The sequence below is a fragment of the Ornithorhynchus anatinus genome, chromosome 21, assembly GCF_004115215.2.
Source record: "Ornithorhynchus anatinus isolate Pmale09 chromosome 21, mOrnAna1.pri.v4, whole genome shotgun sequence".
Classification (NCBI taxonomy): domain Eukaryota; kingdom Metazoa; phylum Chordata; class Mammalia; order Monotremata; family Ornithorhynchidae; genus Ornithorhynchus; species Ornithorhynchus anatinus.
This window is the reverse complement of record NC_041748.1, coordinates 6,171,262-6,293,157: the sequence shown is the minus strand read 5'-3', so window position 1 is coordinate 6,293,157 and position 121,896 is coordinate 6,171,262. Positions and strand designations below refer to the sequence as shown.

The window sequence follows — 121,896 nt, the reverse complement described above, 5'->3', positions numbered from 1 at the left end:
AAAACTGTGAGCTCACGGTGGGACAAAGACTGTGCCCAACCCGATTATCTTGAATCTACCACTCTCCCAAGCGCTTAGTAAGTGCTCTGCACACAGTAGGCACTCAATAAATACGAGGGATTGATCTACCCCGACAGTTCAGTGTCTAGCACCCAGTAAGAATGAAAAAATACCATTCAAAAAATAATCAACCTATCAAAGGTAGTTATGGAGCGCTCACTGGGTGCAGAGTGCAACGCAATAGAGTAGGGTGACACAACTCCTGCCCTCAAGGAGGGATCGTGCTGCTTCTCGGCCTAGGGGATAGAGCCCAGGCCCGGGAGGCAGGAGGACCTGGGTTCTGGTCCCGGCTCTGCCACTTGCCTGCTGCGTGACCTTGGACAAGTCACTTGACTTCTCTGGGCCTCAGTTGCCTCATCTGTAAAATGGGGATTAGGACCCTGAGCTCCATGTGGGACAAGGATGGTGTTCGACCTGATGAGCTTGTATCTACCACAGCACTTAATAAGTGCCTGGCACAGAGTGAGCGCTTAACAAATACCACAAAGGAAAAAAAAGAGTCTACAGTCTAGAGGGGGCGACCAGACCTTCCCTGCTGATGCTCACGGGGCCACAGCTTTGACACATTGGCCACCCTGGTGTTATGCCCTGGTCGTTCTCCCTCCTCCCAGCCCCCGCCTGCCCCCAGTCACCCCCGGCTTCTCGGAACGTCCAGCTCGAGCTGGAAAGGGGCGGCGAGGCAGAACGGGGGAGGCTGCGGTTTAGTTCAGGGGCTCCGCTTGCTCATTTCCTCTTCCGTAACCGGGGGTGCAGAAGCCGTCGTGGGTTTCCTGCCTCCCCTGCCCCGGCCGAGAAGGGACGGAGCCTGGGGCCCCCCACTCCTCGGCCTATTGCTCGGGCGATACCGTGCCGCTCCGTCCTCTGAGCCGCGGGGGGAAGGTCAAAGGGCAATGTCCAAGGGGCCCCTTCCTGTTTGGAGAAGAGACAGGGGGAGCAGGAAGAGGACGGAGGGGGGCTCTGGAAGAAGCCTCAGAGACCGGGCTGTTTCCCTGATCCCCTAGGCCAGGTTTGGGACGCTGCGTCGTCAAAGATGCAGAGGTCTCCGTCGGTCCTCTCGGCGACAGCTCTGCTCCTCTTCCCGCTCCTTTCCGTCGCCCCGGTCCCTCCTGGAGAGACCCAAGCTGCCCTGCGCCTCTCCAAAGCACACACCTGCCTGGGTACGTATCCATCACGCGTCTTGTCGGGTTTATTCATTCATTCTTTCAATTTAAATGCATTTATTGTGTGCTTGCTGTCTGCAGAGCACTGTACTAACTGCTTGGGAAAGTACAGCACAGTAAACCGACATTCCCAGCTCACGAGGAACTTACAGTCTAGGTGGGGGAGAGAGACATCGAGACAAATAAATAAATGACAGATATGGACATGAGGGCTGTGGGTCTGGGAGGGGGGAAGAACAAAGGGAGCAAGTCAGGGCGATGCAGAAGGGAGTGGGAGAAGAGACAAGGGGGGGGTCTCGTCTGGGACGGCTTCTTGGAGAAGATGTGCTTCAATAGGGCTTTGAAGTGGGGTAGAGTCGTTGTCTGGTGGATTTGAGGAGGGAGGGCATTCCAGGACAGAGGCAGGACACGAGCTAGGGGTCGGTGGCCAGACAGGCCAGATGGAGGCACAGTGAGAAGGTTAACACTGAAGGAATGAAGTGCTTGGGGCTGGGTTGTAGAAGGAGAAAAGCAAACTGAGGTAGGAAGTGGCAAGGTAGTGGATTGCTCTAAAGCAGACGGTGAGGGGTTTTTGTTTGATCCAGAGGTGGATGGGCAACCACTGGAGGTTCTTGAGGAGCGGGGTGACATGTCCTGAATGTTTTTGTAGAAAAATGACCTGGGCAGCAAAGTACAGACTGGAGTGGGAAGAGACAGGAGGCTGGGAGGTCAGCAACGAGGCTGATGCAGTAATAAAGGCGGGGAAGGATGAGTAACTGAATTAACATGGTAACAGTTTGGATGGAGAGGAAGGGGTGAATTTCAGCGATGCTGTGAAGATGGGACCGACAGGATTTCGTGCTGGAAGGAATATGTGGGTTGAATGAGAGAGAGGAGTCAAGGATAATGCCAAAGTAACGGGTTTGTGAGACTGGAAGGATAGTGGTGCAGTCTACAGATATAGGAATGTCAGGGGGAGGACAGGGTTTGGGAGGGAAGAAAAGGAGTTCTGTTTTGGACACGTTAAGCTTGAGGTGACAGGAGGACATCCACGTAGAGATGTCCCGAAGGCGAGAGGAAATGTGAGACGGCAGAGAGGGAGGGAGATCAGGGCTGGAGATGTAGAATTGGGAATCATCCGCCTAGAGGTGGAAGTTCAAATCATGGGAGCAAATGAGTTCTCCAAGGGAATGGGTTTAGATGGAGAATAGAAGGGAACCCAGACCTGAACTTTGAGGGACCCCCACAGCCAGAGGTTGGGAAGCAAAGGAGGAACCCGCAAAGGAGACTGAGAATGAATGTCCAGAGAAATAAGATGAGGACCAGGAGAGGACAGAGTCAGTGAAGCCACAGTTGGATAATGTTTCCAGGAGAAGGGGACGGTCCACAGTGTCGAAGGCAGCTGAGAGTAATAATAATAATAATAATGTTGGTATTTGTTAAGCGCTTACTATGTGCCGAGCACTGTTCTAAGCGCTGGGGTAAACACAGGGGAATCAGGTTGTCCCACGTGGGGCTCACAGTCTTAATCCCCATTTTACAGATGAGGGAACTGAGGCACAGAGAAGTTAAGTGACTTGCCCAGAGTCACACAGCTGACAAGTGGCAGAGCTGGGAGAGGCTGCTGGATTCACCGAGAAGGAGATCATTGGTGACCTTAGAAAGGGCAGATTCTGTGGTGGGAAGGGGATGGAAGTCAGATTGGAGGGGGGGTCAAGGAGAGAACTGGGGGAGAGGAACTGGAGAGGAATTTGGAAAGGAATGGAAGGAGGGAAATGAGGAGATAACTGGAGGGAACCCTGGGATCAGAGAAAGCGTGTGTTTTTTAATAGAGGGGAGACATGGGCATGTTTGAAAGCATGTTTGAAAGTTTCTATTGTACTCTCCCAAGCACTTAGCCTACAGTAGGCTGAGACCATGCAGGAAACATTGATGATTAAAAAAATCACAGCAGGGGCCTGCTGGGTGACTTAGGACAAGTCACTTCACTTTTCTTTGCTTATTAGATAGAGCACAACTTGGGCACCAACAGGCACTTGGGGCATTTAGTGTGGTCTAGTGGAAAGCACATGGGCCTGGGAGTTGGAGGAGCTGGGTTCTAATCCTGACTCTGCCTGCTGTGTGACCTTGGGCAAGTTACTTCACTTCTTCTCTGGGCCTCAGTTTCCTCATCTGTAAAATGGGGATTCACTGCTTAGTCTCCCTCTTACTTAGTCTGTGAGCCCCATGTGGGACAGGGACTTTGGCCTGGTAATTTCAATCGTATTTATTGAGGACTTACAGTGTGCAGAGTACTCCCTTCCCCCCCTTCTTAAACACCTCCAGTGGTTGCCTATCAACCTCCGCTCCAAACAAAAACTCCTCACTCTAGGCTTCGAGGCTCTCCGTCACCTTGCCCCTTCCTACCTCTCCTCCCTTCTCTCTTTCCACCGCCCACCCCGCACGCCGCTCCTCCGCCGCCCACCTCCTCGCCGTCCCTCGGTCTCGCTTATCCCGCCGTCAACCCCCGGGCCGCGTCCTCCCGCGGTCCCGGAACGCCCTCCCTCCTCACCTCCGCCAAACTGATTCTCTTCCCCTCTTCGAAACCCTACTTAAAGCTCACCTCCTCCAAGAGGCCTTCCCAGACTGAGCTCCCCTTCTCCCTCTACTCCCTCTACCGCCCCCCCTTCACCTCTCCGCAGCTTAACCCTCTTTTCCCCCCATCTCCCTCTGCTCCTCCCCCTCTCCCTTCCCATCCCCTCAGCACCGTACTCGTCTGCTCGACTGTATATATTTTCATCACCCTATTCATTTTGTTAATGAGATGTACATCGCCTCGATTCTATTGAGTTGCCATTGTTTTTGAGATGTTCTTCCCCTTGACTCTATTTATTGCCATCGTTCTCGTCTGTCCGTCTCCCCCGATTAGACCGTGCGCCCGTCAAACGGCAGGGACCGTCTCTATCTGTTCCCGACTTGTTCATTCCAAGCGCTTAGTACAGTGCTCTGCACATAGTAAGCGCTCAATAAATACTATTGAATGAATGAATGAATGAATGTACTAAGTCCTTGGGAGAGTACAATTCAACAATACCCAGACACATTCCCTGTGTACAACGAGCTTACAGTCTGGGGGGTAGGAGGAGACAGACAAGTAAAAAAAAATGTGGGGCTGGGAGGGGGGAAGAATAAAGGGAGCAAGTCAGGGTGATGCAGAAGGGACTGGGAGAAGAGGAAAGGGGGGCTTAATCAGGGAAGGAGGAGCTGGGCCTTCAATAATGCTCTGAATGGGGGGAGTCACAGACTGTGGGATTTGAGGAGGGAGGGCGTTCCAGGCCAGAGGCAGGACATGGGGGAGAGATCGGTGGTGAGATAGACGACACAGTGAGAAGGTAGAGGAGCTGTAGTGGGAGAGTTGGGAGGTCAGGTAGGAGGAGCCAAGTTGATGGACTGCTTTAAAGCCAATGGTGAGGAGCTTTTGTCTGATGCGGAGGTGGATGGGCAACCACTGGAGTTTTTCGAGGAGTGGGGTGACATGTCCTGAATGCTTTTGTAGAAAAATGATCTGGGCAGCAGAGTGAAGTATGGACAGGAGTGGGGAGAGGCAAGAGGTGATCTTGTAATCTTGTAAAACCTTGTTATCTTGTGTCTCCCCTAGTGCTTAGAAAAGTGCTTTTTTAGATAGCATTTGTTAAGGGCCTGCTATATGCCAGGCACCGAACTAAGCACTTGGGTAGATACAAGACAGTCACACTGGACACAGTCCATGTCCCACATGATGTTCAAAGTCTTAATCCACATTACAGACTGTAAACTCGTGTAGGCAGGGAACGTTTCTATCAACTCTGCTATGTTATATTGTCCCAAACACTTAGTACAGTACTCAGTAAATATGACTGATTTTTACAGATGAGGTAACTGAGGCACAGAGAAGTTAAGTAACTTGCCCAAGATCACACAACAGACAAGCGGCAGACCAGGGATTAGAACCCAGGTCTTCTGACTCCCAGGCCAGTGTTCTGTCCACTTGGCCATGCTGCTTAACACATAATAAGCACTTAAATATGATGACAGTAACAATAACAATAATACAGATTGCTTCCAAGCCCCAAGCCGGGCAGAGCACTGATGTAGTGAGTCTAGAGATGGTGTTTCACTACTAGGTGAGCGAATCTCACTAGGGGAGAGATGAAGTCGAAGAAGAGAAATTTTCTGGCAGAAGGACTTTCTTGAAAGTGGGATTCGGGATCAATCAGTTGTATTTATTAAGTACTTACTGTGAGCAGAGCACAGTATTAAGCACTTGGGAGAGGACAGTATAACAGAGCTGATAACATGTTCCCTGCCCCCAAAGAGCTTGTGGTCTAGAGTGGGAGACAGACATCAGTATAAATAAATAAATGCACTAGATCCAGCCAGAGAACCCAGTCCTGGTCCACATAATAATAGCAATAAACAATAATTTTAGCAATTGTTAAGCACTTACTATGTGCCAGGCACTGTTCTAAGTTCTGGGATAGATATAAGATAATGGGGTTGGACACAGTCCCTGTCCCATTCATTCATTCAATAGCATTCACTGAGCGCTTACTATGTGCAGAGCACTGTACTAAGCGCTTGGAATGTACAATTTGGCAACAGTTAGAGACAATCCCTGCCCAATGACGGGCTCACAGTCTTAATCCCCATTTTACAGATGAGGGAACTGAGGCATAGAGAAGTCAAATGACTTTCCCTAGGACACACTGCAGATTAATGCAAAAGCCAGGATTAGGATTCTGATTCCTAGGCCTGTGCTCTGTCCACTGAGGCCCCCGAACAGGGGTTTCCAGATGAAACCCCCTACAGAGGCCTTGCTGGGACAATTTGGGGTGCAGGGCCCCTCCCGAGGGGTCCCCTGGAATGAAGAGGAGGTCTTCCTCCTCTGGCCTCCCTCCTCTACCGCCCGGTTGGGCCCAGCGCGGATCTGGCCCTGCAGACCTCATGCTCTGGCCTCCGGGAGCAAGGAGTCACGGCGGAGCTGCCGAGCAAAGTCCCCGGATAAGAGAGCAGAGAGGATCTTGGGGATGAAAAGGCGCAGGCCGACTGCAGGGCCAGGAATCTCGGGAATGTCGTGTGCTCACTGCAGACTTATTGAGGGGATCGTTTCTCCCACTTGGAACGATTTTAGGGGGACTTGGAGGGGCAGGGGAGGGGGACAAGACGACAAGACAACTGATTCATCCATTCAAACGTATCTATTGAGCACTTACTGTGTGCAGAGCACTGTACTAAGCGCTTGGGAGAGTACGCCATAACAATAAACAGACACATTCCCCACCTTACAGTCTTACAGGAGCTTACAGTCTAGAGGGGGAGACAGAGGTTCCAGTCAAGCGCCTGAATACCCATTCCAACCCAGGAGGACCTGAGCACATGACTTTGGGCAAGTCACTTAACTTCTCTGTGCCTCAGTTCCCTCATCTGTAAAACGGGGATTACGACTGTGAGTTCCACGTGGGACAACCTGATTACCATGTATCTCCCCCAATGGTTTTCTTTTTTTTTTAGAGAAGCAGCGTGGATTATTGGAAAGAGCATGGCCTTGGGAGTCAGAGGACCTGGGTTCCAATTCAGACTCTGCCAAATGTCTGCTGTGTGATCTTAAATGTTGGTATTTGTTAAGCGCTTACTATGTGCAGAGCACTGTTCTAAGCGCTGGGGTAGACACAGGGGAATCAGGTTGTCCCACATGGGGCTCACAGTCTTAGTCCCCATTTTACAGATGAGGGAACTGAGGCACAGAGAAGTTAAGTGACTTGCCCACAGTCACACAGTTGACAAGTGGCAGAGCTGGGATTCGAACTCATGACCTCTGACTCCAAAGCCCGTGCTCTTTCCACTGAGCCACACTGCTTCAGTTCTCTGATCTTGTTCTCTGTTCCTCAGTTACCTCATCTCTAAAATGGGAATGGAGATTGTGAGTGCCACATGAGACAACCTGATTACCTTGTAGCTATCCCAGCTCTGCCACTTGTCAGCTGTGGGGCTGTGGGCAAGTCACTTAACTTCTCTGTGCCTCAGTTCCCTCATCTGTAAAATGAGGATTAAGACTGTGAGCCGCACGTGGGACAACCTGATTACCCTGTATCTACCCCAGCGCTTAGAACACTGCTCTGCACATAGAAAGCGCTTAACAAATACTGACATTTATTATTATTATTCCCCCAGCACTTAGAACAGTACTTGGCACTTAGTAAGTGCTTAACAAATACCATTATCATTAGTATTATTATATGTTGCCTACAAAATCGGCCTTTTATAACTTTACCCAGTCCCTGACAATGACTGCCAACAACTGCCATCAAGAGGAATCATCACCGGAGGCAGGTGCTCCGATTTTGTGACCAGATTAATCAATCAGTCGGATTTACTGAATCAGTCAAATACATTTTTTGAGCGCTTACTGTGTGTAGAGCACTGTCCTCGGTGCTTGGGAGAGTACAATATAACGATATAACAGAAACATTCCCTGAACATAACAAGCTTATAGTCTAAAGGGAAGAAAGACATCGATACAAATAAACAGACATCAATACAAATAAATAAAATTCAGTTATATACGTAAGTGCTGTGGGACTGGCGGCGGGGGGAAGAGCAAAGGGAGCAAGTCGGGGTGACGCAGAATGGGGCGGGAGATGAGGAAAAGTGGAGTTTTGTCTGGGAAGGCCTCTTGGAGGAGATGGGCCTTCAATAAGACTTTGAAGGTCTGCGGGGAGTAATTGTCTGGAGGATTTGAGGAGGGAGGGTGTTTCAGGACAGAGGCAGGATGGGGGCCAGGGGTCGGATCTCGTATCCACCCTAGCACTGAGTACAGTACTTGGCACATAGTAAGCGCTTAACAAATAGGATAATTATTAATATCATTATTGTTAGTTGCTGGGTCTTCAATAGTTTCCTCGGGCAATCGGTGGCCGTTTCCATGAGCCCCTCCTGGTGGGGCACGTTGGGTTCCCCACTACCACGGGGTCGGGGTCCGAGGTTGGGCGCTGGGCGGAGGAGAGGGATTGGGGTCGATTGTCCCCCAGACTCCAGAGAGCAAGGTCAGGGGAACCACACGGGGCTGAGCACTGAGGAATGAGGCAGAAAGTCCTCTAGACTGCAAGCCTGTTGTGGGCAGGGAATGTGTCTGTTGTTATATTGTACTCTCTCAAGCGCTTAGTACAGTGCTTTGCACACACTAAGCACTCATAAATACAATTGAATGAATGAGGAGGCCCCCAGGGAAAGAAGGGGGCAAAGGCGGGCTGGAACCAGGGCTCTGATTTCCAAGGAGAAGGTAATAATAATAATGATGGCATTTGTTAAACGTTTACTATGTCCCAAGCACTGTTCTAAGCGCTGGGGTACATACAAGATAATCAGGTTGTCCCACGTGGGGCTCACAGTCTCAACCCCATTTTACAGATGAGGTTACTGAGGCACAGAGAAGTTAAGTGACCTGATCGAGGTCACACAGCAGACAAGTGGAGGATTGGGGATTAGGACCCAGGACCTCCGACTCCCAAACCCGTGCTCTTGCTACTAGGTCATGCTGCTCCCCTTAGGAGGCCACACGGGGTTTCTGCAGTCAGTCAGTTGTATTTACTGAGCGCTTCTCATGTGCAGAGCACTGTATGCTCCTCTTAGGAGGCCACGCGGGGTTTCTGCAGTCAGTCAGTTGTATTTATTGAGCGCTTCTCATGTGCAGAGCACTGTACTAAGCACTTGGGAGACTACAGTAATAACAATAATCAGACACATTCCCTGCGCACAACTTCCCTCCCACGTCCTACACCCAGGGTAGCCCTCCACGACCCCATCACGGGATCCCGGCTCTCCACTCCCACCGTGTTCCAGCCCAATCCAAGCCCTGAAGCCCCTCATCCTCAACCCTGGGACGCCCAAACCCCTATCCCACCCGCCCAGCCAGTGCAGGCCCGCTCCCGGCCCCGATTCCGGGCTCTGCCCTGCAGCGCGACCGGCCCAGCCTAGGTCGCCAATGTGGAAACCAACTCTTAGCCGGCCTTACTCCATTTTGTTTTCCGTCTCCCTTTGGCATTAATGATGATGATGTTGGTATTTGTTAAGCGCTTACTATGTGCAGAGCACTGTTCTAAGTGCTGGGGTAGATACAGGGTAATCAGGTTGTCCCACGTGAGGCTCACAATTAATCCCCATTTTACAGATGAGGTAACTGAGGCACAGAGAAGTTAAGTGACTTGCCCACAGTCTCCACTTTGTTTTCCTAAATCTTGCTTCAGCCATACCGTCCCCTGCAGCCAATTTCAGCCCCACCCTGCCATCAATTAGGAGAATTGAAGCCACACTTAATTGGATTCGGTTGTTGTTGTGAAGGGAAGCCACACCCACCACGGACTATAAATAACTACCCCTCCAACCCTCTGGTTTTGAGCTGGAGGCTGCTTTTAGGGCAACAGCTTTGGTCTGTCCTCCTCCGTACAGCTCTCTATTAAAAATTGAATTTTAAAAAAAGCCCTTTTTGCTGTCTTGATGCAACTTGAATTTTTTTTTTTTTTAACAACACCAGGCACCATACTTGAGGCCATGGTAAATGAAGAAACAGCATGGCTGAGTGGATAGAGCAAAGATTTAGGAGTCAGAAGGTCATGGATTCTAATCACAGCTCCTTGACTCATCTGCCGTGTGGCCTTGGGTAAGTTATTTCACTTCTCTGGGCCTCGGTTACCTCATCTGAACAATGGGGATTGAGTCTGTAAACCCACATGGGAGAGGGGCAGTGTCCAGCTTTATTTCCTTGTATCCAACCCAGTGCTTAGTACAGTGCCTGGCACATAATAAATGCTTAACAAATACCACCACTGTTCTTATGCAAGCTAATCAGGTTGGACACAGTCACTGTCTCACTTGGGGCTCACAGTCTTCATCCCCATTTTACAGATGAGGGAACTGAGGCACAGAGAAGTGAATTGCCTTGGCCTCATTCGCATAGCAGGCAAGTGGGGGAGCAGCATTAATACACAGGTGTGAGCCGATTAATTGCTTTTAAGCCGTTGGTGAGGAGTTTCTGTTTGATGTGGAGGTGGATGGGCAGTCACTGGAGGTTTCTGAGGAGTGGAGAGGCATAAACTGAACTTCTTTTTTTTTTTTAACTGATCCCTGAGCACTTAACCTGGTCTCCTGCATCCACAAAGTCCTCAGTCAACACCATCAAAATCAGTTGTATTTATTAAGCACATCCTGTCTGCAGAGCAGTGTACTAAGTGCTTGGGAGAGTACAATTCAACAATAAACCGACACATTCCCTGCGCACGACGAGCTTAGTCTAGAGAGGGGAGAAATAGAAATTACAGGTATGTATTAAAGTGCTCTAAGGCTGGGAGGGGAGAAGAACAGAGGGATTTATTGACAGCCTACTATGCACATCTGCCCACTCTGATCCTCGGAGACTTCAACATCTACACGGATGTACCCGACGACTCCTCTGCCGCCCGCCTGCTATCCCTCCTAGACTCTGCCGACCTCCTGCTCCACCATACCGCGCCCACTCACCGACTCGATCACACCCTCGATCTCGTCATCTCCTACCGCTGCACTACCTCCTCCCTCACCGACTCTGAAATCTCTCTCTCCGACCATAACCTTCTCACCTACCTCATCTCTCACACTCCCTCCCCCTGCAAATCTTTGCTACTCCCCCACAGAGACCTCCGCTCTCTTGATCCCATCCATCTTTCCAAAGGCATCTCTCCCCACCTTGCCCCCCGTCCTCACTTCCCACTCTCGACGATCAGGTCTCCGCTCTCCACTCCACCCTCTCTACTCATCTCGACTCTCTCTCCCCCCCTTTCCCTCTGCCGCTCTCGCTCCACTAACCCACAGCCCCGGATCACCTCCTCCGTCCGCCTCCTACGATCCTATGCTCGAGCTGCCGAGCGCTGCTGGCCAAAGTCCAAGCACCGAGCCGACCTCATACATTTCAAATTTATCTTTTCCTGCCTTAACTCTGCCCTCTCCTCCGCCAGGCAAAACTTCTCCTCCCTCATCGACACCCATGCCCGTCACCCCCGCCGATTGTTCCGGACCTTTAACTCTCTCCTTAGGCCCCCTGTTCCTCCCCCATCTCTCACCCCCAATGATCTGGCCACCTACTTCATCACAAAAATCAACACGATCAGGTCTGAGCTCCCCAAAGTCACCTCTCCCCCTCTCCCCCCCCAACCCTCTCCCCTACTTTCCCATCCTTCCCTGCAGTATCCTCAGAGGAGATCTCCTCCCTCCTCACAAGTGCCACCCCCTCCACTGCGCCTCGGACCCCATTCCCGCTCACCTTATAAAAACCATCGCCCCTGCCCTCCTCCCTTCCTTAACTTCTATCTTTAACCACTCAATCTCCAATGGCTCCATCCCCTCTGCCTTCAAACATGCCCATGTCGCCCCACTTCCCCTTCCAGTTTTCGCCCTATCTCCCTACTACCCTTCCTTTCCAAAATCCTAGAACGAGTCATCTACACGCGCTGTTTAGAATTCCTTAACTCCCATTCTCTCCTGGACCCCCTCCGATCTGGCTTCCGTCCCCTCCGCTCTACGGAGACTGCTCTCTCTAAGGTCACCCGTGACCTCCTTCTTGCCAAATCCAATGGCTCCTACTCCATTCTGATCCTCCTTGACCTCTCAGCTGCCTTTGACACTGTCGACCATCCCCTTCTCCTCCACATCTTATCTCACCTTGGCTTCACGGACTCCGTCCTGTCCCGGTTCTCTTCTTATCTCTCTGGCCGGTCATTCTCGGTCTCCTTCGCAGGCGCCTCCTTCCCCTCCCATCCTTTAACTGTTGGAGTTCCTCAAGGGTCAGTTCTTGGTCCTCTTCTGTTCTCCATTTACACTCACTCCCTCGGTGAACTCATCTGCTCTCACGGCTTCGACTACCATCTCTACGCAGATGACACGCAGATCTACATCTCCGCCCCTGTCCTTTCCCCCTCCGTTCAGACTCGCATCTCCTTCTGCCTCCAGGACATCTCCACCTGGATGTCTGCCCGCCACCTAAAACTCCACATGACCAAAACTGAGCTCCTCATCTTCCCTTCCAAGCCCGGTCCTCTCCCAGAATTCCCTATCACCGTGGACGGTACGACCGTCCTTCCCGTCTCTCAGCCCCGCAACCTCGGTGTCATCTTTGACTCGTCTCTCTCGTTCACCCCACACATCCTATCCGTTACCGAGACCTGCCGGTCTCACCTTTATAATATCGCCAAGATCCGCCCTTTCCTCTCCACCCAAACGGCTACCTTACTGCTACGGGCTCTCGTAATATCCCGGCTAGACTACCGTGTCAGCCTTCTCTCTGATCTCCCTTCCTCCTGTCTCTCCCCGCTCCAGTCTATTCTTCACTCCGCTGCCCAGCTCATCTTCCTGCAGAAACGCTCTGGGCCTGTCACTCCCCTACTTAAACACCTCCAGTGGTTGCCTATCGACCTCCGCTCCAAACAAAAACTCCTCACTCTAGGCTTCGAGGCTCTCCATCACCTTGCCCCTTCCTACCTCTCCTCCCTTCTCTCTTTCCACTGCCAACCCCGCACGCTCCGCTCCTCCGCCGCCCACCTCCTCACAGTCCCTCGGTCTCGCCTATCCCGCCGTCGACCCCCGGGCCACGTCCTCCCGCGGTCCCGGAACGCCCTCCCTCCTCACCTCCGACAATCTAACTCTCTTCCCCTCTTCAAATCCCTACTTAAAGCTCACCTCCTCCAAGAGGTCTTCCCAGACTGAGCTCCCCTTTTCCCTCTGCTCCCTCTACCTCCTCTTCACCTCTCCGCAGCTAAACCCTCTTCCCCCTTTCCCTCTCCTCCTCCCCCTCTCCCGTCCCACCGCCTCAGCACTTTACTCGTCCGCTCAACTGTATATATCTTCATCACCCTATTTATTTTGTTTAACGAGATGTACATCACCCTGATTCTATTTATTTGCCATTGTTTTTATGAGATGTTTTTCCCCTTGACTCTATTGCCATTGTTCTTGTCTGCCTGTCTCCCCCGATGAGACTATAAGCCCGTCAAAGGGCAGGGACTGTCTCTAATCTGTTGCCGATTTGTACATTCCAAGCGCTTAATACAGTGCTCTGCACATAGTAAGCGCTCAATAAATACTATTGAATGAATAAACTGTACTAAATGCTTGGGAGAGGCCATTACCACAGAGTTGGTAGATTGGTTGATAGTGTGCAAAGACTGGTAAAACTCAGAAGCCCAGAGGCACAGAGACCCTGGAAACCTTCCTCCAGTGGTTGCCTGTCAACCTTCACGTGAAATAAAAGCCCTTCACTCTTGGCTTCAAAGCTCTCCATCACCTAGCCCCCTTCTACCTTACCTCCCTTCTCTCCTACAGCCCACCCCGTACGCTCCATTCTTCCTCCACTCACTCCTCACGGTCCCTCGTTTGCGCCTGTCCCGCCATCGACCACTGGCCCACGTCCTCCCGCTGTCCTGGAATGTCCTCCCTTCTCACCTCCTCCAAACTAACTCTCTTCCCCTATTCAAAGCCCTACTGAGAGCTCATCTCCTCCAGGAGGCCTTCCCAGACCGAGCCCTCCCTTTCCCGCTGCTCCTCGTCCCCTCCCCATTCTCCCTACTCCCTCCCTCTGCTCTTGCCCTTCCCCTCCCCCTAGCGCTTGTACATATTTGTGTAGATTATTTATGACTCTATTTTGTTAATAATGTGCATATATCTGATTCTATTTATCTTGATGATATTTATGCCAAACTACTAGTTTTGTTTTGTTGTCTATTTCCCCCATTTAGACTGTGAGCCCATTGTTGGGCGGGGATTGTCTCTGTGGTCGAATTGTCCATTCCAAGCGCTTAGTACAGTGCTCTGCACATAGTAAGTGCTCAATAAATACAATTGAATGAATGGTTCAGACCGGCTGTAGGCAGAGGAGGGTTGATTTCTACTTCCTGGGCTCTGGGACAAAGGTTAGGCGGAGGTTCTGGGTGACCACTGTGGTGTGAACCCTTCTGCGTGACACCAGTAGACCAGTTAGTTTCAAGTTGTTCATTTCTGTTTTACTCTCAGCTTCAGAACTTGGCCTCTGTCCTCTCTCTTTAGGGCAAGGCTCCTTCTCTAGTAGGGAAAGGAGAAGCACATGGCCTTAGAGGCAAGAGGATGTGGGTTCTAATTCATTCATTCATTCAATAGTATTTATTGAGCGCTTACTATGTGCAGAGCACTGTACTAAGCGCTTGGGATGAACAAGTCGGCAACAGATAGAGACGGTCCCTGCCGTTTGACGGGCTTACAGTCTAATCGGGGGAGACGGACAGACGAGAACAATGGCAATAAACAGCGTCAAGGGGAAGAACATCTCGTAAAAACCGATGGCAACTAAATAGAATCGAGGCGATGTACAATTCATTAACAAAATAAATAGGGTAACGAAAATATATACAGTTGAGCGGACGAGTACGGTGCCGTGGGGATGGGAAGGGAGAGGTGGAGGAGCAGAGGGAAAAGGGGAAAATGAGGCTTTAGCTGCGGAGAGGTAAAGGGGGGATGGCAGAGGGAGTAGACGGGGAAGAGGAGCTCAGTCTGGGAAGGCCTCTTGGAGGAGGTGATTTTTAAGTAGGGTTTTGAAGAGGGAAAGAGAATCGGTTTGGCGGAGGTGAGGAGGGAGGGCGTTCCAGGACCGCGGGAGGACGTGACCCAGGGGTCGACGGCGGGATGGGCGAGACCGAGGGACGGTGAGGAGGTGGGAGGCGGAGGAGCGGAGCGTGCGGGGTGGGCGGTAGAAAGAGAGAATCCCACTACTAGTCTGCTGTGTGACCTTGGGCAAGTCCCTTCACTTCTCTGGGCTTCAGTTACCTCCTCTGGAAAGTGGGGATGAAGGCTGGGAGCCCCATAGGGGACAGGGATGGTGTCCAAGCTGATTAACTTGTATCTACCCCAGTAAGAGCTTAACAAATACCATCATTATTATTGGTCTTTATTGAGCGCTGACTGCGTGCGGGGCACTGGGGTAGAGTACCCAGTACCCAGAATAAGACATGGACCTTGCCGCTCGAGCCCCTCTGCCGTCAGCCTGCCTCCCATGCAGCGCCCTTTAATGCCAACTTGCTGGAAAGCCATCCTAGATTTCTCTTCCCTCAGCTAGACTGTAAGCTCACTGTGGGCAGGGAATGTGCCTGTTTGTTTTTGTAGTCTCCCAAGCACTTAGTACAGTGCCCTGCACACAGTAAGCGCTCAATAAATACAATCCACTGACTGCTGGAAGTCTCCCGTGTGAAAGCACGGCTTACTTTTGTCTGTTGGGATTTTCCGAATCCCAGCCCTGCCGCTTGCCTGCCGTATGACCTTAGGGAAGTCATTTAACTTCCCTGGGCGTCAGTTAACCTCATGTTGTGAAATGAGGATTCAATACCTGGCCTTCCTCTTACTTGGGCCCAGAGCCTTTGGTCTTCCCTCTTCGGACTTTTAGAAGGGAAATTTGGAAAACCAGTGAGGTTTACTCTGCAGGAACAGAGAGGCAGGAAGAAAGAGAGAGACAGAAGGATAAAAGCAGAGAAGAGAGAGAAAGAGCGAGTAAGTGAGACCCAGAGGGATAGAGTTAAAATGGATATGGAGACAGAGGCAGGAGAAAGAGAGAGGGAGAATAGGACTGGGATTCAGGAGCCCTTTTGTCTTTATTCAATTGTATTTATGGAGTGCTTACTGTGTGCAGAGCACTGTACTGAGTCCTTGGAAGAGTACAATATAACAACGAGAAGACACATTCCCTGCCCACAACAAGCTTACAGTCTTGAGCTCTGACCCCAGCCCTGCTACTTGCCTGCTGTCATTTAACCTCCCTGTGCTTCAGTTTCCTCATCTATAAAATGGGAATTCAATACCTGACCTCCCTCACTGAGACTGTGAGCCCCATGTCAGCTATGTGACTGTGGGCAAGTCACTTAATTTCTCTGTGCCTCAGTTACCTCATCTGTAAAATGGGGATTAAGACTGAGTCTCACGTGGGACAACCTGATCCCCCTGTGTCTACCCCAGCGCTTAGAACAGTGGTCTGCACATAGTAAGCGCCTAACAAATACCAACATTATTAACATTATTATATGGAACAGAGACTGTTTCTGATCTTCTTATCTTACATCTACCCCAGGACTGAGCACAGTATTTGCCTCATAGGAAATGCTTGTCTTGTCTTATGCCATCGGGTCGTCTCCGACCCATAGCGACTCCGTGGCCACATCTCTCCCAGAACGCCCCACTCTCCATCTGAAATCATTCCGGCAGTGGATCCGGAGAGTTTTCTTGGTGAAAATATGGAAGTGGTTTAGAGAAGCAATGGCTCAGTGGAAAGAGCACGGCCTTGGGAGTCGGAGGTCATGGGTTCAAATCCCGGCTCTGCCACTGGTCAGCTGTGTAACTGTGGTCAAGTCATATCACTTCTCTGTGCCTCAGTTCCCTCATCTGTAAAATGGGGATTAAGACTGTGAGCCTCATGTGGGACAATCTGATTAACCTGTATCTGCTCCAGCGCTTAGAACAGTGCTCTGCACATAGTAAACGCTTAACAAATACCAACATTATTATTACCATCGCCTCCTTCCGTGCAGTAAATTTGAGTCTCCGCCCTCGACTCTCTCCCATGCGCTGCTGTCCGGCACGGGTGAGTTTTGACTTGTAGCAGATGGCCTTCCGCTGGCTAGCCACTGGCCAAGCTAGGAATGGAATGAGTAGGCCTCTGCTTGACTCTCCCTCCCATAGTCGAGACTGGATAAGTACTGGAAACTCTCCAGGTGCGACCCTGGGAGGGGAGTAAATGCTGAGCAAATTCTAAAGTTATCATTACAAGGAGAGTAAGAGAGAGATGAGTGAGTGTGTATGTGTGGAGGGGGGAGGAGAGTGGGAATTAAATACCTGTTCTCCTTCCATATTGTAAGTCTGTGGGGAACAGGTCTGACCTGATTATCTGCCATCTACCCTAGTGCTTACGTCATTATTGTACTATTATTAAAGCATTTATTTATTTCATGTATCCTTCCTACTCGTGTCTGTCAAAGACCTCTCTCTCTCTGTCTCTTTGTGTCTCCCGCATCTCTGCGCCTCCCTCTCTCTCTCTCAGTCTCCGATCTCCCAGGATCTCGCTTGATCTCTGGTGATGGCCAGCACTTTCTTTCGTTGTTTCCAGGGTGCGTGCTGGTGGTGTCTGTGATCGAGCAGCTTGCCCAGGTCCACAATTGCACCGTAATGGCCGCCATGGAGCGACTCTGCGGCTACCTGCCCGGTGAGTGGACTTGGCGGGGCGATCTTGGGCTCTATGTTTCGGACCCCTGTGGCTGGGCTTTAATCAGGGAACGCCCAGCTCCTGCCAGACTCTCTGATTTATGGGAAGCAGCACGGGCTAGTGACAAGAGCACCGGCTTGGGAGTCAGAGGTCATGAGTTCTAATCCTGGCTCTGCCGCTTGCCTCCTGTGTGACCTTGGGCAAGTCACTTCACTTTTCTGGTCCTCAGTTCCCTCATCTGGAAAATGGGGATTAATAATAATGTTGGTATTTGTTAAGCGCTTATTATGTGCAGAGCACTGTTCTAAGCACTGGGGTAGATAATAATAATGTTGGTATTTGCTAAGCGCTTACTGTGTGCCGAGCATTGTTCTAAGCGCTGGGTGGGATACAGCGTAATCAGGTTGTCCCACGTGAGGCTCACAGTTAATCCCCATTTTACAGATGAGGGAACTGAGGCCCAGAGAAGTTAAGTGACTTGCCCACAGTCACACAGGTGACAAGTGGCAGAGCTGGGATTCGAACCCATGACCTCTGACTCCCAAGCCCGGGCTCTTGCCACTGAGTCACGCTGCTTCTCTAAGACCGTGATTAAGACCGTGAGCCCTATGTGGGACAGGGACTGTGTCCAACCTGATTACCTTTTATCTACCCCAGTGCATAGAACAGTGCTTGGCACATAGTAAGCATTTAACAAATACCATAATTATTATTAATTGCTATTATTATTTCCCAGTAGCCTAGTGGAAAGAGCACGAGCCTGGGAGTCCGAAGACTTGGTTTCTACTCCTGACTCTGCCACTTGGAGAAGTCACTTAACTATCTGTACCTCAGTTTCCTCATCTGTAAAATGGGGATTCAATACTTATACCCCTCTCCTCTTGGAACTGCAAGCTCCACGTGGGGCAGGGACTGTGTCTCTAACCTGATTATCTTGCCTCTGCCCTCCATCTGATAGGCAGTAAGAATTTAACAAATGTCATTATTATCATTATGAGTTCCGCATTGCCTCTCGCACCTTCCAACGCCAAATCGGAGTCGCAGTCGAGCGACACCAACAGTGTCAGTGGTTGAGCCCGGGCACTGGTGTCTGAGACTCTGGGGCAGCTTCAGGAAGTAAGCAAGTGAGGCGACTGCCTCAGGTTTGCACCATCAAGGGGCAGGACGCTTCTCTCCAAACTCTGCAAGGTGATAGCATCTTAGGAATTCTTTATCACCTGTCTACCTCACTCTTTCATACAGTTCTTGACGCCTATTGGCTGCTTAGTAAATGCCATTATTTTGAAAAAAAAATAATAATAATTCTGGTATTTGTTAAGCGCTTAACTATGTGCCAGGCACTGTACCAAGCGCTGGGATGGATACAAGCAAATCGGGTTCGACACAGTCCCTGTCCCACATGGGGCTCATAGTCCCATTTTACAGATGAGGTACCTGAGGCCCAGAGAAGTGAAGTGACTTGCCCAAGGTCTCACAGCATACAAGTGGCAGAGCTGGGATTAGAAAAGAGAAAGAGTGAGGCAGAGAACAAGGAGGGGGAGAGAGGAAAGAGAGAGAAGGGGAGAGAGGGAATAAAGAAAGAGGAGAGGGAGAGAGAAATAGAGAAGAGAGAAGTAGGGAGAGAGAAATAGAGGAGAAGGGAGAGGTAAGGAGAGAGAAAGAGAGAGGGAAAGGGAGAGGGAGGAAGAGAGAAATAGGAAAAAGGGAGAGAGAGAAAGACATAGGAGAGGGAAAGGAAGAGGGAGGGAGAAAAATAGAAAGGGAAAGAGAAAAGGAGGGCATGAGAGAGAGAGAGGGAAAGGGAATGAGAGAGAAATAGAGAGGGAAAGGGAGGGAGAGAGAAATAGAAGGAAAGAGAGAGAGAGGAGGAAAGAGATAGAGAGAAATAGAAAGTGGGAGACAGGAAGGAGATAGGGAGGGAAGGGGAGAGAGGTAGAAGGAAAAGAGGAGAGGAAGGAAGAAATAGAGGTAGAAGAGAGAGAGATAAAGAGGGGGGAGAAAGTGGGGATAAAGAGAGGGGCAGTTTTTTCTCTGGTTCAGATCAGCCCAACATCTAAAGTTTCCCCCTGCTCAAGGAGTTTTGTTCTCTAAATCTGGTCCGACGTGGCTTCCCTCACCCAACCCGGAGCCAGTCTGGGCTTGACAGAACCAGCAGAGGCTCAATTAAGATGGCTCATTGCGGGTGTTTGTGGATGGTTTGGTCCCGGGAACCATTCTCCCAGAGTAGATCCAGGAAGATCAGATCGAGGAGAGGAATGAGGGAGCCGGGGGCTGGAAGTTCGGCTCTTGGACATCCCCAACCGATAGGGCCAAAGCCATCACCTGCCAACTGCCCAGCTGGTCGCCGTGACCCTTGCCCCGTGGGGAATTGGATCACTGGAACCTTGGGCAGTAAGGATGCCGGAACAGGCCGGGCAAACGATTGCTTTCATCTTCCTTTTTATTTTTATGGTACTTGTTCAACAGTTACTATGTGCCAGGTACTGTACTGAGTGCTGGGGTAGATACACGATAAGCAGGTCAGACACAGTCCTTGTCCTTTATGGGGCTCACAGTCTAAATTGAAGGGAGGAGAATTTAATCCCCATTTTACAGATGAGGTAAATGAGGCGCAGAGAAGGGACTCGCCCAAGGTCACACAACAGGCAGATGGCAGAGCCAGTATTAGAACCCAGGTCCTCCGTCTTCCAGGCCCATGCTCATTCCACCAGACCACACCGCTTACATTCATTTAATAATAAATGATCATAATAATTATAGTATCTGTTAAGCACTTACTATATGCCAGGCTCCCTACTAAGCTCTGGAGTGGATACAAGCGAATCGGGTTGGACACGGTCCCTGTCCCTCATGGGGCTCACAGGCTCAATCTCAGTTACAGATGAGGGGACTGAGGCACAGAGAACAATAATAATAATAATAATGATGGAATTTGTTAAGTGCTTACTATGTGCCAGGCATTGTACTAAGCGTTAGGGTGGATATAAGCAAATCGGGTTGGACATAGTCCTTTTTAAAGTGCTGCTCACAGTCGCAATCCCCATGTTACAGTTGAGGTAACTGAGGCCCGGAGAAGTGAAGTGACTTGCCCAAGGTCACACAGCAGACAATTGGCAGTGTTGGGATTAGAACCCATGACCTTCTGACTCCCAGGCTCTTGCTCTAGCCACTACCGTGGCTCAGTGGAAAGAGCCCGAGCTTGGGAGTCAGAGGTCATGGGTTTGAATTCTGGCTCTGCCACTTGTCAGCTGTGTTTCTGGGGGCAAGTCACTTCACTTCTCTGGGACTCAGTTACCTCATCTGGCAAATGGGGATGAAGACTGTGAGCCTCACATGGGACAACCTCATTACCCTGTCCCTACCCCAGCGCTTAGAACAGTGCTCTGCACATAGTAAGCGCTTAACAAATACCAACATTATTGTAGAGGCAGCATGGATCGGTGGAAAAAGCATGGGCTTAGGAGTCAGAGGTCGTGGGTTCTAATCCCGCGTCTGCCACCTGTCAGCTGTGTGACTTTGGGCAAGTCACTTAACTTCTCAGTGCCTCGGTTACCTCATCTATAAAATGGGGATTCAGACTGTGAGCCTCACATGGGACAACCTGATTACCCTGTATCTACCCCAGCACTTAGAACAGTGTTCGGCACATAGTAAGCACTTAACAAATACCAACATTATTATTAGGCCATGCTGAGCTCAGCGGGGTTCTAATTCAACCACTCTCTCTCTAGTCATGGGCCACTATTCTTTCATCGTGAATGAACGAGACTTAATACAGCTTCCAAATATCCCCTGCTGAGAAAAGAAATCCAGATATGAACTGCCGATCCCTAGTTAGTATTCCCGATATGGATGCTAACAGAATTTCCCTCTCCGAGGCCTAAATTCTAAATGCTGGAAGGCTGCCAATAGACATATGACTTCCCATACTTGATAAAATGAGGAGATGTGTTGTCTTTTTTTGACTTGAGTTATGCGAGTCATTCTGATTTCCAAACTGCTAGGATTCTCCAGAATGAATGATTTATTTACGGGTAAAGTCCAACACAGAAATTCACGTATCTCCCAGATTGCCCATGAGGAACAACAGGGGTGGACTTTGGTCTTAACTGTCATTATTTTGAGCAGTGATCATAATATTCTGAATTTTTATAGAAAAGTTGTTCCTGAAGAGCTCCTGCTACGTGATGGCTGATATTTTTGGACCGGACTTGATCAGACTGTAAGTCCGGTTGCATCGAGGGGGCAGACTGATGGTAGTGGGTGAGGACAAGGTGGAGTTGAAGCCCGGTAGTTCTCTGTTTGGGGAGTTAGACAGGCCCCTGAGTCTCTGCCAGAGTAGCCAAGGGCTAAGAGAGGCTGTGGCAAGTGATGTGAATAATAATGATAACAATAATAATAATTGTGGTATTAAGCGCTTACTATGTGTCAAGCTCTGTTCTAAGTGCTGGGCTAGATACAAAGTAATCAGGTTGGACGCAGTCCCTCATGGGGCTCACGGTCTTAACCCCCATTTTCCAGATGAGGTAACTGAGGCCCAGAGAAGTGACGTGACTTGTCCAGGGTCACACAGCAGATATGTGACGGAGCTGGAATTAGAATCCATGTCCTCCAACTCCCGGGTCCCTGCTCTTAAAAATGACTGGCTTTCAAACTTTCGGGCCGACAGATCAAAGATGGCCGAGAGCAGGTGTTTTGGAGTGGATGAGGTGGGAGAGGAGGCTGTTCACTTGGAGCTTGTGACAACTTTGTGGATAAAAATCACTCTCGGGAGTGGGCCATCCTGGGTTACACGTACACACACAAACACACACACACCCAGAAGACTGGGGTGGAGTGGCCGGCCTTGTGACGTTGGTAGCCTCCACGATTGTGACGCCAGACCCCACAGCCTCAATCAGTCGATCAGTGGTATTTATTGAGCACTTGCTTTGTGCAGAGCTCTGTAGCGTTCGGGAGAGTACGATACAACAGAATTAGCAGGCGCGTCCCTGTCCATAACAAGCTTACAGTCTAGAGGGGGACACAGACCTTAATAAAAAATAAAAATGTGCAACGTATCATTTAAAGATATGGACATAAGTGCTGTGGGTTGGGGGTGAACATCAAATACCCAAAGGTCACAGATCCAAATACAGAGATGACAGAGAAGGGAGAAGGAGCCGGGGAAAAGAGGGTTTAATCAGAGAAGGCCTCTTGGAGGAGGCAGCAATGGTACTCTAGCAGTGGCTGGGGTGGAGTCCGGGTCACCCTCATGATTCCGCCTGCTGCTAACCCGGTGTGGCGGCCACCCCCCGCTTCCAAGCTGCCAAATTTCATCATCTGCTGTGTGGATATGACCAACTTTAGCTCTTTATTTTCTATATATAAAATACAAACTATATATATATATAAATAAAATATATTTGTTAAGCACATACTCTGTGCCAGGCACTGTACTAAGCACTGGGGTAGATAAAAATTAATCAGGTAGCAAATACCACGTTATTATTATTAATCCATCTGTCCAGTTGGAAGCAGAGACTTTCCACCATCCATCTGGGCCCCATCATTCTAGCGGCGGTGAACTTCGGTGAACGACAACGCTTTTGTGATTTTGTAAATGTTAATCCTGTTAGGCCTTAACCTGAAACTTTCCAGGCTAAAGGGTGCTTATCTCCTCAGTCTCTTTGGCAGGGGAACTTTCCCTCTCCCTCCCATCGTCTTGGCTGCCCTTCTCTGTCCCGACTCCAGCTCTAATCTGTCCTTAAAGTATAGTGACCGAAACCTGTGGGAGTTAGAGGATCTGATACCTGTATGCCGCGTGACCTTGGGCAAGTCACTTCAAGTTTCTGGACTTCGGTTTCCTCGTCTGTCAGAAGAAGATTCAATTCCGGTCTTCCCTCTGATTTTAACTGTGAGCCCCACGAGGGACAAGGACTGTGTCTGACTTCATAAACTTGTATCTCCTCCAGCTCTTAGTACAGTGTTTTGCACATAGTCAGCTGGGCAGGGAACCTCTCTGTTTATTGCTATGTTCCACTCTCACGCATGCTTATTATAGTGTGCTGCACGCAGTTAAGCGCTCAATAAATACGACTGAATGAATTAAGCGCTAACAAATACCCCACTTATTAGTGGCCAAACTCTCTTTCATTTGGTTTCCTCTCCCCGTTTCCTGATGATATCCAGAATTTATTGACCATTTTGGTTGCTGCTACACACGGGACCGAAATGATAAGGTTTGGTAACAATGACTCCAAGATCATTTCCTGAAGCTGTGATCATCTGTGTCTGTCACCAAGGAGTTGTTGATTATTTTTCCATTAATCTTTCACCTCACACTTGTTCATAGGTAAACTCATCTGGCATTTCTCAGCCCCCTCACTCAGCATTATTCAGTCTTCTTGCATGGCATTTCACTACCCAGAAGAATCTAATGTCAACAGCAATTTTTTTTTCATGGTACTTGTTGAGTGCTTGCTATGAGCCAGGCACTCTACCAAACCCTGGGGTAGATATAAAATAATCAGGTTGGACACAATCTCTGTCTCATGGAGCTCAGAGTCTAAATAGGAAGGAGTAGGATTTAATCCCCATTTTAAAGATGAGGTAACTGAGACTTGGAGAAGTTAAGTGATTCTCCCAAGGTCGCACAACAGATCATTCATTCAGTCGTATTTAGTGAGCGCTGACTGTTTGCAGAGCAGTGTTCTAAGCACTTGGGAGAGTGCAGTACAAACAATAAATAGATGCATTCCCTGACCAAAATGAGCTTGCAGTTTAGAGGGACTGTAAAACAATGTAGTGAAGTCAAGATTAGAACCCAGGTCACTGTGCTAATCTCTTCGGAGAGTACAATAGAGTAAGTAGATATGATTGCTGTCCTCAAGGAGTTTATAATCTAGTGGGAATAAAGTGACCGTGTATCCCCCCGTTGACTCTTCTGCAGGCCAAAATGTGGCCATCTATCCCTACAATTAGTTTGCTACAATTTGTTTCCTAGCCATGATAAAGAGGCCAGCACAGTGGCGTAATAGATAGAGCACGGACCTGGGGATCAGAAGATTATGGGTTCTAATCCCATCTCCGCCTGTTGTCTGCTGTGTGGCCTTCGGCAAGGCATTTCATTTCTCTGTTCCTCAGTTCCCTCATCTGTAAAAGGGAGATTAAGACTGTCAGCCCTGTGCAGATCAGGGACTGGTTCCACGGAGAAGCAGCGTGGCTCAGTGGAAAGAGCACGGGCTTTGGAGTCAGGGCTCATGAGTTCGAATCCCAGCTCTGCCACTTGTCGGCTGTGTGACTGTGGACGAGTCACTTAACTTCTCTGTGCCTCAGTTCCCTCATCTGTAAAATGGGGATTAAGACTGTAAGCCCCACGTGGGACAACCTGATTCTCCTATGTCTACCCCAGCGCTTAGAACAGTCCTCGGCACATAGTAAGCGCTTAACAAATACCAAATACCAACATTATTGACCTGAATTCCTTGTATCCGCCCCATCGCTTAATACAGTGCCTGGCACACAGTAAGTGTGTAAAAATTAGCACTATATTACTTTATTAATATGGTATAGTGAAAAGAGCAACAGTCTGTGTGTCAGAGTAGTTGGGTTCTAGTTGCAGCACAACCACTGGGTTGCTGTGAGACCTTGAGCAAGTCACTTAACCTCTACATCTCAGTTTCCTTCTTTGTAAAATAGGCATAATAATACCTGATTTTTTCCTACATCACAGGGATAGTGTGGGGACAAAAATGAAGTAAGTATAATAAAAATTAATAATAAGGATGGTATTTTTAGGTACTTACTATCTGTCAAAAGCACCTTTCTAAGTGCTGGGGTAGTTACAAGAGAATCACGTCGGCCACAGTTCGTGTCCCACATAGAGCTCACGTCTTAATCCCCATTTTCCAGATGAGGTAATCGAGGCACAGAGAAGTGGAGTCCCCAAGTCCCAAAGTCACGAAGACGAGTGACGAAAGGTGTTTTGAGAGAACATTCCCTCCAAACCCTGATTACTGCTTTTTAAAAACAAATCTTTATAGAAGACTCCAGTAGTTCAGTGAGTCATGATTTCCCCTTACAGAAATTGTATCATCTTCCTCAAACACTGCTCTTGAAATGATTTCTGCTCCTTAAAACTCCTCAATTTTTTATTCTGTATGGTACTTGTTAAGCACTTACTATTTGCCAGTCATTCTTCTAAGCATTGGATGCAAGCTAATCTGATTGGACACAGTCCATGTCCCACGTGGGGCTCACAGTCTTACAATTGAGGGAACCGAGGCACAGAGAAGCAAACTGACTTGCCCAAGGTCACAATACAGGTATGTGGCTGCCCATTCCTCTCCACATCAAGAAGAAACCCCTGACCATGGGCTTTAAGTCTCTCCCTTAGCTTTCCCCTCCTAACTTATCCACTCTCTTCTCCCACTTGCTTGCACTCTTCTTTCCTCTCGCCCATGCGTGGCTCTTCTCTTGGCCAGGTGGCTGTGCAGGGTTTCGTTTTAGATGCCAGGTGTTTCTGTCCTGGAACACCACTGTGCCTTCCTTAATAGTCTAAATGTATAAAATTTCCCAAAAGGAAACCCCTCCCAACTGATGGATTGAGCCAGATTTGGGTAAGGAATTTAGACTGATTTTGGGAACAGGATTCGGTTTGCATTCGGCCTTGCTAATCCAGACTCTGATTCCTTCTGCTCCTTTGAGCTTTGTTGGGCGGTATTTGGTATAGGAATGAACCTCAGGCTACCTAAATGATAGGCAGAGTGGTCAGCTTGGCAAGAAATCATTGGAAACCTACTAGGTTGTAAGCTCATGGAGGGCAAGGATGGTGTCTACCATCTGCATCGCACCCTTCCAAGAGCTTAGCGCAGCGCCGTGCACACAGTAAGCCGTCCAGAGCTACCGCTGATTCATTCATTGATTCATTGACTGATTGACCGATTAGCTTGTCTCTAGATTGTGAGCTCGTTGTGGGCAGGAAATGTCTGTTGTTATATTGTACTCTCCCAAGTGCTTAGTACAGTGCCCTACACACAGTAAGCGTTCAATAAATAAAATCAGATGAATGATCGATTAACTTTATAGCCACCACCGAGCCAAAGCCAAAGGAGCCCAAGTTGGAGAATTTCCTGAACTGGCCATTCTCTGAAGCAGCTTCTAGTTTTGAATGCCTAAGAGAGCCTTGGGGGAGTAATGGTATCTGTCAAGCACTCTCTGTGTGCGATGCACTGTACTGAGCACTGGCCTTTGCTCCGTGCGTGTCTCTCCCCGCAGGCTGAGCACTAGGGTGAACGCGGACGTGGTGTGCCATGCCATCAAGCTGTGCCCCCACGATGCAGGAAATCCACTCTGTCATCTCTACCCGCCGCCCGAGGTGAGTTCTTCCCCGCTTTGGCGTCCGTGTGCACATTGATGTTTCCGAGGTCGATGGCGGCCAGCTGCGATCATTCCTTGGTGGGAAGATGTGAAATGAGAGGGTCAGGTCACTCCGCGTGACGAGGCTTCCCCCGCACCGGGCAGAAGACGGTAGGCCTCTCGGTCCTCACTTCCTGCCGCTCTCTTCGCTGCGGAATCCATGCACGCACCACAGCAGCCAGCCTGGTTGTGCGGAAGGTTCTGGAACTGAGGGCCCTGTGTGGGTGATGGTGTTTAATAATGATGGCATTTATTAAGTGCTTACTATGTGCCAGCCACTGTGCTAAACTCTGGGGTGGATACGAGCCTATCAGGTTGGACTTAATCCCTGTCCTCTCTGGGGCTCACAGTCTTAATCTTTATTTTACAGATGACATAACTGAGGCCCAGAGACATTGAGTGACTTGCCCAAGGTCACCCAGCAGACAAGGTGGTGGACCAGGGATTAGAACCCAGCCTTCTGACTCCCAGACCCATTTGTGTCCAATCTTCTTGCATTGTATCCACCCCAGAGCTTGGCAAATACCACAGTTATTTTAATATTCTGTTCCACACATCTACTATCGGAGAAGAGCCCAGATTATCATAGAAATCACTAAATTATCATAGAAGTCCTGAAAAGTTCATTGACATTCTGAGACGACTTCATGATGGTGTGGTTGGTTGTTAGAACTGGGGCTGCCTTGTTCAATCCATCCTTCGTGGCCAGTTAAGTGAGGCAGGGATGCCATGGATCTACCTTGTTCAACCCGATCTATCTAAACATTCTGGAAGATAGTAATAGTAATCGTGGTATTTGTTAAGTGTGTACTGATAATGCACCCTGAGGAGCGATGTGGCTTAGTGGATAGACCATGGGCCTAGGAGTCAAAAGGTCATGGGTTCCACCACTTTTCTGCTGTGTGACCATGGGAAACTCACTTCACTTCTCTGTGACTCGGTTACCTCATCTATAAAATGGGGATTGAGACAGTGAGCCCCACGTCGGGACAGGGACTGTGTCCAACCTGATTTGCTTATATCCACCCCAGTGCTTAGTATAGTGCCTTGCACATAATAAGCGTTAAGCAAGTACCGTAATTATTATTACTAGGGCCAAGCATTGTACTAAGCACTGGGGAAGATACAAGATAATCAAATCCCACATAGGGCTCACAGTCTTAGTAGGAGGGAGAATGCATACTGAATCCTCATTTTTCAGATTAGGGAGCTGAGGCACAGAGAAGTTAAGTGACTTGCCCAGATCATTCAGCAGGGAAATGGCAGAGAAGGATTAGAATCCAGCTCCACTGACTCCTGGGCCCATGTTCTTTCCACTAAGTCACGCTGCTTCTCCATGCAACAAGAGACCTGGATTTACACTGTTTCCATTCCTTGGAAATTCTGCGAGCAAAGGAACATGCCTGCCAACTCTGTTTTACTGTACATGCTGAAGCACTTAGTACAGTAAAAAAGAAGTATGGCTTAGTGGAAAGACCACGGGCTTGGGAGTCAGAGGATGTGGGTTCTAATTCCAGCTCCACCACTTGTCTGCTGTGTGACCTTGAGCAAGTCACAGCTTCTCCGGGCCTCAGTTACCTCATCTGTAAAAGTGGGGATTAAAAAATGTGAGCCCCACGTGGGACAATCTGATTAACCTGTATCTACCCCAGCACTTAGAACAGCGCTTAGCACATAGTAAGCGCTTAACAAATACCTTTATTATTATTACAGTGCTCTGAGCAAAGTAAATGCTCAGTAAATATTATTAATGAGGACGATGATGACCTCAACAGACTGCAGGGAGATGTTCATCCCCTTGATTCTATCTATTGCTATTGTTTTTGTCTGTCCGTCTCCCCCGATTAGACTGTAAGCCCGTCTGAGGGCAGGGACTGACTCTCTCTGTTACCTATTTGTCCATTCCAAGCGCTTAGTACAGTGCTCTACACATAGTAAGCGCTCAATAAATACTATTGAATGAATGAATCCCCCACAACCTTAGTCAGTCATTCAATAATTGCTATATGAATGAGAGTGCCCTAGTGCCCACACCCAAAAATGATTGTAAACCACTTCGCCTAATCGCCCTAGTATAAAGAACTGATGTCACCTTCTGAAGGAAAACGAAGGAAGCCACGATGTATTTAAAAGTTGATACAGGCAACGCAGAGGTAAATAGAATCACAGAATTCTGTTACTAAGACAGCCCTGGATACTCATTCCATTCCTACCTTAGACAGCAGCTAGCGAGTGGCAGGCCATCTGCTACATGTCAAAACTCCCCTGTGCTGGGCAGCAGCGGCACGGGAGAGGGTCGAGGGCAGAGACTCAAGTTGATTGCGCCGAACGAGGCGATGGGAAACCGCTTCCATATCTTTACCAAGAAACCTCTGTGGATCCACTACTAGAACCATTTCAGATGGAGAGTGGAGCGTTCTGGAATTGATGTAAGGCCTAGAGAAGGCAGCTTCTCCCGGGGGCCCTCCCCAACATCAAATGAACAGACAGAATCCCAGATAATGAAGTCCTAAAATGATGTCGGCCTCCTATCGCTAAAACTACATTTACCTCTCCAAAGGTGGGATGTGTGAGGAGGATGGACCACAGCAGGATTCATTCACTCAATCACATTTATTGAGCACTTAATGTGTGCAAAGCACTGTTCTAAGTGCTTGGGGGAGTCCGATATAACAACAGACACACTCCTGCCTACAGCGAGCTCACAGTCTAGAGGGGGAGATAGACATTAAAATAAATAAATTGATAGGTAAATAAATTACAGATATATACAGCTATATGCATCTAGAATACCCAAACAGATGCTCAACGGTGAGCTGAAATTGGGAATGAAAGCAAGGAGAATAGATGAAACAAAACTGAAAAATGAGAGTCAAACGCCACAGATAGATCCCGCTTGGTGCTCTACAATTAAGAAAGAAGACACTTTTCTAGCAGAAACTTCTTTAAGTTCAGGAGACGAAGGAGTCCAAAGTGAAAACAGAGCCAAGTCCTGCAAATGACAAGTGTGAAGCCACCAATTTTCACCGTCAGTGGAATCTTCTTTGAGCGTGAAGGACAACTAGATCCGTAAATTAGCAGAGACGTGGCCAGGATTCCTTATCGAGCTGCTTCCTTTCCCAGATGAGTCTATCTCCCAGGAAAGTCATTAGTTTTGCTTCCTAAATCAGTAGTCACCGTGATTTCAGTTCTCTCTTCTGGAAAACTACCAGGAGGGATATGCAAACGTCAATACAAGCTGTGCAGGGGAGCTGAGCTGCTCTTCTGGCACACCCACTTGGTTTTTGATGCTTCAAATCTAGAGTTTGGCACAGGATATCGCTTCTCCCTCCAATCTGTCTCCTTCCTCCCTGTCCCCCTGGGGCCTTCCTCCATCGGAGGAATCCAAATTTGTCATCAAATTTCACCAATGATTCTTCCAACTCAGCCAACTGAAGTCTGCGCTGTTGCTCAGCAGGTATTCTGAGAAGCAGCGAAGCCTAATGGAAAGAGCACAGGGCCGGGAGTCAGAAGGACCTGGATTCTAATCCCGGCTCCGCCACTCGTCTGCTGTGTGACCTCAGGCAAGTCACGAAACTTCTCCGGGCCTCAGTTACCTCATCAGTAAAATGAGGTTTAAGACCGTGAGTCCCGTGTAGGACGTGGATTGTGTCCAACCTGATTGGCTTGTTTCTACCCCAGTGCTTAGTACAGTGCCTGGCACATAGTAAGCACTTAACAAATACCACAAAAAAAGGAGTTTGAATTGCCTGTCTTCCTGCCTGATCAGAAGGAAAACACTAATGTCATTGTGAAGTAGAAAGAGTAATCTTTTCTATTAGAAAAGCAGAGCAACGTTGCCTGGGGTCTGAGTTGGTGTTTGTAATAGTCTCAATTGTGGAATAGGAGGAGGGAAGGAGGGGAGAGAGGAGGCTGCAGGAGTTTGTAATTCTGATTCTCTGAGCCAAGGAGAAGGAGCCTCAGGCTTAGGACTAGTTGACCCAAAACCAGTCTTGGGAGTCTTAATCAATCAGTGATATTTATTAAGCGCTTATCACATGCAGAGCACTGTACCAAATGCTTGGGAGAGTATCCTACACAAAGAGTCTCCTGAAAGCTCATTGTGGGTGGGGAATGTGTCTGTTATATTATTATATTGTCCTCTCCCAAGCGCTTAATACAGTGCTCTGCACACCATAAGTGCTCAGTAAGTACAACTGACTGACTGATTGATTGACTGACAAATGAGAATGGTCTGAGGCCCTGCCCGTGGTCATGTTAATAATGATGTCTGTGCCTCTGCATGGCCTTGCCATCCCTGACTGACAAATAATAATAACAATTATGGTATTTTTTTAGGGCTTACTATGTGCCAAGTACTGTATTAAGTGCTGGAGTAGATACAAGATAATCAAGTCCCATATGGGTCTCACAGTCTAAGGAGAAGGGAGAACAGGGATTGAACCCCCATTTTGCAGATGAGGGAACTGAGGCCCCGAGCAGTGAAATGACTTGCTCAGGTTCACACAGCAAGTAAGAGGTGGAGCCGGGATTAGAACACAGGTCCTCCGACTCCAAGGCCCGTGCTGTATTCACCAGGCCAAACTGCTTCCCGGTGATGCTGTCGATGACAGTTCCATCTGATGCCAATTTAACGCCGTGTTGCTCTGAGGGGTGGCGGCCTGCCGATGACGATGAGTCCGGTGCCTACCAACTCTTTTAAGCTGTATTTTCTCAATTGTACTGTGTGCTCTGTACACAGTAAGCGCTCAATAAATCCTCAGACACAGGATATTGGGGCCGGATGGGCCCAGGGATTCTGAAGACGCTCGTTCTTTGCTGCTCTAAATGCGGATGACCAGAAGGTCTGCGTGGCAGCAAATTCCTGCCATCCGGCACTTCTGACCGTAACTCTGTCCAATTTTGCTTTGGCAGGAGGGGTTGGAAAAGGCGTTGAAGAAGGCAGAAACAATCGTTGAAAACTCCCAAACCTTGGTAAGCAGCAGAATCGGACCGGTTCAGAGATGCTCTCCGGCTTTTTCCTCTTCCCGTGACTTTCCTTCCCCCTTAGTGCCATCTACTGTCCATCGCTACATGAGGGGAATATTACTGCTCTCCCTTCCCTCGCTCACCCATCCGACCGGTAGTACCGACCAGGGTGGGAATGAGGAATCTCTCAGTGTCTCGGGTCTGCTGCCTCTGAGGAGCGAGGGATGAGTCCAGCCCCTTCAGGAGCTCTTGTGTCTAAGGCTCTGATCTCTTCTATGCTTTTAGCCAGCATAGACCCAGAGACTGCCATCCCCCTTATAATAATGTTATTTGTTAAGCGCTTACTATGTGCACAACACTGTTCTAAGCTCTGGGGTAGATACAGGGTCATCAGGTCGTCCCACGTGAGGCTCACGGTCTTCATCCCCATTTTCCAGATGAGGTAACTGAGGCCCAGAGAAGTGAAGTGACTTGCCCACAGTCACACAGCTGACAAGTGGCAGAGCTGGGATTCGAACCCATGATCTCTGACTCCCAAGCCCGGGCTCTTTCCCCTGAGCCATTATGGTACCGACCAACAAGCCTTCAAGTTACCTCGTCGGTGGAAATGGATACTGCCATGTTGAGCCAGCTGGACTGTGGGTCATTCTGACAGACTGACTGATTGATGGACAGACTGCCTCACTGCCTCTCTGACTGGCTGTGGGTCTGATTGACTGACAGACAGACTGACTCTCTGACTCATCTGCTCACTCCCTGCCTCATTGACTGACTGTTTGACCGTCTGATTGACTCAGTCTCACACATTGCTTCCCTGATTAACTGATGGACTGACTGACGGGCTACTGGATTCCCTATCTCCCTGACTGTCTGATTGATTCATTCACTGTCTCACTCACACACTGCTTCCCTGACTGGTTGTCTGACTGACAGTCATGCAGACTGATTGAATATCTGACCCATTCCCTCACTCCCTGCCTCCCTGAATTTCTGACTGACTGACCGATAGACAGATTGACTCACTGTCTCATTCACACACTACCCTAATTGATTGACTGACTGATTGATGGGCAGACCGATCGGCTCTCTGACATCCCTCACTCCCTGCCTTCCTGGCTGACTGACTGACAGATTGGCTCAGTGTCTTATACACAGTGTTTTGCAAGCAGCGTGGCTCAGTCGAAAGAGCCCGGGCTTGGAAGTCAGAGGTCATGGGTTCGAATCCCAGCTCTGCCACTTGTCAGCTGTGTGACCGTGGGCGAGTCACTCAACTTCTCGGGGCCTCGGTTACCTCATCTGGAAAATGGGCATTAACTGTGAGCCTCACGTGGGACAACCTGATCACCCTGTACCTACCCCTGCGCTTAGAACAGTGCTCTTCACATAGTAAGCGCTTAACAAATACCAGCATTATTATTAACACGTACCGTCATTGTTATACACACACTGCTTGCCTGACTGACTGTCTGATTGACTGAGACTCATGAACTCACCGTTTCACTCACTGCCTCCCTGACTGAAGCTGATTGATTGACTGACAGACTGATTGACTTACACACTGCTTCTCTGACTGACTGCTGACTCACTCCCACACTGCCTCCCTGACTGACTGAGAGACAGACTGATGGACTCCCTGTCTCACTCACTCATTGCCTGGTGATAATAATGGTATTTCTTAAGCGCTTACTAGGAGCCAGGCACTGTTCTAAGCACTGGGGTAGATACAAGGTAATCGGGTTGGACACAGTCCCAGCCCCACACTGGGCTCACACTCTTAGTCCCTATTTTACAGATGAGGGAGCTGAGGCCCAGAGAAGTGAAGTGACCTCCCTGAGGTCACACAGCAGACATGCGGCGGAGCAGGGATTATTCATTCAATATTATTTATGTGCAGAGCACTGTACTAAGCGCTTGGAATGTACAATTTGGCAACAGATTCAGACAGCCCCTGCCAATTGACGGGCTTACAGTCTAATCGGGGGAGACAGACAGACAGGAACCCATGACCTTCTGACTCCCAGGCCCGTGCTCTATCCCCTAAACCAAGCTACTTCTGACTGTCAGTGTGATTGTCAGTCATTGGCTCGCTGACTGATTTTCTTCATTCACTTTAAGGCAGCTGGGGAATCGAGGTCATCAGCCTCCCTGCCTCTAACCCCAACGACCGGTGGGGGAAGGAAGCAGAGAGAGGAAGCCCCCCTCCCCTCTCCCTGGCTCCTGGTGGTGGGCCACTTGACCCGCCTGGACTGATGCCCCTTTTCTTCTTCCAGAAGCGTCTCGGGACACCTGCGAACATCTGTTCCATCCCTCCTCTGGCCAAGCTCTGCCAGGAAATTGAAAAGTTTGTACTTCTGGTGTCTCTATGTCTTCCTCTGGGTGCCGGGCAGACCCTCATGGCTGTGGGGGATCGGGGAGGGGTGCGGGGTCTATTCCCAGCTAGGAGAATCCTGTAGATGGACGGGGCTTAGCTCTTTTCCAGGATACTGAGTTTCATTCAGTTGAGCACTTACTGTGTGGAAAGCACTGTGTGGAAAGCGCTTGGGAGAGTACGATAGCGCAACAGACACATTCCCTGCCTACAACGAGCTTACAGTCTAGAGAAATTCTTCCTAAAAATCTCACCAGGAAGGGGGAGGGTGGCAGGCTCGGAAAGGGGTGGATGGCCCCCGAAGTCTCACCCGGCAGTGCCTCGCTGCTGTCCTGCCCAGATGGGCTCCTGGGGGGGATAATTGTTGTTATTAATGTATTTGTTAAGTGCTTACTATGTGCCAAGCACTGTTCTCATCTAAGCGCTGGGATAGCTACAAAGTAATCAGGTTGGACAAAGTCCCTGTTCCACACGGGACTCGGGCTCTTAACCCCATTTTGTATAGATGAGGTAACTGAGGCACAGGGAAGTGAAGGGACTTGCCCAAGGTCACACCACAACAGCGTGGCTCAGTGGAAAGAGCACGGGCTGGGGAGTCAGTCAGAGGTCATGGGTTCAAATCCCGGCTCCCGCCGCTTGTCAGCTATGTGACTTTGGGCGAGTCACTTAACTCCTCTCTGTCTCAGTTACCTCATCTGTAAATGGGGATTAAGACTGTGAGCCCCACGTGGGACCACCTGATCACCTTGTATCCTCCCCAGCTCTTAGAACAGTGCTTTGCACATAATAAGCATTTGATAAATGCCATTATTATTATTATTATCATTATTACCACAGGCAAGTGGAGGAGCTGGAATTAGGACCCGGTTCCTTCTGATTCCCAGTCCCTTGTTCTTTCCACTAAGCCACACTGCTTCTCAGTCTTCAGCAGGCAGGGCTGCGGGAGGCCTTGGGATCCCAAAAGGTTTAATCTGTTTTCATCCCCGCTGATGCCCTTGTACCCGGCAACATCTGATGCTGGGGTTCCCTCAGAAGCAACTGCTGCTCCCCCTGCCAGCTGAGGGGTGAAGGGGAAAGGGGTGGGAAAGTTCAGATGGGATTGCACTCTCCCAAGCACTTAGGAGAGTGTTCTGCACATAGAAAGTGGTCAACGAATACCATTGATTGATGGGCTGATTGAGACGGGATGACAAGTGAAATGAAGGCAAGGGAGGTCTTCAATCCCTAAGCCAAGCACCCATGATTCGTGCTATCGATGGAAACCAAGGCTTGGTATGGTGGTATTGCCCTCTTAATAGTCTGCAGCCACCTCTAGAATCTCTTTCTTCCAGTCTGGCCAGTTGGGGCCTTGTATGGCCTGGTATGGTCTGGTGAATGTGGCCTGGTTAATGTGGGCTGGTGTGTTCTGGCAAATTGTGGCCTGGTGCGATCTGGGGAGTGTGGCCTTGTCTGGTGATCTGTGGCCTCGTGTAACCTGTGTTCTGGTACCTGTGGCCTGGTGTGGCCTGGTCTGGTCTCGTGAGTTGTGGCCTTGGGTGACCTGGAATGGTCTGGCGAGCTGTAGCCTGGTGTGGTCTGGAGAGTGTGGTGTGGTTTGATGAGTTGTATAGTCTTGTGTGATCTGATGTGTTCTGATGAGAGTGGTCTAATGAGGTCTGGTGAGTTGTGGCCTTGGGTGGCCTGGTGTGTGTGTTCTAGTGAGGTGTGGTCTGGTGAGTTGTGACTTTTTGTGACTTGGTGGGGTCTGGTGAGTTGTGGCTTGGTGCGTTCTGGTGAGTTGCAGCCTTGTGTGATCTGGTAAGGTCTACTGAGTTGTGACCTGGTATGGTACGGTGAGTTGTGGCCTTGGGTGACTTGATGGGGTCTGGGGAGTTGTGGCCTGGTGTGGTCTGGTGAGGTGTGTTCTGGTGAGTTGTGGCCTTGTGTAGTCTGGTGTGGTCTGGTAAATTGTGGCCTGGAATGGTCTGGTAAATTGTGGCCTGGTGTGGTCTAGTGAGTTGTGGCCTTGTGTGTTCTGGTGTGTTCTGGTGAGTTGTAGCCTTGTGTTAACTGGTATGATCTAGTTAGCTGTTGCCTGGCTGGTCTTATGAGTTGTGTCCGAGTGTGTTCTGGTGCGATGTGATCCAGTGAGCTGTGGCACTTGCGTGACCCGACGAGTTGTTGTTTAGCAGGTTAAGGAACCGAGGGCAGGGGGACCAGAGCCAGTAGCCATCTAGGCCTGCCCTTGGGGCCAGTTTTCCAGGCCTGCAGCAGGAAAAGTGCTTAGAGAATATGACATCCTTGGGGACTTCCGTCCACAGAGGGTGTTTCCTCTCCAACAGACGGTTGGGAAGAACACTCTTTAATCACTCACCCAATCATTACTTTCTCAAAGTCCTGGGAAGCAGCATAGCTCAGTGGAAAGAGCCCGGGCTTTCAGAGGTCATCGGTTCGAATCCCAGCTCTGTCACTTGTCAGCTGTGTGACCGTGGGCAAGTCACTTCACTTCTCTGTGCCTCAGTTACCTCATCTGTAAAATGGGGAATAAGACTGTGAGCCTCACATGGGGCAACCTGATGACCCTGTATCTACCCCAGCGCTTAGAACAGTGTTCTGCACATAGTAAGCACTTAACAGATCCCAACATTAAAAAGAGAGCGAGGCTAGCTGGGGCTCGGCAGCCTAAATTCCACTAGGTGAAATTCAGGCCAGGAGGCAGCGCGGGAAAAACGATTTCCTCCTGAAGGGGTCCAGGTCCTAGCACAGGAAATGGAGGACCTATGTTTCCTGGGATTCTCCTCAACAGAATTCCGGGCTGTCCAAATCTCCAATCTGTTTCTTGGCCCTCTCTTGGGGCTCAATGGAGAGGAATTCCTCAGGGTCTGATGATCGAGTCTCCCGGCGGGATTGACAGATGAGTCTAAGTCCTGAGACTTCAGGACCTGATGAAGGAATTGATTAGAGGAGGGCAGAAATCGATATTGGTACATCTGGCCTATGTTCATCCTTTTTATTTATGTTTTTAAATCTGCACGTTACTTGAAACGCTAAATCTGTTCATAAATATACTGTCTCTGTAGTTTTGTAACCAGTGGTGACACTTTTTTCTAGAGTGATAAACAACCATTTACCTCTTGAAGACTTGGATGAGGACAAATATAGTGTTTTCCCAGTAAGTAAGATCATCTTTTTAAAATCCACTTTAGTTTCCACAAACCCTTTTCCTTCAGGGCAGATATTTTGGAAAAACTCAATCAATCAGTCATACTTATTGAGCATCTAATGGTGTATTAAGCACTTGGGAGAGAAAACTACAAATACGAGATATGGTCCCTACTCTCCAGGAGTTTACAATTTAGTGGAGGAGGAAAGGAAGTGTCGTCTAGTGGAAAGAGCATGGGCTTGGAAGTCAGAGGACCTGGGATCTGATCCTGACTCCGCCATATGTCTGCTTTGTGACCTTGGGTGAGTCACTTCGTCTCTCTATGACTAGTTTTTTCATCTGTAAAATGGGGATTAAATCTTACTCTCTTCTACCTAGACTGTGAGCCCCATGTGGGACAGAAACTGTGACTAATCTGATTAACTTCCCCACAGTTTAGTACAGTGCCTGGCATATAGTAAGCACTTAAAAGACAAAAATGATAGCGGGGGAGTAGTAGAGAAAAACACATAGACAACCGGTTCTGCCATTGTGCATGTTTCCATTACACATTTTGGCTGTACTGTTGTTAAGGTGTTAGGGAATGTTTGCAAAACAACCCGCAGTTTTTCTGAAGCAGACCTGCCATGGACAGAGCCTGGCACATAGTAAGCGCTTAACAAATACCACAATTATTATTATTATAATGAATCCACTCTGCGTATGTTTTACCGAATCCAACGGGTAAGTCTTAGAGCACGAAACCATCAACTCCTTGAGGTGGAGATCATGCCTGGCAACTCTGTTGTATTGCCCTCTCCCAAGTGCTTAGTCCAGTGCTCTGCCCCCAGGAAGCGCTCAATAAATTCCACGGGTTGATTGATTGAGACCGCGTAACTTGCAAGCTGCACCTGAGTATTCAGATGAACAGCCCAATTGTATACAGTTGAAAGAGCAGCTCTATTGCAGAGTGGCCTCGTGGCCTAATGGTTAAAGAAGGACCTGGGTTCTAATCCCGTCTCTGCCACGTGTCTGTTGTGAGATCTCGGGCAAGTCACTTCTCTTCCCTGGGCTTCAGTTACCTCATCTGTAAAATGGGGAATAAGATGGTGAACCCTATGTGGGCCATGGACTGTGGCCAACCTGATTGCCTTGTTTCTACCCCAGCACTTAGAACGGTGCCTGTCACACAGTAAGTGCTTAACAAAAACCATAAAGGAGTAAGAAGAAGAAGATAAAGGAGTCAGCTGGGCCACGCAAAGGACTATCAGCAACTACTTGGGCTAATAACCAGTGGTGCAGAAAATGAGGCTGAAATCCTCTGTATGGCTAAGGATAATATTTACTTTGGGATAGTTTTCTGTGACTCACTGAGTGTTTTAAACTTTTAATCCCTTCCTAAACTCCCCAGTGCCCCCTCCTCTGCTCTGAATCATCGATTCAGTTCCTCCAATTGTATTTATTGAGTGCTTACTGTGTGCAAAGCTCCATACTAAGCGCCTGGGAGAGTACAATATAGCAACAGACATTCCTGCCCACAATGTGCCCTCAGTCTAGAGGGGGAGACAGACATTAGTATAAATAAATAGGTACATAAATTACAGATATATACAGATATATACATATGTGCTGTGGGGATGGGAGAGAGGAATTAAGGAGCAAGTAAGAGCAGCGCAGAAGGGGGTGGGAGAAGAGGAGAGGAGGGCTTAGGGAAGGCATCTTGAAGGAGATGTGCCTTCATTAAGGGTTTCAAGTGGGGGAGAGCAATTATCTCTCTGATAGGAGAAAGGAGGGTGTTTCAGGCCAGAGGTAGGATGTGGGCGAGAGGGCGACGTGAGTTAGACGAGATGGAGGTACAGTGAGAAAGTTAGCACTAGAGGAGTGAAGCGTGTGGGCTGGATTGTAGTAGGAGAATAGTGAGGCGGGTTGGGTGCGGGCAAGGTGATTAAGTGCTTTAAAGCCAGTGGTGATGATCTCACTAACTACTTTGTTGACCAAATCATCATCAGGGGTGAGCTCTCCAAAATCTCTCCCCATCCCCAATACCCCTATGACTCCCAAATTACCCCATCCTGTCTCCTCAATGCTCACATTTCCTCCTGCCTCCTTGATAGCTCCACGTGAATGTCCCGCTGGCACCTCAAGCATCTTCCACCCCTAAAACTCTTCTGTCTTTTTTTGCAAGTGATATTTAAGTGCTTATTAGGTGCTAGGCGCTAGGGTAGATAAAAGATATTCAAGTTGAACACAATTCCTGTCCCAAATGGGGCTCACAGTCTTAACCCCCATTTTCCAGATGAGGTAACCGAGGCACAGAAAAGTGAAGTGACTTGTCCAAGGTCACACAGAAGACAAGTGGCAGAGCCAGGATTAGAACCCAGGCTCTAACCACTAAGCCACGCCACTTCCCTCCATCTAAGTTTCCCATCAGGGTCAACACCACCACCATCTTCCCTGTCTCTCCAGCCTTGGCAGAATCTTTGACTCGCCCCTCTCTTTCGACACCCAAATTCCATCTGTCACCAACATCACACAATTTCCAGGATCCTCCCCTTCCCCCCTCCATCCAAACATTGGTCTGGGCACTTGTCCTATCCCAGCTTAACTCCTGGATCAGCCTCCTTGCTGATCTTCCTGCCTCCAATCTCTTCCATTTCCAGTCCATGCTCCGTTACTGGGATCATTTTTCCAAAAGAACATTCTGCTCCTCTTTCCCCTCTCCTCAAAAGCCACCGCGGTTGCCAATTTCTCTCCAAAACAGGCAGAAAACTGAGAATTGGTTTTAAGGCATTCAATCTGCTCTCTTCTTCCTTTTCTCCCCCTGCATTCCAGCTCATTCTCTTCGTTCCAGTCAAGGTACCTACTCGCTGTATCTTGTTCACATTTCTCTCTCCACTGATATCTTGTTCACTTCCTCCACCCCACCTGGACCTCCCTCCCACTTGATATCCAGCAGACCACTGTCCTCCCCCATCTTCACAGGCCTGGAATCACATCTCCTCCGTCTTGCTTTCTCCAATTAACTTCTAATTACCCCAATCTTATATCATCCAATTCCCACTTCATTGCTTTCACACCACCTAGATACTAAGTACTCACAAAGACCCCTCCCCATCAACACATATATTGCTTCTTACTTTCATCTCTCTACAGTATTTTTAATGGCTCTCTCTCTCTCTCTCTTTCTTTTGTTTGTCAGCTTTTAGAAGAGAAGGATCATGCCCACTATAATAATAATAATAATGATAGTATTGGTTAAGCGCTTACTATGTGCCAGGGACCGAACTAAATGCTAATTCTATCATTCTCTCCCAGTGTGCTCTGCCCACGGTTGATGCTCATTAAATACTATTGGTGGGTGATTGATTATATTTTGCTTTAGGCCAGCCATTTATCCTCCTGAGATCTCAATTAAGAAAGTGAGAATAATGAGATTCTCCAAAGGAATAGTGAGGCTTAATGGACAAAGATAGAGGGACTTCATGCAAGGTGGATGATATTAAGCATTAAGAGAAGCAACATGGCTTAGTGGAAAGAGCACGGGCCTAGGAGTCAGAGGACCTGAGTTCTAATCCCAGCTCCATCACTTGTCTGCTGTGTGACGATCGACAAGTCATTTGACTTCTCTGTGCCTCAGTCCCTTCGGCTACAAAATGGGGAATTGCTACCTGTTCTCCCTCCTATTTACCCTGTGAGTCCCATGTGGGAACTGATTATCTTGGATCTACCCCAGCGCTTAGCATACTGCTTGACACATAGAAAGCACTTAACGAATACCATTATCATTATTACTATTATTTGAGAGGGATAATTCTTCTTGCATGTGTTTGTCTTTTAGACTTTAAGGGGCTATCACTGGAGAGGTAAAGACTGCAACGACAGAGAGAAGGCCGTGTATCCAGGCAGACGGTAATCTCATTTATTGCCTTGGCAGGGAAAACCACATCGTTATAAAGAGGGATGGTGGAGGGAAGATCTGGTTTTGCGGCTGTCAGAGGAATTCCACTTGACTCCTACTACCTGAAGAAAGGTTCGGGTTTTAAAGTTTGGCGTTAGCTCCAACCCGTGCCAAGCTCTGCTTTCGGTCATGATGTGACCTTGTGTCTTCCCAAGCTAAGGGACCTTTCCAGAGAATCTGGCCAATGAAGGAGGGAACATGTCTGTTTATTGTTATATTGTACTCTCCCAAGCAGTTAGTACAGTGCTTTGCACACAGGAAGTGCTCAATAATTAGGATTGAATGAATGAATGAATGAAGGTAGTCAATCCAAATCCAGGCCTTGTCTCCTTGACATCTCCACTATCCCAGTTCTGTCGCTTGCCTACTGTGTGACGTCGGGCTAGTCGTTTCTCTTCTTTGGGTCTCAGTTCCCTCCTCTGTAAAATGGAGATTGAAACTGTGAGCCCCACATGGGACAGGGACTGTGTCCAACCAGATTTGCTTGTATCCATTCCAGCACTTAATACTGTGCCTAGCACATAGTAAGCACTTAAAAAATACCACAATTAGTAGTAGTAGTATTATGTGGACAACTGTCTCAGCTCTTCAGTTCATGGGTACAGATCCGGCCAGTAATGGCATCCGATCTTTTCATCCTGATTCTTCCAGATCCTACTCCTTGAGTGCAAGTAAGTCACCCCCAATAGAGTAGGACCTATTTCAGACCACTGGAGACTAATATTAGCAATACCCCCTATGTACGCAGTGGAGGTGGCAGGGCACTAGACCGTCCCCTTTTGGTCTAAAATAAATCCTGCCCTTCCCAAGGTGCCAGACCGGGAAAGGAGAATCTATCTGGATACCTGGTTTGGGAAGAACAGCTATCATTTTGGGGATTTATGCCTATAAAGACGTATAAATTATTTATGTTGTCTGCCTCCTCCTCTAGATTATAAACTCGTTAGGGGATGTCACATGTCCACAAACTCTGTGTAATGTATTCTAAGAGCTTAGTACAGCACTCGGCACACAGTAAGCGCTCAATAAATATCGTTGATGATGATTTCCTGGGAGCCAATTATTACGTTTACTGTGTATTAGGTATGTGGATAATGCCCCCAAATGCTTTTCTTTTTAGCTCCGTGAACTGGGATGTGCTCCAGGATTCTAACTGCAATGGCATTTGGGTAAGCTGAGTTCCTCTCTCTTGTTTTGGCTTCCTCATTCATTCCAAACAGTCTGGATCGGTTGACCTAGACTATAGTGCCCCGCCAGAGAACGGCCACGGTTAATAATAATTGTGGCATTTATTAAACACTTATTGCGTGCCAAGCACTGAGAGTCAAAAGGACCTGAATTCTAATCACGTCTCTGCCATTTGTCTACTGTGTAATCTTAGGCAAATAACCTCAGTTTCCTCATGAGAAGCAGCATGGTATAGTGGATAGAGCACAGGCCTGCGAGTCAGAAGATCATGGGTTCTAATCCCGGGTCTGCCACTCGTCTGCTGTGTGACCTTGGGCAAGTCACTTGGCTTCTCTGGGCCTCAGTTACCTCATCTGTAAAATGGGGATTGAGATTGTGAGCCCCACTTGGGACAGAGACTACATCCAATCCAGTTTGCTTGTATTCACCCCAGTGCTAGTACCTGGAACGTAGTAAGTGCTTAACCAATACCATATTTATTATTATCATTATTATCGGTAAAATGGGGATTAAGACTGTGAGGCTCATGTGGGACGGGGACTGTGTCCAACCTTATTTGCTTGTAACCACCCCAATGTTTAGTACAGTTCATACAGCACATAGCAAGCGCTTAACAAATACCATAAAAAATGTATTAAAAAGGCAGTGTACGTCAGGTAGCTATCGGTTCTCCTTCCTGCTTAGGCTGTGAGCCCCGTGTGGGGCAGGGACTGTGTCTGACCTGATTAACTAGTTTCTACCTTGATAGTAAGCACTAAACAGATACCATAATCATGATAATACAAGATAATTAAGTCCTGTCCCAAATCTAATTAGAAGGGGAAGCAGGTATTGAATCCCCATTGTACAGATGAAGAAACTGAGGCACAGAGAAGCAAAGTAACTTGCCCAAGGTCACACAGCAGACAAGTGACAGAGCCGGGATTAGAATCCATGTCCTCTGACTTCCAGGCCCCTGCTCTTTCCACTAGGCCAAGCTGCTGTTTCTCTGGTGAGAAAGCACGATAGGATTAACGTCATTTAGTTCACAATGGTTCCTCATTTGTAAAATGGGGATTAAATACTTGTTCTACCTTCTACTTGGACTGTGAGCCCCATGGGGCCTGATTATCTTATATCTACCCCAGGACTTAGTTCAATGCTTGACACAGAGTAGGTGTTTTAAAATTACCATTTTTTTTAAATGATATTTGTTAAGCACTTACTATGTGTCAGGCGCTGAACTAAGCACTGGGGAAGATCCAAGGTAATCAGGATGTACACAGTCCCTGTCGCACATGGGGTTCACAGCCTTAATCCCCCTTTTACAGATGAGGTAACTGAGGCACAGAGATGTTAAGTGACTTGCCCAAGGTCACACAGCAGACAAAGGGCAGAACTAGGATTAGAACCTAGGTACTCTGACTCTCGGGCCCATATTCTGTCAGTCAATCGTATTTATTGAGCGTTCACTGTGTGCAGAGCACTGTACTAAGCGCTTGGGGGAGTACAATATGACAGACACATCACCTGCCTACAAATGAGCTTTACTAGGCCACACTGCTCCTCCACTACTACAGCCTCACGTGGGACAACCTGATGACCCTGTATCTACCCGAGCACTTAGAACAGTGCTCTGCACATAGTAAGTGCTTAACAAATACCAACGTTATCATTATTATTGCAGCAACTTCTGTTTCTTACCCGTTCAAAAGGTTCAGCTAATTCAGCCATTGTCCTTCCTCAGGGCGTGGACCCAAGAGATGGGACTCCATATGAGAAGACTTTCTGCCACGGTACGTACATCCACATAACTTTCACCGCACACATTAAGCGAGTGCCACTGGAGGATTAATAATAATAATGTTGGTATTTGTTAAGCGCTTACTATGTGCCGAGCACTGTTCTAAGCGCTGGGGGAGATACAGGGTAATCAGGTTGTCCCACGTGAGGCTCACAGTTAATCCCCATTTTACAGATGAGGTAACTGAGGCCCAGAGAAGTGAAGTGACTTGCCCACAATCACACAGCTGACAAGTGGCAGAGCTGGGAGCTGAACCCATGACCTCTGACTCCGAAGCCCAGGCTCTTTCCACTGAGCCATAACTCCTGCTCTACCCCCCGAAGCCCACCCAACCCAGCCTGGATCGCCCTACCTCAGACCACCCCCACTGCCCGCATCCAGCGGGTTTATCGACCTCAGGTTCACATTTCCCTTTTGAGCGTGCAAGGGAGGCTGCCGAAACATAAAAATAATAATAATAATTGTAGTATCTGTTAAGCACTTACTAGGTGCCAAGCACCGTACTAAGCGCTGCAGTGGATACGAGCAAATTGCGTCGGACACGGTCCCTCGTCCCACGTGGGGCTCACAGTCCCAATCCCCGTTTTACAGATGAGGTAACTGAAGCACAGAAAGGTTTAGTGACTTGCCCAAGGTCACACGGCAGACAAGTGGCTGAACCAAGATTAGAACCAATGACCTACTGCCTCCCAGGCCCATGCCCTACCCAGTATGCTATGCTGCTTCTCCTAAAAATAATGAGTGTGGTATTTGTTAAGCGCTTATTATATATGCAGATGATCCTTTGGCTTTGCCACTTGCCTGCTACGTGACCTTGGGCAAGTCACTTCACTTCTCTGTGCCTCAGCGACTTCATCCGTAAAATGGGGATTGAGTCGGTGAGCCCCATGTGGGACAGGGACTGCATCCAGCCCAATTTACTCGTATCCACTCAGCACTTAGTACCCTGCCTGGCACATAGTAAGTGCTCCACAAATACAACAATTATTATTAAGAGCTTATCAAATACCATAAAAATATCAATCAATGGTATTCATTGAGTGCTTACTACATGCTTGGGAGAGGACAGTCCCACAGTGCTGGTAAATAATGATGGTATTTGTTAAGCGCTTACTATGTGCCAAGCACTGTTCTAAGCACTGTGGGGGATACAAGGTGATCCTGTTGTCCCACGTGGGGCTCAGAGTCTTAATCCCCATTTTACAGATGAGGTAACTGAGGCACAGAGAAGTTAAGTGAGTTGCCCAAAGTCACACAGCTGACAAGGGGCAGAGCAGGATTAGAACCCATGACCTCTGACTCCCAAGCTCTTTCCACTAAATCCGTTCCCTGCGTACACTGAGCTCACCGTGGAGAGCCAAGATACCAGGACATCAGGGCTGTATGCAGCAGACTGGCTGGAATGAACAGGACAAGAGCCATTTCACCCTCGTTCGTCTCTGCCTCCACTTCCCTAAGACCACCAGGAGACTCGGTGTCATTCATTCATTCATTCATTCATTCATTCATTCATTCGTATTTATTGAGCGCTTACTATGTGCAGAGCACTGTACTAAGCGCTTGGAATGTACAAATCGGCAACGGACAGAGACAGTCCCTGCCCTCTGACGGGTTTACGGTCTAAGCGGGGGAGACAGATGGACGAAAACAATAGCAATAAATAGAATCAAGGGGATGAACATCTCTTTAAAACAATAGCAATAAATAGAATCAAGGTAATGTGCATCTCATTAACAAAATAAATAGGATAATGAAAATATATATAATTGAGCAAATGAGCACAGTGCTGGGGGGAGGGGAAGGGAGAGGGGGAGGAGCAGAGGAAAAGGGGGGGAGAGAGGGCTTAGCTGAGGGGAGGCGAAGGGGGGGGGTAGAGGGGGAGCAGAGGGAAAAGGGGAAGCTCAGTCCGGGAAGGCCTCTTGGAGGAGGTGAGCTCTAAGTAGGGTTTTGAAGAGGGGAAGAGAATTTGGCGGAGGTGAGGAGGGAGGGCGTGGGAGGACGTGGCCCAGGGGTCGACGGCGGGATAGGCGAGATCGGGGGACGGTGAGGAGGTGGGCGGCGGAGGAGCGGAGCGTGCGGGGTGGGCGGTGGAAAGAGAGAAGGGAGTTAAATTACGTCCAAACAGAGCAGCAGACAGGCTGCTAAACACAATCCCCATTGTGAGATGGTTGTGGGCAGGGTGGGCAAGGTGGTGGACTGCTTTAAAGCCCATGGTGAGGAGTTTTTGTTTGATGTGGACAACCACTGGAGATTTTACTTTCCCAGCACATAGTGAGTTTAGGGTCTAGAGGGATAGACAGATTGTTAATAATAAGAATAATAATAATGGTATTTTTTTCAGAGCTTACTCTGTGCCAAGCACTGTTCTCTAAGTGCTGGAGTAGATATACGATAATCAGGTTGTCCCAAATGGGGCTCGCCATCTTCATCCCCATTTTCCAGATGAGGTAACTGAGGCACAGAGAAGTGAAGTGGCTTTCCCAAGGTCACACAGCAGACAAGTCGCGGAGCCGGGATTAGAACCCACAACCTCTGACACCCACGCCCGTGCTCTTTTTACTAAGCCTTAATGCACAAGATAGATCATCTAGCAGAGGGAGAGAGAGAGAGAGAGAGAGACTGATTGTCCATTGGGGAGGAGGGAACACTAAGCGATGACAAGATTTGTGGCTTGTGGTGATGAAGGCCGAGTCATTATTTACATCTTAAAGTCACTAGCCGAAAAGGTGCAGCTGAGTGACCCCACCTGACTCCCCAGTTGCTCTTGAACAAAATCCCCAGGGTGAATATTGTGTCTCGGCCCGGTGAGGCCCCTTTCCACAGCTAATCATCGTGGCCCGCCGCCCACTGCTGTGGACGGCCCGCTGATGTGGCTACCATTTCGGACACAACTTTAAAACCGCTAATAAATACTACTGTGAAAGAATTACCCCCCTCGTCCAGGAGTGAAGCAGCACGGCTTAGTGGCAAGAGCCCAGGCTTGGGTGTCAGAGGACGTGGGTTCTAATCCTGGCTCCGCCACTTGTCTGCTGTGTGACCTTGGGCAAGTCACTTAACTTCTCTGTGCCTCAGTTCCCTCACCTGCAAAACGGGGATTAAAAGGGTGAGCCCCATGTGGGACAACCTGATTACCATGTATCTACCTCAGCACTTAGAACAGTGCTTGGCACATAGTAAGCGCTTAACAAATGCCATCATTATTATAAGTTAGTAAAGATTTAATTTACCCAGTCTTGCTGGCTTAGACTGTGATCCTCACATGGAATGGGGAATATGTATGACCTGATTATCTGGTATTCATTCATTCAGTCGTATTTATTGAGCACTTACCCTGTGCAGAGCACTGTACTAAGCTCTTGGAAAGTACAATTTGGCAACCAATAGAGACGATCCCTAGCTGCCAATGGGTTGTATCTGCCCCAGGGTTTACTGAATTGCTGGGCACATAGTAGGTACTTAGCAAATAACTCGGTTCTTATTTGTTATTGTTATTATTGATAATTTTAGATGCAGTGTTAGTGAGTGGGGCTTTTAATAATGTTGGTATTTGTTAAGTGCTTACTATGTGCCGAGCACTGTTCTAAGCGCTGGGGTAGACATAGGGGAATCAGGTTGTCCCACGTGGGGCTCACAGTCTTAATCCCCATTTTACAGATGAGGGAACTGAGGCACAGAGAAGTTAAGTGACTTGCCCACAGTCACACAGCCGACAAGTGGCAGAGCTGGGATTCGAACTCATGAGCCCTGACTCCAAAGCCCGTGCTCTTTCCTCTGCGCCACGCTGCTTCTCTATGGGGGCGGGATCAGTAGTAGAAGATAAGGGGATAGAAACAGTGTGGCGTAGTGGGTAGAGCACAGGCCTGGGAGTCAGAGGACCTGCGTTCTAATCCCGGCTCTGCCACCTGCCGGCTGTGTGACCTTGGGCAAGTCACTTCACTTCTCTATGCCTCAGTTACCTCATCTGTCAAGTGAGGGTTAAGACTGTGAGCCTCATGTGGGACAGGGACTGTGTCCCACTGGATTAGCTTGTATCTCCCCCGGGGGGGCTTAGAACAATGCTCCACACATAGTAAGCGCTTAACAAATGTCATTATCATCAAGGGGATAGGAGCAGAGGTAGGAATAAGAGAAAGGGAAACAGAGGGGAGAACAGACACACATACAAGTCTGCACACACCAAGTCGATCCTTTCTGATAGCCTCTTGTTCACAGAGATAGTAGACAGAGCATTCATCTGGCCTTTCTCCCACACCCCACTCCTCCCCACCCCTTGATTCCTGGCTGCTCTTCCTGCCTTGGCTAGTCCCAGGACCCGCTCGGTAGTCAGGCAACTATGTCCAGGGGGCACCCCCGCCCCGGCTCCCAGCTCCAACCCTGGAGCCCCAGAAACTTCAGACACTAGCTCTTTGTCACCAAATCCTGGGCCTCTGGGATCAGAACCACTTCCCAGCCAGGCTACTGCAGATTCTTGCCTGCTGGGTTACTTTGGATAAGTCCTTTAACTTCTCCAGGCCTAAATAATAATAATAATAATAATGTTGGTATTTGTTAAGCGCTTACTATGTGCAGAGCACTGTTCTAAGCGCTAGGGTAGATACAGGGTCATCAGGTTGTCCCACATGAGGCTCACAGTCTTAATCCCCATTTTACAGATGAGCTAACTGAGGCACAGAGAAGTGAAGTGACTTGCCCACAGTCACCCAGCTGACAAGCGGCTGAGTTGGGATTCGAACCCATGACCTCTGACTCCCAAGCCCAGCCTCTTCCCACTGAGCCACGCTTCCCTCACCTATAAAATGGGGGGGAATCTGTTCACCCCCTCCTTCCCGGCCTTAGACTGAAAGCCCCTTGAAGGAGGGGGACTGGGTCTGATCTGATTGTACTGATTCTCCCTGAGGTTGTATCACAGTGCTTGGCGCATAGCAAGTGCTTAAGGAGTCAAAGCCTTGTGGAAGCCTTATTATGCTATTGATGTCTGTCTACTTATTTTGTTTTATTGTCTGTCTCCTCCCTTTTAGACTGTGAGCCCATTATGGGGTAGGAAATGTCTCTCTTTGTTGCCAAATTGTACTCTCCAAGCACGTAGCACAGTACGCACTCAGTAAATACGATTGAATGAAGACATATTTCGTCAACAAGGCCTTCCCTGACTAAGCCCTCCTTTCCTCTTCTCTCACTCCCTTCTGCGTCACCCTGACTTGCTCCCTTTATTCATCCCTCCTCCCATAGCACTTATGGATATATCTATAATTAATTTATTTATATTAATGAGTGTCTTCCCCTCTAGGCTGTAACCTCACTGTGGACAGGGAAAGTGTGTGTTAGATCGTACACTCCCAAGCTCTTAATACAGTGCTCTGCACACAGTGAGAACTCAATCAGTACGATTCACTGACTGACTCAAACGCTTCAGTACAAGCTATGGTTCAGACGGTCCATGCTTAAAGCAGTGGAACCCCAGGCTCTTTGCCTTTGGACTGCAATATCTGGAGTGAGAAGGTGGGCTTCGGTGACCCCAGCTGATGGGTCATTCCTCTCCCATCCCTCCACACGGCTTGATTGCTCTATCTGCCACCAGAGCGGGTTCAGATCATAGAACCCAAGAAGCCAGGGAAACTCCCATGATACAGTGGTTGAGAGTCAATCGAATTTATTGAGCACTTACTGTGTCCACAGCACTTTAGTAAGCCCTTGGGAGAGTACAATAAACAATATAACAGACACTTTCCCGGCCCAAAATGAGTTTGCGGTCCAAAGGGGTAGACAGACATTAAAATAAAGAAAATGACAGTTATATACCTCAGTGCTGTGGGGCTGGAAGGAGGGATGAATAAAGGGAGCAAGTCAGGGCGACACAGAGGGGAGTGGAAGAAGAGGAAAAAAGGGGCTGTCAGAGAAGGCCTCTTGGAGGAGATGTACCTTCGGTAAGGCTTTGAAAGAGGAGAGAGTCATTGTATGTCAGATATGAAGAGGGAGGGTTTCCCGGACCAGAGGAGGGATGTGGGCGAGAGGTCAGCGGGGAGATAGAAGAGATCGAGGTAGAGCGAAAAGGTTCGCATTAGGGAAGCGAAGTGTGCAGGCTGGGTTGTAGTAGGAGAGTAGCGAGGTGAGTTAAGACGGGCAAGGTGATTAAGTGGTTTAAAGCCAATGGTGAGGAGTTTCTGTTGGATGCGGTTGTGGATGGACAACCACTGGAGGTTCTTGAGGAGTGGAGAAACATGATCTGAACGTTTTTGTAGGAAAATGATCCGGGCAGCAGAGTGAAGTATGGACTGGAGTGGGGAGAGACAGGAGGCTGGGAGATCAGCAAAGAGGCTGATACAGTAATCAAGGCAGGAGAGGTTAAGTGATTGTATTAAAGTGGTAGCAAGGCAGATTTTATCAATGTTGTGAATGGCGAATTGACAGGATTTAGTGGTGGATTGATTATGTGGGTTGAATGAGAGAGACTAATAGAGGACGATGTCAAGATAATGGGCTTCTGAGACTGGAAGGTTGGTGATGCCGTCTACTGTGATGGAACAGTCGAGGGAAGGTCAGGGCGTGGGTGGGAAGATGAGTTCTGTTTTAGACATGTTAAAGTTGACGTGACAGCGGGACGTCCAAGTAGAGATGTCTTGAAAACGGGAGGAAATGCGAGACTGGAGAAAGGGAGAGAGATCAGGGCTAGAGATGTCGTTTTGGGAATCATCCACACAGAAGTGGTAGTTGAACCCGTGTGAGAGAATGAGTTCTCCAAGGGAGTGGGTTTAGATGGAAAACTGAACCTTGAGGGACCTCACGGTTAGGGGGTGGGAGGCCGAGGAGGAGCCCGTAAAAGAGACTGAGAATGAGCAGCCAGAGACAGGAGGAGAACCGGGAGAGGGCAGAGTCAGTGAAGCCGAGGTTGGATAGTTTTTCTAGGAGAAGGGAGTGGTTGACAGTGTCGAAGGCAGGTGAGAGGTCGAGGAGGATTAGGATGGTGAATAATAATGTTGGTATTTGTTAAGCGCTTACTATGTGCCGAGCACTGTTCTAAGCGCTGGGGTAGATACAGGGTCATCAGGTTGTCCCACGTGAGGCTCACAGTTAATCCCCATTTTACAGATGAGGGAACTGAGGCACAGAGAAGTTAAGTGACTTGCCCACAGTCACACAGCTGACAAGTGGCAGAGCTGGGAATCGAACCCATGACCTCTGACTCCGAAGCCCAGGCTCTTTCCACTGAGCCACGCTGCTGAGAGACCTTTGGCAAGAAGGAGACCACCTGTAACCTTTTTGAGGGCAGTTTCTGTGGAGTGAAGGATACCGATGCCAGTTTGGAGAGCTCCCCTTGTGATCTCACAGGGGGCGGGAGGAGTTTGGGTCTGCTGCTCTCCACCCATCGGGGAAAGTGAAACCAGAATAACCAGGCCACCGGGAAAATGTCCCCAGGTTGGCTGGGGTGGGGTAAAGGTGGGCTTTACCCCACTTGCCTTCCAAAATGGAGATTCCCAGCCTCAGGGGGTGTAATTTATTTATTTACGGTAATATCCATCTCCCCCTCTAGACTGTAAGCTCATTGTGGGGGTGGGGGGGGAATGTGTCAGTTCTGTTGTTCTATTGTACTCTCCCTAGAGCTTAGTACAGGGCTCTGCACACAGTAAGTGCTCAATAAATACAATGAACTGACTGGAGAGGGGTCAGAGTGGATGGGATTCATGGAGCAATGAAATGTGCTTTGCAGGTTCTGGAGCCAGGGGCATCATCCTGCTAGGGGACTCAGCTGGCGCTCACTTCCACATCCCTCCAGAGTGGCTCACGGCGACGCAGATGTCTTCCGTAAGGATTGGGTTTGGCCCCTTGTCGGGGAGAGGGGTCTTCTCCAACCCCCGCACATGCCCTGCCCCCCACCCCAACCCTTCTTCAACCCCCGCATCTGCCCTGCCCCCACCCCAACCCACGGCCGGGCTTGGGTCTCCTCTCAGGCCCTTCTGCCTGGAGCCCATTTCCTCCAGTTCTGGGCTCTGGGGCTGGGTGGGACCAAGTTGTCTAGCAAGAGAAGCGGTGAGTATGCCTTTCTCATTCATTCATTCAATTGTATTTATCGTACTAAGCGCTTGGGAGAGTACAATAGAACATAAGACACATTCCCTGCTCACAATGAACTCACAGTCTAGAGCGGGAGACAGACATTAATATAAATAAATAAGTTATAGCTACATACAGATATATACATATGTGCTGTGGGGAAGGGAGGGCGGATGAATGAAGGAGCAAGTAGGAGCGGTGTAGAAAGGAGTGGGAAAAGAAGAGAAGAAGGGGGGCTCAGACAGGTAAGGCTTCCTGGAGGAGATGTGCCTTCAATAAGGCTTTCAAGTGGGGGAGAGCAATTATCTGTCTCATATGAGGAGGGAGGTGTCCCAAGCCGGAGGTAGGATGAGGGCGAGAGGTCAGTGGGCCCCTCTCCAGTGGAGAGTCCCAGGCCAGTCGCCTGCTGAAGCCCCCCGGAAAGAATGGGGAAACTCGGCTCACCTAAGGACCCTAAAGCCCAGGGCTCAGCGGCCCCCGGCTGGGAGGAGGGCGAGGCCTTTTTCCGGAGTGGGGAAACCTAAGTCCTCGTCCTGACTCTTAGTTTGGGCCCAGGGCCGGGGCTGAGCAGGGGCCTCGGCTAGCTTTCTTCCCCGGCCATTTCTATTAATGTCTGTCTCCCGCTCAAGACTGTAAGCTCACTGTGGACAGGGAAAGTGCCCGTTTATTGTTCTATGGAACTCTCCCAAGTGCTCAGTACAGTGCTCTGCACACAGTAAGGGCCCGATGAATACGAGCGAATGAATGAATGAGCTGGGCCCTGAGGGAGAGGTTGAGGCCCAGGGGCTGGTCAAGGGCTCATGGTTTGGTGTCTGCTGGGGCTACCCCTCCATCTTCCACCTTGAAGCTAAAGTCCAGTGGGCAGTGGGGTCTCCACGGAGGTCACCCCGCTTCCCCTATGCTGGGGCTAGAGGCCGGCGTTTCAGAGACCCCCAGGCAGACAGATGAGAAAGTCACAGGAGATGGAAGCCAGCGAGGACCGTCCAGCCAGTCCCCAGACTCTACATCCCGATCGGGCCATCGAATGCTACTTAAGCCTCTCCTCTTTCTCTCTCCCCGTCCAGAAATCCTTCTCTAACCTCCCGACAGCCATGACCAATGAACTGGACTGGCCTCAGCTTTCGGGCATGACCGGGTTTCTGAACTCCACCCAAGGGTAAGTGCCCAGCCCGCCCCTCTTTGCTCAGATGCTGTATTAACCCCCCAACTCTTCCAAACTTAAAATTTCCTCCTGAAACCCCCAATCGGCCAATCTGTAGTTTTTACTGAGCACTTAATGTACAGAACGCTATACTAAGCACTTTCTTTTTGTGGTATTTGTTAAGTACTTACTATGTGCCAGGTACTGTACTAAGCACTGGGGTAGCTACAAATTGATCAGGTTGGACGCAGTCTCTGTCTTATGTGGGGTTCATAGTCGTAATTCCCATTTTACAGATGAGGCACAAAGAATAATAATAACAATAATAATAATGGTATTTTTAAGGTGCTTCCTGTGTGCCAAGCACTGATCTAAGTGCTGGGGTAGATTCAAGGTAATCAGGCTGTCCCACGTGGGGCTCACAGTCTTAATCCCCATTTTACAGAGGAGGTAACTAAGGCAAAGAGAAGTGAAGTGACTTACACAAGGTCAAACAGTAGGCGATGATCAGAGCAGGAATTAGAACCCAGGTCTGACTCATTCATTCATTTAATCATATTTATTGAGCCCTTAATGTGTGCAGAGCACTGTTCTAAGCGCTTGGGAAAGTACAATAAAGAGACACATTACCTGTCCCCAACGAGTTTCCAGCCTAGAGGGATAGACAGCAATGTGGCCTAATGGAAAGAACATTGGCCTAGGAGTCAGAAGACTTTGGGTCTTATGGCATTTGTAAAGCCCTTATTATGTGCCAAGCACTGATCTAAGTGCTGGGATAGATACAAGTTAATCAGGCCACATGCAGTCCCTGTCCCACATGGGGTTCCCAGTCTGAGTAGGAGGGAGGACAAATATTGAAGCCCTATTTTGCAGTTGAGGAAACTGAGGCTCAGAGAAGTTAAATGACTTGCTCAAAGTCACACAATATGGAAGAGGATTAGAACCCAGGTCCTCTGACTCACAGGCCTGGGCTCTTTCCACTAGTCCATACTCTTTCTCTTTGAGGTCCTTGTTGGGGACTTTGACAGACTATTGATCCCAAACCATCAATTCATATAACAAAATTTCCCAAGTTTAAGTAAAGCTGAGGGACCCGGAAGGGTCATCGTCAACATCATCATCCTCATCGATGGCTCGGCCACTTCTCTGCCGTGTGACCCTGAGCAAGTCACTTAACATCTCTGGGCCTCAGTTCCCGCATCTGTAAAAATAGGGATTAAGACTGTGAGCCCTTTGTGAGGCAGGAACTGTGTCCAACTTGATTATCTTTTATCAGATTATCACTCCAGTGCTTAGTACTGTGTCTGGACCTTAGTAAGCGTTTAGCAAATACCACAGTTATTATTATGACTGAGCGCTTACTCTATCCCGCCCTAAGGTCCTGGGAGAGTACAGTACAGCAGAGTTGGAAGACACTTTCTGTGCCCGCAAAGAGCTTATAGTCTAGTTGGGTCAGCGTGGCTCAGTGGAAAAGAGCCTGGGCTTGGGAGTCAGAGGTCATGGGTTCAAATCCCGGCTCTGCCGCTTGGCAGCTGTGTGACCGTGGGCAAGTCACTTAACTTCTCTGTGCCTCAGTTACTTCATCTGTAAAATGGGGATTAAAACTGTGAGCCCCACGTGGGACAAACTGATTACCTAGTATCCCCCCAGCGCTTAGAACAGTGCTTTGCACATACTAAGCTCTTAAAAAATACCATTATTATAGAGAAGCATCGCGGCTCAGTGGAAAGAGCCCGGGCTTGGGAATTAAAGATCTTGGGTTCGAATCCCATCTCCTCCGCTTGTCAGCTGTGTGACTGTGGGCAAGCCACTTAACTTCTCTGTGCCTCAGTTCCCTCATCTGTAAAATGGGGATTAAGACTGTGAACCTCATGTGGGACAACCTGATTACCCTGTATCTACTCCAGGGCTTAGAACAGTGCTCTGCACATAGTAAGCGCTTAACAAATACTAACATTATTATTATTATTATTATTATGAAACATTTTCCCAATGAGAGTACTCTACCCAAGCTCTCCCAAGGACTTAGTACAGTGCTCTGCACACAGTCAGAGCTCGATAAAATGATCGACTGATAAACAGCCAGTTCATTCATTCTTTCAATCATATTAATCGAACACTTACTGTGTGCAGAGCACTGTACTAAGCGCTTGGGAGAGTACAATGTAACAGACATATTCCCTGCCTACGATGAGCTTACAGTCTAGATACCAGTTCTATCTCCCACCGAGAAGCAGCGTGGCTTAGTGGATAGACCACGGGCCTGAGAGTCATGAGTTCTAATCCCGGCTCTGCCACTTGTCTGCTGTGTGACCTTGATGAGGTCAGTTCACTTCTCTGGGCCTCAGTTCCCTCATCTGCAAAAGGGGGATTAAGAATGTCAGCCCCATGTGGGACAGGGACTGTATCCAACCCGATTAACTCGAATCTATCCCAGTGCTTAGAGCACTGCTTGCCACATAGTAAGCGCTTAACAAGTACAGAATTATAATCATTAGTAGTAGTAATACGAGCGAGCCGGGTGACTGAGTGTCCCTCCGCCGGGGGCTTCACCCCCCAAAAAACAGGTGCTTCTTTGCCTCTCATCGGATCCTCTCCTCATTTCAGAAATGAGAACTCGGTTTACCTCCGCTTACGTCAGCGGAACCGCTGCAATCACAGAGACTACCAGAGTATCTCCAAGAACGGTAGGTCGGCTTCCATGTTTGGGGTTCCCATTGACCTCTGACCCCGGTTTTTCTCTAGGGAACCCGAGGTCAGGCTGCCGGGGAAGCTCGGCAGGAAGGGACAGATAGTCCCAGTCCGGGTGTCTCTTCTCTGCTTTTGGTGGGATAATCTTTATTTCTTCTCTTTACATCCCAATTGTACACCCGAGCCATATCTGAATACAGAGTGAAGGAAAAACACTGCTCAGCTCTCCCCACCAAAAATACAAAGACTCATAAAGAGAAGAAAACAAGTTTGCCCCCGCCCCCCCCCCGCAAATAAAACAACCCCAGCCAGTTACAGTCCAGCATAATAACATGTCGGGAATCTCTCCTCTCTCCTCTCCTTCTCTCCTCTCCTCTCCTCTCCTCTCCTCTCCTCTCCTCTCCTCTCCTTCTCTCCTCTCCTTCTCTCCTCTCCTCTCCCCTCCTCTCCCTCCTCTCCCCTCCTCTCCCCTCCCCTCCCCTCCCCTCCCCTCCCCTCCCCTCCCCTCCCCTCCCCTCCCCTCCCCTCCCCTCCCCTCCCTCTCCTCTCCTCTCTCCTCTCTCCTTCTCTCCTCTCTCCTTCTCTCTCTCCTCTTCTTCTCTCTCTCCTCTCTCCTCTCCCCCTCCCCCTCCCCCTCCCCCTCCTCCTCCCCCTCCCCCTCCCCCTCCCCCTCCCTCTCCCTCTCCCTCTCCCTCTCCCTCTCCCTCTCCCTCTCCTCTCCTCCCTCTCCTCCTTCTCCCCTCCCCTCTTCCTCTCCTCCTCCTCTCCTCTCCCTCTCCTCCTCCTCTCCTCCTCCTCTCCTCCTCCTCTCCTCCTCCTCTCCTCCTCCTCTCCTCTCCCTCTCCTCTCCCCTCTCCCTCTTTGTTGCCTCAGTGACCTCATCTGTAAAAAGAGGATTGAAACTGTGAGCTCCACGTGGGACAGGGACTGTACCCAACCCAAATTGCTTGTATCCACCTCAGCGCTTAGTACGGTGCCTGAAACATATTTACTGCTTAACAAATAACTTTAAAAACATCTAACTTTGGCTTCACTGACACTGTCCTCTTCTGCTTCTTCTCTTACCTCTCTGTTCCTCCTCAATCTTAACAAGTACCACAATTATTATTATTATCGTTATCATTACTAAGAGAACTGTACAAGGAGCTTACAGTCTCATTTTTTCTTGTCATCCAGGGGCATCTTCCGAGAACCTTCTCCGCTTCATAAAGAGGTGCGGACCCCAGAGGTCTGGCTGGGACTAGACAGGATCACGTGTAATGTCTTGCAGCTTGTCAGCCGAGACAAGCTGAGACAGATTTGTATTCCTAAACTTATTCTCTCTCTTGCCCCCTCTATTCGTAATTACCTTTTATCTTCTCCATCAGTCTGTAAACTCCTTGAGAGTTGGGAACTTTTCCCTTGCTTCCTTTAAACGTCCCCCGGTACTTAGAAATCGGCAGTCATTCAAGAAGCACCACTGGTGACATTTATTGATTGCAAACTTCTGACTTTCCTTTTATTCTCACAAGTTTGTCCAGGCAGCAATTGTTGGATCATCCAGCTCTGGTCATCTACTCCATGATTGGGAATGATGTTTGCAATGGGTGAGTGCTCAAACTATTCACATTTTCTCGCTTGCCTTTAGGGTGGTGGCCTTTGGTGTTTTGGCCTTTATCTTGCAGCTTGCTTGCATGATTTATTGATCGCTTGCTTTACCCCCACATTCTCAGCCCCTGGCCTTCAACAGCCAAGGGACCAGGGGGGGTCCTAGTGGAAAGAGCACAGGCTTAGGAGTCAGAGGATGTAGGTTCTAATTGTCCTCTGTGTGACCTTGGCAAGTCACTTAACTTCTCTGTCCTTCAGTTACCTCATCTGTAAAATGGGGATTTAAGACTGTGAGCCCCACGTGGGACAACCTGATGACCTCGAATCTACCCCAGAGCTTAGAACCGTGCTTGGAACATAGTAAGCGCTTAACAAATACCATTATTATTATTCTTATTCCACCACCATTTCTACTCATCCTGGTGAGGAGGAAGGATCGAAGTTCCTGCAGAGGCAGGAAGTGTCCATTTTTCAGTTCCTGTGGGGAGAGTTTGTGCCGTAAAGCTGTTCAAGTTTGGAGTTTGGAAATGAGCATGACTGTAGTTACGGTGCTTGTTAATCGCCTACTATCGATCAATTAGTGGTATTTATTGAGTGCCTATTGTGTTCAGACCACTGTATTAAGTACATGGGAGAGATCAATATAACAATCAACAGACATGTTCCCTGCCCATAATGAGCTTACAGTCTACAAGGGGGGACAGATTAATAATAATAGTCATATGGAGTCAGGCTCATGAGTTCGAATCCCAGCTCTGCCACTTGTCGGCAGTGTGACTGTGGGCAAGTCACTTAACTTCTCCGTGCCTCAGTTCCCTCATCTGTAAAATGGGGGTTAAGACTGTGAGCCCCACGTGGGACAACCTGATTCCCCTATGTCTACCCCAGCGCTTAGAACAGTGCTCGGCACATAGTAAGCGCTTAACAAATACCAACATTATTATAATAATAATAATAATAATAATGGCATTTGTTAAGTGCTTACTATGTACCAGAAACTGTACTAAGTGCTGGGGTGGATACAAGCAAATCAGGTTGGAAACAATCCCTGTCCCATATAGAGCCCACAGTCTCAATCCCCATTTTACGGATGAGGTAACAGAGGCACAGAGAAGTTAAGTGCCCAAGGTCACACAGCAGTCATATGGCAGAATTGGATTAGAACCCATGTCATCTGACCTCTTAGGCCTGCCGTCTTTCCATCAGGACACACTGCTTCCTGGTTCTTCAAGCAAGGGAAATTCTTCCTCAGATTAACCTGATTACCCTGAACTGCATTTAAAAATGCCTTGAGAATGAAGGGGAACTCTCCTCTTAACAAATACCCCTTAGACCCTGGTTTCTGCCTTGCCCTGCAGGAACTCAGGACCAACATCCAGGAAGGGCCAGGACTCTGGGAAGGGAATCTGAGAACTAAGGTATTAAGAAGAAGAAGAAGAATTGTGGTCCAAGCACTTACTCTCAGCGTGGCTCAGTGGAAAGAGCCCGGGCTTCGGAGTCGGAGGTCATGGGTTCGACTCCCGGCTCTGCCACTAGTCACCTGGGTGACTGTGGGCAAGTCACTTCACTTCTCTGTGCCTCAGTTACCTCATATGTAAAATGGGGATTAACTGTGAGCCTCACGTGGGACAACCTCTATTACCCTATATCTCCCCCAGCGCTTAGAACAGTGCTCTGCACATAGTAAGCGCTTAACAAATACCAACATTATTGTTATTATTATTCTAGGCGCTGGAGTAGATACAAGTTAATCAGGTTGGACACAGTCTCTGTCCCACATGGGGCTCACGGTCTCAATCCCCATTTTATGGATGAGGTAACTGAAGTGATTTGCCCAAGGTCACCCAGCAGACATGTGGCAGAGCTGGGATTAGAACTCGGGTCTTCTGCCCCCCCGGGCCTGCACTCTGTCCATTAAGCCGTGCCTAGGGCCAGTCGGATGGCCTCTTTGGCCCTGTTTCCCAGCCTGGTCGAGGCCCACATTCCCCACCCGGCCCCGGGAGTGAGCCTTCTCCTCTGCTCCTTCGCCAGGAAAGCGGACACCACTGCCTATATGACCAGCCCCTCGGCCATGCGCTCTCACGTCCTGGAGGCCCTGCGGATCCTGGATTCCCGCCTCCCCCAGGGCAGCCACGTGGTTCTCAGCGGCCTGGTGGACGGACGCTTCCTGTGGGATCATTTGCACGACAGACTCCACCCTCTCGGTAGACACGCAGAAGGATTTGGGGGGTGGGAGGGGGGCGGCCCTGCCTGGGTCCTGGAACCGATTGCTGCTGGGTGGGGCCCCGGGGCGACCACCAGATCCCGGGCTTCCACACCAGCTCGCCGGTCTGCCTCTGTCAGTCGATGGTATTTATTGAGCGCTTAACTGTGTCTGGAGCACTGAACTAAGCATCTGGGAGAGTACAAAGCAACAGAATTGTCAGATCCCTTCCCTGCCCACAAGGAGCTTATAGTCCACAGGGGAGACCCAGGCATTAAAATAAATTAGGGATACGGATTCAGCCCGCACACTTCGCTCTTCCAATGCCAACCTTCTTACCGTACCTCGATCTCGTCCATCTCGCCGCCGACCTCTGGCCCTTCCTCCTCAAATCCCAAAGACAATGTCTCTTCTCCCATTCAAAGCCTTACTGAAGGCCCGATATCAGTGAAGCCTTATTGAAGACTTCCCCAGACTAAGCACCCCCTTTCCTCCTCTCCTGCTCCCTTCTGCTTCTCCCTGACTTGCTCCCTTTAATCATCGGCCCGTCTCAGCCCCACAGCACTTACGTCCATATCTGTCATTTACTGACTTCTATTAAAGTCCCTCTCTAATAATGATGGGATTTGTTAAGCCCTTACTATATGCCAAGCACTGGGGTAGATACGAGGTAATCAGGTTGTCCCACGTGGGGCTCACAGTCTTAATCCCCATTTTCCAGATGAGGTAACTGAGAAGTTAAGTGACTTTCCCAAAGTCACACAGCTGACAAGTGGCGGAGCCGGGATTAGAACCCAGGATCTCTGACTCCCAGGCCTGGGCTCTTTTCACTGAGCCACACTGCTTCTCTAGACTGTAAACTCACTGTGGGCGGGGAATGTGCCTGTTATATTGTTATGTATTGTTATTGAACTCTCCCCAGTGCTTTAGTACAGTGCCCAGAGCACAGTAATCGCTCAGTAAATATGACTGACAGTCTGAGTCCAGGTCTACTCCAAAGCCCTGTTGGGCTTGCAGGACTGTGGTGGAATCCTTGGGCTTTAGGACATCCCCTTGATTCTATTTATTGCTATTGTTTTTGTCCGTCTGTCTCCCCCGATCAGACCGTAAACCCGTCAGGGGGCAGGGATTGGCTCTATCTGTTGCCGAATTGTACATTCCAAGCGCTTAGTACAGTGCTCTGCACATAGTAAGCGCTCAATAAATACTATTGAATGAATGAATGAATGACTATGGATCCCAGGGATCCCAGGACTGTGGTGGGATCCCAGACTAGCCCAGGGTGGGAGTGGGGTGGGGGGGTCGGGGAGGCCCAGGCAACCGCTTGCCTGTCCGATTGACCGGCTGCCTGTTTTTCAGGGCAGTTGAATAAAGATGTCACCTACAAGCAGTTTTACACGTTCCTCAGCTGTCTTCAGGTAAGCACGCATCTTCCGCCGCTCATCCTTCTGAGGATTGTGCGCACGAACACTCTTGCACGCACTGTGGCCCATGTGCGACAGGGACTGCCTGATCTTCTCCACTGCTTAGCGCAGTGCTCGGCGCTCAGTGAGCCCTTAACTAATATCACACGTGTGTAATTAATAATAATAGTAATGGTATTTGTTAAGCGCTTCCTATGTGCCAAGCACTGTTCTAAACGCTGAGGTAGATAAAAGATAATCAAGCTGGACCCAGTCCCTGTCCCATATGGGGCTCACAGTCTCGATCCCCATTTTACAGATGAGGTAACTGAGGCACAGAGAAGTGACTTGCCCGAGGTCACACAGCTGGCAAATATTCATTCATTCATTCAATAGTATTTATTGAGCGCTTACTATGTGCAGAGCACTGTACTAAGCGCTTGGGATGAACAAGTCGGCAACAGATAGAGACAGTCCCTGCCGTTTGACGGGCTTACAGTCTAATCGGGGGAGACGGACAGACGAGAACAATGGCACATTGTTGTACAGTGTACAAATATGTACAGTGCACATTGTTGTACAGTGCACATTGTTGTACAGTGCACATTGTTGTACAGTGCACATGTCCATTTAATCACTCATTCATTTGATCGTATTTATTGAGCGCTTACTGTGTGCAAAACACTGTACTGAGCGCTTGGGAGAGTACGTTAGAACGATAGACATATTCCCTGCCCACAACGAGCTTACAGTCTATACATGGGTGTGCGTGCTCATCGTGGGCAGGAATGTGTCTGTTTTTCTACTGTACTCTCCCAAGCGCTTAGTACAGTGCTTTGCACACAGTAAGCGCTCAATAAATCCGATTGAATGAATGAATACGCAGGTGTGCACTCATTTGACCACATCCGCATACACCCTTTCACACACACAGGCACACCCATTCATTTAGATTGTTCGCTCGTATTTATTGAGCGCTTCCTGTGTATGGAGCACCGTACTAAGCGCTTGGGAGAGTTCAAAGCAACTACAGACACTTTCCCCGCCCACGACGAGCTTACGGTCTAGAGATATTTATTCATTCAATTCATTCAATCGGATTTATTGAGCGCTTACCATGTGCAAAGCATCCACGTGTACCCCCAGGCACAGGCATCGCCCTTGTACGTCCGGGTCCTCAAGCACACGTGAATTTGTCAGGCCTGGGTCATGGGGACGGTGGGTCCCCCGCCCCGCTCTAGCCTCTGTGTCCTTCTCCCCGCAGGTGAACCCCTGTGAGGGGTGGATGTCTACGAACGAGACCCTCAGAAATTTCACCTCGGAGGTACGGCTCCTGGGAAGCCCCTCGGTCTCAGGGTCGGGGGACGAGGGGTTGTCGCCACCGTGTTCCTGGCGGCCGAGGCGGGATTGGGTCGAGCCTCCAGGCCCCGGGTGGCCCGCCTGGCTTCCCTGAGGAGAGCATCGGGGACCCCAAACCGGGGGTCTCTGGCTGTGGTCTCACCTCGGTCGGGAGAGCTGGGGGACGGAGCCGCCTTTGAGCCTATCCAGCCTGGGGGTGGTCCAGAAGCAGGTGGCCGGACACCCAGAATAATAATAATGATAACGTTGGTTTGGTTAAGCACTTACTATGGGCCGGGCACCGTACTGAGCATTGGGGAAGATCCAAGCAAATCAGGTCAGACCCAATCGCTGTCCCAGATGGGGTTCACGGTCTCAATCCCCATTTGTCAGATGAGGGAACGGAGGCCCAGAGAAGTGAAGTGGCTCGTCCGAGGTCACACAGCAGACGAGTGGCCGAGCCGGGGTTAGAAGCCATTACCTTCTGACTGGCAGGCCCGTGCTCCAGCCACGGCGCCATGCTGCCTCTCTGCTTTCCTGCGATCAGGGGAGGGAAGCGCTCAGCCCCCGAGTTGGGGAGGGCCTTTTTCTTCAGCGGCACCGGGAAGCCGGAGAGAAGCCCCCGCCACTCCAGCCGTCCCCCTCCTCGGAGCCGCCTCTCCCCTGGCAACTCGGCCTGCCCCCTCCTTTGTTCATTCAGTCGTATTTACTGAGCGCTTACTGAGTGCAAAGCACTGTACTGTGCGCTCTTTGGGGGGCAAGCCCCAGCTGCCATGTTTCCGTCCCCTTGGGTGGGCTCGACAACCCTCCCCAGGACCCCCCAGCCTCTCCTCTTCCTCCTCCTCTCCAGAGAGCTGCCCAGCTTTCCCGCGTGCTTCGGGAAGTCGCCGCCCACGAGGCCTTCGCCAGCTTCAGGCTGTTCTACGTCAACTACCCGCTCCAGGAGAGTAAGTGGGCGCTGGGCAGTGGGGAAGGAAGGGCACCGTTGCCACTGCCCGATGCTCCCGGACCCCCGCCTCCCTCAAGATCCCCGCCGAGCTGAGCAGGCCTTCGCCGGGGATCCTGGCCTGCCTCCTGGCCGGAGCCTGCTGGGCATCCGCGGGACCTGCTAGGGAGAGGGGGTGGGCTAGCTTCGGCTGACAGGCGGATGCCCGCGCCTAAAATAACAACTGTGGTAGTTAAGCGCTTACTATGTGCCAGGCACTGTACAAAACGCTGGGATAGATTCAAGATAATCAGGTCCCCCAAGGACGGACGGAGAAGAGGGATCGAATTCCCATTTTGCATCTCTAGATCCCATCTCCAGACTGTGAGCTCGTTGTAGGCAGGGAATAGTCACTCTTCGTTGTACTGTACTTTCCCTAGTGCTTAGTACAGTGCTCTGCATGCAATAAGCGCTCAATAATAATACTAATAATAATTGCGGTATTCGTTAAGCGCGTACTATGTGCTATACTATACTAAGTATACTATGAGTATACTATACTACACTATACTAAGCACTGGGGTAGATAAAAGCAAATAGGGTCCCTTTTGAGGCTCACAGACTTAATCCCCATTTTACAGATGGGGTAACTGAGGCCCAGAGAAGTGAAGTGACTTGGCTAAGGCCACACAGCAGATAAGTGGTAGAGCCAAGATTAATAAATAGGATTGAATGAATTTTGCAGATGAGGGAAATAATGAGAATAAAAATAATAATTATGGTATTTGTTAAGCACTTACTATGTGCCAGGTACTGTACTGAATGCTGGGGAAAGTACAATGCAACAATAAAGAGTGAGAGTCCCTGTCCCATGTGGGGCTCTCAGTTTCGACTCCCATTTTCCACATGAGGCAACTGAGGCCCAGTGAAGCGAAGTGACTTACCCAAGGTCACACAGCAGAGAAAGGGCAGAGCTGGGACTAGAACCCCGGACCTTCTGACTGCCAGGCCTGCGCTCTATCCGCTATGCCATGCTGCTTCTCTATGGGGAAATAACTGTCCAAGGTCACACAGATTATCAGGCAGAAGGAGAGTTCGTATATAGATGCGTGTAACTCCCTGAGATCATCTGGTTTGCAGTGGCCGAGGAGTGGAAGAAAAGAGGAGGCAAACCCTGGCAGCTGATAGAACCGGTTGACGGCTTCCACCCGAGCGAGGTAACGTCTTAAAAATCGGCAGAAAGAGCCTGGAGCCCGGGACCCCTGGTTCATTCAATTCCTTCATTCAGTCGTATTTATTGAGCGCTGACTGTGTGCAGAGCTTGGGAGAGTACAATCCAGCGATAAAGGGAGAAGATCCCTGCCCACAACCAGCTCACAGTCTAGAGCGGGGGGAGACAGACATCAATACAGGTAAAAAGACATCAATATATTAAATAAATTACAGATATATACATAAGTGCTTTGGCACAAGGAGAAGGGGGGAAGAGCAAAGGGAGAAAGTCAGGGTGATGTGGAAGGGAGTGGGAGATGAGGAAAAGTGGGGCTTAGTCTGGAAAGCCTCTTGGAGGAGGTGTGACTTCGGTAAGGCTTCGAAGGTGGGGGAGAGTCATTGTCTGGCAGATTTGAGGAGGGAGGGAGGGCATTACAGGCCAGAGGTAGGATGTGGGCGGGAGTCGGTGGTGAGACAGGCGAGATGGAGGCACAGTGAGAAGATTAGCACCAGAGGAGCGGAGTGTGCGGGCTGGGTTGTAGAAGGAGAAGCGAGGTGGGGTCGGAGGGGGCAAGGGGATGGAGAGCTTTAAAGCCAACAGTGAGGAGTTTTTGTTCGATACGGAGGTCGATAGGCAACCCCTGGAGATTTTTGAGGAGGGGGGTGACGTGCCCTGAATATGTCTGTAGAAAGACAACCACTGGAGATTTTTGAGGAGGGCGGGTGTCACGCCCTGAACGTTTCTGTAGAAAGATAATCCGGACAGCGGAGTTAAGTACGGACTAAAGTGGGGAGAGGCAGAAGGTTAGGAGTTCAGAAAGGAGGCTGATATCTTAATCTGGGAGCGATAGAACGAGTGATTGTACTAATGTGGTAGTGGTTTGGATGGAGAGGAGAGGGTGGATTTTAGCCACGTTGTGAAGGTGAGACTGACCGGATCTGGTGACAGATTGAATACGTGGGCTGAATGAGAGAGCAGAGTCACGGTTAACGCCAAGGTCACGGGCTTGTGAGATGGGAAGGACGGTGGTGCCGTCTACAGCGATGGGAAAGTCAGGACGGGGTTTGGGGGGGAAGATAAGGAGCTCAGTCTTGGACATGTTAAGCTTGAGGTGACGGGAGAACATCCAAGTAGAGAAGGCAGGAGGAGATGGGAGCCTGGAAAGAGGGAGAGAGATCAGGGGAGGAGATCTGGGTGTCATCCACGTAGAGATGATAGTTGAAGCCATGGGACCGAATGAGTTCTTCACGGGATAGAGGGTAGATGGAGAATAGAAGGAGACCGAGAACCGAACCTTGTGGGACCCCCACAGTTAGGGAGTGGGAGGGAGAGGAGGAGAGCCTGCAAACGAGACTGAGAACGAACGGCAAGAAGATAAGAGAACCAGAAGAGGACAGAGTCAGTGAAGCCAAGGTTGGAGAACATATCCAGGAGAAGGGGATGGTCCACAGTGTCAAAGGCAGCTGAGAGGTCGAGGAGGATTAGGATGGAGTAGGAGCCGTTGGATTTGGCAAGAAGATCACTGGTGACCTTCGAGAGGGCGGTTTTGGTGGGATGAAAGCCAGATTGGAGGGGGTCTATAGATATATAAAAGTATATCTCTCTGAGTGTTCTTTGCTTAGCCAAGAACTGTTCTAAGCGACGGGGTAGATACGAGTCAGGTTAAACGGAGTTCCTGTTCTGCATAGGACTTAGTCTAAGTAATAATAATTAATGGTATTTAATTGCTTTCTATGTGTTAGGCACTGTGCTAGGCCCTGGAGTAGATAATAATTATGGTATTTGTTAAGCGTTTACTATGTGCCAAGCACTGTTGTAAACACTGGGATCCAAGATCAGTCCCTCACGGGGCTTTAAGTAGGATGATGATGATGATGGTATTTGTTAAGCGCTTACTATGTGCCAGGCCCCGTTCTAAGCGCCGAGAGGAGGGAGAACAGGAATGGAATCCCCATTTTAGACATTTCAGATGAGGAAAATGAGGCATAGAGAAGTTAAGTGACTTGCCCGAGGCCCCAAGCGGGCAAGTGGCAGAGCTGGGATTAGAACCCATGTCGTCTGACTTCCAGGCCCTTTCCACTAAGACGCATTGCTTTCTAATTTAATTTTATCGGGTTTAATTCTATTCAGCTTCCAGGTTTTAAAATCCCACTGGTCATGGAACCAGTTTCGGAGCTCGCACTACGAATATTATCGCTGGAAAAAAGCAATGTCCCTGTGTGTGTTGGGGGAGGCGAGACACGTGCAGAAGGGGAATCTTTGGCTCGATCACGTCAAAAAACTAAGTAAGCAGTCGGGTGTCCCTTGCAGGTGGCTTTGGCCTTGCACGCAGAGTTCTTCTGGACCGCACTTCTCCGCCGGTGGCCCCAAGCCCTGGGAAAGGTGAACCCATTCAACGACCGGATCGAGAAGCTGTTCGGAGATCAGGGAGGTCACTGACGTCCTGGTGGGGTGGTCCCCGTGAGACCGACCGGTGGCCCTCACGGGGGCAGAAAGCCTGGAGGGGCTCAAAAAGACTCAGGTAGATTCAGCCCATGTCGAAGGTCCTGACGGTCAAAGAGGCTCTGTCCCCGAGGAGCCGATTAATTCCTCATCGGAGCCGGGAGCGGGGATTCAACGCCACAAGCGAGGCGAGCGTTCCTTCCTTCCTTCCTTTATTCATTCAGTGTGTGCAGAGCACTGTACTAAGCGCTTGGGAGAGTATGATACAATAGACTCATTCCCTCCCCCCAAGGAGCAAGGTCTTGGCCTTCAGGAGGTTGCCAAAGGTTCCAGTCAAATCTATGAGTTATATTTGAGCGCTTACTGTGTGTGCAGCACTGTAATAACAGTAATTATGGCATTTGTTAAGCACTTACTGTGTGCCAAGCACTGTACTGAGCGACACCTGGTTGCCGCCATATTTTTCGCCCCACAGAAATCAGTATGAGCAGAATTCTGAGCAGGCCAAGGCTTCTGCCAAGGTGGGCTAGGACCCCTCTAAGCTCTGTTCCCCCTCCCTTAATTCCACCCCTTCCGTCATAACCTGCTTCCCCTCCTCACCCAACCTCCCAGTGCACATTGCAAACCTACCGTCCTGGAAATAAACAATAAAAGACATGATCGCTGCCCTGTCTGATCAGTGGTATTTGAGTTCTTACTGTGCGCAGAACCCTGTCCTAAGCACTGAGGAGAATGCAAGTGTTGATAGACACAATTTCTGCCCTCCAGAAGCTTACGGTCTAGGGGGAGACAGGCATTAAAAGAAGTTACAGATATGGGAAATGGCAGAGTATGAGGCTAAGGTACTTAAGTGCCGAGGGGGTGGAGGTGGAGTGAAAAATCAAATTCTCATAGGGTACAGATGCAAATGCATAGGCATTGCCGAGGAAATATGCGAAAAACACCATCTAGGAGGTCGGCAAGAAGCAGCGGAAAAGAGGAAACCCCTCTAAACATTCATTTCTTTGCCTCATCTCCCCCACTCTTCATTCCAGTCCATTAATGGCCTCTTAATAATAATAATAATAATGTTGGTATTTAAGCGCTTACTATGTGCAGAGCACTGTTCTAAGCACTGGGGTAGATATAGGGTGATCAGGTTGTCCCACGTGAGGCTCACAGTTAATCCCCATTTTACAGATGAGGTAACTGAGGCACAGAGAAGTGAAGTGACTTGCCCACAGGCACACAGCTGACAAGTGGCAGAACCGGGATTTGAACTCATGACCTCGGACTCCCAAGCCCGGGCTCTCTCCACCGAGCCGCGCTGCTTCTCTATAAGTATACTATATAAGTGCTTCTTCTTAAGCACTTACTATGTTACAAAACCTTTACCAAGCACGGGGGCAGATACAAGATCATCACGTTGGACACAGTCTCTGTCCCCCATGGGGCTCAATCTAGGGAGGAAGGAAGATTTACAACCCCCTTCACGGGTGAGGAAACCGAGGCCCAGAGAAGCAAAGCCATTTACTCAAGGTCACACAGCGGCAAGTGGCGAGGCAGGGCTTAGAACCCAGAACCTTTGACTCCCACCCCTGTGTTCCTTCTACTAGGGTCACTCTGCTGCTGGTCAGCTCGCCTTTGGAAACAGAGATGGAGAGGAAGACCTCCCCCTCCTGGCCCATGGGATCTGATTTCTCGGCCCAGTCTTGCTTTGTTCCTCATTCCTGCTTTAGCTCTGGAGCAGCCTCTGTGATCAATGGGATGTACTGAGCACTTACTGCATGCAGAGCACTGTACTAAGTGCTCAGGAGAGTACGAGGCAACAGAGTTGGTGGACACTTTCCCTGCCCCCAGTGAGCTTCCTCTGAGTCTCTCACCGGAGAGCCCACACGCATGTATTCCCTTCCCATTCTCAGGACGTTTGAGAGCTGGCCACTCGTCTGTTATATGACCTTGGGCAAGTCACTTCCCTTCTCTGGGCCTCAGTTACGTCACCTGTAAAATGGAGACTGAGACTGTGAGCCCCATGCGGGACAAGGGCTGTGTCTAACCCAGCTCTCAGTTGTGCGATATAGTGGATAGAGCACGGGCCTGGGAGTCAGAAGGTCGTGGGTTCTAATCCCAGCCCTGTGTGGCCTCGGGCAAGTCACTTATCTTCCCTGTGCCTCAGTTACTTCACCTGTAAAATTGGGATTAAGACTGCGAGCCCCCTGTGGGTCATGAACCGTGTCCGACCTGATTTGCTTATCCACCCCAGTGCTTAGTACAGTGCCTGGCACATAGTAAGCGCTTAAATACTGTAATTATTATTATTACCATGCCTGGCCCCTAGTAAGCTCTTAAATACCATAAGTATTTCAGGAGGCCCTCGGGGGCAGGGGTAGGGGTGGCGAATGCAGATTGGAGCTACTCGGGTTCCCTTTCAAGGATGGGCAGGAGAGTTGCTTTCAGAGGTCTGGTCAAGGAGCCCCGGTTCCAGCAGAGGGGTCAAGCAGCAGAGGATGCCCCGGTCACTCACCGACATCTGGTTCCTCAGCGCCTCCACTTCTGGGCGAGGACGACGGGACGGGATCAGACGATTCAGCCCAGGTCAGCTTTGGGTCTCATCCCCACGTTGTCCCGTCTCTTTCCTGGTGCTTGTGTCAGACCCTTTCCCAGCTCCGTTCTGGCTTCCGGCACGGAAAATTCCGGTCCGGAAGGTCCAACCGAACCCGGCCCAGAGGATTCTGGCTCAGACCTGGACCGTCTTCCAACCTGTTGGAGGGTCCTGAGAGAGTAATAGGTTTAGAGGAGCCTTGTTAGCTGTCCTGCTCCTATCGACAGGAGATAAGAGGGGAAGCAAGTAATGGTCGAGCCAGGCTTAACTTTTTTTTTTAAATGGTATTTGTTAAGCGCTTACTCCGTGGCAGGCACTGTCCTAAGCACTGGGGTTGATAAGAATAGAGGTATTTGCTAAGTGCTTCGCTCACTCTGTGGTAGGCACTGTCCTAAGCACGGGGATAGATGATAATAGTCGTATTTGTGAAGCGCTTACTATGTGCCAAGCACTATTCTAAGCACTGGGGTAGATCCAAGTTAATTAGGTTGGACGTAGTCCGTGTCCCACGTGGGGCTCACACTCAATCCCCATTTTACCGATGAGGTAACCGAGGCCCAGAGAAGTTAGGTGACTTGCCCAAGGTCACCCCGAGCGGAGCAGGATTAGAACCCAGCTCCTTCTGAGGCCCAAACCTGTGTTCTATCCACTAAGCCTTGCTGTTTCTCCATAATTATATAATAATACTAATTATGGTGCCTGTTAAGCACTTACTATGTGCCAAGACTGTTCTAAGCACTGGAATAGATACAATCTAATTAGGTTGGACAGAGTCCCCGTCGCACATGGGGTTCCCCGTCTTGATCCCCATTTTACAGATGAGGACCTGAGGAACAGAGAAGTGAAGCGACTTGCCCAAAGTCACAGAGCAGACAAGTGGCACAGTCAGTAGTAGAACCCAGGTCCTTCCAATAGGCCATGTTGCTTACTAGTGAACTGGCAAAAAAAAAAAAAAGAAATAGGCTGCCCTCTACTAGAAAGGGAGTAATTTCTGCCTAGCATTGGTGGGTAAGAAATTAATAACAACAATAATAATATAGTTAAGTGCTACTCTGTGCCAAGCACTGTAATAATACTAATAATAATGATGGCATTTGTTAAGCACTTACTGTGTTCCAAGCACTGCTGTAAGCGCTGGGGTAGATACAAGTTAATCGGACTGTCCCACGTGGGTTCACAGTCTTAATCCCCATTTTACAGATGAGGTAACTGAGGCAAAGAGAATTAAAGTGACTTGCCCAAAGCCACACAGCTGAGAAGTGGCAGAGTCAGGATTAGCACCCACGACGTCTGACTCCCAGCCCCGTACTCTTTCCATTAAGCCACGCAGCTTCTCTACTAAGTGTTGGGGTAGATACAAGATAATCAGGTTCCACATGGGGCTCACAGTCTAGATAAGAAGGAGACCAGGGATTGAATCCTCGTTTTGCAGATCAGGGAACTGAGGCACAGAGAAGTGAGATGACTTGTCCAAGGTCACACTGCAGGTAAATGGCGGAGCCAGGATTAGAACCCAGGTCATGCTGCCTCCCCAGAAGATGGGGAAGTGTCATTTTTTGCAGAAGCTTTCTTTTGGGAGTGCACATCTTCAGGCAAAGAACTAATTCAGAATGAATGACCAAGAATGGTCAGAGAGAGGCAACGTGGCTTAGTGGAAAGAGCAACGGCCTGAGAGCCAGGGGACCTGGCTTCTAATCCCAGCAGTGACATGTGTCCGCTGTGTGACTTTGGAAAGTCACTTCACTTCTTTGTGCCTCAGTTACCTCATCTGTAAAAATGGGGATTTTAAAAAAATGGTATTTGTTAAATGCTTACTCTCTGCCAGGCACTGAACTAAGCATTGGGGTAATAATAACGTTGGTATTTGTTAAGCGCTTATTACGTGCAGAGCACCGTTCTAAGCGCTGGGGTAGATACAGGGGAATGAGGTTGTCCCACGTGAGGCTCAGTCTTCACCCCCATTTTACAGATGAGGGAACTGAGGCACAGAGAAGTGAAGTGACTTGTCCACAGTCACACAGCTGACAAGGGGTAGAGTCGGGATAGATACAGGCTTATCAGGTTGAACACAATCCCTGTCCCACTTGGGGCTCACAGTTCAAGCCTCCATTATACAGATGAGGGAACTGAGGCACAGAAGTGAAATGACTTGCCCGAGGTCACCTAGCAGACTGGTGGGAGAGCTGGGATTGGAACCCAGGTCCTTCTGACTCCCAGGTCTGTGCTCTGTCCACTATACCACGCTGCTTTCCCAAGAGGGACATGGACTGTGTCCAATCTGATTAGCTTGTATCTGATAGCACTTCCAGTGACAACGTATGGATCCAAAAGCTGGACAGTGAAAAAGACAGGGTAGAAAGAACATGGATTCTTTAGAAATGTGGTGTTGGAGAAGGCTTTTACGAATACCATGGACTGCCTGAAAAACAAACAAATGGATTTTAGAGCAAATTAATCCAAAGTGGTCTTTGGAAGGCCAAATGACTCGACTTAGATTAGCATATTTTGGATACATAATCAGGACTTATTCTCTGGAGAAGACACTAATGCTTGGAAATGTCCAGGGAAAACGTGGAAGAGGCAGGCCGGCAGCTAGATGGAGATCCTAATAACGATGATGGAAGAATGTTAGAAAGGTTGCAGATTATGGCAGAGGAGAGGACGTTCTGGAGAAAGTGTATCCATGGAGCTGCTATGAATCGGAAACGACTCTATCGCACTTAATAAATAGCACTTAGTACGATGTCTGGCACATAGTAAGTGCTTTTCCACAAAAAATAAGAGAGAAAGCAAGAATGGTGTTAAATTGCCAGCTCATCTCCCCAACATATGCATTACTGGCCTCAGTGGAATGGCTTCCATTTCTTTTACTCTTGAGGCAAGAAAAGGAAGCTATTGGAATGAGGATTGATAGTATTGGAGCTTCTCTGGACAAAACTAACTTTACCATTGCCTATCAATTATTTTTTTTGGTAAAGCAGAGTCAAGCACTTGGGAAGGAAATATCCCTTAAGCCCACTCTATCTTATGCTACCAAAACAAAGGTCTCAATTTCCTTCTGTCAATACAATGTCACGCTTCCCTCTTCTTGCTTCAGTAGTAGATTTAGAGAGGAGTCATAAGTGGGGTATGTGTGAAGCACTTACTCTAGGTCAATGTACTGAGTGCTAGGGTAGAAATAGGACAATTTGGTAGGACCCAGTCCCTGCCCCACACGAAGCTCCTGGACTAAGTTGGGCAGAGAACAGCTCTGTCACCCCCTTTTTACAGATGAAGAATCAGAGGCACCAAAAAGTTAAGTGACTTGCCCGAGATCACACAGCAGGCAGGACATGAAGCCAGGGCCTCTGACTCCCAAACCTTTGCTCTTTCCTCTAGGTAAATATGTGCTCGCTTCCCCATAGCTGCTCTGCATTTATTCCTCCAAATGCACATTAACTCCCATTTCTTTGATATGCAAAAGCATTTATTGTTTATAACATAATATATTTTTATAATACATAATTCTGGAGAACATTCAAAACGAGAATATAAAATCACAGCAAAGAGTAAGGTACAGTTGACAAAGTTTAGTGTTTCCATAGAAGATAGTGCTTGAGCACTGAAGTAAGAGCACTCAGACGGTATTTAAAGTTAGTAAACCGATGCCTAATGAAAAGCACCTAATAGCTTTACTTTTGAGAATTGCCCAGCTAGGTGAACATTTTCTCTGACCAGTTGTTCTAAGTCAGACTTCTTCTATTCTGTTCAGTTAGGTCACAGACATATTTTGTCCAGAAAAACATTAATGCATAGCAGCTTTGTGAGAGTTACTTTAGATAAGAGTTCACAAATTACCTTTGTTCTTGGTTCAGAACCAGTAAGAACCAACCCACATGCCCACTTTGGAAGATTTCTAAGCTATTTGGCAAAACTGGGGTGGGATGGGGGGGGGGAGGGGGGAGATATGATTTCTAGGAAAATGTGCACCATACTGCATACGTAATAACTGAATACCTGTAAATCATGCATCAAGTGCTTGAACAGATTGATCTGAAAATTATGTAATATTTATCATGCAGTGTTTCTGAAGAGGCAGATTTAAGTCAAATGATTCCATTAAAACAAAACAAAAAGAGGCTTAGCACTCTTACTAGAAACTTGTGTAAAAGTCAGCTTCAGTACTGCTCTAGTCGAATGATCGGGACCAGCAGCAACAGCAGAAGCAGCGAGACTAGTAAGTAAGAACACGGAGGGCCACAATATTTTACCTTTCCTTAGCCATTCAACTCTTTGCACGCCAGACCGCCAAGTCAGTCTCTCAAAGGGAGAATCAAAACATCCTGAGGTCTCGTAGTTGCCTGCTTAACTACATTTCTACCTTCATATTTAGCATATCTAGCTCCAAAGAGCTGAGTCGCATCCCAGTGCATCTGAAGATGACCAAGGGGACAGTTTTGCACTCAGGGGGACATAAATACTGTATAGTGTAATAGATATTAGCACATACCTCTTCAGATTTTAAAGCATTAAAATGCAACCAGAAATTCCCAACTCCTGAAGTATAAAATATAAGCAAAGTGAATTTATAATGGCAGACGGACAAAGCATATCCCAAGAGCTCAAAGTTTCCCGACTGGCTTGTAGCAAGCATCCGGTTGCCAGAGACGAATGTCCACAAGGACCTGGTTGAGCTTCTGCATCCAGAGGTCCCGTTCTTCTTTAGTATCGGCCGATAACCAGTTCCTAGAACGAGAAGGTTATTATCATTATATTTGTATTTTAAGTGCTTACTCTGTGTCGAGCACTGTTTTAAGCGCTGGGGTAGATACCTGATTATCAGCTCTCACAGTCTCCATCCCGCAATCTAAGGCGGGATACATTAGAGGAAACCGGGGCACAGAGAATGAAGTGACTTGCCCCAGGTCACACAGCAGGCAAGTGGCAGGGTCAGGATTAGAAGCCAGGTCCTCTGACTCCCAAACCCGGTGCTCTTTCCAGTGCTTCCTGCCGCGGTTGGATTGATTTTCTTGTTCTCACACATTTGGGACCAAAAACTCTTACCCTCTCACCCCCTGCCCCACAGGGAAACCTGCCTGCTTTTCCTTTAACGGGCAGGCGATTTGACAAGTGACATCCATTTTTACCTTTACTCACTTTTAAAGTCCAGCACTTACAATAGTGCTTGACACCTAATAAAAGCTAAACAAATACCTTAATAAAAAAGCCCATCGAGGTCTGCAAAATACAGGTTTCCAAAGCCCCCTCTTTCTTCACCAAAATCACATCACTCAAGAACAAATTCACCCATCTCTCATTAATGAATGAGAAGGTAGTTGTTTTCCCACTGGAGACAGTAACGAAAATGTTACGTTGTCACATAAGGATATGACAGTCTGACCCATTCCAAAGCCCAAGTTACCCTACCCTTTTTACCGCTGTAAGGATGGAAAGTGACTGGTGTGGAACTTTATGATTAAATACATACTTTGTAACGCAAAGCGTGTCCCGGCATTGACTAACGAGAGTCTCTCTGTCGTCGTCTCTCTGTGGTCGGGCGGTGATTAATTCAAAAGTGTTGCGTCGCGCACAAAATTCTCTGTTGACTGGTTCTATCTGACGACTTGTACAGTTGGCTAAGTTCAGTCTCCCCATGGGGTTCTAGGAAGAAAACATACTTTGAGTGGAAATATTGGACCCGGTAGAAACTCCTCACCACTGGCTTTAAAGACTTCAGTCAATTTGCCCCCTCCTACCTCATCTCGCTACTCTCCTACTATGACCCAACCTGCACACTTTTCTCCTCTAATGCTAACCTTCTCACTGTACCTTGGTCTTGTCTCTCTTGCCGCTGACCTCTCGCCCATGTTCTACCTCTGGTCTGGAGCGCTTCTCTCCCACCATATAAAAAATAAAGAGGAAACTACTCCTCAGACAGGTGCCTTTAGGGCCAAACACTGGCTCGGAAAGATGAGTTGGGCTGCTGCGTGGAGGATTCCTCACTCATCTCTGTCGTTCACGAGGAGAAATTCCAACACGACATGCTACAAGCGTTCTCCCCTCCTGACAGTTGAGCACAGCCCCACTTATCCATCAGTTCCCCGAATGGCGTTATAATCTGATTCTTCTAGTCTATACACTGGGGAGTGACCAGCAAATCGGTTTTGCTACCTTTCGCTTTTCGTCATCCGGGTAGGTCCAGTAGGAGATAGAGTAGCCAGAAAGAACGCACCAACGTCGATGCCAGGCGCCAAAGCCGCTAACGTCTTCAAATATGGTCTGCAAAATGGAAATGGGAACCTTTACCCGGTAATGAGACCCAGGCAAGCACCACATTCGTAACAAGATGGTAAAGTCTGAGCACGGACTCCTCCGCAGGTCCCAGGATTGACAGGAGTCTCGTTCAGGCTCCTAGCCCAATTCTGACAGATTTGCCGGAAGCCAAGAACTAGATGAGCTTCTGGAAGTTTCTAATTTTGGCAGCAGTGGTTTGGCAATGGTTCACGCTTCCCAGGGCAATTTTTTGCTTACCTGCAGTTCAATTCACAAAGTCTAGCACTAGATACCAGGTCAATGCATTCCGCTACAGTTGGGAGCAGCGGCATATTCAAACACAAACCGGGTCAGTGGTCTGTCATTTGGTTTGAGAGGCAAGTTGGGAGAAAGAGGTGGAGAAGACTGGAGGCAGTCCTACTTGCTAGTCTTCCCAAAACTGGGTCTCTAGCTCTCTGTCCCAGCCAGTCTTTCTTCCATCTACTCTTGGACTGGACGGGCCCTGGGAGTCAGAGAGGCCCGGTGTCCCAATCCCGGCACAGCCACTTGCCCAGGGTCACTCGGCAGACAAGAAACATCACTTCTCTGGTCCTCATTTCCCTCCCCTGTCAAATGGGGATTAAGAGTGTGAGCCCCATGTGGGACAGGGACTGTCTCCAACCTGATTAATTCATATCTACCCCAGTGCTCAGAACAGTGATCGGCACATAGTAAGCACTTAATTATTATTAGGGAGGTGGGTGCGAGACGGTCCTGATGCTTATACAGAAATGGCCGATAGCCAATGTCCTTTCTGTGCCTCTAATAAGTGTGATGTTGAAACACAGGCTTAAGGAAATCATTTTAAAGGCAACGATATGTTTATATAAACCAAAGGATAGCTTCCATCAAGAAACAGATTCAGAACAGACTGAAACCTGCATTTTCATTTTCCATAATATTTACAGATTTTCCCGTTTCCTTTGATGCCGAAAGCATGGTAACCCTCAATCCCTGCTGCTTAAACCAATCCAGGATAAAAGAAAGGGAGAGAGAGAAAAGGTAAACCATTTCAGTCAGTAGTACTTATTGAGACATTAAGGTACATGAAGAGCCGTACTAAGGACTTGGGAGGGCCCAGCAGAATCAGCAGCCCTGTTCTCTGCTCTGAAGACATTTCAAGCACAAAATAGTTGCAGTGATGATAATAATGGTAAAGCACTTACTAAGCTGGATTTTTACAAGACAATTCAGACTGAACACAGTCCCTGTCCCTCTAAGCTCATTGTGGACAGGGAATGTGACTGTTATAGTATACTCTCCCAAGTTCTTAATACAGCACTCTGCACCCAGTAAGCGCTCAATAAATGGATTGACAGACTGCCCCAGTCTAACTAGGCAGAAAGAGGATTTAATCTTTATTTTCCAGAAGAGGAATCTGAAGCACAGGAGTGAAATGACTAGTCCAACGTCACAGGGCAGACAAGAGGCAGAGCCGGGATTAAGACCCAGGTCTTCTGACTCCAGGCTCATCCCGCTAGGCCACGCTGCTTCCCACTTATAATTTAATGTCAGGGACACGAGTAGATGAAAAGTTGTGTGGTGACTCAGCTCCCTCTTGTGTTCAATTACCGGGGCTTATCTGAGTAGCCACATTGGAGAACTGAATACTGTAATTAGGCTGTTCCTGAGCCAAAAAATTGGAGCGCCTCCTGTCAATGGTATTTATCGATCGCTTACGGAGGACATAGCATTGCACTAAGAGCTTCGGAACGAGAACGTTAATGCTGCCAGGATATAAAAATGCTTCTGAACATGAAATCCGGGGAGCCAAAATTCTATGTGTAAAGTACACAAACCAAAGGGAGTAAAGAGAAACTCGGTGATTTTTACCTACCAGAAAACCCCTTTCTTCAATATGTGAATTCACTTGGCATTTTAACTTTAAATAAATATGACCTTCCAAAGGAGACAAGAAAGGTACCTGTGAAAAACAAACAAAAAAGCAAGCAATATTTTTCAATTAAATTGAGAGGATTGTATAGTGTACCAATAACCCACACTAAAAGGGCCTTTGCCACGTATCAGCGTTAAGACAAAGAAGCAGAAAGACAGAGTTGAGATGAAATGCTTCAGAGATAGCTGGACATTTCCTATAGTGTTAGGAAGATCTATTTAGAGATCTGTTCCCTGTATTGATCTGTAGCCATCTAAACAGAGAAACCAGTCCACTCAAGAATTGGGGGGAAAAAAACAAAAACCCCTCCCAAAACACAACAAAAAACACCAGAATATCAAGAAGCAGACTCCAAATAAACAGTCCCCAAATAAGGCTACTTATTAGCACGGCAAGGAACTCATTACAGGAGTATAACTCTAGGAAGTGTCTGTTTCTTCTCGGTCTCCTCAAGTCCCCTTGCGTATGCGGATGGGATCTCACCGTCGGCATCTTCTTCAGACTCCCTTGGACAACTTCTCCACGTCTTTCCAGCCACTAAAAACGGTTCTCAAGTCCCTCAACTCTGGATCCCCTTCACCCGTTTTAAGATTTCATTACACCGCTCGGATTCCCTCCCGGCTCTCCTCGCCCTTGATGCGAAAGAACATCCACATCCTCAACCCCTTAGTGCCAACTCCGCAGGCTTTTCAGCATAACTCCCAGCCTCACATGGCTTAGTACAGTGCTCTGCACTTAGTAAGCGCTCAATAAATACTATTGAATGAATGGCCTCGGCAAGGCTAGAACTTGCACGCAGTGCTGAAGGCAAGCAGTGTAACCTAGCGGTAAGAACACAGACCTGGCAGTCAGAGGACCTGGGTTCTAAGCCGAGATCAGCCACGTCTGTTGCGGAACCGTAGACGAGTCACTTAACTTTGCAGTGCCTCGACTTCATCTTTCAACCGGGGATTACGACTGGGGGCCCCACATGGGACAGGGACCGTGTCCATTCTGATTATTTTCTATCTACCCAGTGTTTAGTACAGTTCCTGGCACACAGTAAGCCCTTAGATATAATTAAACAAAAGAAGCTCAAATTGGGGATTTCCTGACTGTAGCTCTTTGAGGTTCCCCCCATCTCTCCATTCAGTTCCCATGCTCCTCAGAGTCCCTTGCTCTCTTTTCACACCCACAATCCAAATGAAGAATTGAACGTTAGGACTCATTCATCGGTCCAACAAATTTATTGAGCGCTTACAGTGTGCAGAACACAATATTAAGCTCTGGGAGACTGCAATGAGTTGGTAGACACTACCCGTAAGGAGCTTCCAGTCAAAAGAGGGGAGAGACCAACGCTAAAATAAGTTACCAATCTGTACATAAGTGCTGTGGGACCGAGGTGCATATCGAGTGTTTAAAGGGTTTAACAGACCTGAGATGGAATTTACGCTCAAAAAGATCGTTAAAACTTTGGTTACCAAGGCTGGTCTCTGAAGTTGTAAAGGTGGCTTATCGCGTGGTAATCTGTTTTCATAGAGGCCATTGACCAGGTTGGCCTAAAAATGAGGGATGTGAGGAAGGGAGTCCTACAATTGAATTTGAACCCTCTGAAAGTTTGCTTTTGGGATCACATTACAACGCATTGGGAAGCAACTTGGCCCAGTGGACACAGCTTGGCCTGGGAGCCAGAGGATGTGAGTTCTAATCCCAGCTCCACCACTTGCCTGCTGTGTAACCTTGGACAAATCATTTCTCTGTGGCTCAGTTTCCTCACGTGCAAAATGGGGATTCAATTCCTGTCCTCCCTCCTACTTAGACTGTGAGCCCCATGGGAGTCACAGACAGTGTCCGACCCGAATAACTTGTATCTACTCCAGCGACTAGTACATTTGCCTTTCGGTACATAGTAAGCACTTAAATACCATAAAAATAATGCATCCATGAGCGACAGCTCCTGCTTTTTGGGATAATAATATAACAATGTTGATGATGATGATAATAATAATAATAACACTTGGCACACAGTGAGCACTTAAACACTGCACTAAGCACTGGAGTGTCATTATAAGATGGTCAAGTGGACAAAGTTCCTCTCCACATGGGGCTCACAGTTTGAGGAGGAAGTAGGAATTAATCCCCATTTTACAGATGAGGAAACTGAGGCTCATAGAAGTGAGGTGGCCAAGGTCATAGAGCAGACTAGGGGCAGGAATAGGATTAGAACCCAGAGCCTCTGCTCTTTTCACTAGGCCCCACTGCTTCGATAAAATAAGTTGGAGTCGAATTTCCCCTAGCAACTCTAGGGTGTGCGGCAATATTTCAGAAGATTTCCACCCTCCTCCTTTTCTTCTCTCATGCCAGTTCTACTTCCTGTGAGGGAGAAATGCTTTTCGTAGCCATCTTAAAGTTACAGCTTCCATTTTCGCTTCTTTCTGAAGGAAGCTAGAAGCAGCTTCATGTACTCCTCATGAAGATTTCACAAGGCACTCTGCCTCTATTTCCCAAAGGTGTAGCCCTTTGGTACACAGGAGAATTTACACACTTTTTCCATAGGCACTGCATGCTTCGGGGGATTTCTTTCCATGGATCTTCCCTAGCTGCTGTCCAGGGACTTTCACCCATTTTTATTGGATTAATTCTGTAGATTGGTTAGTGGGGTTTGATTTTGTTCCTTTTTACTGAACCAGGTACCTCAATGAGTTTTCTAATTCTAATAATTTCTAATTCTAACCCCCTTGGGCAAGTACTATGGAAGAGTGGAATTTTATAACTGGTAATACTTGCCCTTAGGGGTTCAGAGGTTGGAATTAAAGGGATACCGTGTCAAGGATAGAAGAGGGAAACCCAAATACCATACATGCAAGGAAAAAAAAAAAAGAGAATACAGCAAAATGCCCAGTTGTAAAAAAAAAAAACAACTGATTCGCAAAAATCTAGAAGAAGGGTAACTGATAAAAGTGTGGGATTATAGTCATTTAATCTTGCCTTGCTATTTCAAGAGAAGTTAGTGTCGGCAAAAGCAACATGCACCTGAGATAGGGATTTTGTATTGATCAGACTGATCAGTCACAAGCAAAGTAAAAATGGCAACCTTTTCCTGGAACATATAGCCCAGTAGCTGTCTTTCTTTAACATCATAATTTATCTATAAAAAAATAAATAAAAAAGCAATACCAGCATCATTGCAATTCAGTAAGTAGCTGGAAATTCATTAAAAGGCTAATTGGCAAAACATTTTAGAATCTTTCCTTCAGGTTGGTTATGCATTCCAAAACATGCACTCTTCACATCCCGGGGTAGAGAACTTTTGCCTTGACACTTTTCTACTTAGCTGCCTCATCTCAAAATTCCTTTGAAAATGTCATTTTCCATATGCTAATTTTCCCTTTGAAGGCCTTATCTTAGGACTCCTTTTAAGCCTTGTGCCTGAAGGTGAATAGTCCTTTATCGCTTTACATCTTGAGGGTTTCTTAAGTAATTACACCCAGAGATGAAATGCTCCAGAAGTCAGTTTGGGCACTACTTTCTCACCTTTTTCACAGAACACCACAGCCCAGGGACACCCCTGCTGGGAATGTGTCTAGAACTCGGTTGTAGCGTACTCTCTCAAGCGTTTAGTACAGTGCTGTGCACACAGAGCTCGATAAATACAGCTGACTGATTGATTGCTGGAGAGCATGACTTGAGCGTGATGCTGCCCTATGTTGGGGGAGAGGAGGGGAGGCAGAAGGGGTCCATTGCTGCGTGAAGGAGGTGTGAACATTTCAAGCATGTCGCCAGGAGGACGCAGTTCTCCAGAGTTCCGTTGCTGGGAAGGGTGGAATCTCCTAAGGGTCCAGGGTTTGGGGCTGCCCAGAATTTGAGAGATTTAAGGGTGGTACATCCACTTGTTAACCACAAACATTAGTATCATCAGGCCAGCAGGGCCCAGCAGAGCATTCGTTACCCACAGGCTTGCGGGGTAAAATACGAGTACAAAAACAAACAAAATAATCAGTGAAATAGAGAGCTGAAGAGAAATCACCATGATAGCAGTAGTTACTCCCAAGGCCAGAAATAGGACCCGGCTCACTTTAGAATGTGATATAACTTTAAGGGAGCTTTTCAAAACAGTCAAGGCAGAACTAATTTCAGATCAAAGCCTAAGAAAACAGGCCGGTGTGACCACGTAATTATTTTCCTATTTCCAGCCATCATTTTTAGAGTGACTGACAAATAACTCCCTTTTGGGAGGGTAATAAAGTAGAGTTCCAAATAGAACAGTCCATTATAAATGAATCTTGATTACCTTGTCCAAAACAAATTTAGTGTTCCCTATTGAAGACAGTGAGAGAGAATGAGATCCAACAAGGGTGAAGTTGCTGGTCCGAACTGCATTGAGGCCACCTGGACTGGCTACCACTGTAGTGAAGGGGAAAAAAATAAAAATAAATTGGATTCCAACAATTTGCACATATTCTTAAAAGCCAAAGATGCAACAATTTCCATTGACAGATCTTCTTCCTCCCCCATTTTTAATCTTCAGAACCCCACACTTTAATCATTGATATTTATTGAGTGCTTGCTGTGTGCAGAGCACTGTACTAAGCGCATGGGAGAGGACAACATAACGGAGTTGGTAGACATGTTCCCTGCCCACAGTGCGCTGACAGTCTAGAGGATGAAATTAAAGTTAAATGAAGGGGGAACTCATTTTTCAGGCACTTGGAGTGTTACATTTATGGTAGATACTTAGAGGGCAGGGGACTGGGGTGTCTAAAGATATGAATGATTCATTCAATCGTATTTATTGAGCGTTTACTGTGTGCAGAGAACACTGTACTAAGTGCATGGGATAGATGGTATTTGGATTTTAATTTTGGTTTAGGGCTAAAAAAGCAAAAGGGGAATTCAATGCCAAACCAAATATGTGAAGTCTGGGGCAGTGCCATTTCATTCATTCATTCAATGGCATTTATTGAGTGCTTACTGTGTGCAGAGCACTGTACTAAGCACTTGGAAAGTATAATTCAGCATTAGAGAGACACAATCCCTGTCCACAACGGGCTTACAGTCTAGAAGATTTTCCATTTTTTTTGTTTAGCCATTTTCTTCCTTGACTTGAAAAGGTTTACCTGGGGTATGAAGAGTGCTCTTCTATAAAAAAGAAGAAAAAAAAAAGCAGCAATTAATGTTGAGATGCACAAACAAGATCACATATTAGATGTCAAACAAGCTATTGTCTAAAAAGGGCTCAAAGCGCCACATTCTAGAATTACAAATTAGGCTGGAAATCTATGCTTGTGAGCACTCAGCACAAGTTAGAGCCAGCCCGAAGGGGATTATGAGGGCTAGCTGGGGGTCAAGCCAGTTAGCCAGTACTTCTTGATCCAATTTCTACCATCCTGCAATATGCCAACTGAAAGCAGACTACCATTAAAGCAGGACCTGATGGACTACTGGCAGGATGTGCCTGCCACACTATACCCCCCCACCCCAAAATGTTAAGGACAAACCAATTTCCCAAGCCAACTTCTCTCCTCAAATTGAGAAAAAAAAGAAGTTGCTTTCTCATCAGTTATCAATACTTACGGTTGTTATAGATGTCAAAAGACGCTTTGGAGTTATAGCCTAAAAGGAAAAAAATAAATAAAGAAATCACACACGAGAAGAAGGCTAGTGTACTTAATATTGAACATTCTGAATCACGTATTGATTCAAAGCAGTTCCAACTAAAACGATATTAGACAGGGATTTATTCATTCATTCAATAGTATTTATTGAGCGCTTACTATGTGCAGAGCACTGTACTAAGCGCTTGGAATGTACAAATCGGTAACAGATAGAGACAGTCCCCGCCCTTTGACCGGCTTACGGTCTAATCGGGGGAGACGGACAGACGAGAACAGTGGCAATAAATGAATGGAGGGGAAGAACATCTCATTAAAGCAATAGCAAATAAATAGAATCAGGGTGATGTACATCTCATTAACAAGATAAATAGGGATCATATCATAAGATTTAGATTCAGGCTTTTTACAGTCCTGGATCTTTCAATCCCCTCTCAGGGTTGCACCTGGAGAATTTCCAGTACTCTTCCAGTCTCAACTACAGGAGGGAGAGTGAAGCAAAGATGTCCCAGAGATATTAGGGAATACAGGACTGAAGGTTAGGAGGCAGCAGAAGCAGTGTGGTCTAGTGGAAAGAACACGGGCCTGGGTTCTAACCACAGCTCTGTCACTTGTCTGCTGTGTGACTTGGACAAATCATTTAACTTCTCGTGCCGCGGTTACCTCATCTGTAAAATGGGGATCAAGATGGAGACTCATGTGGGACATGAACTGAGTCCAAACTGATCAACTTTTATGTACCCCAGCTCTCCCTCTCCTACCTTACCTCCCTGATTTCCTAGTCCAGCCAGCACACTTCACTCCGCTAAAGCCAGCCTACTTTCTGTACCTCGAGCTCATCTATCTTGCTGCCAACCCCTTGCCCGCCTCCTATTTTGGCTTTGAACTCCCTCACCCTTCATATACAGACAGACCATCACCCTCCCCACCTTCAAAACCTTATTCAAGTCACATCTCCTCCAAGAGCCTTTCCCCACTTAAGCCATTTCTCCTACTCCCTAGTCCTTCTTTACCTATGTGCTTGACTCTGTACACTTTAAATACTTTAATAATAATATTGTTGGTATTTGTTAAGCACTTACTAAGTGCAGAGCACTGTTCTAAGCGCTGGGGTAGACACAGTGGAATCAGGTTGCCCCACGTGGGGCTCCCAATCTTAATCCCCATTTTACAGATAAGGTAACTGAGGCCCAGAGAAATGAAATAATAATAATAATGTTGGTATTTGTTAAGCGCTTACTATGTGCAGAGCACTGTTCTAAGCGCTGGGGTAGACACGAAGTTAAGTGACTTGCCCAAAGTCACACAGCTGACAAGTGGCAGAGCCGGGATTCGAACCCATGACCTCTGACTCCAAAGCCCGTGCTCTTTCCACTGAGCCATGCTGCTTCTCATATTCACCAACCTCAGCCCCACGGCAATTATGTACATAGTCGAATTTTAGTATGTGTCCCCCTTCTAGACTGTAAGCTCCTTGTGAGAGCAGGGATCTCTTTACCAACTCTATTGTACTTTCCCAAGCCCTTAGCAGAAGGCTTTGCACAGAGTAAGCACTCAATAAACACCACTGATCGACTGAAGTGCATTAAAGCTTTATGAGGTTAGAACTTAGAAGTGAAACCAGTTTTAGAGGCTTTTTCATTTCACACAACTTTGACCCAGTGTGATAGAATTTCAGAATTTTTCCCAGTGTGATTTCCAGGTTTTAGGTTAAGTCTTCCCTGCTATCATTTACTTGCCATTTGAAACAAGTATTGACTTAACACAGTTCTTGAATAAGACAGGGATATAACTATTGCGTTGGGGATGAACGTATGGTAATTGAAAATGCAATTACGGTACTTACTGGGGAGGAAGGAAAATAGAAGCAGGAAAGTGTGTTATTGCTGATGAAGGAGGTTGAAAGGAAATGCAGTCACTCCTTTAGTATAACTTGTTATTTTCATATCTATGCCTGATTAAAATTACTTCATACCCTAAAATACTTAACTGCTATCCTCATTTATTCCAAAGTGAGAGATTCAGGGGATGGGAGGGATTTAACTGCTTGTTATGTACCAATCACTGTACTAAGTGCTAGAGTAGATATAAAAGATAATCAGGTTGGATGCAGTACTTATCTTACATAGGGCTCTCAGTTTTAATCCCCGTTTTATAGATGAAGTAACCAACGCCCAGAGAAGTTTAGTGATTTGCTCAAGATCACACAGCAGACAAGTGGAGGAACCGGAATTAGAACTCAGGTCCTCCGACTCTCAGGCCTGGGCTCTTTCCTCTAGGCGAAGCTGCTCCTCTAAATTGGAGTACTTGAGCTAAATTTAATCTGGTCTCAGGATTTTAATCTGGTCTCAGGATCACCAATGTTTTAATGCTTCAGTCTTGTCAACGATGTATTTCTCATAAATAACACACTGTTGAACTATGGTTTTTCATTTTGGTTTCAGCATTTACAGGACTCTTTTGCCCTCACCTTAGATTTCAGAGTCTTTTTCTTCTTGTCAGGTCCTGAGTTCTCCCTCTTTTGCACCTACACACACAAATAGTATAATTTGTTTAAACTATAAATCTTTTAGGGGAAAAATGAGAAAGGGAGAGAGATACTAACCAAACTGTAAACTTCAATATTTATTTCAAAGTCATTGGATACATCTTCCCTGAAAGAGAAGAATATATTGTAAGATTGAAGCTAAAAGGAGGAGAAAAACAGAAACAGAAACCCCCAGAACACCATACAGTGACAACAGCAGCAAAAAAACCTCCCACCACCAACACAGCCAAAAATAAACGAACCATAAAAGAGCTCTTTGGGTTCACCAGAAACTTTTTTTTCCTAAAAATAAGTTACAAAACTGTAACCTCTTCTGAATGCAACTTTCTAACGGGGCTTTAATTCTTTGTTTCTAGTCCTACGTTGTAGAATAGTAAAATCAGCTTCCACTCGATATACCGTCAGGTGGTTCAGGTGAAAGAACAGCTTCAGTTAATGCATTTTCTTTGGCAAACACTCAAGGCCCTTGTCATCTGAGGAGGGAAAGCAGGGAGGCCAAGGCCACTGGTACCTGCCTTACATGAAGCCAAGAGGCAGCAGGCTAGTGGATAGAGCATGGACCTAGGAATCAGAAAGATCTGGTTTCCAGTCCTGGTTCCACCACCACTTGTCTGCTTTGTGACCTTGGGTAAATCATTTCACTTCTCTGGGCCTCAGTTCCCTCATCTCTAAAATGGGGACTAAGACTGAGCTCCATGTGGGGCAGGCACTGTGTCCAAACTGATTAACGTGCATCTACCAGAATGCTTAGTACAGTGCCTGGCACACAGTAAGCACTAAAATATCCCAAACAAAAAGATTGCGCCAATTTGGAGCAAGGATGATCTTGCTCGAAGAAATGATAAACCCAGGGATTCTTTCCTCGGAGCAATAACTGGAGAAGGGTTTTTTTTGCATTTACCTTATTTGCCTACATCTCCTCTCTCACCTTTATAATGTGGAACCCCTGTGGGTCATGTTGAAATCAGTATTCCTGTATTTCTCCAGGCGTCACACATTCTAAGTTATTATTACAATTAAAAATAGCTTCCTGTATAGTGATATTGATTCAATCATATTTATTGAGAGCTCACTGTGTGCAGAGTGCTTTACTAAGCCCTTCAAAAGTACAGTTCGATATATGATGAGGAATATAATCACCAATCATATTTGAGTGTTTACTGTGAGAAGAGCATGATACTAGGTTCCTGGGATAGTGCAGTATAATATAATTATATTATATTCTTATATTAGAGGTGGTAGACACAGTCCCTGCCCCCGAGAAGCTTACTGTCTATAGGGGGAGACAGACATTAATATGTATAAATTATGGATAAATACTTGAGGGTTGTGGGGCTGAGGGAAGGGTGAACAAAAAGGAGAAAATCCAAGTACAAGGGTGATGCTGAAGGGAATGGGAAAAGAGGAAAGAGAGCTTAGGGAAAGTCTTTTGGAGATGTGCCTTCAATCAATCGAGGGTATTTACTGAACACTACATGACAAACACTGTTCTAAGCACTTGGGAGAGTACAACAGAATCAGCAGACACGTTCCCTGCCCATAATGAAGTGGGGAGAGTAATTGTCTGTCAGATATGAAGAGGGAGAGTGTGGTCAAGGAATTGGTGGTGAGATCGACGATACCGAGGTCCAGTGACACGGTTGGCAATAGAGGAGTGAAATGTGTGGGCTGGGTTGTAGTAAGAGCAGTAAGGTGAGGTAGGAGGGAGCAAGGTGACACTTCCTTAAAGCCAATGGTAAGGAGTTTCTGTTTAATGTGGAGGTGGATGGGCAACTACTGACTGAACATTTCTGTAGAAAATTGATCCAGGTAGCAGAAAGAAGCATGGACTGGGGGCGGGGGAGAGAGAAGGTGGGAGATCAGCAAGAAGGCTGATACAGTAATCCAGGTGAAATAGGATAAGTGCTCAAATTAATGCGTTAGCAGTTTGGATGAAGAGGAAAGGGCAGATTTTAGTGAGTTTGTAAAGGTAAATTGACAGGATTTAGTGATTAACTGAACACATAGGTAGAAAGAGAAAGAGAGAGGATCAAGGAAAGCAGCATGGTCTAGTGGATAGAGCATGGGGTTGAGAGTCAGTAGGACCTGGGATCTAATCCTGGCTCCACCACGTATCTGCTGTGTGACCTTGGGCAATTCACTTAACTTCTCTGTGCCTCAGTTACCTCATCTGTAAAATGGGGATTAGAACTATGAGCCCCATGTATGACATGGAGTATGTCCAACCAATTAGCTTGTAATTACCCCAGCACTTAGTAACAACAACAGTGTTGATATTTGCTAAGCGCTTACTATGTGCTAAGCACTGTTCTAAAGGGTCTGGCAGATAGTAAGCGCTTAGATACTGTTAAAATCAAACAAAAAACCCTCACCAAGGTTAAGTGTTTGAGAGACAGGAAGGATGGTGGTGCCGTCCACAGTGATGGGAAAAAAAGAAAAATCAAGGGGAGGGCAAAATTTGGGTGTGAAGATGATAAGGAGTTCTGTTTGGGACATGTTAAGTTTGAGGAGTCAGCAGGACACCCAAGTCGAGACGTCTTGAAGGCAGGAGGAAATGCGAGACTGCGGAGAGGGAGAGATCAGGGCTGGAGATGGTGATTATGGAATCATCCACATAGAGGTAGCAGTTGAAACCATGGGAGCAAATGAGTTCTCCAAGGGAGTGGGTGGAGATGGAGAATAGAAGGGGACTCGGAATTGAACCTTGAGGGATCCCCACGGTTAGGGGATGAGAGGCGGAGGAGGAGCCCGTGAAGAAGACTGAGACCAAACGGCCAGAGAGATAAAAGAGGAGAACCAGGAGAGGACAGAGTCAGTGAAGTCAAGGTTGGATAACCTACCCAGGAGAAGGGGTGGTCGACAGTGTCAAAGGCAGCTGAGAGGTCAAGGAGGATTAGGATGGAGTAAAGGCTGTTGGATTTGGCAAAAAGGACATCATTGGTGACCTTTGAGAGGGCGGTTTCTGGGGAGTGAGGGAATAGAAGCCAGATTGAAGAGGGCCAAGGAGAGAACTGAAGGAGAGGAGCTTAAGGTAGAGGATGAAGAAGAAAACAACTCGCTCAAGAAGTTTGGAGAGGAATGGTTTGGAGGGAAACAACAGAAGGAAGCCATGGGGTTAAATGAGGGTATTTTAGGATAGGGGAGACACGGGCATGTTTGAAAGTAGTGGGGAAGGAGCCATTAGAGAGCAAAAAGATGGTGGTCAAGGAGCAAAGAAGGGAGGGGGCGAATGTTTCGATAAAGTGCAAAGAGGTAGGGTCAGTGATATTTGAGTGCTTACTGTGTGCAGAGCAGGGCACTAAGATGCTCCATTTCCCCTAGGTAGGGAGTAACTTAAATGTTTCTATCTTGAGAAATCTCTCCCGAGTTTGAAACTACATTTTACATGAAGTAAATTGCCATCATTCACATAAAGCATTGAGAAACATGTAACTTCAGAAATGTTTTCACTGTGTCAATTAAAATTAAGTGTGTGTGATAGGTCAGAACGGACAACTTCAAGGATTATCATATATTATAATTTATTTATAATAATGTCTGTTTCCCCCTCTAGACTAAGTTCCTTGTAGGCAGGGAACTTGTCTACCAACTCTGTTGTATTGTACTCTCTCAAATGCTTAATATAGTGCTCTGCACACAAGTAGTGCTTGATAATTAGCATCCATGACAACAATAAATGAGACCTGCAATATAGCCCAAAACAAAGTACTTTAAAACCAAATTTGGAAGATATAGGGAAAAAAAAAGTGGAGTTTTACTTACAGAGTAAATGTGGTAGTGAATGTAAGGGCATCTCCATTCAGGGAGTTTGAAGTGCTTACTAATGGTGTTGCTATCATGTTTTCTGCTCCAGCTTTGAGGATAATTAAGAAATAATAATTTGGTGCATCTGCAATGTAAGCAACACATACAGAATTAGAATATACCGAATCACGGCTGAAACTAATATATGGTACTTTATGAAATTTATAGCTATGTTTCCACAGACTTCCCCATGTGGCCTGAAAAAGATGAAAGATGTTGACAGCGGGCTTCAGAGTTCTTCACCATCTGACTCTTGCATAGGTGGTCTGCTCTCTGACTCCATCCAATCATGCAAGCTTGCTCATGGTCCCTCAAACAAGATCCGGTCTTAACCTACCACACCCCACTGCTGAAGACCCGGAAAGCAGGACTGGTTGACTCGCCCCATTCTTGGCCACCCTACTGCTAGCAAACCGAATCCGTTCCCTCCTTTATAGCTTTTTTGAGAAACTATCACACGTGAACGCTCCGCCAGATTAGCCTCTCCCCATCTCCTTTTCATTTCCCTAGTCGTGCCATTTCCTTTAATTTCTTTGGTACATTTTTGTAGGCATATATCTGGTTTTGTCTTAATGTACAATTGTCCACCTATCTTCCCCCATTAGATGTTAGATTATTATCTCAGAGGGCAGGGAATTGCTTAATAAAGAATATGGTTTGGTTCCCCCTCCATCCCACACAAATTGCAACTAATTTTTTAAATACATTTCCTAATTGACACTATGATAAATCCAAGACACTGAGCCCTATTCTCCAGTCTAGAGAATATCTGAGTACTACACTGCATTCCCAGAAGCTATGGGAGAGTAATTTTATTATGCCTCATTCTTCTCTCCTTGCCACAACCCTCTTATTCACATCCTCCTCCTGCCTGGAATTTCTTCCCCCCTTCTAATTTGATAGATTACAGGACTCCCCCTTGTTCAAGCCCTCCTGATAAGACACCTTCCCTGATTAATTTAGTTAGATTCCACTTAGATTCTCTGCTAGCTTGTGCTCCGTATTTCTGTGCCACCCAAGCACCAACTCATATACACAACCCCTTTACCTTCCTCATCTGGAAATTTAACTTCCCCACTATACTATAAACTCCTTGAAGGCAAAAGCTCAAGCCCACTAATAGCACTGTATTCTTTCAGACACATAGTAGGTTCTCAAAAACTACTTTCGACTGACCTATCCACCTACTCCCTTATCCTCTGCTAGCCTGGTCAGCTACCTCATCTCACCATAGCTGACAAAGCCTTTCCCATCTTCCAGGTCTTCTCGAGAACTGACCTCCAGGAGGCTCTTCCCGATTAAAATCCCATCACCCACGTTGTCTCCCATCCACCCACGGCACATTCATATATAATATTTTTCATTATTCATGCTTTTGAAGTTACCAATAATATGCACGTTTTTCCTCATGCTCTCACAATGGAAATTTGTTGACCTGTCTCCTCCATTAGATTGTAAGTTCCTCAAGGGAAAGAACTGTTTTCTACTCAGTGTACTTTCATACATGTCCAAAGCTCCAAACTGTAGGTTTAAAATAATAATAATATAATAATACTACTATTACGATTACTAAGTGCCAAGAAAACCAACTGTACTTCTTAGCTCATCATGTAAGTTCCTCTCTCTAGACTGTGAGCTCCTTGGAGGCAGGGAACCTGTCTACCAACTCTGTTCTACTCTCCCAAGCGCTTGGACCATTCTGCACACCTAAGCGCTCAATAAACAAAGCTGATACTTGTAAGTGGCACAGAAATAAGGCATCTACATGTCTAGGACAAGTGCCGTCTAACTCGTAACTACAGGACCTTCCATTCCGTCTCACTCCGACCTGAGTGAATCAGGTCAGAGTGAATTACTCTCCCAACTGCCAAAGCCGCTGGCCCCCAATTCTAGTAGCCAAACTTGGTCCTCCCTGTTCTCCCTCCTACTTAGAGTCTGTCCCACATGGGGCTCACAGCCTGTGTCCAACCTGATTAACTTGTATCTACCCCAGTGCTTGGCACATAGTAAGAGCTGAATATTTTTGGGTGGGTCACTTTTCGTGCTTTCTTTCATTTCAATCTTAACCTTAAAGAGGTTTGGTGGGAGGCGGGGGAGGGAGGTGGTTCACTTGGCAAGCCATGCAACGGAAAGAACGAAAAGATCAATGCGATGGAGGCGATACAATTCACCTGAAACTCTCTTCTGCCTGGAACAGCAGAGACACAAAGAAGTGGTAAGAAAAACAGGTCGGGAGCCCAACTCAGCTTAAGTGCAGCTCCCCAGATCACCCTATAGCTCACTGGCAAGCCTCTCGGGTCCCTAAATTAGGCTCCGAGTGGCAACCTCAACCAACAAGTAAACTGGAAATAGACCAATGATGTTTTGAGGTACCACTCCTCCAAACCCAGCACGGCAGCTCCATAAGAAGCAACGAGAGAACCATCCGGCTCCTTGGAGTTGCCCCAACACTCATCAGTGGTATTTGTCGAGCGCTTACCGTGTGCAGAACACTGTACTGACAGCTTCCTCCCATGTACATAGAGATGAGCAGTGCCGCCTGGACCATTCCTCAAGAGCCAAAAGGCAAGCCTGTTAATTTTCTTGCTGCCCGCTTTACTTCAAGGGGTGGTGATGGCAGAAAACCAAAACTAAAAGACCAAGTTGCTTTCAATTGCCTCATTCCAAAAGTCAGGCAAACAAAATAATAATGATGGTATTTGCTAAGGACTTACTACGTGCCAAGCTCTGTTCTGAGTGCTGATGGGCTCCTTAGACACTTTCCTTTCTATCGGAAAAATCGAGCTCTTCCTCACTTGGAACAAAGGAACACTTCCTTCCTGGAAAGGACCCATTTTGCTTGCCTCACTCAATGGTAAATTTGGATCACTAAAGTCACACTTTTTTACTTCTCCATTTTGGCTTTCGTGGATTAGCAGCGGTCTACTTTGTAAAAAAGGGCTGGACACCCAAGAAAGAAAACCCTTGGGTGGTCCTCGAGGGTAAATACCTGGTTTCTGAACTGTACCACAGACGAAGTCTGCTTTCAAGGGTAGACGCATTTCTGATAAAGTCAGAGAGCCTCTCGATGGAGCAAATTCGCTGGATGCAGAACTGGATTTACTCTTCCTCTGAGGCCCCTCATTCTTCAGTTTATTTAATTCGTCCACCAACACAGCCCTCTTCTCAGCTAAGTGAAAAAGGCAAGTTACTTCAGTACTTTTAGAGTTGTGGTTTTATGCGACATAATAGAGATTTACGGTGCAGTTTTGTTTTATATCAATTGCTCTTACAGCCGGATTAAGAATCCAGGGGATTGGTGGGGAAAGGGGGAAGAAGAGGAGCTTGGCATTGCTTAGTGTCAACACCAGGCAAGGTTTTATAAAACTACTCATACTTAATGATTTGAAAATTGACCTGTCTCCACTCTAGACTGTAAGCTCATTGTGGGCAGGGCACATGGCTGCCAACTCTGTTCATTCATTCTTTCATTCAATAGTATTTATTGAGTGCTTACTATGTGCAGAGCACTGTACTAAGCGCTCGGAATGTACAAGTCGGCAACAGATGGAGACAGTCGCTGCCCTTTGACGGGCTTACAGTCTAATCGGGGGAGACGGACAGACAAGAACAATGGCAATAAATAGAATCAAGGGGAAGAACATCTCATTAAAACAATAGCAAATAAATAGAATCAATGTGATGTACATCTCATTAACAAAAAAAAATAAGTAGGGTAATGAAGATATGAAGTAATGAAGATGAAGTTGAGCGGACAAGTACAGTGCTGAGGGGATGGGACGGGAGAGGGGGAGGAGCAGAGGGAAAGGGGGGAGAAGAGGGTTTAGCTGCAGAAAGGTGAAGGGGGGGTAGAGGGAGCAGAGGGAAAAGGGGAGCTCAGTCTGGGAAGGCCTCTTGGAGGAGGTGAGCTTTAAGTAGGGTTTTGAAGAGGGGAAGAGAATCAGTTTGGCGGAGGGGAGGAGGGACGGCGTTCCGGGACCGCGGGAGGACGTGGCCCGGGGGTCGTCGGCGGGATAGGCGAGAAAGGGGGACGGTGAGGAGGCGGGCGGCAGAGGAGCGGAGCGTGCGGGGTGGGCGGTAGAAAGAGAAGGGTGGAGAGGTAGGAAGGGGCAAGGTGATGGAGAGTCTTGAAGCCCAGAGTGATAAGTTTTTGTTTTGTACAGAGGTTGATGGGCAACCACTGGAAGTTTTTAAGAAGGGGAGTGACATGCCCAGAGCGTTTCTGCAGGAAGATGAGCCAGCAGCAGAGTGAAGAATAGACTGGAGCGGGGAGAGAGAGGAGGAAGGGAGATCAGAGAGAAGGCTGACACGGTAATCTAGCCGGGATATTACGACAGGCCGTAGCAGTAAGATAGCTGTTTGGTTGGAGAGTAAAGGGCGGATCTTGGCGATATTATAAAGGTGGGACCGGCAGGTTTTGGTAACGGATCGGATGTGTGGGGTGAACGAGAGAGCCGAGTCGAAGATGACACCGAGGTTGTAGCATACTCTCCCAAGCACTTAGTCCAGTGCTCTGCATATAGAAGTAGCATGGCATAGTGGATAGAGCCCAGGCCCGAGTGTCTTAAGGTCATGGGTTCATTCATTCAATAGTATTTATTGAGCGCTTACTATGTGCAGAGCACTGTACTAAGCGCTTGGGATGAACAAGTCGGCAACAGATAGAGACAGTCCCTGCCGTTTGACGGGCTTACGGTCTAATCGGGGGAGACGGACAGACGAGAACAATGTCACTAAACAGCGTCGAGGGGAAGAACATCTCGTAAAAACAATGGCAACTAAATAGAATCAAGGCGATGTACATTTCATTAACAAAATAAATAGGGTAACGAAAATATATACAGTTGAGCGGACGAGTACAGTGCTGTGGGGATGGGAAGGGAGAGATGGAGGAGCAGAGGGAAAAGGGGAAAATGAGGCTTTAGCTGCGGAGACGTAAAGGGGGGATGGCAGAGGGAGTAGAGGGGGAAGAGGAGCTCAGTCTGGGAACGCCTCTTGGAGGAGGTGATTTTTAAGTAAGGTTTTGAAGAGGGAAAGAGAATCGGTTTGGCGGAGGTGAGGAGGGAGGGCGTTCCGGGACCGCGGGAGGACGTGACCCAGGGGTCGACGGCGGGCTAGGCGAGACCGAGGGACGGTAAGGAGGTGGGCGGCGGAGGAGCGGAGCGTGCGGGGTGGGCGGTCTAATCCTGGCTCTGCCACTGGTCTGCTGTGTGACCTTGGGCAAGTCATTTCACTTCTCTGGGTCTCGGTGACCTCATCTGTAAGATGGGGGTTGAGACTGTGAGCCCTACGTGGGACAAGGACTGTGTCCAACCCGATTTGCTTGTATTCACCCCAGGGCTTAGAACAGTGCCCGCCACATAGTGTTTAACACGTACCACGATAATTATTATAGTAAACACTCAATAAATACAAGTGACGGAAAAGTGGAAGAACTGCATGAAGCGGCCAGAGTCAAGCTGAGGGATCCAGATAAAATGGCAACTTCAGCCCCAGGCCTGTCGTCAGTCTACAGCAGAGACATTGCTGCTCAAAGTGAAGACTCGGAGCTGAAGATTGGCCAGAGAACAACATCCTCTTTTGGGATCCGCACTCTGGCCTGGGAATTAAAACTTCTCAGAGACATCCAGGATCCGAGGAGCCACCTTCAGATCAGGATCATGCAAGTTGATACCAAGTACATGAGGCTCTCCTGGGAAAGTAGCATGGGTCAGGAAGTCAGGAGACCTGGGTTCTAATCCTGACTCCGTCACTTGTATGCCGTGTGACCTCGGGCTAGTCGTTTGCCTTGCGGGCCTCAGTTTCCTCCTCTGTAAAATGAGGACTCAACATTCAACTCAACTCGACCTGTTCTCCCTCCCGTTTAAGTGATTATTATGTGCCAAGCACTCTTCTAAGCGCTAGAGAAGAGACGTGATAATCAGACACAGTCCCTGTCCCATATGGAGCTCACAGTCTAGGTAGGAGGGAGAATGGGTACTGAATCTCCATTTTACAGATGAGGAAACTGAGGCACTGGAATGATTTGCCCAAGGTCACATGGCAGATAAGAAGAAGAGCTGGGATTAGAACCCATGACCTTCTGACTCCCAGGCCCGTGCTCTATCCACTACACTCTGCTGCTGCTGTTTTGTTTGTGGTATATAGACAGCATTTGTATATTTGTCTTCTATAAACTTTAAAAAAATAATCTGCACCCATCTGTGCAAATAGACTATAATTACATCCACCGGTTAATTATAAGTTTAGGCATCATCTACCAGACATTAGTCCTTTCTGTATATTACAAAATCCTTCTACTGAATAGCACTGGGAAATTCCAGGTGAAAGCTGAACAGAATACAAAGAACAAAAGGAAGACTATTAGAAACTGGCAGCATTTCAATGTACTGAAAATTAAACAACATTTTATAAAAATGTTTTACATACTGGCAATCAGAAGAAGTCTCTCGGCTTCAGCTTCTTCTAAGGATCCTTTTCCGTGTTCTCCATCAGTACAGCAATTCAGAGCCTGGCTGGCCTGATAAATTACTGTCTGCTGCAAGTTGATCTCATTTTTGAGCTCCTTTTGTGACCCAAAGGTTATTAAAAAAAATAAAAAGAATACAAGGAGACATTTTATACATTAAACTTGTTCCATCTGGTTGGGGAGAGTAATCTTTAAGGTCCTTTTGGGCGGAGAATGGGTCTACGGATACTGCGGTACTGCGCACTCTGCAAATTCGCGAAGTGTTGTGTACTTTTCCTTTTCACCCCCTTTCTGGCTCCCACAGCGCTTATGTACATATCTATAATTTATTCATTTATATTAAATCCATCTCCCCCGCCTCTAGACCATAAGCTTCTTGTGGCCAGGGAAGGTGTCTATTGAACTCTGCCAAGTGCTTAGAACAGTGCTCTGCCCACAGTATGTGCTCAATAAATACTTAGTGCACCGCTGAGCACACAGTTAGTGCTCAAATACCACTGACTGATCAAATTAACTGAATGCTAAAACGGTAACAGTATTTGTTGGACATCCTTGGATGGTAATGTTTAGTACAGAGCTCCGAACATAGCAGGCACTCAAGTGTTACTGACAGATTAAACTTTCCCAAGTGCTCACAACATCCATATTTATCCAACGCTTACTGTGTGCAGAACACTGTGCTTATTATATTCTTACTGTTTCTAATAGCGTCCGTCTCCCCCTCTATACTATAAGCTCACTGGGGGCAGGGAATGCGTCTTTAGTTCTGTTGTCCTCTCCCAACTGCTTAGTACAGTGCTCTGCACACAGTAAGTGCTCAATAAATACGATTGAATACAGCAAGTCAGGTCCAGCACCCTAGTTTATAGTCTAAATCTGAAAGTTGCAGTCATCTAACATCCTCAACACAGTTTCTGCAGCATCTGTCAAGCATCTAAAACAGCAGCAACTTTCCAGATTCATTAATTCAGTAGTATTTATTGAGCGCTTACTATGTGCAGAGCACTGTACTAAGTGCTTGGAATGCACAATCTGGCAACAGATAGAGACAATCCCTGCCCATTGACGGGCTTACAGTCTAATCGGGGGAGACAGACAAATACGGTAGCAATAAATCCTGGGATTCCTTCCAAGCTTAAATGTGGATTAAATGTGGATAGACTTGTGCTACTATACAGATTGTAAGGGTTCCCTAGAGCAACAGGGATTGGAAAGGTAATTTTCTATCCCTTTCCCCTTTTTAAGGCAACTAGTTCTTCCCCTTAATGTGTGTACCTACTCGGTTACATGGTACTCTCCCAAGCACTTAGCACACGGGAAGCGCTCCACAAATAATTGATAATTATTTTAATTGATTAATTGATTAATGCCACCCCAGCTTCCATTAATAATAATTATGGAATTTAAGCACTTACTATGTGCCAGGCACTGTCCTAAGCGCTTAAAGGGATTCCAGGCAAAGAGAGATACAGGTGTAGAAAGAGAAGCAGCATGGCCTAGTGGAAAGAGGTTCTAATTTTGCTCTGCCACATACCTGTGTGACCTTGGGCAAGTCACTTCACCTCAGTTCCCTTATCTGCAAAAATGGGGATTATATGCCTGTTCTCCTTCCTACTTGGACTGTGAGCCCCACATGGGACCTGACGATAGTATATCTACCCCAACGGTTAGTACAGTGCTTAATACAATTATTATTGCACTGAAAAACGAAATGGCAAGTTAGCTCCTATCTCACTGAAGTCACAGCATTCCTATTTGTTTAGAATAATATACCCTACTTCAGGAAAAAGAAAAAAAAACAACTCATACCTGCATTTTTTGTTTAATATTAACTGGACCTGGAAAGACATTTCTTTTTTCTTCCAGTTTTGAAGTAATGTCCTCCTTGCGAACAATCACCTGCTTAATTGAAGGCCTCTCTGTTTCTTTGAATCTTTGAGATCTATATGCATCAATACTTTTTTTTTTTTAAAAAAAGAGAGATTTCAAAGCATTAGAAGTGTTTCAACATTTAGTTCTCAGTGAGTGCAATAACTCTATACATTTCAGCTCCCCCGAAAAAGTTATAGGAAACAGAAAAGAGCAAATAGAATGACATCAAATCTTAAGTTATAATCATACGTTTGTGTAATTTATAAATCCAGCCACCTTATGACAAACCGCTTGCTTCAAAATGCGTCACCTTGATTTGCTTCCTTTGTTCCTCTCCCTGCTCCACAGCTCTTATGTCCACATCTGTCATTTATTTCTTTGTGTTGATGTCTGTCTCTCCCCCTCTAGTCTGTAAGCTCGTTGTGGGCAGGGAATGTGTCTGCTTATTGATGCACTGTACCCTAACAAGCGCTCAGTACAGAGCTCCACAGACTAAGAGCTCTAATAGAATTGAATGAAAAAGTCATATTTTTCACCTGTACAATAGGTCCCGATCGTCTGACCTAATGCAATCTCCAGACTCAGCTCTAGGCACACGAGTCCTCGGTAATTTTCCTGGGGTTGGGCTTTCTTCACTCACACCAACATCCTTCACTTCTAATACGGGAGACGCAACGAAGACCTGAGGGAAAACACAGAGATTTCATATCATAGGGTTAATTTTCCCTCATAATTCTCACTTAAATACTTAAGCTTTTAGGAAAAAAAAATATCAGCTGAGTTTTAAGGAAGTTTTTATTTTAAAATAAGATTTCTTTCAGGAAGCATTCTACAGTAGATTTTATTCCTCAATTTGGGGATTTAAAATAAACTTGATTTTTGATAATCACAACAATAATATTTGTTAACTACTTATTTTGCATCAAGCATTGTTTCGAGTCCTGGGGAAGATACAAGATAATCAACCACAGTTTCTGTCCCACATAGGGCTCACTATCTAAAAGGGGAAAATAGGGACCCAATCCCCCTTTTACAAATGAGGAAATTGAGGCATAGAGAAGATGAGTGATTTGCCCAAGGCCACACAGCAGGAAGGTGGCAGAAGAGGAATTAGAATCCAGGTTCTGACCCCGGGCCTGTGCTCTTTCCCTTAGGCAATGCTGCTCCGCAAACAAACTAAAAAAACCCCAAACAAAAACAACCACCATCCGTCGCTGTTCCAACTCACAGTGCAGAGATTCAATCAGATCGAGAGTTTGGAATCAATCATCGGGGCCCAGAGAAGGGAAGCGACTTCCCCAAGGTCACACAGCAGACAAGTGGCAGATTCCATGCCCAGACTGAGGAGTGGTACACACTACTAACAGGGGACGAGGAGAGGAATCCCCTCCTTTCTGGCTTCAACGTGATAGAGGTTGGCTAGCTTCGGCTAGCCTTCCTGCCCAAAAAGTTGATTTAACCTTTGCACGACAAGTCACTCCCACAGCGCTCAGCTGGTGAGGGTCATTGCCTCCATTCAAGTGGTCACTTTGGTGGGTTTGTTGCTTTAGTTTTAAATGACATGTAGGTCCCCTAAAATAGATTCCAACCCTATAAACCTTCTTGACTGTAAGCTTGTTCATTCAATTGTATCTATTGAACGCTTGAGTGCAAAGACACTTTAAGCACTTGGGAGAGTTAGACCACGAACGGACTCATTCCCTGCCCACAACGAGCAGGGAACATTTCTGCCAACTCAGATATTTGTACTGTCCTCTCCTAAGTACTTGGTTCAATGACCTGTCTGTAGTAGTTGCTCAATAAATTCAATTGGTGGTTGGTGATAAAACTTCAGTACTCCCGATATTCTTTCTTCACGCACTTTTGATTTACTTTTATGTGGTACGATCCATTTTGCATCCGTTCTCACCTCTGGACTCGCAACGCCAACTGTCTGCGCTAACGGAGCAAGTAAAGACATCGACGAAATATTCAGAACGTCTTCCCTCTCATCACCACTCTCGGCTCCGACTCGATCCACCCTTGGGTCACCGTGAGACGTTTCCGCGGCTTCTTCTCCCTCTTCTAGAACCTCGCTAAAGATGTCGTTTATCACCTCTGAACTATTGATCTCATCATCTTCATCCACATTCATTTCAGTTTCACGTACCGTTTCTGGAAATGTATTCCCAATGTGCAGTTAGACAGGTAGGGTGGAGTCCGAATGGTATAAATTTTGATATTAACCTTTGATAACATGGAAGCAGTAACAAAATCTTCTGTCAAAATCTTGACTCACTTTTTTAAAAAAAGTTTTTTCTCTTATTAATGTAATACAAAAACCAAAAATGAACAAAAATGATAAACAAAAACAAAATGATTAACAAAAAATAACAAAATAATGATTATCAAAATCTTAGCGTGGCTGAAGCTAAGTGAGTTTCCCCTCAAATACAGTAAGAACTTTAATAGCTTAATCCAGGATGTAATTTCTTTATCCAGTTTAGAGCAAGAGGAAAAGGAGACTAAAGCAAGCAAGCTTTGCGGTGCGGTGAAATGAAAGTCCAGGACAGTTAGCGTCTCCCAGATCACCGTTTTTATGGCTACATTTATGCCCACTTTTCTCTTTATAGGAGACTGAAGGCGGGCACAGCAGGCTCCAAATCTGCTTCCACTATAAATAGCATCTTGGTAATTATAACACATAAAATAGGAAAAGAGGTAAGAAAAAAATGCAAGCCAACCAGTCTGTGTTTTGGTTTGTTGCTCAGCCTTGGGTTCCAATGCTACTTCTGAGGGCTTTTCCGGTTGCAGAGATGAAGAGGCTTTCAAGGAACTAGGCCTCGGCATTCCAGGTGTGTCAGGACCTAGAAAATTTGGTCGAAACACAACATTGCTAAATCACACAAAACAGCAGAGAAGTATTCACAATTACCAACGCCTCACAATTCCTAAGCTCTAAATCCCACGAATTGATCAATGGTATTTATTGAGCATTTTCTATATGCAGAGCACTCTCAAAGTTTGCTAAAATGATTGCTGGTCAGTAATTTGTATTTACTGAGAGCGTATTGCTTCTCACTGTACTAAGTGCTTGGGAGAGTACAATATAGCAATAGAACGGGTACATTTCCTACCCACAACAAACTTACAGTCTAGATGACTGTCCTCCTTTAGACTCTAAGCTTGTGTGGGCAGGGAACATTTCTGCTAATTCTACTGTACTATACTCCAAGCACTTAGGACAGTGCTCTGCACATAATAAGTGCTCAATAAATATCATTGATTCTCTTACAATTCAGGTGAATTTGATGGGAGGATACAAATCTTGTTCTATTTCCTAGCCCATCCTTTTCTCCAGTATCTCTCTGTCCCACTAGCCACTCATCTCCCTGCTTTCTCCTCATACCAAGTTGCTCCTTTCCATGCCAAGTTGCTCCTTTCCATGCCACAACTCTCTTTTTATACACACTACTAGAACATGCACCCCTGTTTTCAACGCACTAAAAATTCACTACTAATGATATTAGGGCAGCAAGAGAAGAATCCAGACAACTGAGAAGCAGTGTGTCCGTGGTGGAAAGAGCCCAGGCTTGCGAGTCAGAGGATCTGGGTTCCAATTCCAGCTCCACCACTTGTCAGCTGTGTGATCTTAGGCAAGGCACTTCACTGTGTCTCAGTTATTTTACCTGTAAAACAGAGATTAAGACTGTCAGCCCTTTGTGGGACAGGAACTGTGTCCATTCTAAATATCTTATCTACATTAGCACTTAGTACAGTGCCAGGCACACAAGTGCTTAAATGACATTAATTAGAAAAAAAAAGACCCAGAGTACAAGTATTCCAATAATATTCCAGGTTCTAAAGCTAACTGGAATCCTGTCTTCCTGAGCCAAATTTCAGTCTTCATATACAAAACGCTTTTGTTTATCTGGATGTAGTTCATCCATGTTGCAGGTTGACCGTGCTCTTCCTTCTTCAAAGAGAATGGAGACATCTCTATTATTATACATGAAATGTATATAATTTTATCATAATAATTGTGGTAGTTGCTACGTGCTTACTATGTGTCAAGCACTGTTGCAAGTGTTGGGGTAGTTACAAGGTAATCAGGTTGGACACGGTCCTTGTCCTTCATGGGGCTCACAATCTTGATCCCCATTTTCCAGAGGAGGTAACTGAGGCCCAGAAAAGTGAAGCGTCTTGCCCAGGGTCACACAGCAGACATGTGGCAGAGCTGGGATTAAAACCCACGACCTCTGACTCCCAGCCCCTTGCTCTTTCCAATGGGCCATGCTGCTTCTTGCTTCAGGAGACCCAGAAAACGCGGTTTATGAGGTAAACGGGGTTTGAGTTGTTCAGCGCAGCTTGACGCCGCACTTCCTGTCGTCACGGCTGAAGACACACATCAGCTTGGCCGCGCCACTGCTACCTGTCACTCAAGTGGCCGATCCCTAAGAATCGCTCACTTTCTCCCCCAAAGGTTAGGCCTGATAGTTGACCTTAGAGTGCATTTCAACCAAGACTAGTGTGATTGCTATTGCTATTGTTCTTGTCTGTCCGTCTCCCCCCGATTAGACCGTAAGCCCGTCAAAGGGCAGGGACTGTCTCTATCTGTTACCGATTTGTCCATTCCAAGCGCTTAGTACAGTGCTCTGCACATAGTAAGCGCTCAATAAATACTATTGAATGAATGAATGAATGAATGATTGGCTCTAGCCCCCCATCCTTCTCAAATGTAACCTTCTCAAATGTATTGGAGCACAGGGAGAGGTGTTGGATGGGCAGGGGGTGGTCTGGGGTTTTTGTTGCCATTCGGAGGAAGGAGGGGAAAATTATTATTATTAATAATAAAATCTATCAATGGCATTTGAGTGCTTACCATGTGCAGAGCACCGCACTAATAATAATGATGGTATTCATTAAGCATCTACTATGTGTCACGCACTGAGCACTGGGGTAGACACTAGCTAATCAGGTCAGACACAGTCCCAATCCCCCATGGGGCTCACAGTCTTAATCCCCATTTTCCAGATGAGGGAACTGAGGCCCAGAGAAGTGAAGTGACTTGCCCAAGGTCACACAGCAGACAAGTGGCAGAGCCGGGAATAGAACCCAGGTACTTCTGACTCCCAGGCCCGTGCTATTTCCACTAGGCCACGCTGCTTCACAACCATAGTAAGTGTATTCTGAGATAGATTAGTCATACCCACTAGACCACATAAAAAAAATAAAAAATTACTCACCTAAAGGTTCTGTACTGATAGATTCTACTGCCACTGAATGGGAAGTTATATCGGCATCAACCACTTGCTTTCTTGGCGGAGTACTCTGATCGACGGTTTCCTGAACAGGGGAATTAAATAAAAATATACACATTCCAAAATAAGCACCATTTTTAACATTCTTTACAGTGCCTAGCTCTCACTCATTCATTCATGGGAAGCAGCGTGGCTCAGTGGAAAGAGACTGGGCTTCAGAGTCAGAGGTCATGGGTTCAACTCCCAGCTCTGCCACTTGTCAGCTGTGTGACTGTGGGCAAGTCACTTCACTTCTCTGGGCCTCAGTTACCTCATCTGTAAAATGGGGATTAACTGTGAGCCTCACGTGGGACAACCTCTATTACCCTATATCTACCCCAGCACTTAGAACAGTGCTCTGCACATAGTAAGCGCTTAACAAATACCAACATTATCATTATTTAGTGAGCACTTACTGTATGCAGAGCACTGTATTAAGTCCTTGGAAAGTACAATTCGGCAACAGATAGAGAAAATCCCTACCCAACAATGGGCTCACAGTTTCGTTAAGATGACTGGGGGGCAAGAGAAAAGATAAGCTTCCATATTAGGATTCTTCCAACAGAAAAGATCCAAGCTGAGATCCAAGGTGAATGTGGATTTTGGAAAGTTGAGGGTGATTGACCCAAAATAAGAAATGCTGCCTCTTAGTTTACATAGTGAAGCCTGTGAGGTTACAGAAAGGTGATGTCAGCAAGTTCAAGACGAGGAGCTCATAATAGGTTATTAGTTGGTATGCCTGTCCCTAGAACACCCCAAATGGGTTGTAAGGAGAGAAACCAACACAAAGTTCTTCTAAGCAGCCTGGTGCTACTGTCCGAGATAAACCATTGGGTTGAACGGGCCATTAGCTGGAGCCAGGGAAGGTGTTTCCCGTGTTCTTATGTGAAGGGACTATGACTTGAACCACGGGGTTTCACTAGGAAAATGAAAAAAAGGTTTACGTCCCTTTCATCCTCCAAAACCAGGTGGAACATCACCTTGTGATCTTGGTAGTGTAAAATCCTATCAATTATGTAGCTATATATAAACCTCTGTGTATAGGTGTAGAGAGAAGGCGAGAGAGAAAGGCAAGAGAATTTCTAAATTGCCATACTTTAGAAGCTCACGTTACCATTTTGGTTTCTGGCAGCTTGCTGGTAGAATTGTCCCCTTTCTCTACACTCCACAGATTGCCTCTGTCAAACCGGCCTCGAAGGCATTCAAGCTCTTTTTCTCGTTCCTGAAATTACAGAAGGGCCATATCTAAATTAAATCAATGGTATTTATTGAGTGCTTTCAGTGGGCAGAGCACTGTACTAAATGTTTGGGAGAATGCACTACAATAGAGTTGATAGACAAATACTGCCCACAAGGATCTTAGAAGCCATAAGACACAGTTCACCAGTATCTCTACCTTGCCCTTCAGCAGTGTTCTGATCAAGTCACCTTTCTGATGACCCCTCTAGACAAGTAAACATCACAGCCACGCTAAAGGAATTGAGATGCTGGTATTAGCTTCACCCCAGAGACAGATTGAAGATTATAGTACACATTCTTTGTCTGCTAACTCTGTCATATTGTAGAGAAGCAGCATGGCTCAGTGGAAAGAGCGTGGGCTTGGGAGTCAGAGGTCTCGGGTTCTAATCCCGGCTCTGCCGCTAATCAGCTGTGTGACCTTGGGCAAGTCACTTGACTTCTCTGGGCTTCAGCTCCCTCATCTGTCAAATGGGGATTAAAAAGCTGTGAGGCCCACGTGGGGCAACCTGATCACCTTGTATCCCCCAGCGCTTAGAACAGTGCTTTGCACAAAGTAAGCGCTTAACTAATACCACAATTTATTTTATTTATATTGTACTCTTAGTACAGTGCTCTGCATAGGAGTAAGGCTCAAATATGATTGATGAAGCACCACCCCTCAAAACACAATCATTTACTGAATGCTTACTGTGTGCAGAGCACTGAACTAAGAACTCGGAAGAGTATGATATAACAATATATCAGACACATTCCCTGCCCACAGGGAGTTTACAGTTTTGGGGGCGGAGGGGGGGAGGAGAATCAAGGGAGTGAGTCAGGGTGATGAAGGGAGTGGAAGAAGAGGAATAGAGGGCTTAGCTAGGAAAAGCCTCTTGGAGGAGATGGGCCTTCAATAAGGCTTTGAAGGAGGGGGGAGAGTGTCTGTTGGATATAAGGAGGAGGGTATTCCAGGCCAGAGGCAGGATGTGGGAGGGATGGACAAGGTAAAGTGAGAAGGTTAGCATTAGAGGAGCGAAATGTGCAAGCTGGGTTGTAGTAGGAGAGTAGCAAAGTGAGGTAGGAGGGGGCAAGGTGATCGATTGCTTTAAAGGCGATGGTGAGGAGTTTCTGTTCGATGCGGAGGTGGATGGGGCAACCACTGGAGTTTCTTGAGGAGTGGGGCAACATGGCCTCAACGTTTTTGTAGAAAAATGACGCAGGCAGCAGAGTGAAGTATGGGCTGCAGTGGAGAGAGACAGGAGGCAGGGAGGTCAGCAAGGAGGCCGATATGAGATAGGATGATTGGATTAATATGGTGGATGGAGAGAAAAGGGCGGATTTTAGCAATGTTGTGAAGGTCGGGGACGGGGACAGACACACACACACACACACACACACACTCACTCCTGCACGTTTGTGTGAACTTTGGAGTTCAACAAGTCGTACCTTCTTGAGCTGCTGGGCTAAGTTTGCAGTGGAGGACGCTGCATTTTGTTTAAGTAGTCTTTCTTGGATGGCTTTTGTATTTGGAGTGATGATAATGGGAGTCTTATGTCCTGAAGTGGGAACTGGACTCTGTCTGCTGCGTTCTTGGCAACGCTCACCAAAACGTTCCAGGAAAGGCTTAATTCCTGCAAAGACATATTTGAAGAAAGTCAGGCTGAGATAAGTCTCAAAGACTCAATTTGACCATAATTTGAAGATCACACATTCTCAACATCTTTCATGATTGTTTTTTAAAACTATTTCTGATTTCCCAGGCATGAAAAAATTACTTGCTCAGTTTGCTCGCTTAATTCAACCCCCACAGCACTTGTGTATATATATCCATATTTTATATTGTCCATCTCCCTGTGTGCAGGGAATGTGTTACACTGTGTTGTTCTCTCCCAAGCGCTGAGTACAGTTTTCTGCAAACAGTAAGCGCTCGATGCGATTGATACTTCAAAATCCATCCTGTCTTCTAACTGCTACCTCACCCTTCTATGCCACTTAATCACAGCCTCCAATGTACCCATCTACATATTATGAGCCCTACAAGTTCCCCCACTAGACTGTAAACTCCTGAATAGAAGAGATGGTGTCCAACTTTTCCATTCATTCATATTTATTCTCCAGAGCGCTTAGAGTACGGTGCTCTTTACCCAGTAAATGCTCAATAATTATTTATGGTGAAATTGCATTATGTTTTGTTAGTTCTGAAAGCACAGTAATACACAATTGAAAAATAAATCACAAAACAGCATTAAACCTGGTGTTGTAGGCTTGTCTTTGTGTTGAAGTTGTACATGTGTCCCTCTATTTGGCTCTACTTTGAACAGCTGAGAAGACGGTTTCCCAATCGGTTTAAGGTCTTCTGATTTCAGAGGGCTAGAAGGATTTTTTCGCAGTGATGTTGGTGTTTCTATCCCCTTTTTTGGGCTGGTAATATTCAATTTAGTAGATTTAGCCAAGGAAGGCGCATCTTTCTGGAAAACAAAAATGTGTACTGCAAGAGTCTGCAAGCTCTCAACAAAGAATCAAACAAAATGAACTCTCTAGACAGTTAGGGATGTAAAAGCCAAGCATACAAATTAAACATAATAAACTAATGTATTTTACTTCAATGCAGAGGTGTAATTATGAAGTAAGGGGAAAAGGGAAGGCAGGGAAAGAAAGGAAAGGAAAAAAACAAAACAATCAAAGGTATTTGAGCGCTTACTGTGTGCAAAGCGCTGTACTATGTGTTTGGGAGAGTACGATAGAGAGGTGGTAGACAGGTTCCCTGCCCACAAGGAGCTCCCAGGCCAAGGGACAGAACCTGAATTCCTGTTCTCTCTCTCTCTCCCTTAACTCCAGGGCCAGGCTGGAGTTCAGGTCCTTACAGTAGATTTGTTAAACAGGTGTTAGTATCAATTTGAATCTTAGTTACACCTTTACTGGCAGTGCAGATGTGTTTAACTGGGATTAAGAGGGGAAGCTGTAGGCCACAACAACAAAAATCAAAGCAGTTCATTCTGAGCGTGATAGTTATGTATTACATGGGTTATACTTAATTTGAGGGGGGTGGATAGGGAGGGGAGAACTTCAACATTACAACCTTAGTACTCTAGATGCAAGATGGTAAAGTTCCACATGAACAAAAAATATTCTTTCACAGTAAGGTGCTACTGAGCTCGCTATATTTAACTCTCATGGTCAGAATGAAATTTAAAGCAACTGAGTAGACTTTAACATTGCCCAACAAGAGAGATTTCAATATCTTCTAGTTTTGTTAGAAAAATTAACATTGAACAGTTTTGATAGAGATTGTCGCCCAGCTTTTTTTTTTTTAAAAAAAAGAAAGCACTTAATAAAAGTCAAAGATATAACCACTTACCCCTGCAGCTGCGGCTTGATTCAGAGGGCCATTTGCATCTTTTGGAGAACAGCATGTAGTTTCCTCTTTAACACTGTTACTATTGATCCTAGCAGATGCTCCACTTGTAGTGGACAGTTTGGATAAACAAATAGTACCAGGCTGTTCTTGGACACCGTTTTGTTTGGCAGATGGATGCGTTAGGTCATTTTCCCAAGAACTAATTGTTGCGGCAAGATTGGCTAAACGACCCCTTCTCCCCACCGGTGTTCCCGCGGGGGCCGAAAGAGGTGGTTTGGGCGGAGAAGCTTCCTGTTTCACTGACTGCATCGGTGGGAGGTAAGAACTTTCAGGCAGGTCATCTAAAAATGTAGTTTAAAGGGGGAAAACAACAACAGCAAACATAAAAAAAAATAATGGTGCACATTTTATTCCCACAATTCCAAAATAGAGTTCAAATTGAGGTCCATTTTTCATGATTATTATGCCTGAATTTCCCAAGCATCACAAAAGGATAAGTGTAATTATAACCACTATAGCAGTCCCCAAATGCAGAAACTAACTTTTTGTTTAAAGCACACTTTCAGGAACAGATGGGCATTCGAGTTCCAGAAATAGCATTTTTAGCCACTTAAATGGGTTCCCATCTGATGTGTCCAAAAAAGAAGAGCTTTCAGGACATGAATTGAGGGTGGCCACAATAAAGATTTCAAAAAAATATGAATTGCATTTCCCAATCTTTGATAAAAATCTAACTGAGTTCCTTGTGGGGAGGGAAAGTGTCTGCAATACTATTCAATCGTATTTGAGCGCCTACTGTGAGTAGAGTACCATATTGAGCGCTTGGGAGAATACAACAATAAACAGACATTCTCTGCCCACAACAAGCTTAGAGTCTAGAGGGGGAGATGGACATTAATATAAACGACAGATATGTACATGAGTGCTGAGCGACTGGGAGGGGAGATGAATAGAGTATCCACTCTGTAGTTGCTCCCTTTAAGCGCTTAGTACAGTGCTCAGTAAATAACCACCGATTGATTGAACTCACTTATCTGGAATACAGAGGCTCAGGCCCAGAAGCCCAGGTACCTAAGATGCCTTTTTTCTTCCCAACGCACGCCTAACCAAGGTAAAAAGGCTGCAGGAGCCTCTAGATGGTAAATTCATTGTGGGCAGGGAACGTGTCTGTTTATTGTTGAATCGTACTCTCCCAAGTGCTTAGTACAGAGTTCTGTGCCCAGGAAGTGCTCAATAAATACAATTTAATGAATGAATGAAAGGTGACCATCAAGATGTCCTTCTTGATCTCTAGATTAGTCAGCCAGAGCATTATTGGTGCAGGCACGCTACCTTTCACACATTAGTGTCAACTTCCACAAGTATCCTGGCTCTGTCACTTGTCTGCTGTGTGACCTTGGGTAAGCTGCTTCACTTCTCTGGGCCTTAGTTCCCTCATCCTTAAAGTGGGAATTAAGAGTGTGAGCCCAATGTGGGACAAGGACTGTGTCCAACCTGATTAGCATGGTAGCGGGCACATAGTAAGTGCTTAAATACCAATTTCAAAAAAAGAATAACTTTCCCTTTGAAAGGCAACCTGGTGTACAAAAAGAAATTTCATTCTGCTATAAATCCAATAACTGGAATTATATACCAAATGATTCCTAGTGCTACAGGCTCAAGGTTCACTGAATCGACCTGTGGTATTTATTGAATGCTTACTGGGTGTAGAGCATAATACAACAAAGTCAGTAGGCAAGTTCCCTGTCGACAGGGAACTTGAAGTGTAGAGGGGACACAGATGTTAGTTTTTTGGGTTTTTTTTTTAAATGCTATTTGTGAAGCACTCCTTATGGTGGATACTGATCTAAGTGCTGGGATAGATACAAACTGATCAGGTTGGACACAGTCCATGTCCCACATGGGGCTCACAGTCAAAATCCCCATTTTACAGATGAGGTAACAGGCTCAGAGAAGTGAAGTGACTTGCCCAAGGTCACACAGCAGAGCCGAGACTAGAACCCAAGCTCTGACTCCCGTGCTCCATCCGCTAGGCCACGTTGCTTCTCAGATAACTGTAAGATGTAAATGAATTACAGATACGATGGATGTTTATATCCTACCATTACTATCCCAGTGTCGGCGTTGTTCGGCAAGTTTCTGCATGCGGCTTTTAATTGTCGGGGCAACCGGAGCGTCGTCTTTTGAATTCGGCACTTCCGTCTCACGTGGCAGTGCAACGAGGCCAACGGGGGAGCCCCGGTTAACACTGGCTTCTCGTGGCTTGGGGGTGGCCTCGGAAGACGGCGGCTTTGGAGAAGGAGGGTTTGCGGGGGTCGATTCAATCGCCTGCTTATTTTCCAGGTCAGAAACGGGGGCTTCTGAATTGCCGGAACAACGGCGTTTCGACGGGGAGGGTTTTGTGCAAGGTGTCTCTAAGTGGACAAAAATGGGAAAATTGGGACTGGTTAGAACAATCTTACTGTTGAAGAAATGCATATAATAGCTCACTCTCTCTACTTCAGTCTAATATCACTCCGCTGATAGTTGTATCAAGTCATGATGTCTTTTTGCACTTTAGGGAGATGGACTCAAGACACATCACTTTAGGGTCTTCTAAGTGGATAAAGAAAATAATTCTATTTAGAGAATCCTCCACTAGATTACATGTAACGATAATACCGTGGTATTTGTTAAGCGTTTACTATGTGCAGAGCAGTGTTCTAAGCGCTAGGGTATACAGGGTAATCAGGTAATCTCTCAGACTAAATGCAAGGTATTTTCAGTTTAGCTGAGAGACAAAGAATACCAGTAAACAGGCTAACCAGAGTTAAGTTGCATATTTTAAAGTCAGTACATTGACACTGCTCCAGAGAACTTGTAATTTAATGAGCCTCACAGAGCCCTTGAGTTTATTCAATCTAAACATCTGTTAAAGAAAAGCTGCCTCGGCAATACTCCGACACACAAATACACACCATAAAATATCGTTTAAAAAGGAGTCGTTTGTTCAAAGATAAATCTGCAGGAAGAAGTCCGCTGTAGTATTCCCGCTCGAACTCAGTGCTTGAATAAGCTCGGGTTAGTGGCAGGTGATATCATGAAAGTCGTACCTTCACCACTTGGCAGGGGTGGAGGCTGGTTGCTTGTTTCCGAAAGAGGCTCTCTGGTTCTCTTCGTCTGGGTCATACTCCGAAGGCCCGCTGTGGGCCTTTCGGCCATTTTCCTCTGTAGATTCTCTCGTCTGGCACGGGTGCGTTCAAGCAGTTTCTGAAAGGTTAATGAAAAATATTACATTTTTCACAGATGATGTACTGTGGAACGGAATGATAAGCCCGGTGTGGGCAGGGATTGTCTCTCTTAATTGCTCAACTGTGCTTTCCAAGTACAGTGCTCTGCACACAGTAAGTGCTCAATAAAATTGAAGGAATAATAGTATTTAAGTGCTTACTACATGCCTGGCACTGTACTAAATGCTGGGGTGGATACAAGCAAATCGGGTTGTACACAGTTCCTGTCTCACGTGGGACTCACAGTCTCCATCCCCACTTTACAGATGAGGTAACTGAGTCCAGAGAAATGAAGTGACTTGCCCAAGGTCCCAGAGCAGACTAGTGGCAGAGGCGGGACTAGAATCCATGACCTTCTGGCTCCCAGGCCTAGGCTCTATCCACTCCGCCAGGCTGCTAATATTGTTAGCCAAAGTTTCAATCGATCACGTTTTTTGAGCACTTACTGTACACAGAGCACGGTACTAAACGCTTGGGAGAATACACAACCATCAAGTTGGTAGACATGTTCCCTGCCAACAGAGAGATTACAGTCTAGAAGTCTTTTTTGATTTTCAAAGCCATATACAATCCTTAAAGACTATAATTCATTCATTGAATAGTATTTATTGAGCACTTACTATGTGCAGAGCACTGTACTAGGCGCTTAGTCCTAGTCTGACCTTTCATTTACAGGCCTATTCCAGGGTGCGACCAGATAATATGTTGCTTAAAAGTGTAGTTATATCATATACACACTTTTCCAAATTCTTACATGTTATAAATCGGGACATCCCAGTTCCGCTGGAAAATATGGAATTCCCTTACATGCGCTATATATACACACTGCCATGATAAACATCACTAAACTATCGTTTACTCTCTAAAGAGAAATAGGGATGAAATAAAGGAATTGGATTATGCTATTTTTTTCAGCGGTTTTGTGTCCAGTACTGTTCTGAGCCCTGAAGTAGATATAAGGCAATCAGGTCGTTCACAGTGAAAGTAATATAAGAAAGCTGCAGAAGTAGATTCTGGGTCGGCAGACTACGGTAGTGATTTTCCCACTTTAGTGAAGAATTTCACCAAGTTCTTCACTACAGAAAAGTTTAGAGAAGGATTCATTCATTCCATCGTATTTATCGAGCTCTTCCTGTGGGCCAAGCACTGTGTTAAGCAATGTGGCCAAGAAGGAAGAGGCCAGGCTTGGTTCTCAGAGGACCTGAGTGTTAATTCTGCCTCTGCTTGTGACCTCAGGAAAGATACTGAAGTTGACTTGGACCTTATCTGTAAAACGAGGTTTAAATGTTTGTACTCCCTCCCGCTTAGAATGTGAGCCCTGTGTCAAACGAGGACTGTCTGGCCCCACTACCCTGTCTCCACCCCAGTGCTTAGCATAGCGCTCGACACACAGTCAGCACTTTAATACCACAACATTTATCAGGAATTTGTTTCAAGTTGGTTGTCGTCTTAAAAAAACACTTCAGTCATATTTATAAGTTCATATACTTTCTTGAAAATTGAGACGACTTCCAAATCACAGGATTTGGGCTGGTGTTGGAGAAACCACATTAACATCCGTTTTGTTAGCCTACAAAAATGCATATTACATTGTCAAAGTGAGAAGTTCCTCCTGGGACAGTGAGATGCACTTAACTCATTGACGTAATAATAATGTTGGTATTTGTTAAGCGCTTTCTATGTGCAGAGCACTGTTCTAAGCGCTGGGGTAGATATGGGTAATCAGGTCGTCCCACGGGAGGCTCACAGTTAATCCCCATTTTACAGATGAGGTCACTGAGGCCCAGAGAAGTGAAGTGACTTGCCCACAGTCACACAGCTGACAAGTGGCAGAGCCGGGAGTCGAGCCCATGACCTCTGTCTCCCAAGCCTGGGCTCTTTCCACTGAGCCATGCCGCTTAACATCCGCATCATGCTTTTCTAAAAACGAGGGCACCTCAATATTACTTCTGCGATTATATGCTGAAGGATCCCTTCAACGCCTTGAAAATCTGACCCAAACTGTAGGCAGTTTGTCCCAGAATCGACTGCACGCTCATTATGGGCAGGGAACCTTTCTGCTAATTCTGTCATAGTGTACTCTCCCAAGTGCTTAGTACAGTGTCCTGCACATAGTAAGCGTTCGATAAATACCATCGATTGCTTACTGTTAGCCCAGATGAGGAGCCAACATGAAGATGTGTGACTTTTTGGCCCCAATAGGAGGCTTATAATGAGGTAAGGCAGCAGAAAAAAATGCAAATTATATTCTATAGATGCCTGTAGGGTCGGGTATGGTATTAAACATCAGTTGAAGCTTGTACATAATGGTTCATAATGGTGCGTTTTTAAGAGTTCAGCCACCCTTTTTGCCAACCTCTGAGCTCTCAGTAAACTTTAAGAAATGGGCATCTGCTTTTCTTCTAAACTTCTGAATTGAAAATGCTGTGTGTATATGAGTTGATATTCAAATAACACATTCCTCCTCTAAATGCAGAACTAGTTCTGTTGTATTCACAGCCACACCCATGTTTGGTCTTTTCAGTTAGGCCTCCCTCTGAGTCACAAGAGTTTCAGTTGCTGTGGCCAGTAGGTCATAAGAAAGGAATGTGTGATTAACCCTAAAATAAATTTGAGTTCTCCGGGCTCATAATATATTGAGACATAGGAATTGTAGAGTAAGTAGATGTGATCCCCACCCTCAGGGAACTTACGGATCTATTGGGGAGACTCTCGGTGCTCAGGAAGTACAGACACAAAATCCTACTTTAAAAAAAAAATCACCTCCTCTAAGAAGCCTTCCCTGATTAATCTCTTATTCCCCCTCCTTTCTGCGCTGTCTATGCATTTGGATCTGTATCTTTTAAGCACTTTGTTACTCACCCAACCCCACAGGATTTACACATATCCTAACATCCTGTTGCTCCTCGCTGTAATTTTTCTTAACATTTGTCACCCCCCTCTGAGGTAAACTTCTTGACTTTAAGGATCACATCTAGTACCTCTATTATGCTCTCCCAAGTGCTTAGTACAGAGCTCTAGACCTAGTAAGCGCTCGACAAAATGTCGTTGACTGATGAGATGGTGCAGAAGGGAGGGGAAATAGGGTGGGGAGATGGAGATTAGTCTGGGAAGGCCTCCTGGAGGAGATCCGTTTTTAATAGGGCTTTGAAGATGGGGAGAGCGATCGTCTGTCGGATATTAAAAGGGGAGGAATCCAGGCAGGTGAGTGGGCAGGTGAGTGGGCAGGTGAGTGGGCAGGTGAGTGGGCAGGTGAGGGGGCAGGTGAGGGGGCAGGTGAGGGGGCAGGTGAGTGGGCAGGTGAGTGGGCAGGTGAGTGGGCAGGTAAGGGGGCAACCGTGAGAGAGATGAGAACGAGGCACAGTGAGTAGGTTGGCATGAGAGGCACTCAAATTCCATTGATTGATTCAGTTTTCAAGCTTTACTCTCTTATAAAAGAGGAAGTGATTGGTTTACTTGAATTTTTCAAATGAACAGACACACCCCTGCCCTACAGTTCCTATCCCTAATCTATTTTAATGTCTGTCTCCCCCTTTATTAATAATAATAATAATAAAAATAAGTACTTTAAGCACTTCCTATGTGCCAAGCACTGAGGTAGATACAAATTAATCGGGTTGGACACAGTCCCTGTCCCACGGGAGGCTCACAGTCTCGAACCCCATTTTACAGATGAGGTAACTGAGGCCCAGAGAAGCAAAGTGACTTGACCAAAGTCACACAGCCGACATGTGGCAGAGTCTGGATTAGAACCCAGGTTCTTCTGACTCCCAAGGCCAGGCTCTAACCCATAAGCCACATTGCTACCCTAGGGGGAATCGTATCTGCCAATTCTGTTGTACTGAACTCTCCCAAGAGCTGAGTAAAATACTCTGCACCCAGAAAGCGGTCAGTGAATACCACTGCTGGACTAAGCTTCTTCAGGTGACAGCCCTTATGCACCAAGACATTCATCCCCCTCAAAAATATCATGTTTTAACAATTCCCCCCTTCTCTCCAAACAACATATAGAAGCACCGTTTGTTCTACATACGTGATTAGGAAGAAAGCCTGGGAATTTCATTTTCCAAAGCCTTCAAGCATTGTTTGGATTAAGTTGTCCGAATGGGGATAAATATATAAATGAAACTATGGACTAGAGAACCAGTAGGATTCTTTTAATATATTCACTGTTCCCCAAAAGATAAACAGATCAAGAAATTCCCACCAGAACAATGGATTTACTGATTGAACAGAGGAAAGGAAGATGGCTTAGGGCACTACATAGAAGTCAGCTATTCATTCATTCATTCAATAGCATTTATTGAGCGCTTACTATGTGCAGAGCACCGTACTAGGCGCTTGGAATGGACAAATCGGTAACAGATAGAGACAGTCCCTGCCCTCTGACGGGCTTACGGTTTAATCGGGGGAGACGGACAGACAAGAACAATTGCAATAAATAGAATCGAGGGGAAGAACATCTCATTAAAACAACAGCAAATAAATAGAATCAAGGTGATGTACATTTCATTAACAAAATAAATAGGGTAATGAAGATATATACAGTTTAGTGGACGAGCACAGTGCTGAGGGGATGGGAAAGGAGGGGGGGGAGCAGAGGGAAAGTGGGGAGAAGAGGGTTTAGCTGTGGAGAGGTGAGGAGGGGGTAGAGGGAGCAGAGGGAAGAGGGGAGCTCAGTCTGGGAAGGCCTCTTGGAGGAGGTGACCTTTAAGTAGGGTTTTGAAGAGGGGAAGAGAATTAGTTTGGCGGAGGTGAGGAGGGAGGGCGTTCCGGGACCAGGGGAGGACGTGGCCCAAGGGTTGACAGCTATTGATTATCTTCTAACATTCTGGACTACCACGGTTTGAAGAGAAACGCTTGCTATTGCTAGTTTGCTTTTACTGCTCCCAAGCCAACTTCTATTGCACTGATGACTCACGTGTGTCCACCTACATTTTGTATATTGCTTCACGGTCAACGCGAAATACCGTGCTCTGCACACAGAAAATGATTATTACTCAGTGGTGTTGCTCTGACCCCCACTTCCCTTGTTTCATCATCCAAAAAGAGAACACGCTAAATAGAGTGTGAGGTCTAAGACGGAATATCAAAAGTAAAATTTTGAGGCCCCAAAGTCTCCCTTCAAATAATTCTCTAACGAATGAGTTTCCGGGAGCCTCAAATCCACCAGTACAGCCGTGAGAAAAACGTGTCCAGACCTCCATCGTTGGGTACAATCCAAGACAGTGATTTGGAGATGGAATCAATTCAAAATTCCAACAGGTCGCTCATTACCAATTAAGGAAAAGAGGTTAGGGTTGTTTATGTCGACTGCAAGGGGTTTGACTCTCCGTGGACAGTAAGAGCCAGAGCCTCATTTTAGCAGAGCACACTAAGGCGAGGAGGAAAGTGTGGGTAAGCCATCCATTTGGGCTTGCAGAAGCACTCTTACAGTCAAATAATAAGAATGATGGCATCTGTTAAGCGCTTACTATGTGCCAAGCACTGTTCTAAGCAGTGGGGAGGATACAAGGTTAACAGGTTGTCCCACGTAGGGCTCACGGTCTTCATCCCCATTTTACAGTTGAGGGAACTGGGGCACAGAGAAGTGAAGTAATAGATGTGGGTATTTGTTAAGCGCTTACTAGGTGCAGAGCACTGTTCTAAGCGCTGGGGTAGACACAGGGGAATCAGGTTGTCCCGCGTGGGGCTCACAGGCTTAATCCCCATTTTACAGATGAGGTCACTGAGGCTCGAGAAGTGAAGTGACTTGCCCACAGTCACACAGCTGACAAGCGGCGGAGCTGGGATTTGAACCCATGACCTGTGAGTCCCCAGCCCGTGCTCTCCACTGAGCCACGCTGCTTCTCGTCAAATACGATGCCATCAACCCCAGCCCAGTAGGACTCCCCTGAGAAATGTCCAAACAATAACAACGATGGCATTTGTTAAGCGCTTCTGATGTGCTGAACGCTGGGGTAGATACAAGGTGATCAGGTTGTCCCACGTGAGGCTCACAGTCTTAATTCCCATTTTACAGATGAGATAACTGAGGCACAGAGAAGTTAAGTGACTTGCCCAAAGTCACACAGCTGATAAGGGGCCCAGTCGGAATTAGAACCCAAATCCTAATTAGCTGATGGGAACATGTCTATCAACTGTTATGCCGTAATAATGTTGGTATTTGTTAAGCGCTTACTATGTGCAGAGCACTGTTCTAAGCGCTGGGATACAGGGTAATCAGGTTGTCCCACGTGAGGCTCACGGTTAATCCCCATTTTACAGATGAGGGAACTGAGGCACGGAGAAGTAAAGCGACTTACCCACCGTCACACAGCTGACAAGTGGCAGAGCCGGGATTCGAACCCATGACCTCTGACTCCCAAGCCCGGGTTCTTTCCACTGAGCCACGCTGTACTCTCCCAAGCGCTTAGTACAGTGCTCTGCACCCAATAAGCACTCGAATATGACCGCCTTGACGTTATGCTTGATATGGGTAGTAAACGTGTCTATCAAATGTCCTATTATAACTATTATTATTAATACTAATAATCATTTTCTGAGGACTTGGTGTGCAAAGCACTTTACAAAGCACTGGGGAGAGGACACCATAACATCAAACATTCTCTGCCCACAGTGAACTCCCAGTCTACTGTACTTTCCCAAGCGCTTAGTACACTGTGCTCTGTACAGTAAGCGCTCAATTAAAAGGACTGCCTCGAAACTAAACTCCTTGTGGGCAGGAAACCTGTCTCCCACCTCTGTACTGTGCTCTCCGAGGAGCTTAGTACAGTGCTCGCATACAGAGAGCACCCAATAAGTACTGATAATGACGATGATCAGGGAATGGGGAAGTTGTTAGATGTCTCGCTAGGCATTCTGTTGCCAAACTGTCCATCCCAAGCGCTTAGTACAGTGCTCTGCACCTAGGAAGCACTCAATAAATACTACGGAATGAATGAATTCTCCCACTTTGCTTACGGTGTGTGCAAAGCACTGTGCTAAACGCTCGGGGGAGTGCGATACCACAATGTAACAGACACATTGCTTCCCGCAAGGAGCTCACGGTCTCGGAATGCTCCCTCTGCAATCGTTCTGGACACAGTGAGCGCTCAGTAGATACCAGTGATTGATCCCAGCTCTGCCACTTGGCAGCTGTGTGATTGTGGGCAAGTCACTTCACTTCTCTGGACCTCAGTGACCTCATCTGGAAAATGGGGATTAACTGTGAGCCTCACGCGGGACGACCTGATGACCCTGTATCTCCCCCAGCGCTCAGAACAGTGCTCTGCACGTAGTAAGCGCTTAACAAATACCAACATTATTCTCTGTGCCTCAGTGACCTCATCTGTAAAATGGGGATGAAGACTGTGAGCCTCACGTGGGACAACCTGATTCCCCTGTGTCTACCCCAGCGCTTATAACAATGCTCTGCACATAGTAAGCGCTTAAATACCAACATTACTATTCTTAATTGGTGGCCAACCTGGGCATCCCCCCATTCTTTCATTCTACTATATCTGTTTATTTTGTCCTTTCCCAAGTGCTTAGTCCAGTCCTCTGCACACAGTAGGTGCTCAATAAATAACTCTGATCATTGATTGATTCATTCAGGGCACTGTACTAAGTGCTTGGGAGAATGTGGTAGAACAATAGATACATTCTCTGTCCACGACGAGTCTAGAGACTGTACTTACTTCCAACGCAGAGGAAAAAAAAAATTAAAATGGCATTCATTAAGCGCTTATGATGTGTTAGGCACTGTACTAAGCGCTGGGGCAGAAGATAATCAGGTGGGATCCAGTCCCTGTCCCACTTAGGGGTCGCAATTTTAATAATAGTAATAATGTTGGTATTTGTATTTGTTGGGAAAGGACAAAATAAACAGATATATTAAAAGAATGAATGAATGGGGGGGTGCCCACCAATTAATAATAATAATGTTGCTATTTGTTAAGTGCTTACTATGTGCTAAGCACTGTTCTAAGCGCTGGGGTGGATACACTCCTGATAAGCTGATAAGGGGCAGAGTCAGGATTAGAACCCAAATCCTAATTAGCTGATGGGAACACGTCTATCAACTGTTATACCGTAATAATGTCGGTATTTGTTAAGCGCTTACTATGTGCAGAGCACTGTTCTAAGCGCTGGGATACAGGGTCATCGGGTTGTCCCACGTGAGGCTCACCGTCTTCATCCCCATTTTCCAGATGAGGTCACTGAGGCCCGGAGAAGTAAAGTGACTTGCCCACAGTCACACAGCTGACAAGTAGTGTACACCCTGTCATCAGGTTGTCCCACGTGAGGCTCACCGTCTTCATCCCCATTTTCCAGATGAGGTCACTGAGGCCCAGAGAAGTGAAGCGACTGGCCCCCAGTCACCCAGCTAAATGGCAGGCAGGATTCGAACCCATGACCTCTGACTCCACTGAGCCAGGCTGCTTCTCTGTTTTAAGTAAATTGATTTAACTGGGGATCTGAATGCCCAGTGGACAGAGGGGGAAACTGAGGCCCAGAGAAGTGAAGTGACTGGCCCCCAGTCACCCAGCTAAATGGCAGGCAGGATTCGAACCCATGACCTCTGACTCCACTGAGCCAGGCTGCTTCTCTGTTTTAATTAAGTAAATTGATTTAACTGGGGATCTGAATGCCCAGTGGACAGAAGGGGAAACTGAGGCCCAGAGAAGTGAAGGCCTTTCCTCCAATCCTATTGATTGAGCCCTCCCTGCGTGCAAAGCACTGGACTAAGCGCTGGGGAGTCCCTGACAGTCCCTGCTCACGGTCCAGAGGGGACGATAAGAGAGAGAAATACTCGGTACAGCAGTGACCTGGCCAAGGACACCCTGCAGGAGGAGCAGGATTAGAACCCAGATCTTTGGACTCCGAGCTCCCAGGACCGTGCAAGGGCGGCTACTCGCCCGGCTCACCTCGGTAAAGGGGTCCATCGCGGTGGTCCACAGGGATCTGTCCGCAGGAGGAGGAAGAAGAGGAGGCGGTGGCGCAACCTACAGAGCCCGACTGTTTGGCCTCCCACTCCTCCAGCCGTTCAAATTTGAATTTCAGCGCCCCGGCTCGCGCGCATGCGCATCTCTCCGGGGGGGGGGAGCCCTGCCCCAGTCCGCGCGCATGCGCGCCACCCTCAAAGGGGGCGGCCCCCGCCTCGGCCCGCGAGCATGCGCGTCCCCCCGGAGAGCGGCCCCCACCCCGACCCGCGCGCATGCGCGCCTCCCCAGGAGAGCGGCCCCCGCCCCAGTCCGCGCTCATGCGCGTCTTCCCCAAGGGGGCAGCCCCCATCCCGGCCCGCGCGCATGCGCAGCTCCCGGGACGGCCTCGCCCCGGCCAGCGCGCATGCGCTTCTCCCTGGCGAGCGGCCCCCTCCACCCCGCCCCGCGCGCATGCGTATCGCCCGGAACGGCCTCGCCCCGGACAGCGCGCATGCGCCTGTTCCCGCAGTCGCCCCCCCCCAACCCCCCGCCCCCCCGCGTGCAGTCACGTGATCTCGCCGCGGGCGCTCTGAGCGACGGTTGGGGCGCGGAGGGGGCGTGGCCCGCTCGGATCACGTGGGTTCAGGTCGCGCGGACGACTCACAGCGCCCCCTCTGGCAGCACCGCTGTACTTTCACCAGCAGCCTGGTCGATGGGACATTCATTCATTCATTCATTCATCCATTCATTCATTCACTCATTCATCATTCATTCACTCATTCAATAGTATTTATTGACATTCGAGTCAATGGGCAGGGCCTGTCTCTGTTGCCGATTTGTCCATTCCAAGCGCTTAGTACAGTGCTCTCCACATAGTAAGCGCTCAATAAGTACTATTGAATGAATCATCCTCATCATCATTAATAATAATGATGGTATTTCAGATTTCCCCACGTGCTAGGCACTGTTCTGAGCACTGGGGTAGGGTACAAGACAAATGGGTGGGACACAGCCCATGGTCCACAGGCCTAATCTCTCTCCCCATTTCATAGATGAGGTAACTGAGGCCCATAGAAGTGAAGTGACCAGTCCAAGGTCACACAGCAGACACGTGGCAGGGCGAAGCAGGCTCTAGAGGGAGAAGGCACTGGTGTCCCTGCCTCGGAGGGAGGGTTTACAGTCTAATAACAATAATAATAATAATAATGGAATTTTTATTAAAAGCACTGTTCTAAGAGCTGGGGAGAATACAAATTGATCAGGTTGTCCCACGTGGGCTCACAGTCTTAATCCCCATTTTACAGATGGGGTAAGTCTACCACAATAAATGTGCAGCTGAATATATCAGAAGGCTCAAGAGGGTTTTTTTAAATGCTATTTATTTAGCACTTACTATATGCCTGGCATTGTACTAAGCGCTGGGGTGGATATGAGTTTAGACTGGGAGCCTGTCACTGGGCAGGGACTGTCTCTATCTGATGCCGAATTGTCCATTCCAAGCGCTTAGTACCGTGCTCTGCAATATCCTGGCTCTGCCACTTATCAGCTGTGTGACTTTGGGCAAGTCACTTAACTTCTCTGT

General features: G+C 47.3%; 2 protein-coding genes and 1 non-coding gene across 4 annotated transcripts; 1 reads left to right on the top strand and 2 right to left on the bottom strand.

Annotated features, from left to right (window-relative positions):
* The first annotated feature begins 825 nt into the window (after positions 1-825).
* Positions 826-67,904, top strand: AOAH (acyloxyacyl hydrolase). Its single transcript, XM_029048927.2, has 21 exons — positions 826-1,217; positions 17,359-17,454; positions 21,610-21,676; positions 26,713-26,812; positions 31,768-31,827; positions 34,092-34,162; positions 37,280-37,340; positions 41,149-41,219; positions 42,389-42,437; positions 44,183-44,231; positions 51,945-52,039; positions 53,353-53,444; positions 56,037-56,116; positions 57,297-57,333; positions 57,632-57,706; positions 59,739-59,911; positions 61,270-61,328; positions 62,578-62,637; positions 63,502-63,598; positions 64,717-64,793; positions 67,100-67,904. The coding sequence occupies exons 1-21, from the start codon at positions 1,091-1,093 to the stop codon at positions 67,226-67,228; spliced, it is 1,725 nt and encodes a 574-aa protein (XP_028904760.1). The 5' UTR covers positions 826-1,090; the 3' UTR covers positions 67,229-67,904.
* LOC114806281 lies at positions 16,847-16,984 on the bottom strand. The gene has a single exon (XR_003754316.1). It is a non-coding gene; the product is annotated as a small nucleolar RNA SNORA7 (small nucleolar RNA).
* Positions 67,905-73,264: 5,360 nt separating the features above from the next.
* On the bottom strand, positions 73,265-120,465 carry ANLN (anillin actin binding protein). 2 transcript variants are annotated; one of them, XM_029049248.2, is made up of 25 exons: positions 120,318-120,465; positions 111,232-111,388; positions 110,242-110,553; positions 108,140-108,480; positions 107,033-107,249; positions 106,228-106,412; positions 104,678-104,785; positions 103,510-103,609; positions 101,008-101,130; positions 100,194-100,438; positions 98,821-98,966; positions 98,222-98,369; positions 96,373-96,508; positions 92,933-93,112; positions 89,902-90,028; positions 86,197-86,245; positions 86,062-86,118; positions 83,554-83,592; positions 83,097-83,118; positions 82,271-82,383; positions 81,074-81,127; positions 77,941-78,027; positions 75,963-76,070; positions 75,280-75,452; positions 73,265-74,537 (listed from the first exon to the last, which is right to left on the bottom strand). In XM_029049248.2, the coding sequence occupies exons 1-25, from the start codon at positions 120,333-120,335 to the stop codon at positions 74,414-74,416; spliced, it is 3,369 nt and encodes a 1,122-aa protein (XP_028905081.1). In that variant the 5' UTR covers positions 120,336-120,465; the 3' UTR covers positions 73,265-74,413. The 2 variants fall into 2 exon arrangements, with proteins under 2 accessions (XP_028905081.1, XP_028905082.1); XM_029049249.2 differs by lacking the exon at positions 81,074-81,127 and having other exon boundaries at positions 120,318-120,464.
* Positions 120,466-121,896: the final 1,431 nt, after the last annotated feature.

What these genes read in the sequence shown, in the direction of transcription:
- AOAH (XM_029048927.2), top strand. Translation starts at nt 1,091, where the DNA reads ATGCAGAGGTCTCCGTCGGTCCTCTCGGCGACAGCTCTGCTCCTCTTC. An exon ending in ACAAATATAGTGTTTTCCCA is followed by an intron (nt 37,341 to 41,148) that starts GTAAGTAAGATC and finishes TTTGTCTTTTAG; the next exon opens with ACTTTAAGGGGCTATCACTG. An exon ending in ACGGCTTCCACCCGAGCGAG is followed by an intron (nt 64,794 to 67,099) that starts GTAACGTCTTAA and finishes TGTCCCTTGCAG; the next exon opens with GTGGCTTTGGCCTTGCACGC.
- ANLN (XM_029049248.2), bottom strand. An exon ending in AGCTGCCAGAAACCAAAATG is followed by an intron (nt 103,610 to 104,677) that starts GTAACGTGAGCT and finishes TCCCCTGTTCAG; the next exon opens with GAAACCGTCGATCAGAGTAC. An exon ending in GCTATATGTTCCAGGAAAAG is followed by an intron (nt 78,028 to 81,073) that starts GTTGCCATTTTT and finishes TGTTTTTCACAG; the next exon opens with GTACCTTTCTTGTCTCCTTT.